At 47.6% G+C, this 143101-nt stretch overlaps 4 protein-coding genes across 4 annotated transcripts; 1 reads left to right on the top strand and 3 right to left on the bottom strand.

Moving 5' to 3' along the window:
- Nucleotides 1-4760: 4760 nt before the first annotated feature.
- Nucleotides 4761-10883, bottom strand: LOC100497293 (oocyte zinc finger protein XlCOF6-like). The gene is made up of 2 exons (XM_031904417.1): nucleotides 10417-10883; nucleotides 4761-7013 (listed from the first exon to the last, which is right to left on the bottom strand). Exons 1-2 carry the CDS (start codon nucleotides 10430-10432, stop codon nucleotides 5173-5175), a joined length of 1857 nt encoding a protein of 618 aa, XP_031760277.1. The 5' UTR covers nucleotides 10433-10883; the 3' UTR covers nucleotides 4761-5172.
- A 1894-nt stretch (nucleotides 10884-12777) lies between these two features.
- On the bottom strand, nucleotides 12778-13397 carry LOC116411526 (probable splicing factor, arginine/serine-rich 6; the record flags this gene model as incomplete). The annotated part of the gene is made up of 3 exons (XM_031903944.1): nucleotides 12778-12825; nucleotides 13044-13130; nucleotides 13347-13397. Coding segments are annotated over 3 exons (186 nt in total), but the record flags the coding sequence as incomplete, so codon positions are not given.
- A 1457-nt stretch (nucleotides 13398-14854) lies between these two features.
- On the bottom strand, nucleotides 14855-28895 carry LOC116411724. Its single transcript, XM_031904553.1, has 6 exons — nucleotides 28769-28895; nucleotides 26509-26622; nucleotides 25407-25528; nucleotides 24694-24761; nucleotides 16244-16298; nucleotides 14855-16092 (listed from the first exon to the last, which is right to left on the bottom strand). Exons 2-6 carry the CDS (start codon nucleotides 26528-26530, stop codon nucleotides 15280-15282), a joined length of 1080 nt encoding a protein of 359 aa, XP_031760413.1. The 5' UTR covers nucleotides 26531-26622; nucleotides 28769-28895; the 3' UTR covers nucleotides 14855-15279.
- Nucleotides 28896-37312: 8417 nt separating this feature from the next.
- On the top strand, nucleotides 37313-134197 carry sspo (SCO-spondin). The gene is made up of 115 exons (XM_031903910.1): nucleotides 37313-37392; nucleotides 48756-48838; nucleotides 52295-52504; nucleotides 53017-53099; nucleotides 53236-53406; nucleotides 53805-54049; nucleotides 55200-55302; nucleotides 56990-57148; nucleotides 57633-57718; nucleotides 58497-58625; nucleotides 59188-59350; nucleotides 59967-60207; nucleotides 60823-60961; nucleotides 61218-61344; nucleotides 61487-61659; nucleotides 61758-61979; nucleotides 62143-62308; nucleotides 62544-62793; nucleotides 63773-63953; nucleotides 64083-64177; nucleotides 64338-64594; nucleotides 64678-64812; nucleotides 65062-65264; nucleotides 65883-66010; nucleotides 66269-66378; nucleotides 66749-66898; nucleotides 67118-67211; nucleotides 67894-68288; nucleotides 68626-68856; nucleotides 69115-69303; nucleotides 69563-69799; nucleotides 70240-70362; nucleotides 70444-70547; nucleotides 70670-70907; nucleotides 71512-71664; nucleotides 71949-72089; nucleotides 72345-72527; nucleotides 73218-73368; nucleotides 73803-73962; nucleotides 74094-74148; nucleotides 75479-75577; nucleotides 75664-75882; nucleotides 76348-76475; nucleotides 78668-78809; nucleotides 79979-80140; nucleotides 80489-80666; nucleotides 81523-81625; nucleotides 81762-81813; nucleotides 81950-82070; nucleotides 82768-82975; nucleotides 83320-83461; nucleotides 83763-83957; nucleotides 84422-84514; nucleotides 84606-85640; nucleotides 86736-86894; nucleotides 86983-87159; nucleotides 87372-87536; nucleotides 88241-88420; nucleotides 88737-88859; nucleotides 90124-90253; nucleotides 90499-90624; nucleotides 90761-90852; nucleotides 91001-91192; nucleotides 92231-92401; nucleotides 92764-93016; nucleotides 93148-93194; nucleotides 93314-93484; nucleotides 93722-93853; nucleotides 94123-94265; nucleotides 94468-94562; nucleotides 99835-99884; nucleotides 100226-100396; nucleotides 101016-101195; nucleotides 101571-101650; nucleotides 101917-102086; nucleotides 102183-102229; nucleotides 103354-103554; nucleotides 108300-108470; nucleotides 109162-109359; nucleotides 109795-109891; nucleotides 110006-110226; nucleotides 110795-110944; nucleotides 111139-111305; nucleotides 111956-112116; nucleotides 112723-112943; nucleotides 113047-113088; nucleotides 114157-114330; nucleotides 114493-114702; nucleotides 115024-115191; nucleotides 115318-115449; nucleotides 116077-116317; nucleotides 116695-116847; nucleotides 117226-117272; nucleotides 118101-118271; nucleotides 118445-118615; nucleotides 119563-119721; nucleotides 119883-120013; nucleotides 120460-120599; nucleotides 121039-121085; nucleotides 122007-122237; nucleotides 123312-123473; nucleotides 123561-123677; nucleotides 123784-123922; nucleotides 124196-124398; nucleotides 124729-124899; nucleotides 125178-125305; nucleotides 125729-125880; nucleotides 126052-126098; nucleotides 126406-126570; nucleotides 126690-126895; nucleotides 127321-127416; nucleotides 129450-129510; nucleotides 129760-129890; nucleotides 131773-131923; nucleotides 134016-134197. Exons 2-115 carry the CDS (start codon nucleotides 48783-48785, stop codon nucleotides 134036-134038), a joined length of 18123 nt encoding a protein of 6040 aa, XP_031759770.1. The 5' UTR covers nucleotides 37313-37392; nucleotides 48756-48782; the 3' UTR covers nucleotides 134039-134197.
- Nucleotides 134198-143101: the final 8904 nt, after the last annotated feature.

Raw genomic sequence — 143101 nt, 5'->3', positions numbered from 1 at the left:
TCACATACAGACCCCACACTGACCTATCCACTCACATACAGACCCATACTGACCTATCTATCCACTCACATACAGACCCACACTGACCTATCCACTCACATACAGACCCACACTGACCTATTCACTCACATACAGACCCACACTGACCCATCTATCCACTCACATACAGACCCATACTGACCTATCCACTCACATACAGACCCACACTGACCTATCCACTCACATACAGACCCACACTGACCTATCCACTCACATACAGACCCACACTGACCTATCCACTCACATACAGACCCATACTGACCTATCCACTCACATACAGACCCACACTGACCTATCTATCCACTCACATACAGACCCCACACTGACCTATCCACTCACATACAGACCCACACTGACCTATCCACTCACATACAGACCCACACTGACCTATCCACTCACATACAGACCCATACTGACCTATCTATCCACTCACATACAGACCCATACTGACCTATCCACTCACATACAGACCCACACTGACCTATCCACTCACATACAGACCCACACTGACCTATCCACTCAAATACGACCCACACTGACCTATCTATCACTCACATAACAGACCCACACTGACCTATCCACTCACATACAGACCCACACTGACCTATCTATCCACTCACATACAGACCCACACTGACCTATCTATCCACTCACATACAGACCCCACACTGACCTATCTATCCACTCACATACAGACCCACACTGACCTATCTATCCACTCACATACAGACCCACACTGACCTATCCACTCACATACAGACCCACACTGACCTATCTATCCACTCACATACAGACCCACACTGACCTATCTATCCACTCACATACAGACCCACACTGACCTATCTATCCACTCACATACAGACCCACACTGACCTATCTATCCACTCACATACAGACCCATACTGACCTATCCACTCACATACAGACCCACACTGACCTATCCACTCACATACAGACCCACACTGACCCATCTATCCACTCACATACAGACCACACTGACCTATCACTCACATACAGACCCACACTGACCTATCCACTCACATACAGACCCACACTGACCTATCTATCCACTCACATACAGACCCACACTGACCTATCCACTCACATACAGACCCACACTGACCTATCTATCCACTCACATACAGACCCACACTGACCTATCTATCCACTCACATACAGACCCACACTGACCTATCTATCCACTCACATACAGACCCACACTGACCTATCTATCCACTCACATACAGACCCACACTGACCTATCCACTCACATACAGACCCACACTGACCTATCTATCCACTCACATACAGACCCACACTGACCTATCTATCCACTCACATACAGACCCACACTGACCTATCTATCCACTCACATACAGACCCACACTGACCTATCTATCCACTCACATACAGACCCACACTGACCTATCTATCCACTCACATACAGACCCACACTGACCTATCCACTCACATACAGAGCCACACTGACCTATCCACTCACATACAGAGCCACACTGACCTATCCACTCACATACAGAGCCACACTGACCTATCCACTCACATACAGAGCAACACTGACCTATCCACTCACATACAGAGCCACACTGACCTATCCACTCACATACAGACCCACACTGACCTATCCACTCACATACAGAGCAACACTGACCTATCCACTCACATACAGACCCACACTGACCTATCCACTCACATACAGACCCACACTGACCTATCCACTCACATACAGACCCACACTGACCTATCCACTCACATACAGAGCCACACTGACCTATCCACTCACATACAGACCCACACTGACCTATCCACTCACATACAGAGCAACACTGACCTATCCACTCACATACAGAGCCACACTGACCTATCCACTCACATACAGACCCACACTGACCTATCCACTCACATACAGACCCACACTGACCTATCCACTCACATACAGACCCACACTGACCTATCCACTCACATACAGACCCACAGTGACCTATCTATCCACTCACATACAGACCCACACTGACCTATCCACTCACATACAGACCCATACTTGAAGGGTTAACATATGTATGCACAATTCTAAGAAGGTCTGTGTATGTGCTACTTCAGTTGTTATGATACCTTGACAATCCTGTCTCTGTACAAGTTGGGTTCTGGCCTTGATGATCTCAGCAAATATTCAAGGCTAATAAACCAAAATAAGCTTCAGCAGCGACTTTAATGAATTCCTGTTTTCTGCTAATAACTGCAAGGCATATGTGCCCCCCATGTTACGTAAGCATAATGGCATGTCTTTATCTATCTACTATATAAAAAATAACACAAAAATAATAAAGTTGAACTTGTTTGAAATACACACACTAGCTGTATCGTTTGTACAAGTTCCCTGATCAACCCTTAACCCTTCAATACTGACCTACCTATCCACTCACATACAGACCCACACTGACCTATCCACTCACATACAGACCCATACTGACCTATCCACTCACATACAGACCCATACTGACCTATCTATCCACTCACATACAGACCCACACTGACCTATCCACTCACATACAGACCCACACTGACCTATCCACTCACATACAGACCCACACTGACCTATCCACTCACATACAGACCCACACTGACCTATCCACTCACATACAGACCCACACTGACCTATCCACTCACATACAGACCCACACTGACCTATCCACTCACATACAGACCCACACTGACCTATCCACTCACATACAGACCCACACTGACCTATCTATCCACTCACATACAGACCCATACTGACCTATCCACTCACATACAGACCCACACTGACCTATCCACTCACATACAGACCCACACTGACCTATCTATCCACTCACATACAGACCCACACTGACCTATCCACTCACATACAGACCCACACTGACCTATCCACTCACATACAGACCCACACTGACCTATCTATCCACTCACATACAGACCCACACTGACCTATCTATCCACTCACATACAGACCCACACTGACCTATCCACTCACATACAGACCCACACTGACCTATCCACTCACATACAGACCCATACTGACCTATCTATCCACTCACATACAGACCCATACTGACCTATCTATCCACTCACATACAGACCCATACTGATCTATCTATCCACTCACATACAGACCCACACTGACCTATCCACTCACATACAGACCCACACTGACCTATCCACTCACATACAGACCCACACTGACCTATCCACTCACATACAGACCCACACTGACCTATCCACTCACATACAGACCCATACTGACCTATCTATCCACTCACATACAGACCCATACTGACCTATCTATCCACTCACATACAGACCCATACTGACCTATCTATCCACTCACATACAGACCCATACTGATCTATCTATCCACTCACATACAGACCCACACTGACCTATCCACTCACATACAGACCCACACTGACCTATCCACTCACATACAGACCCACACTGACCTATCCAACTCACATACAGACCCATACTGACCTATCTATCCCTCACATACAGACCCATACTGATCTATCCACTCACATACAGACCCACACTGACCTATCCACTCCACATACAGACCCACACTGACCTATCCACTCACATACAGACCCACACTGACCTATCCACTCACATACAGACCCATACTGACCTATCTATCCACTCACATACAGACCCACACTGACCTATCCACTCCCATACAGACCCACACTGACCTATCTATCCACTCACATACAGACCCATACTGACCTATCTATCCACTCACATACAGACCCACACTGACCTATCTATCCACTCACAATACAGACCCATACTGACCCTATCCACTCACATACAGACCCATACTGACCTATCTATCCACTCACATACAGACCCATACTGACCTATCTATCCACTCACATACAAGACCCACACTGACCTATCCACTCCCATACAGACCCACACTGACCTATCTATCCACTCACATACAGACTCATACTGACCTATCTATCCACTCACATACAGACCCACACTGACCTATCTATACACCCACCTTTTTAATCTCTCTGTCCCTCCTAAAAAGTGTATAACCATTTAAATTCACGCCCAGTCGCATGTTTCATCCCATCAGATCTCAGTGAAACAATTAAATCATAATTTTTAGTACATGCAATAGCCTAATAGCCTAAGCTCCCCTAATTTACCCGACAAGCTCCGTGCATTACCCAGCTTGCAGCAGGGGGCGTTATGTTTCCCTCTGATATTTACAGTAGGTAACGGAGAGGTAGAGCTGTTGCACCTAAATATTCAGATTGTGCCAAAAAAATCAAACTAAATGACTGATAAAGAAGGGATAGATTGATGGTACACTGGAGTTTTTATACTTTGGGCTCAAGCCCACACTGCACTACCACCCCCTCCTCCTGTGGTTCCATTAATACTCATTTGAAACTGTAGCTTGTCCTTTATTTAGTCTTGTACCCCTACCTCCTGCTCTATGTCCCCCAGTTTGGCAACGACAAGCACTAGAGCCATGAGTAAAAATGGAGCTTAGTAATGTCACATGGAAGTCACATGATTCAGTGAAACTGCTTATTCTAAGGAATAACGTGTTGTGTAATGTGAATTTAGCCTCACCAGAGCGCTATAGTTGGTCAGGTCCATTGATACACTGGGCTGGCACCTAATGTACATTGGCTCATTCACCTAAAGACTTTGCTCAACACTTTATTTCATGAGTTAATGACCATTAAAGAACAAGCCAAGGGAATATAATCGCTAAACTTGGATCAGGGGCCAACATTTCTCTTGAGAACACAAGGGTCCAGGGTACTATTTGCTGATCTCCCATCATCTTCTGCCTGTCCCCTCGGGGACCTGAGTCCATCCTTATATACAGTAAAGTAGAAGTTCTAATGGAGCACATGGGCCCTAGGCCAAGGTTCGAGACTACACGCATGGGGAGTGGCCTAACAAACAGTGGCCCCCCCAGTGAATAACACTTGCCTTGTCCTAATGGGACCCTGTACTCGTCCCCACATGTAACACGGACCAATGGCTTCTCTCCTGTGGCCATGTGAAGGTCAGACCCGAGTCCACTTATAATGGTACCAAGGCAACATTTTAGCGCACGTGCGTCAGACGATGGGCGCTGAGGTGCCTTTCTGAGTTGTAACTTTTCCCGCACTCGTTACAGACAAATTTGATGTCTCTGATGTGAGTGTGAAGATGATTAGTGAGGCTACTCTTTTGCCTGTACCTCTTCCCACACTCTACACAAACAAAAGGTCTCTCGTCAGTGTGACTGCCAAGATGAGAGTCAAGGCTGTTTTTATCCCTGAATCTTCTCCCACACACTTTACAGACAAATGGTTTCTCCCCTGTGTGGTGCCGCCAGTGCACTTTGAGGTCACTCATGGACCTGAATCTTTTCTCGCACTCAGTACAGTGAAACGGCTTTTCCCCAGTGTGACACAACTGGTGTTGCTGCAGTGCAGTTTTCCATGTGAACTGTAGGCCACACTCGGAGCACGAGAAAGATTTCACCCCGGAATGAATACGGCAGTGCAGCTCCAGCTTTCTCTTTTCCCGGAAGCATTTCCCGCACTCTGTGCACTCAAATGGTTTCTCCCCGGTGTGGATCATTTGGTGTCGCTTGAGGCTCTTCTTTGAAGATAATACCTGCTGGCACTCTGTGCAAGGAAACAAGTTCCCTGTGTGATTCCTCAGGTGGATATTAAGTTCTCTCCTGTTACTGTAGCACTTCTCACACTCCGTACAGGCGAATTTGTTCATTCCTATGTGTCTACGAAAATGTTCATCGAGTGATTCCTTTCTGTTAAAGCTTTTTCCACACTCAGTGCACACATAAGGCTTCACGCCGGTGTGAATACGGTGGTGCGCCCTGAGTGCAAACATATCTCGGAAGCCTTTCCCACACTCATCACATACACAGCGCTGCTCTCCCTTGTGAGTCCGAAGGTGAATGTTCAGTTTGCCTTTTTCCTTGTAGCTTCTCCCACACTCAGTGCACACATAAGGCTTCACGTCAGTGTGAATACGGTGGTGTGCCCTGAGCGCAAACATATCTTGGAAAACTTTCCCACACTCGTCACATACACAGTGCTGCTCTCCCTTGTGAGTCCGAAGGTGAATGGTCAGTTTGCCTTTTTCCTTGTAGCTTCTCCCACTCTCCGCGCAGACAAAGGGCGTTTCTCCTGCGTGTGTCAAACAGTGAATGTCAAAATCACTCTTCTTCTCAAAGCTTTTCGCACATGTAGGACACACAATTGGCTTCTCTTCTTGGTGAATCCAAAGACGAGATTCAAATTCCTTAATTTCTCTGTGTCTTTTTTCAGACTGGGAACAGATCAAGATATTCCCATTTCTTTGATTCTGAAGGCGACTATCATGGAGATGTTTCTGAAGGTCCCTGTTCCACAAGAAGCCCTTATTACATTCAGTGCAGGTGAATGGTTTCCTCCCAGTATGAACCCATTTATGAGCAATGAGGATCTTCCTGTGTGAGAAACATTTCCCACATTTAGAACAGGGGAATCTCCTCCCTGTGTGGATTCTCTGGTGGGTGAGAAGGTTCCAAATGCGACGGAATCTCCTCCCACATTTTGTGCAGATAAAAGGCTTCACGGTGCCATAGAACTTAGGCAACCAAGTTGTCTTGAGGTTTTTTTTAGGAACATTTGAGAAACATCTCTTCTTCCTTTCCATACCAAGACATGAAGACCCCTCTGCTGTGCAATAGTCCTGCTCTTTCCATGGCTCTTTGTTGTTATTGGTTGCCATGCCGGATTCATTGCGTGGAGATACTCCCTTGGCTGGAAGACTCTGGATCTGACTGAGGCTCTCCTGACTTTTACTTACTTTCTCTCTTCTGACCTTATTCATTTCTGGGACTGGAGATCCATATGGAACTAACCAATACCCTGCAGTGCCAGACCAGATCCCTAATAAAATATAAGCACAGAAGTAAACACGCTTATGCTCTAGAGGGGTTTAAATAGCATTTCTGGGTATTTAATGTATCTTATATACAGACAACATTATCCATACATTTCTATGTATTTAAAGGTGGCCAAACACGTTCCAACTACGATCTTTCCTGCGACCATTGGACGTTCGTTCCCCCCATTGATGTTCAGGGCTGAATCGAGGTAGAAACAATAGGGATTGTACCTCCACCTGACGATTTAGCCCTACATGCAGATTTTGCTCAGGCACCTTCAATGGCGCCCGGTCAAAATCTTTTGTCCAGCCCGATTAACGAGACGGCCGATATCTGAAGCTTTTGCGATATTGGTCACTTTGTCGATCAGCCATACACAACCAGAATATTGTATGATACTATTGATGCGAGTATGGGCAGCTTTAGGCTGATAGTCCGCCCCATGTGGCATCAGCCTAATCCCCCTAACAAGCTTAGTCACAGTCTGTGCCACCTTATAAATGTGTTGGGCTTACTATAAATATGTAGTAAGTGTATAGTAAGGGGCACAAATTTCCTTAATTAGGGACCAGTTTGCCTGGCATCACCATTATACCCCTCTATAAACCATTTCATAAGAGGCAACAGCAAAATAATATGGCATGGGGGGTAATTAGAAAAGAGCTTCGGGGGTCCAAGAAATATACATTCACCGCTTAATTAAATAGTAACACCAAAAAATAAAAGTAATGTTGCCCTGCACTAATACAGCTGGGGTGTTTGCTACAGAAACCCTATTATATAAATACCCTGCTGTGTAGCCCCGGGGGCAGCCATTCCTGCACTGGTACAGCTGGGGTGTTTGCTACAGAAACCCTACTATAGTTTATATAAATACCCCGCTGTGTAGCCCCGGGGGCAGCCATTCCTGCACCGGTACAGCTGGGGTGTTTGCTACAGAAACCCTACTATAGTTTATATAAATACCCCGCTGTGTAGCCCCGGGGGCAGCCGTTCCTGCACCGGTACAGCTGGGGTGTTTGCTACAGAAACCCTACTATAGTTTATATAAATACCCTGCTGTGTAGCCCCGGGGGCAGCCATTCCTGCACTGGTTCAGCTGGGGTGTTTGCTACAGAAACCCTACTATAGTTTATATAAATACCCCGCTGTGTAGCCCCGGGGGCAGCCATTCCTGCACTGGTACAGCTGGGGTGTTTGCTACAGAAACCCTACTATAGTTTATATAAATACCCCGCTGTGTAGCCCCGGGGGCAGCCATTCCTGCACCGGTACAGCTGGGGTGTTTGCTACAGAAACCCTACTATAGTTTATATAAATACCCCGCTGTGTAGCCCCGGGGGCAGCCATTCCTGCACTGGTACAGCTGGGGTGTTTGCTACAGAAACCCTACTATAGTTTATATAAATACCCCGCTGTGTAGCCCCGGGGGCAGCCATTCCTGCACTGGTACAGCTGGGGTGTTTGCTACAGAAACCCTACTATAGTTTATATAAATACCCCGCTGTGTAGCCCCGGGGGCAGCCGTTCCTGCACTGGTACAGCTGGGGTGTTTGCTACAGAAACCCTACTATAGTTTATATAAATACCCCGCTGTGTAGCCCCGGGGGCAGCCATTCCTGCACTGGTACAGCTGGGGTGTTTGCTACAGAAACCCTACTATAGTTTATATAAATACCCCGCTGTGTAGCCCCGGGGCAGCCATTCCTGCACCGGTACAGCTGGGGTGTTTGCTACAGAAACCCTACTATAGTTTATATAAATACCCCGCTGTGTAGCCCCGGGGCAGCCATTCCTGCACTGGTACAGCTGGGGTGTTTGCTACAGAAACCCTACTATAGTTTATATAAATACCCCGCTGTGTAGCCCCGGGGCAGCCATTCCTGCACTGGTACAGCTGGGGTGGTTTGCTACAGAAACCCTACTATAGTTTATATAAATACCCCGCTGTGTAGCCCCGGGGGCAGCCGTTCCTGCACCGGTACAGCTGGGGTGTTTGCTACAGAAACCCTACTATAGTTTATATAAATACCCTGCTGTGTAGCCCCGGGGGCAGCCATTCCTGCACCGGTACAGCTGGGGTGTTTGCTACAGAAACCCTACTATAGTTTATATAAATACCCCGCTGTGTAGCCCCGGGGGCAGCCATTCCTGCACTGGTACAGCTGGGGTGTTTGCTACAGAAACCCTACTATAGTTTATATAAATACCCCGCTGTGTAGCCCCGGGGCAGCCATTCCTGCACTGGTACAGCTGGGGTGTTTGCTACAGAAACCCTACTATAGTTTATATAAATACCCCGCTGTGTAGCCCCGGGGGCAGCCGTTCCTGCACTGGTACAGCTGGGGTGTTTGCTACAGAAACCCTACTATAGTTTATATAAATACCCCGCTGTGTAGCCCCGGGGGCAGCCATTCCTGCACTGGTACAGCTGGGGTGTTTGCTACAGAAACCCTACTATAGTTTATATAAATACCCCGCTGTGTAGCCCCGGGGCAGCCATTCCTGCACTGGTACAGCTGGGGTGTTTGCTACAGAAACCCTACTATAGTTTATATAAATACCCCGCTGTGTAGCCCCGGGGGCAGCCGTTCCTGCACCGGTACAGCTGGGGTGTTTGCTACAGAAACCCTACTATAGTTTATATAAATACCCTGCTGTGTAGCCCCGGGGGCAGCCATTCCTGCACCGGTACAGCTGGGGTGTTTGCTACAGAAACCCTACTATAGTTTATATAAATACCCCGCTGTGTAGCCCCGGGGGCAGCCATTCCTGCACTGGTACAGCTGGGGTGTTTGCTACAGAAACCCTACTATAGTTTATATAAATACCCCGCTGTGTAGCCCCGGGGGCAGCCATTCCTGCACTGGTACAGCTGGGGTGTTTGCTACAGAAACCCTACTATAGTTTATATAAATACCCCGCTGTGTAGCCCCGGGGGCAGCCATTCCTGCACTGGTACAGCTGGGGTGTTTGCTACAGAAACCCTACTATAGTTTATATAAATACCCCGCTGTGTAACCCCGGGGGCAGCCATTCCTGCACTGGTACAGCTGGGGTGTTTGCTACAGAAACCCTACTATAGTTTATATAAATACCCCGCTGTGTAGCCCATCTCTATAAGGTTACATAGTCTATCAGCTCTGTAGAATATAATGTTGTTGTACAGAGCCTGTGCATTTGCCCCATTGCAGTCAATGCTACAGGATTTTTAATTGCCTTTAAAACATGTTGGAGTTACTTTTCCCTTAAAAACCCAACTATAACAATAACATTACACTGAGTCCCTATTTCCCCTCCCCCTTGATAACAAGCAGAGGGCACTGACTCTCCCTACTCCATGTGCCCCACCCACCTACACTAAGCCCCGCCCCTCGGGTAAGTAGCAGTCGGTGTATAATTACCTTGTCCGTGGGACATGGGGCTCCTGGTTCCGTTGCTGTACCCCGGATTGCGGCAGCTCAGGGGGCAGAAGCCAATTCCCGGGCAGGAAGTTCGCACAACTGCGCTTCTCGGGAGAAGGGGCGGAGACAGCGATCATAGGGGGCGGGGCCAGGAACTGCCGCTGCTGCTGAGGGAAGCCGAGTTCCCGCCCCTGTTACGTAGGGGGTGGGCGGGGCTGGATAACTGGCTGTACCGCCCACTCTGTTACAGCTACGGTCACTGAAGCTTTCGCCCCAATAAACACTCATGGGCCCCTCGCCTTATTATCAGCCCCACGGCCCGACCTGCCGCCCCACTCACCGCTGTAGGTCTGGGAGGCACCGGGCCGGGAGTCTGCTACCTGGGAGTATTATAGAGATACGGGGCAGTGTGGCTCCTCCCACAGACAGTGGGGTCATGTGACTGATGGTTCAATTGGGCCTCAGTACTGTGTGAGACCGCCCCCCTCCCCGGGACACTCCCCCTGCCTGTCTGAGGCAATACATTTCCCTGCCCCTATCAGTCTGCTCAACCAAACGAGCTGGACTACAAATCCCAGAATAATGTAACATATAATGAAGGGTGAGGCATGCTGGGAGCTGTAGTCCAGCAACACCAGGGCTGTATTCTTAAAGCAATATTGCCCAATAAAACTTTCCCAGCTGATGTGAGTAAATCCGGCTCCCTGTTCTCTGTTCCTGCAATTGGAGTTGGGAGCAATAAGCACAGTTTCCCAGCACTGAACAAGTCTGTCCCTTTATCCCCATGTCTGATTCCTGTGCCATATAATGAGGGGAAAATGCCATCATTATCTCTATATGTAAGGTACCAGCAAGGGGCCTGACACAGGGAATCAGCATTCTCATTGGTCACTGCTCTTGCACTTACAGTCACATGTTGCTCAGTAGAATTCTCATTGGGGAATTTTCTTGCCTCTATAATTACATTTTCTAGCAACTCCTATAACAACACTAGGGGGCGCCGTGGGGCAGTGTTATGCTTGGGTTTATATCCCCTTTAACTCTTTCCTGTCTCTCACACATGATTTTCTTTATGATTTGGCTCCACAAGGCGCTTGTACCAAAAATTCATTTCCTATGGGAATTTGGGTCAACTTTTAGTATGAGTTATATTCTGAGACAATTCCTACCCCTGCCCCTGCTCCTACCCCTGCCCCTGCTCCTACCCCTGCCCCTGCTCCTACCCCTGCCCCTGCTCCAGCTCCTGCCCCTGCCCCTGCTCCAACCCCTGCCCCTGCTCTTACCCTGCCCCTGCTCTTACCCCTGCCCCTGCTCCAACCCCTGCCCCTGCCCCTGCTCCAGCTCCTACCCCTGCCCCTGCTCCAGCTCCTGCCCCTGCCCCTGCTCCAACCCCTGCCCCTGCTCTTACCCCTGCCCCTGCTCTTGCCCCTGCCCCTGCTCCTACTCCTGCCCCTGCTCTTACCCCTGCCCCTGCTCCAGCTCCTGCCCCTGCCCCTGCTCCAACCCCTGCCCCTGCTCTTACCCCTGCCCCTGCTCTTGCCCCTGCCCCTGCTCCAACCCCTGCCCCTGCTCTTACCCCTGCCCCTGCTCTTGCCCCTGCCCCTGCTCCAACCCCTGCCCCTGCTCTTACCCCTGCCCCTGCTCTTGCCCCTGCCCCTGCTCCAACCCCTGCCCCTGCTCTTACCCCTGCCCCTGCTCTTGCCCCTGCCCCTGCTCCAACCCCTGCCCCTGCTCTTACCCCTTGCCCCTGCTCTTACCCCTGCCCCTGCTCCAACCCCTGCCCCTGCTCTTGCCCCTGCTCCAACCCCTGCCCCTGCTCTTACCCCTGCCCCTGCTCTTACCCCTGCCCCTACTCCTACTCCTGTCCCTGCTCTTACCCCTGCCCCTGCTCCTACCCCTGCCCCTGCTCCTGCTCCTACTCCTGTCCCTGCTCTTACCCCTGCCCCTGCTCCTACCCCTGCTCTTACCCCTGCCCCTACTCCTACTCCTGTCCCTGCTCTTACCCCTGCTCCTACTCCTGCCCTTGCCCCTGCCCCTGCTCCTACTCCTGTCCCTGCTCTTACCCCTGCCCCTGCTCCTACCCCTGCCCCTGCTCTTACCCCTGCCCCTGCTCCTACCCCTGCCCCTGCTCCTACTCCTGTCCCTGCTCCTACTCCTGTCCCTGCTCTTACCCCTGCCCCTGCTCCTACCCCTGCCCCTGCTCTTACCCCTGCCCCTGCTCCTACCCCTGCCCCTGCTCTTACCCCTGCCCCTGCTCCTACTCCTGTCCCTGCTCCTACTCCTGCCCTTGCCCCTGCTCCTACCCCTGCCCCTGCTCCTACTCCTGTCCCTGCTCCTACTCCTGCCCTTGCCCCTGCTCCTACTCCTGTCCCTGCTCCTACTCCTGCCCTTGCCCCTGCTCCTACTCCTGTCCCTGCTCCTACTCCTGCCCTTGCCCCTGCTCCTACTCCTGTCCCTGCTCCTACCCCTGCCCCTGCCCCTGCCCCTGCTCCAACCCCTGCCCCTGCTCTTACCCCTGTCCCTGCTCCTACCCCTGCCCCTGCTCCTACTCCTGTCCCTGCTCCTACCCCTGCCCTACCCCTGCCCCTGCTCCTACCCCTGCCCCTGCTCTTACCCCTGCCCCTGCTCCTACTCCTGTCCCTGCTCTTACCCCTGCCCCTGCTCCTACCCCTGCCCCTGCTCTTACCCCTGCCCCTGCTCCTACTCCTGTCCCTGCTCTTACCCCTGCCCCTGCTCCTACCCCTGCCCCTGCTCTTACCCCTGCCCCTGCTCCTACCCCTGCCCCTGCTCTTACCCCTGCCCCTGCTCCTACTCCTGTCCCTGCTCCAGCTCCTGCCCCTGCCCCTGCTCCAACCCCTGCCCCTGCTCTTACCCCTGCCCCTGCTCCTACTCCTGTCCCTGCTCCTACTCCTGCCCTTGCCCCTGCTCCTACCCCTGCCCCTGCTCCTACTCCTGCCCTTGCCCCTGCTCCTACTCCTGTCCCTGCTCCTACCCCTGCCCCTGCTCCTACTCCTGTCCCTGCTCCTACCCCTGCCCCTGCCCCTGCCCCTGCTCCAACCCCTGCCCCTGCTCTTACCCCTGTCCCTGCTCCTACCCCTGCCCCTGCTCCTACTCCTGTCCCTGCTCCTACCCCTGCCCCTACCCCTGCCCCTGCTCCTACCCCTGCCCCTGCTCTTACCCCTGCCCCTGCTCCTACTCCTGTCCCTGCTCTTACCCCTGCCCCTGCTCCTACTCCTGTCCCTGCTCCTACCCCTGCCCTTGCCCCTGCTCCTACTCCTGTCCCTGCTCCTACCCCTGCCCTTGCCCCTGCTCCTACTCCTGCCCTTGCCCCTGCTCCTACCCCTGCTCCAACCCCTGCCCCTACTCCTACTCCTGTCCCTGCTCCTACTCCTGTCCCTGCTCCTATTCCTACTCCTGCCCTTGCCCCTGCTCCTACCCCTGCCCTTGCTCCTACCCCTGCCCCTTCTCCTTCCCCTGCCCCTGCTCCAGCTCCTGCCCCTGCTCCTACCCCTGCCCCTGCTCCTACCCCTGCCCCTGCTCCTACCCCTGCACCTGCTCCTACCCCTGCCCTTGCTCCTACCCCTGCCCCGGCTCCTACCCCTGCCCCGGCTCCTACCCCTGCCCCTGCTCCTGCTCTTACCCCTACCCCTGCTCTTACCCCTACCCCTGCTCTTACCCCTGCCCCGGCTCCTACCCCTGCCCCGGCTCCTACCCCTGCCCCGGCTCCTACCCCTGCCCCTGCTCCTGCTCTTACCCCTACCCCTGCTCTTACCCCTACCCCTGCTCCTACACCTGCTTCCACTGCTGCCCCTACCCCTGCTCCTACACCTGCTTCCACTGCTGCCCCTACTCCTCCCCTGCCCCCTCGCCCTTTGCTCAGGCACCCACTCTAGGCCCCGCCACCCATTCGGTGCTCTAGAACTCCAACAGCAGAATTCCGGTTCCCCTTTCTCTAGAGAAGACTTTGAGCCGCATGTGTCTATGGAACTTTCTGGAATCCCAGCAGGCACTGCTCATGGATCAGGGCCCGGCAGGATTCTCCCCAGTGTCCCGTTTGGTGAGTTCAACCCTGACTGTACTGCGCTATGGATCCTGGTAGCGCTACATAAATACACAAGCCTGTATAGGGGTAAGTGTCACAGCACAAAACTAGGATTTTCCAAATAAAAAGGGCGGAGCTAGGCTTTAGCGACCAATGACCTTCAATTGTCCCTCTACTTGGGGAACAGGGTGCAGTTCAGACATCTGCCAATAGGTGGCAGCAGAACTCATCTACTGATCAGTGGAATTGGTGATCCAGTCAGTAGAACTTTGAAATTGTGGGAGATAAGAGAAGTGACGTGGGGTACCAGGTACCACCCAGCGCCCCCGGGGGCTGCTAATCCTCTCGGGTTACTGAGGCAAAACATGAGAACATTTTTGTTTAAAAAAATTTCCATTTTCTAAAATCAGCTAAAAACAAACCATTTTATTATAGGTCTCTGATTGGCTGAGCTGCTGCATAGAATGGGGAGTGGCTACGAGTCACAGCTGAGCCAATACCGGCCCCCGGTGCATGGAAGAACTTGTATCATGGCACAAAGGGGCTCATCCATCAACACTCGGCAAATCTGCACCTACCAACAGCCCATAGCAACCAATCAGTGATCAGCTGCCGCTTCTAGAACAATGAAAGCAAAATCTGATTGGTTGCCTTGGGTTACTGCCCACATACAGATTTGCCCAGTGTTTAAAGGACCACAATGCTCTAATATTGGAAATAGTGGCAACGCCCCCTTCACCCACAGGCTGGTACAGCTGGTACCGACATGCCCAAGGGGTAGAACTGTGCCGCTGGTTATACCCAACTGTCGGGCAATCACGTCATGCATAGTCCCCGTCCCTCCGACTGCGAACATAAAACATGTTCCTGATGCCCTGGTTAATGGCTGTACGGCCTCTGGCTAAAGCCTCGTCCGCCATGTCTTTGGGGAAGTAGTCATGGAAGGCATGCTGGATGGCATGGACTCGCCTGGGGCTGAGGGGCATTTTCTGATCTGTGCCATTGAAGTTGTGCCCATAGAGTTCCTCCTCTGTGAAAAGCAGCTTGGCAAGTTGCCATCCAAAGGGCCCGGGGTTGTTGACGTCTACTTGTCTCCGGATAGACATGGCCAAGTCTTCGCCCACCCTCAACTCCACGGCATTGGCTGGCACGTTGGGTGAGCTGATGATGGTGACGGGACCCTGCCAATCACAGTGGAAACGTTGCTTCCTCCGTCTCTTAACAACGGGGAAACATGGAGAACCGGAGCTGGAGACGTAATGCACTGGGGGGTTGTGAGAGACAATTGGTTGGTCTTCATCGTCCTCCTCGATGCCCAACTTTAATGTTGGAGAGTGATCGTTATCAGAGAGAACTTCATGCCCCCCTTTCCCAGGCTCATCGGGGGGGCCCTCAGGCAATGGGGGGCTCCTTCCCTCCTCGTTCTTGTTACAACAGCTCATAAATTCAACAATTTCATCCAAGGAGCTGAAACAATAGACAGGGGGGGTCTGCGTGGCCACCTCATTCCCTTGAAACCTTGGATATAGCCCCTCTTTTACCCCCGGCTCCAGCTTTACAGGGGAAGGGGCAAGAGGTGGGCTGTCTGGGAAGGGGTCCTCTCTGCAGCCCAGAATCTGAATCTCCTGGATTTCCTGCAAGCAGAGAAAGGAGAATAGACTCTTCCCAGCAAACCAAACCCAACATCTAAACCCAACGAGGAGGCCATGAGGTGCTCAACCCTGCAGCGCAATTGGGCTACAAACGGACCAACGTGCAGTGAGGCCGGGGTAGAGTTCTGCCCACCTGGTTCTGCACCAACATCTTCCGTCTGATCAGCGCCAGCGGCTCCTTCTGTTTGCTGGAAAACAGGGGTTTGTTATTCCATAGGGAAAAAACGCTAAAATTACTGTTCCTTGTACCTATCTAATGTATCTGCCAGTACCACTGATTCAGGGGGGGGGGGGGTCCCACAACTTCCCAGCCCCCCCTGTAACTCCCCTTCCTTGTACCTATCTAATGTATCTGCCAGTACCACTGATTCAGGGGGGGGATCCCACAACTTCCCAGCCCCCCCTGTAACTCCCCTTCCTTGTACCTATCTAATGTATCTGCCAGTACCACTGATTCAGGGGGGGGGGGATCCCACAACTTCCCAGCCCCCCTGTAACTCCCCTTCCTTGTACCTATCTAATGTATCTGCCAGTACCACTGATTCAGGGGGGGTCCCACAACTTCCCAGCCCCCCCCTGTAACTCCCCTTCCTTGTACCTATCTAATGTATCTGCCAGTACCACTGATTCAGGGGGGGGGGATCCCACAACTTCCCAGCCCCCCTGTAACTCCCCTTCCTTGTACCTATCTAATGTATCTGCCAGTACCACTGATTCAGGGGGGGTCCCACAACTTCCCAGCCCCCCCTGTAACTCCCCTTCCTTGTACCTATCTAATGTATCTGCCAGTACCACTGATTCAGGGGGGGGGGATCCCACAACTTCCCAGCCCCCCTGTAACTCCCCTTCCTTGTACCTATCTAATGTATCTGCCAGTACCACTGATTCAGGGGGGGGGGATCCCACAACTTCCCAGCCCCCCTGTAACTCCCCTTCCTTGTACCTATCTAATGTATCTGCCAGTACCACTGATTCAGGGGGGGGGGGATCCCACAACTTCCCAGCCCCCCTGTAACTCCCCTTCCTTGTACCTATCTAATGTATCTGCCAGTACCACTGATTCAGGGGGGGGGGATCCCACAACTTCCCAGCCCCCCCTGTAACTCCCCTTCCTTGTACCTATCTAATGTATCTGCCAGTACCACTGATTCAGGGGGGGGGGATCCCACAACTTCCCAGCCCCCCTGTAACTCCCCTTCCTTGTACCTATCTAATGTATCTGCCAGTACCACTGATTCAGGGGGGGTCCCACAACTTCCCAGCCCCCCCTGTAACTCCCCTTCCTTGTACCTATCTAATGTATCTGCCAGTACCACTGATTCAGGGGGGGGGGGATCCCACAACTTCCCAGCCCCCCTGTAACTCCCCTTCCTTGTACCTATCTAATGTATCTGCCAGTACCACTGATTCAGGGGGGGGATCCCACAACTTCCCAGCCCCCCCTGTAACCCCCCTTCCTTGTACCTATCTAATGTATCTGCCAGTACCACTGATACAGGGGGGGGGGTCCCACAACTTCCCAGCCCCCCTGTAACTCCCCTTCCTTGTACCTATCTAATGTATCTGCCAGTACCACTGATACAGGGGGGGGGGGTCCCACAACTTCCCAGCCCCCCCTGTAACTCCCCTTCCTTGTACCTATCTAATGTATCTGCCAGTACCACTGATTCAGGGGGGGGTCCCACAACTTCCCAGCCCCCCTGTAACTCCCCTTCCTTGTACCTATCTAATGTATCTGCCAGTACCACTGATTCAGGGGGGGGGTCCCACAACTTCCCAGCCCCCCTGTAACTCCCCTTCCTTGTACCTATCTAATGTATCTGCCAGTACCACTGATTCAGGGGGGGGATCCCACAACTTCCCAGCCCCCCCTGTAACTCCCCTTCCTTGTACCTATCTAATGTATCTGCCAGTACCACTGATTCAGGGGGGGGGGATCCCACAACTTCCCAGCCCCCCCGTAACTCCCCTTCCTTGTACCTATCTAATGTATCTGCCAGTACCACTGATTCAGGGGGGGGGATCCCACAACTTCCCAGCCCCCCTGTAACCCCCCTTCCTTGTACCTATCTAATGTATCTGCCAGTACCACTGATTCAGGGGGGGGGGATCCCACAACTTCCCAGCCCCCCCTGTAACCCCCCTTCCTTGTACCTATCTAATGTATCTGCCAGTACCACTGATTCAGGGGGGGGGGGGATCCCACAACTTCCCAGCCCCCCCTGTAACCCCCCTTCCTTGTACCTATCTAATGTATCTGCCAGTACCACTGATTCAGGGGGGGGGTCCCACAACTTCCCAGCCCCCCCTGTAACTCCCCTTCCTTGTACCTATCTAATGTATCTGCCAGTACCACTGATTCAGGGGGGGGGGATCCCACAACTTCCCAGCCCCCCCTGTAACTCCCCTTCCTTGTACCTATCTAATGTATCTGCCAGTACCACTGATTCAGGGGGGGGGATCCCACAACTTCCCAGCCCCCCCTGTAACTCCCCTTCCTTGTACCTATCTAATGTATCTGCCAGTACCACTGATTCAGGGGGGGGGTCCCACAACTTCCCAGCCCCCCCTGTAACTCCCCTTCCTTGTACCTATCTAATGTATCTGCCAGTACCACTGATTCAGGGGGGGGGGATCCCACAACTTCCCAGCCCCCCCTGTAACTCCCCTTCCTTGTACCTATCTAATGTATCTGCCAGTACCACTGATTCAGGGGGGGGGGATCCCACAACTTCCCAGCCCCCCCTGTAACTCCCCTTCCTTGTACCTATCTAATGTATCTGCCAGTACCACTGATTCAGGGGGGGGGGTCCCACAACTTCCCAGCCCCCCCCTGTAACTCCCCTTCCTTGTACCTATCTAATGTATCTGCCAGTACCACTGATTCAGGGGGGGGGTCCCACAACTTCCCAGCCCCCCCTGTAACTCCCCTTCCTTGTACCTATCTAATGTATCTGCCAGTACCACTGATTCAGGGGGGGGGGATCCCACAACTTCCCAGCCCCCCCTGTAACTCCCCTTCCTTGTACCTATCTAATGTATCTGCCAGTACCACTGATTCAGGGGGGGGGGATCCCACAACTTCCCAGCCCCCCCTGTAACTCCCCTTCCTTGTACCTATCTAATGTATCTGCCAGTACCACTGATTCAGGGGGGGATCCCACAACTTCCCAGCCCCCCTGTAACTCCCCTTCCTTGTACCTATCTAATGTATCTGCCAGTACCACTGATTCAGGGGGGGGATCCCACAACTTCCCAGCCCCCCTGTAACTCCCCTTCCTTGTACCTATCTAATGTATCTGTCAGTACCACTGATTCAGGGGGGGGGGGATCCCACAACTTCCCAGCCCCCCCTGTAACTCCCCTTCCTTGTACCTATCTAATGTATCTGCCAGTACCACTGATTCAGGGGGGGGGGGATCCCACAACTTCCCAGCCCCCCCTGTAACTCCCCTTCCTTGTACCTATCTAATGTATCTGCCAGTACCACTGATTCAGGGGGGGGGGTCCCACAACTTCCCAGCCCCCCTGTAACTCCCCTTCCTTGTACCTATCTAATGTATCTGCCAGTACCACTGATTCAGGGGGGGGGGTCCCACAACTTCCCAGCCCCCCCTGTAACTCCCCTTCCTTGTACCTATCTAATGTATCTGCCAGTACCACTGATTCAGGGGGGGGGGGATCCCACAACTTCCCAGCCCCCCTGTAACGCCCCTTCCTTGTACCTATCTAATGTATCTGCCAGTACCACTGATTCAGGGGGGGTCCCACAACTTCCCAGCCCCCCCGTAACTCCCCTTCCTTGTACCTATCTAATGTATCTGCCAGTACCACTGATTCAGGGGGGGGGATCCCACAACTTCCCAGCCCCCCTGTAACTCCCCTTCCTTGTACCTATCTAATGTATCTGCCAGTACCACTGATTCAGGGGGGGGTCCCACAACTTCCCAGCCCCCCCGTAACTCCCCTTCCTTGTACCTATCTAATGTATCTGCCAGTACCACTGATTCAGGGGGGGGGATCCCACAACTTCCCAGCCCCCCTGTAACTCCCCTTCCTTGTACCTATCTAATGTATCTGCCAGTACCACTGATTCAGGGGGGGGAACCCACAACTTCCCAGCCCCCCCTGTAACTCCCCTTCCTTGTACCTATCTAATGTATCTGCCAGTACCACTGATTCAGGGGGGGGTCCCACAACTTCCCAGCACCCCCCTGTAACCCCCCTTCCTTGTACCTATCTAATGTATCTGCCAGTACCACTGATTCAGGGGGGGGGGATCCACAACTTCCCAGCCCCCCTGTAACCCCCCTTCCTTGTACCTATCTAATGTATCTGCCAGTACCACTGATTCAGGGGGGGGGATCCCACAACTTCCCAGCCCCCCCTGTAACTCCCCTTCCTTGTACCTATCTAATGTATCTGCCAGTACCACTGATTCAGGGGGGGGTCCCACAACTTCCCAGCCCCCCCTGTAACTCCCCTTCCTTGTACCTATCTAATGTATCTGCCAGTACCACTGATTCAGGGGGGGGGATCCCACAACTTCCCAGCCCCCCTGTAACCCCCCTTCCTTGTACCTATCTAATGTATCTGCCAGTACCACTGATTCAGGGGGGGGGGGTCCCACAACTTCCCAGCCCCCCCTGTAACCCCCCTTCCTTGTACCTATCTAATGTATCTGCCAGTACCACTGATTCAGGGGGGGATCCCACAACTTCCCAGCCCCCCCTGTAACTCCCCTTCCTTGTACCTATCTAATGTATCTGCCAGTACCACTGATTCAGGGGGGGGGGGGTCCCACAACTTCCCGGCCCCCCTGTAACTCCCCTTCCTTGTACCTATCTAATGTATCTGCCAGTACCACTGATTCAGGGGGGGGGTCCCACAACTTCCCAGCCCCCCCTGTAACTCCCCTTCCTTGTACCTATCTAATGTATCTGCCAGTACCACTGATTCAGGGGGGGATCCCACAACTTCCCAGCCCCCCCGTAACTCCCCTTCCTTGTACCTATCTAATGTATCTGCCAGTACCACTGATTCAGGGGGGGGTCCCACAACTTCCCAGCCCCCCCTGTAACTCCCCTTCCTTGTACCTATCTAATGTATCTGCCAGTACCACTGATTCAGGGGGGGGATCCCACAACTTCCCAGCCCCCCCTGTAACTCCCCTTCCTTGTACCTATCTAATGTATCTGCCAGTACCACTGATTCAGGGGGGGAGATCCCACAACTTCCCAGCCCCCCCTGTAACTCCCCTTCCTTGTACCTATCTAATGTATCTGCCAGTACCACTGATTCAGGGGGGGATCCCACAACTTCCCAGCCCCCCTGTAACTCCCCTTCCTTGTACCTATCTAATGTATCTGCCAGTACCACTGATTCAGGGGGGGGATCCCACAACTTCCCAGCCCCCCTGTAACTCCCCTTCCTTGTACCTATCTAATGTATCTGCCAGTACCACTGATTCAGGGGGGGATCCCACAACTTCCCAGCCCCCCTGTAACTCCCCTTCCTTGTACCTATCTAATGTATCTGCCAGTACCACTGATTCAGGGGGGGGATCCCACAACTTCCCAGCCCCCCTGTAACTCCCCTTCCTTGTACCTATCTAATGTATCTGCCAGTACCACTGATTCAGGGGGGGGTCCCACAACTTCCCAGCCCCCCCTGTAACTCCCCTTCCTTGTACCTATCTAATGTATCTGCCAGTACCACTGATTCAGGGGGGGGATCCCACAACTTCCCAGCCCCCCCGTAACTCCCCTTCCTTGTACCTATCTAATGTATCTGCCAGTACCACTGATTCAGGGGGGGGTCCCACAACTTCCCAGCCCCCCCTGTAACTCCCCTTCCTTGTACCTATCTAATGTATCTGCCAGTACCACTGATTCAGGGGGGGGATCCCACAACTTCCCAGCCCCCCCCCTGTAACTCCCCTTCCTTGTACCTATCTAATGTATCTGCCAGTACCACTGATTCAGGGGGGGGATCCCACAACTTCCCAGCCCCCCCCCTGTAACTCCCCTTCCTTGTACCTATCTAATGTATCTGCCAGTACCACTGATTCAGGGGGGGGATCCCACAACTTCCCAGCCCCCCCTGTAACTCCCCTTCCTTGTACCTATCTAATGTATCTGCCAGTACCACTGATTCAGGGGGGGGGATCCCACAACTTCCCAGCCCCCCCTGTAACTCCCCTTCCTTGTACCTATCTAATGTATCTGCCAGTACCACTGATTCAGGGGGGGGGTCCCACAACTTCCCAGCCCCCCCTGTAACTCCCCTTCCTTGTACCTATCTAATGTATCTGCCAGTACCACTGATTCAGGGGGGGGGGTCCCACAACTTCCCAGCCCCCCTGTAACTCCCCTTCCTTGTACCTATCTAATGTATCTGCCAGTACCACTGATTCAGGGGGGGGGGGTCCCACAACTTCCCAGCCCCCCCTGTAACTCCCCTTCCTTGTACCTATCTAATGTATCTGCCAGTACCACTGATTCAGGGGGGGTCCCACAACTTCCCAGCCCCCCCTGTAACTCCCCTTCCTTGTACCTATCTAATGTATCTGCCAGTACCACTGATTCAGGGGGGGGTCCCACAACTTCCCAGCCCCCCTGTAACTCCCCTTCCTTGTACCTATCTAATGTATCTGCCAGTACCACTGATTCAGGGGGGGGGGGTCCCACAACTTCCCAGCCCCCCCTGTAACTCCCCTTCCTTGTACCTATCTAATGTATCTGCCAGTACCACTGATTCAGGGGGGGGTCCCACAACTTCCCAGCCCCCCTGTAACTCCCCTTCCTTGTACCTATCTAATGTATCTGCCAGTACCACTGATTCAGGGGGGGTCCCACAACTTCCCAGCCCCCCCTGTAACTCCCCTTCCTTGTACCTATCTAATGTATCTGCCAGTACCACTGATTCAGGGGGGGGGGATCCCACAACTTCCCAGCCCCCCTGTAACTCCCCTTCCTTGTACCTATCTAATGTATAAGCCCCCCCCAGCCCAATAAATAGTGACTGTCTGTGGCACCTTACAGCCCCCCTGGCATTCCCAGTACCCAGAGGCACAAACAGCCCCCCAGCCCAATAAATAGTGACTGTCTGTGGCACCTTACAGCCCCCCTGGCATTCCCAGTACCCAGATGCACAAACAGCCCCCCCAGCCCAATAAATAGTGACTGTCTGTGGCACCTTACAGCCCCCCCTGGCATTCCCAGTACCCAGATGCACAAACAGCCCCCCCAGCCCAATAAATAGTGACTGTCTGTGGCACCTTACAGCCCCCCTGGCATTCCCAGTACCCAGATGCACAAACAGCCCCCCCAGCCCAATAAATAGTGACTGTCTGTGGCACCTTACAGCCCCCCCGGCATTCCCAGTACCCAGATGCACAAACAGCCCCCCCAGCCCAATAAATAGTGACTGTCTGTGGCACCTTACAGCCCCCCCTGGCATTCCCAGTACCCAGAGGCACAAACAGCCCCCCCCCAGCCCAATAAATAGTGACTGTCTGTGGCACCTTACAGCCCCCCCTGGCATTCCCAGTACCCAGAGGCACAAACAGCCCCCCCAGCCCAATAAATAGTGACTGTCTGTGGCACCTTACAGCCCCCCTGGCATTCCAGTACCCAGAGGCACAAACAGCCCCCCCAGCCCAATAAATAGTGACTGTCTGTGGCACCTTACAGCCCCCCTGGCATTCCCAGTACCCAGAGGCACAAACAGCCCCCCCCCCCAGCCCAATAAATAGTGACTGTCTGTGGCACCTTACAGCCCCCCTGGCATTCCCAGTACCCAGAGGCACAAACAGCCCCCCCAGCCCAATAAATAGTGACTGTCTGTGGCACCTTACAGCCCCCCCGGCATTCCCAGTACCCAGAGGCACAAACAGCCCCCCCAGCCCAATAAATAGTGACTGTCTGTGGCACCTTACAGCCCCCCTGGCATTCCCAGTACCCAGAGGCACAAACAGCCCCCCCAGCCCAATAAATAGTGACTGTCTGTGGCACCTTACAGCCCCCCTGGCATTCCCAGTACCCAGAGGCACAAACAGCCCCCCCAGCCCAATAAATAGTGACTGTCTGTGGCACCTTACAGCCCCCTGGCATTCCCAGTACCCAGAGGCACAAACAGCCCCCCCCCCCCAGCCCAATAAATAGTGACTGTCTGTGGCACCTTACAGCCCCCCCCGGCATTCCCAGTACCCAGAGGCACAAACAGCCCCCCCAGCCCAATAAATAGTGACTGTCTGTGGCACCTTACAGCCCCCCCGGCATTCCCAGTACCCAGAGGCACAAACAGCCCCCCCAGCCCAATAAATAGTGACTGTCTGTGGCACCTTACAGCCCCCCCGGCATTCCCAGTACCCAGAGGCACAAACAGCCCCCCCCCCAGCCCAATAAATAGTGACTGTCTGTGGCACCTTACAGTTGCCCAGGGATGGGGAGTGCCCAAGTGCCACTATAGCCAGTCGTAGCCCAGAGTGGGAGGCTGTACCAAGGCTGAGCCAGTTGGAGGCTGTACCAAGGCTGAGCCAGGAGGGGGCGCTGGAGGACACAGAGTAAGTTTCAGACTCACCTTTTCTTTGTAAGAGGCACTTTGGGAATAGTAACTTGTACTGCGGGGGGCGGGGCTTCCTCTGGGCTCTGGAAAGTACAGAAAGGGGTTACAGGTAGATCAGTATTAGCTGGTACCGGTCTAGTCCGACCCCCCCCCCGGATACAACTGGTAAATAATAAGGTTGTGCCCCTTAAATGTTATATAATGGGTGTATGAGCTCTCATGGTGTCACAGACAGACCCCTCTGGGGTATTCTAATCTCCAGGCACTGGGGGGCTCATCCTGCTGCTATAGTATCTGGTAGGGGGGGCTCATCCTGCTGCTATGGTATCTGGTAGGGGGGGCTCATCCTGCTGCTATAGTATCTGGTAGGGGGGGCTCATCCTGCTGCTATAGTATCTGGTAGGGGGGGCTCATCCTGCTGCTATAGTATCTGGTAGGGGGGGCTCATCCTGCTGCTATAGTATCTGGTAGGGGGGGCTCATCCTGCTGCTATAGTATCTGGTAGGGGGGCTCATCCTGCTGCTATAGTATCTGGTAGGGGGGCTCATCCTGCTGCTATAGTATCTAGTAGGGGGGCTCATCCTGCTGCTATAGTATCTGGTAGGGGGGGGCTCATACCACAGCAGCCCAAGGATTTTAGGGGAGACACCTCTTTACACACAGAGCTGGAGATTCCAATTGGTGGGAAGGGGCACAGGTACCGGCACTGACCCCCGACCCCCCCTCACCTGTACAACCATCCTGACGCTGCTGTTTTTCCGAGGGGTTCGACCCACAGAGGACATTTCTGAGAAGTGGGTTTGGTTTTCATGGAAAGGGGGCAGCACTGTGAGCAGGGGGGTCCGAGGGACTGGGGAGAGAAAGACACTGAGTTACTGGCACTGAATCCCCCCCCCCAGTCTACAATTATCAAATGGTTTCTCCCCCTGCTCCCCGAACCCCCTTCCCCTCTCTCCTTCTGTCTCTCGTCCCCTCTCCTTTCCTTTTCTATTCCCCCCCCAACTGTTTGGCCTTACTCCCCCCCATCCTCCCTCTTCTCCCCCCTTCTATATTTCCCCTCTCCCCCCATTTGTCTCTCTACTCCCCGAACCCCCTTTCCCTTCCCCTCTCTCCTTCTGTCTCTCATCCCCTCTCCTTTCCTTTTCTATTCCCCCCCCCAACTGTTTGGCCTTACTCCCCCCCATCCTCCCTCTTCTCTCCCCTTCTATATTTCCCCTCTCCCCCCATTTGTCTCTCCCCGAACCCCCTTTCCCTTCCCCTCTCTCCTTCTGTCTCTCATCCCCTCTCCTTTCCTTTTCTATTCCCCCCCCAACTGTTTGGCCTTACTCCCCCCCATCCTCCCTCTTCTCCCCCCTTCTATATTTCCCCTCTCCCCCCATTTGTCTCTCTACTCCCCGAACCCCCTTTCCCTTCCCCTCTCTCCTTCTGTCTCTCATCCCCTCTCCTTTCCTTTTCTATTCCCCCCCCCAACTGTTTGGCCTTACTCCCCCCATCCTCCCTCTTCTCCCCCCTTCTATATTTCCCCTCTCCCCCCATTTGTCTCTCCCCGAACCCCCTTTCCCTTCCCCTCTCTCCTTCTGTCTCTCATCCCCTCTCCTTTCCTTTTCTATTCCCCCCCCAACTGTTTGGCCTTACTCCCCCCCATCCTCCCTCTTCTCCCCCCTTCTATATTTCCCCTCTCCCCCCATTTGTCTCTCCCCGAACCCCCTTTCCCTTCCCCTCTCTCCTTCTGTCTCTCATCCCCTCTCCTTTCCTTTCCTATTCTATTCCGCTGGGCCCAATTACAATAATATAATTGATTAATTATAATAAGGGGGGGCCGTTACATACATGTTTTTCTCACACAGCACATGAAACTCGTGTAGGGAGGCCCGTGTTATATACATGGGGGGGTTCCTGGGGGGGATGTTTATTTGAGGCGCAGACCCCGTCTGTCTCTTGTACCTGGGAAAAGAGAGTAAAATGCAAGTGAAATAAACAGAAAAACAGAATCAGATTTATTCATTTTAATCTACTAAATTCACGAAAATCCTGAATGTAAAGATCCTGAATGTTTAGAGTAAAAGTTTCTAAGTTTGGGATCGGACTATTCTGTGAGCGGAACGGCCGCCCCGGGGCCGATGGGTATCCCAACTGTGTTATTGTTTTGGGTTTTTTTTAAATATTTTTCAAAATAAAATAACATTTTTGTTGCGATCAATTTTTTTACATTCAGATTTTTTATAAATATTCTAGGGATCAATAAATTACCTACGTCAAGTTTATTTGTGATTTTTATTTGCTTTCAGATAGAAACACCCTTTGTTTCATCCAGATACCCCTGCACACGGGGCAGTAAGGGCAAATAATATATATATACAGGGCAGTGTGATTATATGATATACAGTGAGGTGTGGGCTGTGTATTGTATCATGGGTATTGTTATATAGAGAATAATGTAAGGGAATGTTATACAATGATGTGCTAAACGAAATATTAATAATAAGTATATAATAATGTAATAAGATAATATATATGATAGATATACAGGTATCGGACCCCTTATCCAGAAACCCGTTATCCAGAAAGCTCCGAATTACGGAATGCCCATCTCCCATAGACTCCATTTTAATCAAATAATTCAGAATTTTAAAACTGATTTCCTTTTTCTATGTAGAAATAAAACAGTACCTGTACTTGATCCCAACTAAGATATAATTACCCCTTATTGGGGCAGAACAGCCCTATTGGGTTTATTTAATGGTTAAATGATTCCCTTTTCTCTGTAATAATAAAACAGTACCTGTACTTGATCCCAACTAAGATATAATTACCCCTTATTGGGGCAGAACAGCCCTATTGGGTTTATTTAATGGTTAAATGATTCCCTTTTCTCTGTAATAATAAAACAGTACCTGTACTTGATCCCAACTAAGATATAATTACCCCTTATTGGGGCAGAACAGCCCTATTGGGTTTATTTCATGGTTAAATGATTCCCTTTTCTCTGTAATAATAAAACAGTACCTGTACTTGATCCCAACTAAGATATAATTACCCCTTATTGGGGCAGAACAGCCCTATTGGGTTTAATTAATGTTTTATTGATTTTTTAATAGACTCAACGTATGGAGATCCAAATTACGGAAAGACCCCTTATCCGGAATACCCTTGGTCCCGAGCATTCTGGATAATGGGTCCTATACCTGTAATAATAAGATAATACAATAACATTAATACTATATAACAAACAGAAATATATTTGGTGTAGGAAGAAGTAATAAAACAATAGGATTCAGTAGGTACAAGGTAAAGTTATAGGATCATATTGAGCGCCAACATATACCGCAGCGCCGTACAATAAATACACCTGACATACACAGCAGCCAATGACGGGTACACCAGGTAAGGCAGGCCCTGCCCAAGAGCTTACAGTCTAAAGGATAATATGATGCAGGACAGTGACATAGGGCAATAGGATCCAACAGTACAGATAATATTACTGACCCCCGTAATTAAATAGAGCAGTGGGGGGGGGGGGGGGGGGGGGGGGCGGGACCTGTTCCCAAACACATAGTGGGAATGAATTGCAGGCTGCAGTTTAACCCTGCACTGTCCTGTCTCCCTGCCATTATGTTTAATCACCTGACCTGATACCTGCCCGGCGGAGCATCATGGGAGTAATCTGTCATAGTGAGTGACAGTTATTATACAGGGTGATATATATGTGCATATACAGTATGTGTGTGTATATCTGTGTGTATGTGTGTATATGTGTGTATATACTGTATGTATGTGTATATATATGTGTGTGTGTGATTTTCCCAGAGACTGGAGGTCAGGCGAGGACATAGCACAGAACATAATAATAATAATAATAATAATAAGAGCGTCATGTCTCACTGGCTCCACCCCCTGTTACCCCCCCCCCGATACCCTCCATTTCCTGCTGGGGGTCTGACAGTGAGCTCTGTGCAGCCAGCTGTGCACTTCCTGTGTGCATCCCATAACCCTTCCCTACCCCATATATCCCCCTGGGCAGCTGGACCCCAGCAAGGAGGCTGCCATACTGTCCCCCCCCCCCCATGGAATATGATTGGTGCATAGTTACCCTTGTGCTGCAGTCACTCTGCCTGTGCCTTGCTCTGTGTCTATGGAGAGGGGCAACGGGGTCCGGCAGCAGCCCCAGCTGGGGGGAGAGGGGAGCAGGCAGCAGCCTGGGGGGAGAGGGGTGAGGGGAGCTGAGAGGAACTGAGAGGAGCTGAGTGGGGGTGAGTGGAGTGGGAAGCTGAGTGGGGGTGAGGGGAGCTGAGTGGGAATGGGGGGAGCTGAGTGGGGGTGAGGGGAGCTGAGTGGGAGTGGGGGAAGCTGAGTGGAGTGGGGGTAGCTGAGTGGGGGTGAGTGGGAGTGGGGGAAGCTGAGTGGAGTGGGGGTAGCTGAGTGGGGGTGAGGGGAGTGGGGAGCTGAGTGGGGGTAGCTGAGTGGGGGTGAGAGCGGAGACTCGGGCTGCAGTGAGGGCAGGATTGGGGGGAGGGCGAGTATTAAGACTGCCGTCAGCATGAATGGCTAATCACACTGCGTTGTTAACTCATTGGGGAGGGGGCAGCGCTCACAGGCCGGCAGCAGCCCGGGCAACCCAGGGAAGGAGCTGCCACCTGGCTACTAACTGGTTAATCCTGATGTGCCAGTCTGCCCCCCCCCAATAGGCGGCTATGGAACCGGTTGGCAATGCGTTGCTATGGGGCACCGTGCCAGGCTGCCTGCTCTTCTGCACAATATGCCATCGATGCCCTGACAGTGCCAGAGACACGGGGGCCAGAGACAGACCTGCCAGATGCCCCCATACAGGGTGAGGTTTGACCCCCCAACACATCATTTAAATAACAGTATAAGTAATTGTTCATTCAACTGCATTTTCTGGTAAATTGTTATGGTTTGTCCCCCCCCCCCCCGACATGGTACATCCGCCCGGCACTGCCCTTTAACTCAGAGCAGGAGTAGTTAATACCCGGACTGACTAACCGGCACCAGCAGGGCAAGAATTGGGCACTGGGTCCCACCCCGGGATTGGCTGAAGCTGCAGACCCTTAGTGCCAGGGGGCCGGTCCTGCCCGGGTACTTCATACTCACATACACTGGGACACTGCGCTGAGACTAATAATATATAGATAGATAGATAGATAAATGATAGATAGATGATAGATAGATAGATAGATAGATAGATAGATGATAGACAGATAGATAGATAGATGATAGATAGATAGATAAATGATAGATAGATGATAGATAGATAGATAGATAGATAGATAGATAGATAGATGATAGACAGATAGATAGATGATAGATAGATAGATAGATAGATAGATAGATAGATGATAGACAGATAGATAGATAGATAGATAGATAGATGATAGACAGATAGATAGATAGATAGATAGATGATAGATAGATAGATAGATAGATAGATAGATAGATGATAGATAGATAGATAGATAGATAGATAGATAGATAGATGATAGACAGATAGATAGATAGATAGATAGATAGATAGATGATAGATAGATAGATAGATGATAGATAGATAGATAGATGATAGATAGGTAGACAGACAGATAGATAGATAGATAGATAGATAGACAGACAGACAGACAGACAGACAGACAGACAGATAGACAGATAGATAGATAGATAGATAGATAGATAGATAGATAGACAGACAGACAGACAGACAGACAGACAGATAGATAGATAGATAGATAGATAGATAGACCTTGCTCGGCAGACCTTGTTGAACTACAACTCCCAGCGGGTTGGTACAGAGCCAGAGTGATTGATGGAAGCTCAGTACAAGTGATGGGGGGGTATTTGTGCCCCACATATTACACTGTTAATCCATTGTTTGCCCCCGGCCCACAGATATTCTGCCCCTTGTCAGGCACTGACAGCTCAGCAAACACCCTTTATTCCCCTGTTCCTGTGTTTATTTGCCCCCCTCAGGGGGTCAGACATAACCACTAACCTCTGCCCTTGTCAGCAGGGGGGGCACAAACAAACAAACAACCCCTGACAGCCCCACAATAGGGGCATCACCATCTCTAAAGGCCTGTGGCACCGAGCGTTTGGTGGATTTATTAATATTGGCCAATCTGAGGTACCCCGGGCCCCTCAGTACTGAGTATGGGGGGGGGGGGGGGGCTGAGGGGCCACAACTTGTACTGCTCTCATATAAATCATTATAATAAAATACCAAAAGCCAGATCAGCCAATCAGAAATCAGCATACAAACAGCAGACTTACACATGCTCCCTGCTGATTGGTTTCTGTGGGTTACTGTAAATATTCCCCCTCCCCCTGGTATCACTTGCACCCCCATAGCTCTTATTATACATATAGAATCACTGGGGTAACAGTCACCCCGCTATAGTTCCAGGGGTACCCAGGGCACAAATAAGCACTCACCCCAAATCCCCCCCTAACTGGCCTTCAGGCTGGGCCCCCTTAGCCCATAACAAGGTTACAGATATATAGAAACATTGGGGTAACAGTCACCCCGCTATAGTTCCAGGGGTACCCAGGGCACAAATAAGCACTCACCCCAAATCCCCCCTAACTGGCCTTCAGGCTGGGCCCCCTTAGCCCATAACAAGGTTACAGATATATAGAAACATTGGGGTAACAGTCACCCCGCTATAGTTCCAGGGGTACCCAGGGCACAAATAAGCACTCACCCCAAATCCCCCCCTAACTGGCCTTCAGGCTGGGCCCCCTTAGCCCATAACAAGGTTACAGATATATAGAAACATTGGGGTAACAGTCACCCCGCTATAGTTCCAGGGGTACCCAGGGCACAAATAAGCACTCACCCCAAATCCCCCCCTAACTGGCCTTCAGGCTGGGCCCCCTTAGCCCATAACAAGGTTACAGATATATAGAAACATTGGGGTATCAGTCACCCCGCTATAGTTCCAGGGGTACCCAGGGCACAAATAAGCACTCACCCCAAATCCCCCCCTAACTGGCCTTCAGGCTGGGCCCCCTTAGCCCATAACAAGGTTACAGATATATAGAAACATTGGGGTAACAGTCACCCCGCTATAGTTCCAGGGGTACCCAGGGCACAAATAAGCACTCACCCCAAATCCCCCCTAACTGGCCTTCAGGCTGGGCCCCCTTAGCCCATAACAAGGTTACAGATATATAGAAACACTGGGGTAACAGTCACCCCGCTATAGTTCCAGGGGTACCCAGGGCACAAATAAGCACTCACCCCAAATGCCCCCCTAACTGGCCTTCAGGCTGGGCCCCCTTAGCCCATAACAAGGTTACAGATATATAGAAACATTGGGGTAACAGTCACCCTGCTATAGTTCCAGGGGTACCCAGGGCACAAATAAGCACTCACCCCAAATCCCCCCCCTAACTGGCCTTCAGGCTGGGCCCCCTTAGCCCATAACAAGGTTACAGATATATAGAAACATTGGGGTAACAGTCACCCCGCTATAGTTCCAGGGGTACCCAGGGTACAAGCACTCACCCCAAATCCCCCCCTAACTGGCCTTCAGGCTGGGCCCCCTTAGCCCATAACAAGGTTACAGATATATAGAAACATTGGGGTAACAGTCACCCCGCTATAGTTCCAGGGGTACCCAGGGCACAAATAAGCACTCACCCCAAATCCCCCCCTAACTGGCCTTCAGGCTGGGCCCCCTTAGCCCATAACAAGGTTACAGATATATAGAAACATTGGGGTAACAGTCACCCCGCTATAGTTCCAGGGGTACCCAGGGCACAAATACTCACCCCAAATCCCCCCCTAACTGGCCTTCAGGCTGGGCCCCCTTAGCCCATAACAGAATTAAATGGTATATTGCCATTACAGGGAAACACTGTGGCATTATGGGTAATTGAGGGGGATTGTGGGTAATTATGGGTGGCTGGTGCCAGTCGGTGCCATGGTGCAGGGAGTGACCCAGTAGACGAATGGGTCGGTGCCGCTGGGAGTGGAATGGAGGTTGTTACTAGGTGCCCCCAGCAGGGCAGTTATTTGCACACTCGGGGGGGGGGGGCAGATGAGTGGGGGGGCAGCTGGGATGATCCCACAAGCAGGACATTGGGATGAGAGCAGATCCGTGTTTCCCTGCACCTCGGGGGGAGAATTCCCAGCAGGGGCCCCCAGGGGCCGGATTCCTCAGCCCAAACAGTTTAGTAAATCCTCAGATCCTGGTTACACAGAGCGGGGGGCACAGTAACCCCCACGCAAAGCTGAATTGGCTCCGGTCAGGTCTCATCTCATCTCCAGCGACTCGGGGCCCAAACAGCTAATTCCATCAGCTCTGGTGCCCAGTCTGTGCCCAACAGAATATGGGGGGGGGGTACAGACTGTGTCCTGTAGGTACTAATGCCGGGGGTTATAGGAGGCCACTATTGCATTCCCATCAGTCCCTGCCCCAGTGAGCTTACAATCTAAGGTCCCTATCCCATTCCCATCAGCCCCTGCCCCAGTGAGCTTACACTCTAATATCCCTATCCCATTCCCATCAGCCCCTGCCCCAGTGAGCTTACAGTCTAAGGTCCCTATCCCATTCCCATCAGCCCCTGCCCCAGTGAGCTTACAATCTAAGGTCCCTATCCCATTCCCATCAGCCCCTGCCCCAGTGAGCTTATACTCTAAGGTCCCTATCCCATTCCCATCAGTCCCTGCCCCAGTGAGCTTACAATCTAAGGTCCCTATCCCATTCCCATCAGCCCCTGCCCCAGTGAGCTTACAATCTAAGGTCCCTATCCCATTCCCATCAGCCCCTGCCCCAGTGAGCTTACAATCTAAGGTCCCTATCCCATTCCCATCAGTCCCTGTCCCAGTGAACTTACAATCTAAGGTCCCTATCCCATTCCCATCAGTCCCTGCCCCAGTGAGCTTACAATCTAAGGTCCCTATCCCATTCCCATCAGCCCCTGCCCCAGTGAGCTTACAATCTAAGGTCCCTATCCCATTCCCATCAGTCCCTGTCCCAGTGAACTTACAATCTAAGGTCCCTATCCCATTCCCATCAGCCCCTGCCCCAGTGAGCTTACAATCTAAGGTCCCTATCCCATTCCCATCAGTCCCTGTCCCAGTGAACTTACAATCTAAGGTCCCTATCCCATTCCCATCAGTCCCTGCCCCAGTGAGCTTACAATCTAAGGTCCCTATCCCATTCCCATCAGCCCCTGCCCCAGTGAGCTTACAATCTAAGGTCCCTATCCCATTCCCATCAGCCCCTGTCCCAGGGAGCTTACAATCTAAGGTCCCTATCCCATTCCCATCAGCCCCTGTCCCAGGGAGCTTACAATCTAAGGTCCCTATCCCATTCCCATCAGCCCCTGCCCCAGTGAGCTTACAATCTAAGGTCCCTATCCCATTCCCATCAGCCCCTGCCCCAGTGAGCTTACAATCTAAGGTCCCTATCACATTCCCATCAGTGCCTGCCCCAGTGAGCTTACAATCTAAGGTCCCTATCCCATTCCCATCAGCCCCTGCCCCAGTGAGCTTACAATCTAAGGTCCCTATCACATTCCCATCAGTGCCTGCCCCAGTGAGCTTACAATCTAAGGTCCCTATCCCATTCCCATTAGCCCCTGTCCCAGGGAGCTTACAATCTAAGGTCCCTATCCCATTCCCATCAGCCCCTGTCCCAGGGAGCTTACAATCTATTGCACACATCACTACTGTTACTGCATCACAAATCAATAACCAACCAAACAAGATGTGTCTGTTCCATGAGTTCTTGATATCTAATAAATCCCCCCAATTCCAATGGTATAATCCTATATCCGCACAATCAATAGACAGAAAGTACCAAGACTACTGAAACACGTGTCTGTCTGTTAATATTCTCTGCATTGCTGGTTCTCACTCATGAAACAATGTAGCAGAAGTTGCTGATTTGCAAGGGATTGTGGCAGGAGGGGTCTGCGCTGAATTCTGCTTTATAATTTCACTTTCTTGGGGCAGTTATTACAGTTTGTATCTAATCATGAAAAATAAAATCAATACATTCCTGTTTATCAGTGTTTATTCCTGTGGGGGGCGCTATAGTTCCTATGCCAGTGTGACTGGGGGCGCTATAGTTCCTGTGCCAGTGTGACTGGGGGCGCTATAGTTCCTGTGCCAGTGTGACTGGGGGCTCTATAGTTCCTGTGCCAGTGTGACTGGGGGCGCTATAGTTCCTGTGCCAGTGTGACTGGGGGCGCTATAGTTCCTGTGCCAGTGTGACTGGGGGCGCTATAATTCCTGTGCCAGTGTGACTGGGGGCGCTATAGTTCCTGTGCCAGTGTGACTGGGGGCGCTATAGTTCCTGTGCCAGTGTGACTGGGGGCACTATAGTTCCTGTGCCAGTGTGACTGGGGGCGCTATAGTTCCTGTGCCAGTGTGACTGGGGGCGCTATAATTCCTGTGCCAGTGTGACTGGGGGCGCTATAATTCCTGTGCCAGTGTGACTGGGGGCGCTATAATTCCTGTGCCAGTGTGACTGGGGGCACTATAGTTCCTGTGCCAGTGTGACTGGGGGCACTATAGTTCCTGTGCCAGTGTGACTGGGGGCGCTATAGTTCCTGTGCCAGTGTGACTGGGGGCGCTATAATTCCTGTGCCAGTGTGACTGGGGGCGCTATAGTTCCTGTGCCAGTGTGACTGGGGGCACTATAGTTCCTGTGCCAGTGTGACTGGGGGCGCTATAGTTCCTGTGCCAGTGTGACTGGGGGCGCTATAGTTCCTGTGCCAGTGTGACTGGGGGCGCTATAATTCCTGTGCCAGTGTGACTGGGGGCGCTATAGTTCCTGTGCCAGTGTGACTGGGGGCGCTATAGTTCCTGTGCCAGTGTGACTGGGGGCGCTATAGTTCCTGTGCCAGTGTGACTGGGGGCGCTATATTTCCTGTGCCAGTGTGACTGGGGGCGCTATAGTTCCTGTGCCAGTGTGACTGGGGGCGCTATAGTTCCTGTGCCAGTGTGACTGGGGGCGCTATAGTTCCTGTGCCAGTGTGACTGGGGGCGCTATAGTTCCTGTGCCAGTGTGACTGGGGGCGCTATAGTTCCTGTGCCAGTGTGACTGGGGGCACTATAGTTCCTGTGCCAGTGTGACTGGGGGCACTATAGTTCCTGTGCCAGTGTGACTGGGGGCACTATAGTTCCTGTGCCAGTGTGACTGGGGGCACTATAATTCCTGTGCCAGTGTGACTGGGGGCACTATAGTTGCTGTGCCAGTGTGACTGGGGGCACTATAGTTCCTGTGCCAGTGTGACTGGGGGCACTATAGTTCCTGTGCCAGTGTGACTGGGGGCACTATAATTCCTGTGCCAGTGTGACTGGGGGCGCTATAGTTCCTGTGCCAGTGTGACTGGGGGCGCTATAATTCCTGTGCCAGTGTGACTGGGGGCGCTATAGTTCCTGTGCCAGTGTGACTGGGGGCGCTATAGTTCCTGTGCCAGTGTGACTGGGGGCGCTATAATTCCTGTGCCAGTGTGACTGGGGGCGCTATAGTTCCTGTGCCAGTGTGACTGGGGGCGCTATAGTTCCTGTGCCAGTGTGACTGGGGGCGCTATAGTTCCTGTGCCAGTGTGACTGGGGGCGCTATAGTTCCTGTGCCAGTGTGACTGGGGGCGCTATAGTTCCTGTGCCAGTGTGACTGGGGGCGCTATAGTTCCTGTGCCAGTGTGACTGGGGGCGCTATATTTCCTGTGCCAGTGTGACTGGGGGCGCTATAGTTCCTGTGCCAGTGTGACTGGGGGCGCTATAGTTCCTGTGCCAGTGTGACTGGGGGCGCTATAGTTCCTGTGCCAGTGTGACTGGGGGCGCTATATTTCCTGTGCCAGTGTGACTGGGGGCGCTATAGTTCCTGTGCCAGTGTGACTGGGGGCGCTATAGTTCCTGTGCCAGTGTGACTGGGGGCGCTATAGTTCCTGTGCCAGTGTGACTGGGGGCTCTATAGTTCCTGTGCCAGTGTGACTGGGGGCGCTATAGTTCCTGTGCCAGTGTGACTGGGGGCGCTATAGTTCCTGTGCCAGTGTGACTGGGGGCGCTATAGTTCCTGTGCCAGTGTGACTGGGGGCGCTATAGTTCCTGTGCCAGTGTGACTGGGGGCGCTATAGTTCCTGTGCCAGTGTGACTGGGGGCGCTATAGTTCCTGTGCCAGTGTGACTGGGGGCGCTATAGTTCCTGTGCCAGTGTGACTGGGGGGCGCTATAATTCCTGTGCCAGTGTGACTGGGGGCGCTATAGTTCCTGTGCCAGTGTGACTGGGGGCACTATAGTTCCTGTGCCAGTGTGACTGGGGGCACTATAGTTCCTGTGCCAGTGTGACTGGGGGCACTATAGTTCCTGTGCCAGTGTGACTGGGGGCACTATAGTTCCTGTGCCAGTGTGACTGGGGGCGCTATAGTTCCTGTGCCAGTGTGACTGGGGGCGCTATAGTTCCTGTGCCAGTGTGACTGGGGGCGCTATAGTTCCTGTGCCCCAGTCTGTAGGTCCGGCCCAGTGGGACAGGGCAGATACAGGGGGGACGGGGCGTTTCCATGGTTACACAGAGCAGCAGCTGTGTTTATGTGGGGGGGTCTCCAATCCCGGCACAGGCAGATGTTACACACACACTAATCCCCCCGGTATAAAACCCCCGGGTACAGCTATGGCTCTGTATTTACTGCACCGAGGGCAGGAGACTGGGGCAGAACCAGCACCGGACTGGACTGTACATGAACTGGGAAGGTAAGTGAGAAACCTCTATATATGGATTCTGTTATACAGACCAGTTATACACAGACCAGTTATATACAGACCAGTTACACACAGACCAGTTACATACAGACCAGTTATATACAGACCAGTTACACACAGACCAGTTATACACAGACCAGTTATACACAGACCAGTTACATACAGACCAGTTATATACAGACCAGTTACACACAGACCAGTTATATACAGACCAGTTATACACAGACCAGTTACATACAGACCAGTTATATACAGACCAGTTACACACAGACCAGTTATACACAGACCAGTTATATACAGACCAGTTACATACAGACCAGTTATATACAGACCAGTTATACACAGACCAGTTATACACAGACCAGTTATACACAGACCAGTTACATACAGACCAGTTATATACAGACCAGTTACACACAGACCAGTTATACACAGACCAGTTATATACAGACCAGTTACACACAGACCAGTTATATACAGACCAGTTACATACAGACCAGTTATATACAGACCAGTTACACACAGACCAGTTACATACAGACCAGTTATACACAGACCAGTTACATACAGACCAGTTATATACAGACCAGTTATATACAGACCAGTTATATACAGACCAGTTACACACAGACCAGTTACATACAGACCAGTTATACACAGACCAGTTACATACAGACCAGTTATATACAGACCAGTTACATACAGACCAGTTATATACAGACCAGTTACATACAGACCAGTTATATACAGACCAGTTACACACAGACCAGTTACATACAGACCAGTTATACACAAACCAGTTATACACAGACCAGTTATACACAGACCAGTTATACACAGACCAGTTACATACAGACCAGTTATATACAGACCAGTTACACACAGACCAGTTATACACAGACCAGTTATATACAGACCAGTTACACACAGACCAGTTATATACAGACCAGTTATATACAGACCAGTTACACACAGACCAGTTATACACAGACCAGTTACACACAGACCAGTTATACACAGACCAGTTATATACAGACCAGTTACACACAGACCAGTTATATACAGACCAGTTATATACAGACCAGTTACACACAGACCAGTTATACACAGACCAGTTATATACAGACCAGTTACATACAGACCAGTTACACACAGACCAGTTATATACAGACCAGTTATATACAGACCAGTTACACACAGACCAGTTACACACAGACCAGTTATATACAGACCAGTTACACACAGACCAGTTATACACAGACCAGTTACACACAGACCAGTTATACACAGACCAGTTATATACAGACCAGTTACACACAGACCAGTTATATACAGACCAGTTATATACAGACCAGTAACACACAGACCAGTTATACACAGACCAGTTATATACAGACCAGTTATACACAGACCAGTTACACACAGACCAGTTATACACAGACCAGTTATACACAGACCAGTTATACACAGACCAGTTATATACAGACCAGTTATACACAGACCAGTTATACACAGACCAGTTATATACAGACCAGTTATACACAGACCAGTTATACACAGACCAGTTATACACAGACCAGTTAAACACAGACCATTTATACACAGATCAGTTATACACAGACCAGTTATACACAGACCAGTTATACACAGACCAGTTATACACAGACCAGTTATACACAGACCAGTTATACACAGACCAGTTATACACAGACCAGTTATACACAGACCAGTTATACACAGACCAGTTACACACAGACCAGTTATATACAGACCAGTTACACACAGACCAGTTATATACAGACCAGTTATATACAGACCAGTTATATACAGACCAGTTATACACAGACCAGTTATACACAGACCAGTTATATACAGACCAGTTACACACAGACCAGTTATATACAGACCAGTTATACACAGACCAGTTATACACAGACCAGTTATACACAGACCAGTTATACACAGACCAGTTACACACAGACCAGTTATATACAGACCAGTTACACACAGACCAGTTATATACAGACCAGTTATATACAGACCAGTTATATACAGACCAGTTATACACAGACCAGTTACATACAGACCAGTTATATACAGACCAGTTATATACAGACCAGTTACACACAGACCAGTTATATACAGACCAGTTACACACAGACCAGTTACACACAGATCAGTTACACACAGACCAGTTATACACAGACCAGTTATATACAGACCAGTTACATACAGACCAGTTACACACAGACCAGTTATACACAGACCAGTTACATACAGACCAGTTATACACAGACCAGTTATACACAGACCAGTTACATACAGACCAGTTATATACAGACCAGTTACACACAGACCAGTTATACACAGACCAGTTACATACAGACCAGTTATACACAGACCAGTTATACACAGACCAGTTATACACAGACCAGTTATATACAGACCAGTTACACACAGACCAGTTATACACAGACCAGTTATATACAGACCAGTTATACACAGACCAGTTACACACAGACCAGTTATACACAGACCAGTTATATACAGACCAGTTACATACAGACCAGTTATACACAGACCAGTTATACACAGACCAGTTATACACAGACCAGTTATATACAGACCAGTTATATACAGACCAGTTACACACAGACCAGTTATACACAGACCAGTTATATACAGACCAGTTATACACAGACCAGTTATACACAGACCAGTTATACACAGACCAGTTATACACAGACCAGTTATACACAGACCAGTTATACACAGACCAGTTATATACAGACCAGTTATACACAGACCAGTTATACACAGACCAGTTATATACAGACCAGTTATACACAGACCAGTTATACACAGACCAGTTATACACAGACCAGTTATACACAGACCATTTATACACAGATCAGTTATACACAGACCAGTTATACACAGACCAGTTATACACAGACCAGTTATACACAGACCAGTTATACACAGACCAGTTATACACAGACCAGTTATACACAGACCAGTTATACACAGACCAGTTACACACAGACCAGTTATATACAGACCAGTTACACACAGACCAGTTATATACAGACCAGTTATATACAGACCAGTTATATACAGACCAGTTATACACAGACCAGTTATACACAGACCAGTTATATACAGACCAGTTACACACAGACCAGTTATATACAGACCAGTTATACACAGACCAGTTATACACAGACCAGTTATACACAGACCAGTTATACACAGACCAGTTACACACAGACCAGTTATATACAGACCAGTTACACACAGACCAGTTATATACAGACCAGTTATATACAGACCAGTTATATACAGACCAGTTATACACAGACCAGTTACATACAGACCAGTTATATACAGACCAGTTATATACAGACCAGTTACACACAGACCAGTTATATACAGACCAGTTACACACAGACCAGTTACACACAGATCAGTTACACACAGACCAGTTATACACAGACCAGTTATATACAGACCAGTTACATACAGACCAGTTACACACAGACCAGTTATACACAGACCAGTTACATACAGACCAGTTATACACAGACCAGTTATACACAGACCAGTTACATACAGACCAGTTATATACAGACCAGTTACACACAGACCAGTTATACACAGACCAGTTACATACAGACCAGTTATACACAGACCAGTTATACACAGACCAGTTATACACAGACCAGTTATATACAGACCAGTTACACACAGACCAGTTATACACAGACCAGTTATATACAGACCAGTTATACACAGACCAGTTACACACAGACCAGTTATACACAGACCAGTTATATACAGACCAGTTACATACAGACCAGTTATACACAGACCAGTTATACACAGACCAGTTATACACAGACCAGTTATATACAGACCAGTTATATACAGACCAGTTACACACAGACCAGTTATACACAGACCAGTTATATACAGACCAGTTATACACAGACCAGTTATACACAGACCAGTTATACACAGACCAGTTATACACAGACCAGTTACACACAGACCAGTTATACACAGACCAGTTACACACAGACCAGTTATACACAGACCAGTTACATACAGACCAGTTATACACAGACCAGTTATACACAGACCAGTTATATACAGACCAGTTACACACAGACCAGTTATATACAGACCAGTTATATACAGACCAGTTACACACAGACCAGTTATACACAGACCAGTTATACACAGACCAGTTATACACAGACCAGTTATATACAGACCAGTTATACACAGACCAGTTATATACAGACCAGTTATATACAGACCAGTTATATACAGACCAGTTATACACAGACCAGTTATATACAGACCAGTTATACACAGACCAGTTATACACAGACCAGTTATACACAGACCAGTTATACACAGACCAGTTATACACAGACCAGTTATACACAGACCAGTTACACACAGACCAGTTATATACAAACCAGTTACACACAGACCAGTTATATACAGACCAGTTACACACAGACCAGTTATATACAGATCAGTTACACACAGACCAGTTATACACAGACCAGTTATATACAGACCAGTTACACACAGACCAGTTATATACAGACCAGTTACACACAGACCAGTTATACACAGACCAGTTACATACAGACCAGTTATACACAGACCAGTTATACACAGACCAGTTATACACAGACCAGTTACATACAGACCAGTTATACACAGACCAGTTATACACAGACCAGTTATACACAGACCAGTTACATACAGACCAGTTATACACAGACCAGTTACATACAGACCAGTTATACACAGACCAGTTATACACAGACCAGTTATATACAGACCATTTATACACAGACCAGTTATACACAGACCAGTTACATACAGACCAGTTAAACACAGACCAGTTATACACAGACCAGTTATACACAGACCAGTTATACACAGACCAGTTACACACAGACCAGTTATACACAGACCAGTTATACACAGACCAGTTATACACAGACCAGTTATACACAGACCAGTTATACACAGACCAGTTATATACAGACCAGTTATATACAGACCAGTTACACACAGACCAGTTACATACAGACCAGTTATATACAGACCAGTTATATACAGACCAGTTACACACAGACCAGTTACATACAGACCAGTTACACACAGACCAGTTATATACAGACCAGTTATACACAGACCAGTTATACACAGACCAGTTATACACAGACCAGTTATATACAGACCAGTTATACACAGACCAGTTATACACAGACCAGTTATACACAGACCAGTTATATACAGACCAGTTACACACAGACCAGTTATATACAGACCAGTTACATACAGACCAGTTACACACAGACCAGTTATACACAGACCAGTTACACACAGACCAGTTATACACAGACCAGTTATATACAGACCAGTTACACACAGACCAGTTATATACAGACCAGTTATATACAGACCAGTTACACACAGACCAGTTATACACAGACCAGTTATATACAGACCAGTTATACACAGACCAGTTGCACACAGACCAGTTATACACAGACCAGTTATATACAGACCAGTTATACACAGACCAGTTATACACAGACCAGTTATACACAGACCAGTTACACACAGACCAGTTATATACAGACCAGTTACACACAGACCAGTTATATACAGACCAGTTACACACAGACCAGTTATATACAGACCAGTTACACACAGACCAGTTATACACAGACCAGTTATATACAGACCAGTTACACACAGACCAGTTATATACAGACCAGTTACACACAGACCAGTTATACACAGACCAGTTACATACAGACCAGTTATACACAGACCAGTTATACACAGACCAGTTATACACAGACCAGTTATACACAGACCAGTTACATACAGACCAGTTATACACAGACCAGTTATACACAGACCAGTTACATACAGACCAGTTATACACAGACCAGTTATACACAGACCAGTTATATACAGACCATTTATACACAGACCAGTTATACACAGACCAGTTACATACAGACCAGTTAAACACAGACCAGTTATACACAGACCAGTTATACACAGACCAGTTATACACAGACCAGTTACATACAGACCAGTTATACACAGACCAGTTATACACAGACCAGTTATACACAGACCAGTTATACACAGACCAGTTATACACAGACCAGTTATATACAGACCAGTTATATACAGACCATTTATACACAGACCAGTTACATACAGACCAGTTACACACAGACCAGTTATATACAGACCAGTTATACACAGACCAGTTATACACAGACCAGTTATACACAGACCAGTTATACACAGACCAGTTACATACAGACCAGTTACACACAGACCAGTTATACACAGACCAGTTATACACAGACCAGTTATACACAGACCAGTTATACACAGACCAGTTATACACAGACCAGTTATACACAGACCAGTTATACACAGACCAGTTATACACAGACCAGTTATACACAGACCAGTTATACACAGACCAGTTACATACAGACCAGTTATACACAGACCAGTTATACACAGACCAGTTATACACAGACCAGTTATACACAGACCAGTTACATACAGACCAGTTATACACAGACCAGTTACATACAGACCAGTTATACACAGACCAGTTATACACAGACCAGTTATACACAGACCAGTTATACACAGACCAGTTATACACAGACCAGTTACATACAGACCAGTTATACACAGACCAGTTATACACAGACCAGTTATACACAGACCAGTTACATACAGACCAGTTATACACAGACCAGTTACATACAGACCAGTTACATACAGACCAGTTATACACAGACCAGTTACATACAGACCAGTTATACACAGACCAGTTATACACAGACCAGTTATATACAGACCATTTATACACAGACCAGTTATACACAGACCAGTTACATACAGACCAGTTAAACACAGACCAGTTATACACAGACCAGTTATACACAGACCAGTTATACACAGACCAGTTACACACAGACCAGTTATACACAGACCAGTTATACACAGACCAGTTATACACAGACCAGTTATACACAGACCAGTTATACACAGACCAGTTATATACAGACCAGTTATATACAGACCAGTTACACACAGACCAGTTACATACAGACCAGTTATATACAGACCAGTTATATACAGACCAGTTACACACAGACCAGTTACATACAGACCAGTTACACACAGACCAGTTATATACAGACCAGTTATACACAGACCAGTTATACACAGACCAGTTATACACAGACCAGTTATATACAGACCAGTTATACACAGACCAGTTATACACAGACCAGTTATACACAGACCAGTTATATACAGACCAGTTACACACAGACCAGTTATATACAGACCAGTTATATACAGACCAGTTACACACAGACCAGTTATACACAGACCAGTTACACACAGACCAGTTATACACAGACCAGTTATATACAGACCAGTTACACACAGACCAGTTATATACAGACCAGTTATATACAGACCAGTTACACACAGACCAGTTATACACAGACCAGTTATATACAGACCAGTTATACACAGACCAGTTGCACACAGACCAGTTATACACAGACCAGTTATATACAGACCAGTTATACACAGACCAGTTATACACAGACCAGTTATACACAGACCAGTTACACACAGACCAGTTATATACAGACCAGTTACACACAGACCAGTTATATACAGACCAGTTACACACAGACCAGTTATATACAGACCAGTTACACACAGACCAGTTATACACAGACCAGTTATATACAGACCAGTTACACACAGACCAGTTATATACAGACCAGTTACACACAGACCAGTTATACACAGACCAGTTACATACAGACCAGTTATACACAGACCAGTTATACACAGACCAGTTATACACAGACCAGTTATACACAGACCAGTTACATACAGACCAGTTATACACAGACCAGTTATACACAGACCAGTTACATACAGACCAGTTATACACAGACCAGTTATACACAGACCAGTTATATACAGACCATTTATACACAGACCAGTTATACACAGACCAGTTACATACAGACCAGTTAAACACAGACCAGTTATACACAGACCAGTTATACACAGACCAGTTATACACAGACCAGTTACATACAGACCAGTTATACACAGACCAGTTATACACAGACCAGTTATACACAGACCAGTTATACACAGACCAGTTATACACAGACCAGTTATATACAGACCAGTTATATACAGACCATTTATACACAGACCAGTTACATACAGACCAGTTACACACAGACCAGTTATATACAGACCAGTTATACACAGACCAGTTATACACAGACCAGTTATACACAGACCAGTTATACACAGACCAGTTACATACAGACCAGTTACACACAGACCAGTTATACACAGACCAGTTATACACAGACCAGTTATACACAGACCAGTTATACACAGACCAGTTATACACAGACCAGTTATACACAGACCAGTTATACACAGACCAGTTATACACAGACCAGTTATACACAGACCAGTTATACACAGACCAGTTACATACAGACCAGTTATACACAGACCAGTTATACACAGACCAGTTATACACAGACCAGTTATACACAGACCAGTTACATACAGACCAGTTATACACAGACCAGTTACATACAGACCAGTTATACACAGACCAGTTATACACAGACCAGTTATACACAGACCAGTTATACACAGACCAGTTATACACAGACCAGTTACATACAGACCAGTTATACACAGACCAGTTATACACAGACCAGTTATACACAGACCAGTTACATACAGACCAGTTATACACAGACCAGTTACATACAGACCAGTTACATACAGACCAGTTATACACAGACCAGTTATACACAGACCAGTTATACACAGACCAGTTACATACAGACCAGTTATACACAGACCAGTTATACACAGACCAGTTATACACAGACCAGTTATACACAGACCAGTTACATACAGACCAGTTATACACAGACCAGTTACATACAGACCAGTTACATACAGACCAGTTATACACAGACCAGTTATACACAGACCAGTTATACACAGACCAGTTACATACAGACCAGTTATACACAGACCAGTTATACACAGACCAGTTATATACAGACCAGTTATATACAGACCAGTTATACACAGACCAGTTATACACAGACCAGTTACATACAGACCAGTTAAACACAGACCAGTTATACACAGACCAGTTATACACAGACCAGTTATACACAGACCAGTTATACACAGACCAGTTATACACAGACCAGTTATATACAGACCAGTTATACACAGACCAGTTATATACAGACCAGTTATATACAGACCATTTATACACAGACCAGTTACATACAGACCAGTTACACACAGACCAGTTACATACAGACCAGTTATACACAGACCAGTTATACACAGACCAGTTATACACAGACCAGTTATACACAGACCAGTTACATACAGACCAGTTATACACAGACCAGTTATACACAGACCAGTTATACACAGACCAGTTATATACAGACCAGTTATACACAGACCAGTTATACACAGACCAGTTATACACAGACCAGTTACATACAGACCAGTTATACACAGACCAGTTATACACAGACCAGTTATACACAGACCAGTTATATACAGACCAGTTATACACAGACCAGTTATACACAGACCAGTTATACACAGACCAGTTATACACAGACCAGTTATACACAGACCAGTTACACACAGACCAGTTACACACAGACCAGTTACACACAGACCAGTTACATACAGACCAGTTATACACAGACCAGTTATACACAGACCAGTTACATACAGACCAGTTACACACAGACCAGTTATACACAGACAAGTTATATACAGACCAGTTATACACAGACCAGTTATATACAGACCAGTTACATACAGACCAGTTATACACAGACCAGTTATACACAGACCAGTTATACACAGACCAGTTATATACAGACCAGTTATATACAGACCAGTTACATACAGACCAGTTACACACAGACCAGTTATACACAGACCAGTTATACACAGACCAGTTATATACAGACCAGTTATATACAGACCAGTTATACACAGACCAGTTATACACAGACCAGTTACATACAGACCAGTTACATACAGACCAGTTACACACAGACCAGTTATACACAGACCAGTTACATACAGACCAGTTACACACAGACCAGTTATACACAGACCAGTTATACACAGACCAGTTATACACAGACCAGTTATACACAGACCAGTTACATACAGACCAGTTATACACAGACCAGTTATACACAGACCAGTTACATACAGACCAGTTACACACAGACCAGTTATACACAGACCAGTTACATACAGACCAGTTACACACATACCAGATATACACAGACCAGTTATACACAGACCAGTTATATACAGACCAGTTATATACAGACCAGTTATACACAGACCAGTTATATACAGACTAGTTATATAAAGATCAGTTATACACAGACCAGTTATTCACAGACCAGTTATATACAGACCAGTTATATACAGACCAGTTATATACAGACCAGTTATACACAGACCAGTTATATACAGACCAGTTATATACTGACTAGTTATATAAAGACCAGTTATACACAGACCAGTTATATACTGACTAGTTATATAAAGACCAGTTATACACAGACCAGTTATACACAGACCAGTTACATACAGACCAGTTACACACAGACCAGTTATACACAGACCAGTTATACACAGACCAGTTATACACAGACCAGTTATACACAGACCAGTTATACACAGACCAGTTACACACAGACCAGTTATACACAGACCAGTTATACACAGACCAGTTATACACAGACCAGTTATATACAGACTAGTTATATAAAGACCAGTTATACACAGACCAGTTACATACAGACCAGTTATACACAGACCAGTTATACACAGATCAGTTATACACAGACCAGTTACACACAGACCAGTTATACACAGACCAGTTACACACAGACCAGTTATACACAGACCAGTTATATACAGACTAGTTATATAAAGACCAGTTATACACAGACCAGTTACATACAGACCAGTTATACACAGACCAGTTATACACAGATCAGTTATACACAGACCAGTTATACACAGACCAGTTATATACAGACCAGTTATATACAGACCAGTTATATACAGACCAGTTATGAGACCAATATAATGAGAGTAAGTTATACATACAACATGTACACGGCTGTTTGTGTTTATTTCAGGCGCCGGTACCACTGTGAGACCCAAACATGATACGGGCGGCCCTGCTGCTTCCACTGTGGTTGAGACTCACTATCTCCAGTGGGTAAGTTATTCATTGGTTACTCACCCATTAGTGTGACCCAGACCACTATTCCCAACTGCCCTCACTCAACCCCCATCACAACCCCATCACTGAGCCCCATCACTTAACCCCATCACTGAGCCCCATCACTGAGCGTCCAAATTCAACCTTAACACGCACACCCTTAGCTCTCCAAAGTAATAATCGCTCGGTGCACAATGCCTAGGGGGATCGGCACCCCCTCCACAAATTCTACACAAACAAATAGCAGTGGCACTCAAGAGCTTCAAACGGGACTAGCCCTTAAAAATATTTATTGCGGAAAAAACATGCAACGTTTCGAGGCAAACTGCCCCTTTATCAAGCATTTGCCTCGAAACGTTGCATGTTTTTTCCGCAATAAATATTTTTAAGGGCTAGTCCCGTTTGAAGCTCTTGAGTGCCACTCCCCATCACTGAGCCCCATCACTGAGCCCCATCACTGTGCCCCATCATAACTTCATCACTGAGCCCCATCACTCAACCTCATCACTGAGCCCCATCACTGAGCCCCATCACAGAGCCCCATCACTGAGCCCCATCACTGAGCCCCATCACTGAGCCCCATCACTGAGCCCCATCACTGTGCCCCATCATAACTTCATCACTGAGCCCCATCACTCAACCTCATCACTGAGCCCCATCACTGAGCCCCATCACTGAGCCCCATCACTCAACCCCATCACTGAGCCCCATCACTCAACCCCATCACTGTGCCCCATCATAACTTCATCACTGAGCCCCATCACTCAACCTCATCACTGAGCCCCATCACTGAACCCCATCACTGAGCCCCATCACTCAACCCCATCACTGAGCCCCATCACTGAACCCCATCACTGAGCCCCATCACTGAGCCCCATCACTCAACCCCATCACTGAGCCCCATCACTCAACCCCATCACTGAGCCCCATCACTCAACCCCATCACTGAGCCCCATCATAACTTCATCACTGAGCACCATCACTAAACCCCATCACTGAGCCTCATCACTGAACCCCATCACTGAGCCCCATCACTCAACCCATCACTGAGCCCCATCACTCAACCCCATCACTGAACCCCATCACTCAACCCCATCATTGAGCCCCATCATAACTTCATCACTGAGCCTCATCACTAAACCCCATCACTGAGCCTCATCACTGAACCCCATCACTGAGCCTCATCACTCAACCCCATCACTGAGCCCCATCACTCAACCCCATCACTCAACCCCATCACTGAGCCCCATCATAACTTCATCACTGAGCCCCATCACTCAACCCCATCACTGAGCCCCATCACTCAACCCCATCACTGAGCCCCATCACTGAGCCCCATCACTCAACCCCATCACTGAGCCCCATCACTGAACCCCATCACTGAGCCCCATCACTGAGCCCCATCACTCAACCCCATCACTGAGCCCCATCACTCAACCCCATCACTGAGCCCCATCACTGAGCCCCATCACTCAACCCCATCACTCAACCCCATCACTGAGCCCCATCACTGAGCCCCATCACTCAACCCCATCACTGAGCCCCATCACTCAACCCCATCACTGAGCCCCATCACTCAACCCCATCACTGAGCCCCATCACTGAGCCCCATCACTGAGCCCCATCACTCAACCCCATCACTGAGCCCCATCACTGAGCCCCATCACTCAACCCCATCACTGAGCCCCATCACTGAGCCCCATCACTGAGCCCCATCACAACCCCATCACTGAGCCCCATCACAACCCCATCACTGAGCCCCATCACTGAGCCCCATCACTGAGCCCCATCACAACCCCATCACTGAGCCCCATCACTGAGCCCCATCACTGAGCCCCATCACTGAGCCCCATCACTCAACCCCATCACTGAGCCCCATCACTGAGCCCCATCACAACCCCATCACTGAGCCCCATCACTGAGCACCATCACAACCCCATCACTGAGCCCCATCACAGAGCCCCATCACAAACCCATCACTGAGCCCCATCACAGAGCCCCATCACAGAGCCCCATCACAACCCCATCACAGAGCCCCATCACTGAGCCCCATCACAGAGCCCCATCACAGAGCCCCATCACAACCCCATCACAGAGCCCCATCACTGAGCCCCATCAGAGCCCCATCACTGAGCCCCATCACTGAGCCCCATCAGAGCCCCATTACTGAGCCCCATCACAGAGCCCCATCACAGAGCCCCATCACAGAGCCCCATCACTCAACCCCATCACTGAGCCCCATCACAGAGCCCCATCACTGAGCCCCATCAGAGCCCCATCACTGAGCCCTATCAGAGCCCCATTACTGAGCCCCATAACCCTATCAATGAACCCTGTTACAACCCATCAAACTCTACAATAATTTAACCAATTTCCCCCAAATCATGCATGTCTATAACTCAAGGTGAGTGAGGGAAGAAGTCTCTAGAGCTCTCCTAACCCACAATCCAAACAAAGACAAGTCTACCAAAGCTCATTTATGTCTATCGAGCTCTTCCCCCACTCGACTTTAGTTATAGAGCTCTCCTAGCACTCAGTCTAAGCAACAAGACAACTCTCCTGAAGCTCATTCCTACAGACCTCTTCCCTTACTCAACTTGAGTTATAGAACTATCTCAGCAGTCAACCCTAATAACAAGACCACTCTCCCAAAGCGTGTCTAGGTCAATAGACATCTTGAGTTGTGTGATTCCCCCACCGTTCCTCCTGAATTTTATAACAGTTATCTTAATCAAAATGGACTCCAACCTACTTCCCTCACTCACATGGAGCTACCGCCCCCCCCCCCCCAGCACCTACAACTATAGAACATCCCCAGTGGTCAAATCAAATACCAGACCTCTTGCAAAGCTCACCCTGTGCTACAGATGTCTCCCCTCACTTCCCTTGAGTTACAGAACCCTCCCCCAATGGAAGAATGGACCTAATTCAGTAGAACTGAGCTGCAGGTTACTCCCTTCATTCTCCTGACTCATTAATAGAAGCCCCCAAAATCTAATTCTGAACTGGAAGCGCCTTCCCTCAATTTTATGGAATTTTCCCCAATATTAATCTGAATTATGTAATTGTTACCTTTCCTGGGTTATACAACTCTCCCCTCTTACTCATCTTGAAATATAGAAGTCCCCCATCCTACCTACCCTCACTAAACTTGTAGGGTTCTTTCTTTACTCAATACTTGACTCACTCTGTATGACTTCACTCACTCTGTATGACATCACTCACTCTGTATGACTTCACTCACTCTGTATGACTTCACTCACTCTGTATGACATCATTCACTCTGTATGACTTCACTCACTCTGTATGACATCACTCACTCTGTATGACTTCACTCACTCTGTATGACATCACTCACTCTGTATGACTTCACTCACTCTGTATGACATCACTCACTCTGTATGACTTCACTCACTCTGTATGACTGTCAGTGTCTCTGTTCTGCTCTTCCAGGCGCTGGTGTGAGCAGATGGTCCAAGTGACAGAAGAACAGGTGGTTTCCCCCCGGCGGGAGCAGGTGGTGCCCTGTTCCAATGTGTTTCAGTACAACCTAGAGGGTTGGCAGTTGGACCAGGAGCAGATGCGCCGGGAGTATGGTGGGGACGCAGGGATTGCCAGATATTACCTGGAGAGAGGAGCTGCCTCCATGTGCTTCATTTATAAGTAAGTCTTTTAGTAAGATGAGTGGCCTACACCTTGCATATGGGATTGGTCAGGGGTTTGGGGAGTGAACATATCATCAGCCACTGAGAGTAGGGGAGCGTGTGTTTCTATTCCCAGTTGTAATAAACAGTATATCTGGCACCAGTTAGGGAAGGGATCCCCAACCTTTTATACCTGCGGGCTACATTTACATGGAAAAAAGTGTTGGGGAGCAACAGAAGCATGGAAAAGGTTCCTGGGGTGCCAATAAGAAACTTGCCTCCTTATCAGAAATTCAACGATCCAAGGTGTTAGGGGGCAACATGTTCCCCCCCCCCGAGCCACTGGTTGGGGAACACTGAGTTAGGGGTATCAGGTGTACGGCTTGGCTCCAGGTAAATCCCCAACTGTCTTTGGAGGTATAAACTGGCCGTGATGGACATGGAGAAGGCAGGAATGCCCAGGTTCCATGACTTGATGCTTCCCAACTTGTAGACTTGATATAAACCTTCATTGTGTGTTCTCTTCCCCAGACCCCAGGACACGAGGGCAGTTGTGTCCAACAGGACCATAAGGGCATGCTGTGAGGGCTGGAGTGGAGCCCACTGCACAGAGGGTACGTTGGTTACAGCTTTATTGATACTGTTGGATGGAAATGACTCCACTACACTGACTCCCCGGGGGGTCGGAGAGGTCCCCCTTATACTCCCAGGCTGGGTTTGCTGACAATAGAACTGTCTTTATTCCCACAGGACAAGGCTTCCTGGGTCGTTGCTTCCCCAGCTGGAACTGCCAAGACTCTTTGCACCCACAAAATGTCTCTCTCATGAGCATGGAGGAGTGTTGCAGCCACCCCTGGGGCCACAGCTGGAAGAACATCACTTCTGATTTCTGTTTCAGCTGTTCCTATGTGTCCCCCACTGGTGAGCTTGCCCACTTACTGAGTTTCATCCATCCCAAGAAATATAGCCAGGACCAACCAAATGGATGACTTCTATGAGCCATATTTTCTGAGAAGCCTCTGTATAAACAAACTCACCCCTCCCCTCACCAGACTTTCATTTAAGAAGCAGATCACAATGAGCTTCTCCAGTTGGCTGCTGATTTGTATTGTACCTATTATAGAAAATAAGGCCCACTATGTACATTACAGTTTTACCTTTTCTTTATTGAGTGTCAAGGAAAGAAGATAAAAGTTCTGATAAAGTTCTGTGTATCGGTCCCATGTGATGAGACCTCAAAGATTAGTTATCATAAAACCAATGATATGATGCACCCATGATAAGTCTCTGAACCTTGTTGTGTCTTCTCCCCTGAGCAGTCGACCCGGCCTCCCCCTACCTGATGAGGCCGTACTTCTCCACCGCCTTGGTTGGGGTCTCCCCTCAGCAAAGAAGATTGTTCAGCACCTGCGTGACCTGGGGGGGTTTCCACTTCCGCACTTTTGATGGAAAACACTTTCACTTCCATGGAACCTGCACTTATACCCTGGCCTCCTCCTTGGACTCCACCTGGGCAGTTTATATCTCTGAGGAGCTCTGCCCACAGCCTGCCCAGTGCCCCAAGGTAACTGCCCAAACTGCCCTGTGTCCAAAGGTACCCCAATGTGTAACCTTGTTATGGGCTAAGGGGGCCCAGCCTGAAGGCCAGTTAGGGGGGGATTTGGGGTGAGTGCTTATTTGTGCCCTGGGTACCCCTGGAACTATAGCGGGGTGATTGTTACCCCAATGTTTCTATATATCTGTAACCTTGTTATGGGCTAAGGGGGCCCAGCCTGAAGGCCAGTTAGGGGGGGATTTGGGGTGAGTGCTTATTTGTGCCCTGGGTACCCCTGGAACTATAGCAGGGTGACTGTTACCCCAATGTTTCTATATATCTGTAACCTTGTTATGGGCTAAGGGGGCCCAGCCTGAAGGCCAGTTAGGGGGGGATTTGGGGTGAGTGCTTATTTGTGCCCTGGGTACCCCTGGAACTATAGTGGGGTGACTGTTACCCCAATGTTTCTATATATCTGTAACCTTGTTATGGGCTAAGGGGGCCCAGCCTGAAGGCCAGTTAGGGGGGGATTTGGGGTGAGTGCTTATTTGTGCCCTGGGTACCCCTGGAACTATAGCAGGGTGACTGTTACCCCAATGTTTCTATATATCTGTAACCTTGTTATGGGCTAAGGGGGCCCAGCCTGAAGGCCAGTTAGGGGGGGATTTGGGGTGAGTGCTTATTTGTGCCCTGGGTACCCCTGGAACTATAGCAGGGTGACTGTTACCCCAATGTTTCTATATATCTGTAACCTTGTTATGGGCTAAGGGGGCCCAGCCTGAAGGCCAGTTAGGGGGGGATTTGGGGTGAGTGCTTATTTGTGCCCTGGGTACCCCTGGAACTATAGCGGGGTGACTGTTACCCCAATGTTTCTATATATCTGTAACCTTGTTATGGGCTAAGGGGGCCCAGCCTGAAGGCCAGTTAGGGGGGGATTTAGGGTGAGTGCTTTGTACATGTTTTCAATATAGTTAGTGAGCCAAAACGTAATGTATAAAGGCCGGATGTCTAACAAAACAACCAGAACCCCAAGTTCCATCTTTGCATCTCTCTAACCTGCATTTATAGATAACATTTTTGGCTCAGTAATTATACTGATAACATGTTTTATTTTTAAGAGAGACTGTAAGTGCTGGAGGCTAGACAGTCACAGAGAGAGTGTTTGCTGCTTTATTCCCAGACTCTGGAGGTGACACTTGGCCTGGAGAGAGTCACAGTGAGGAGACGAGAGGTCTCAGTGAATGGAGTGACGGTACCAGAAGGAGTTCCACATCTGCAGAATGGTGAGCGCCACCTACTGGCACACCCATGTATCTGTCTTTAAAGGGACACTGCCACGAAAATGTCTGCCAGTCATGTGACCGGAACTGGTTTATATGGTGGAATTATATCTTAATAATGTCTTATCTACCTAATGATGATGTGTTGGATCCTCCATGTATGAGGAGCTGCTTTTTTGTCTACGCACAGATTGGGCAAAGTGCATTTTATTATTGAATTCATGGCCAATCACACAAGAGAACATAAATGTTAATATTATTAGGAAATAAAAGGATATAGAGAGACAACATTCTAAAAAAAAAAAAAGCTTCTCTCCTCCCCATGGTCTGGCAGAGGGTGGGGCTTGGGCACAACTGGTTATATATTAATATTAATCTCTATATGGCAAGAGAAAGACCACATTGTCTATGAAGATTCTCATTCATCCAGGCCATGATATACAGTATCTAGTAGAATTAAGTCTAAAACAACTGGACTTTTCTGAGTTTTTCTTGAAAACGTTTCACCACTCATCCGAGTGGCTTCTTCAGTTCAAATGACTGGTAGGGAATTCCCCGGTATTTAAACCCTTGATGGTAGTAGAGTCACAGACATCCAATCACAATGGTTCCATTGAACTTGTTCAGTTAGGTGTTAGCTGAAACTGACAGGTGTAGGAAGGTATGATCCAATCACAATGGTACCAAGATTCTCATTGATGAAGGTGTTAATCCTTCAAAGTACATGACTGGAAGTGTGAACTGTTGTGAAACTGCCGGGGTAAGGATGTCAACGCGCCATTGTATGTTGGTGACAAGCGGTGTCTCAGGCCCCCTCCTCTGTTCAGGGATGGTTTTTCCAGGCTCTTTCACACCTCTTTCAAACCATCTGTCCTCTCGGTCCAAAATATGCACGTTACTGTCCTCAAAAGAGTGACCTTTTTCTTTGAGATGTAGATAGACCGCTGAGTCTTGTCCTGAGGAGTTTGCCCGCCTATGTTGGGCCATTCTCTTACAGAGAGGTTGTTTTGTCTCCCCAATGTATAAGTCTGAGCACTCTTCACTACACTGGACAGCATAGACCACATTACTTTTCATGTGCTTGGGTGTTGGGTCTTTCGGGTGCACCAGCTTCTGTCTCAGGGTGTTGCTGGGTTTGAAAAACACAGGAATGCGATGTTTGTTGAAAATTCTCCTAAGTTTTTCTGATGTTCAAGCAACATATGGAATGACTATGTTGTTTCGCCTGCTGTGTTCCTCCCTTCTGTTTGTAGGTCTGGTCTTTCTGTTGGTCTTTGATTTGGACCACATTAAAAAGTTTGATGGAGCAAGAGCTCCCTCTAGTGACCTAACGTGTGTCAGCCCAGATAAATCCCTGCCCTACTTCCTGTCCATGGGGAAGAGAGCAGCCAAAGGGTGTGAATTAAGAGTTGCTGGATCTCTGCACCTATTCTGCTACTAGGAATGGAGAAAGATTGAATTTACTCAATGGGAGATTGATATGATTGACCTCCATGGACATGGTCATACAGATAACAGCTCCCATATTTCAGCTGCCAGATCTGCCCATACGTGGTTACCATATGTTAGTCATGTCTTCTGCTGGTAGGTGGCCCTATCTGTCAGTACAATACCTCAGCCCATTCCTTGCCATGCCCTACCATATATATGTCCTCTCTCAATGCCATTCCCCACCCACCTTCTTCCTCAGGGATCAACATCCTCTGGCTCGGGGACTTTCTCTTCATAGAGAGCGGCCTGGGGGTGCGAGTGAAGTTCGATGGAAGAAACAACGTCTATGTGACTGTGACATTAGACCAAAGAGGCCGAACAAGGGGACTTTGCGGTGTCTACAATGAAGATCCTCAAGGTATTTGCTTCTGATTCAATTGATCCTCAAGGTATTTGGTTTTGATTCAATTGATCCTCAAGGTAATTGGTTCTGATTCAATTGATCCTCAAGGTATTTGGTTCTGATTCAATTGATCCTCAAGGTAATTGGTTCTGATTCAATTGATCCTCAAGGTATTTGGTTCTGATTCAATTGACCCTCAAGGTATTTGCTTCTGATTCAATTGATCCTCAAGATATTTGCTTCTGATCCAACTGGTACAGATCACATTTTGTGAACCCGATTTGTATTATTTTTGGTCAAGGAGAAGGCAGACAACAATTTAGCCACCAAGGGGTAAATGAATTCCTGAACTCCAGTCAATGGATTCTTCTTTGATTCAAGTCAACCATCTGACTCCAACACCACCAAGTCCCAAATCTCTCAGTCCCCACCAACCAATGAGAGAGCCTTTACCAAAGACTAAATCTCCATGACTGATCCACTTCCCTTCTGATTCCAGATGACTTTACCGAAGTCGGTGGAAACGTCTCTCCCCACGCCGCTGGGTTTGCAAATTCTTGGAGAATTCAAGATTCCAACACTCAGGTGAGAACCAATTCCTTCTGCCAATTTCAGTTTCACTATCCCAAATATCATATTGCATTCTATTGTTTTTAAAGGAAACATAAACCCTCAAATTGTAGAAAAAATGCTCTTCTAAACACTTTTGCCATTTACATTCATTTTTTTCTGTCTGCCAATATCTTAACTCTAAAACAACAGCGCCACCTATTGCTCATTTCACTAACTGCCTACAGTTGGAAGAGAACTGGAAAAGTCTTGTGGATGTTGTTCTCCTTAGAAGTGACCATAGAAACACTGGGTGACTCTTCTCTTGCCAATGACCAGCAGGGGGCAATCTTCTCTCAAATTCATTATATCAGTGCTGAAACGAGCAAGAAATTGGAGAGTTGTTTTGAGCAATTTTACATCAGTTTGTTTCAAGGGTTTATATTTCATGAAAAATTAGGCAGAAAATGGTGCCCTTTGATAACAATGAAGCCGTAGTGATGGGGTTCGTTGAACTGTACAATTGCTGCTACAGATTATAGTAAATCGAAAGCAGCTCAGTTATTTCAGTGACACATTCATACCTTGCACTTGTACCATGAGTTCGGTAAAGAAGAATAATCATAAAAAGTTCCATGACTTAAGTTCTGCAGTACATTGTGTTGGTACCTGCACCACAGAGCTTACATTCTAATTACTGGTAATGCAAATTCAGTGAGGTCAAGTGGCCCAATACCACCCCCGGTGCACAGTTAGACTTAGGCTGATCTTTGAGAGCCTCTTAGTGATACACATGGTGCTTGTCCTTGCGTAGGGAACTTGTGAGGATGCAGCGGAGACCGGACACAGCTGTGATGTTCCTGGACGTGAAGCCATCAGAGGAGAAGCTGAAACCATCTGTAGGAAGCTCCTCAGTTCCCCCTTCACCCAGTGCCATCCCAAGGTAATGCCCTTCCATGCTTCTTCACTCGTAGCCACCCCATGCTAATTTGCCCTTCCATGCCATCTTCACACAGTGTTACACCAAGGTAATGCCCTTCCATGCTTCTTCACTCGTAGCCACCCCATGCTAATTTGCCCTTCCATGCCATCTTCACACAGTGTTACACCAAGGTAATGCCCTTCCATGCTTCTTCACTCGTAGCCACCCCATGCTAATTTGCCCTTCCATGCCATCTTCACCCAGTGTTACACCAAGGTAATGCCCTTCCATACTTCTTCACTCATAGTTTCTCCATGCTAATTTACCATTTCATGCCATCTTCACCCAGTGTTACACCAAGGTAATGCCCTTCCATACTTCTTCACTCATAGTTTCTCCATGCTAATTTACCATTTCATGCCATCTTCACCCAGTGTTACACCAAGGTAATGCCCTTCCATGCTTCTTCACTCATAGTTTCTCCATGCTAATTTACCATTTCATGCCATCTTCACGCTGTGCCACCCCAAGGGCTCACCTGGCTAAACCCACTATCTGCTTTCTCTGCCTTTTCTCTTCCCAGGTGGACCCCAGTGGATACTATGAGACCTGTATGTACACCTACTGCCAGCACTCTGGGGGTGCCAGTGACAGGGCTGGCGCTGTGTGTGAGACGTTCACCAGCTATGCCAGGGAATGTGCCCAGCAGAAGATCATCATAGACTGGCGCAGAGCTGGATTTTGTGGTAAATGACCATTTAGAACTAACAGTCACAAATCACTTGTTACACCCCTAGTGCTCTTGCACTTGTGCCAGGGGTATTAGCAAAGTAAAGGGTAAGCCCATAAAACGGGATCCATATCAAATACCCACATTTGGATCCCACACCAAAATTAATCCAATCTCCCCCAGTACTTAAGTAGGTACAGAACCTCAGGGTTGTACTGATCTCCCAGAGGACCCCAACCAAGGAGAAACTTCCATTAACCCTGTCTCCCCCCTATATAACAGCTTCAACATTTAGCATTATCTGCATCTAAATGTAAAAGTTGGACCTGGAGGACCCTGGAAACCCATTTAACAATTTGATTCTGAGTTCTGAGTCTTTGTATTTCCTTCTCCTGGGCTCTCTCTCTTTCCCTGGTTCTGACAGGAACCCCCTTTGATTAACTGAATCCCCCTTCCAGTATTTAACCAGGTACAGAACTCTGTACTTCCTGCTCTTGGGCTGTTCTCTTCCCCATGGTGAGGGAGTACCCAGCTCTGATTCTTAGTTCTTTCTATTGCTTGAAAGACAAACTGTCCCAGTATCATATATAGTCACTATTATCACTGCTAATCATGGCCCTTGGTCCTTATAGAGAAGAAATGCCCAAATGGAAAAGAGTACTCGGACTGCATGTCATCCTGTCCGGCCAGTTGTGCAGCTGTTGGGAGCTATGAAGATGGACAGTGTCGGGACGAGTGTGTGAGTGGCTGTGAGTGCCCAGCGGGGCTGTACCTTGAGCAAGGGGTATGTGTGAAAGAGGAAGAGTGTCCATGTTTTCATCGCCGGCAGAGATACTCTCCAGGAGACACCATCAAGCAGAGGTGTAACCAATGGTAAGAAGGTTCTCTGCTCAACAGGTCTGTCTTAAGTGGTTGTAAGGCCTGGGACAAAATACACTTGGGGAAGGGGGGATCATAATTTATATAAAGTTGGACTGTCCATCATGTGAACCTTCAGCTCTTGATGGAAAAACAACTCAAAGACTTTGATGTTCTCTCTGAAGATGGCACGGTAGTGGTATTTCAGATTAAACAGTGACGTACTAAGAGTATTGTTAATGGAAACACTTGTCCCATGACAATATGGTCTTAGTCCTGTGCTCTGTTGCACTCACTATTTTCTCATTATTGGACAATACAGCCACACTCCCAAGACCTTGGGTGACCAATGTAACATTATAAATGTTATTGTTAGTCCGGTGAAGTCCCTACCATCCTGTATCACCATTACAATCATGGTCTCAGCCATTATGTGCCATTTTGTTGCCTAGTTCCAGTCTAAGGCAGGACCCAACATGGCCCAGTCTTGACTTGGGAATCAAACTAGGCGTTGATGGCCCCAATACACTTCTACATATCTAAGAACATCTCTAGAACCCATGAAGAAGAGGAACCATAAAGTGAAGCCCCAGAGCAACAACAGTCGTGTTATTTTACCTTTCATTTCAGTGTGTGCCGGGGTGGCCGCTGGCATTGCACCCAGGATAAATGTGCGGCTCAGTGCTCGGTGGTGGGAGACCCTCACTATGTGACCTTTGACCGCAAGAGATATTCTTTCCATGGAACGTGTGACTACATCTTGGTGCAGGTATATCCTGATGTTTTACCCTTATAATTCTAACTCCCTGTATACTTGATTCAATGTGTTTCACTTATGGGGAACCCCATTTAATAATATGTTGACCTGTTTGAAAATCCTGCCCACTAAACGTAACAGAAATAAAGGATATACTCGTTTTACAAACAAGAATTTTTAAAAAAGTTCCTTTCTACTCACCCTACTCACCCTTTTGCCTGTACAATATACCTGTGCCTCCTGATTGCCCTTTCTGTGCCCTCACTAGGACTATGTGGATGGGAAGCTCCTCATCACTGCTGAGAATGTGGCTTGTGGCAGCAAAGGGTCAGTCAGCTGCCTGCGAGCCATTACTGTGACTGCCCACAAGACCTCCATAAGACTCAGCACCAAAGGTACTTTGTGTTACATCATGGTGGCACCTTACAACTGCCAGGCTCAACTGCTCATAGGATTATATGGAACCTGGTGACTGAGAACATTGCAGATAAGCAAAAGTTATAATCTAAACAATGCATGACCTCCTTTGTTTTACAGGTGATTACACAGTAAATGGGCGAGAAGTGACCCTTCCCTTCCTCAGCCCCGACCTGTCTGTAAGGTGGGTCTCCTCCTCCTTCCTTCTCCTTCAGACGTTTGGAGCTTACGTTTTGTGGAGCTTGGAGTTTCCTGCAGCCCACATCACCCTGCAGCCAGTATTCTCCAACAAGGTAATCTGCAAAATTAATTGTATTTATTTAATGAGGAAGGCGTCTGATGCTAGTGCCAACAGGACTGGTTGATCCACACTTCCTAATGTCTCTTCCAGGTGAGAGGATTATGTGGAACGTTCAACTGGAACCAAAACGATGACTTCACCACCCCTGAGGGGGATATTGAGACCAGCAGCTTCTCCTTTGCCAACAAGTTCAAAGTGTCTGCTGAGTGCCCAGATGTGGGACCTTTTACATTTGACCCGTGTGGGACATACGCACAGAGAAGGGAGTTTGCTGAGGAGGCCTGTGCAGTCATTCTCAGTCCTGTGTTCCAGGTATCACTAGAAGATGTGCAAGTTGAACGTTCCATTCCTACTTTAAACATTCATACGTTGTCAATTCAGAAATGTCTATAGGTCCAAAGAAGAACATAGATTTACATATCATATCTAGAAAGTTTGACCTTGGTCTTTTTGTCTTCCTGTGCCTTTCCACTAGGCTTGCCATGATTTGGTTGAATGGGAGCCATTCCACCAACTCTGTCTGTACGATGTGTGTGGCTGTGCCCCCAATAAGAACTGCCTGTGCAGCGCTGTATCTGCCTATGCTAGGCAATGCGCCCAGGAAGGAGCCATCATGTCCTGGAGGAACCAGACGTTCTGTCGTAAGTCAGATATCGACTTATCATCTCACTCTGGCTCATTCAACTAGAATGTTCTCCACCATGGGTGAAGTGGAAATAGCTACAAATTTTGCTATGAGGTTTCTGATAAAAAGTTGCTCCACCGTTCTTATCCCTTCCTCAAGTTGAATGAATCCAACCCAAAGAACATGAGTACTCTATCTATATTACTTGGAATGAAATACCCTTTTCAATGCCAATGTCTCCTCTTCTGTAGCGGTTCAGTGCACGGGGGGGCAGATGTACATGGAGTGCACTCCCCCCTGCAGGAAGACATGCGCCGACCTCCGAATGGCAGGGACTGGGTCATGCCAGGAGCTGGAAGGTTGTGTGGCTGGATGCAATTGCCCGGAAGGGTTGGTTCTAGATGAAAGCGGACAGTGTGTGCCACCCAACATGTGCCAGTGCCATCACGGTGCTGAGACCCATCAGCCTGGCAGCAAAATCCAGCAGAACTGCAAGAGTTGGTAGGTTCTCATCAATATATTGTGCATAACTGAAAAATGGTGCATCTGTCTGCAGGTCCTTTGAATATAGCCAAGCCCTTACAACTCCTTTCTTCATGAGTAGATGACACTGTAGGTGCATCAACTTAGATCAGACTGATTTGGTTTTGATCTCTGATCCTGGTGGATCTGGTACTAGACTGATCAAACATTGTTCCTAAACTACTGGCTCACAGACTCCTCCATCATCTCTGGACTTTGTGGTAGGAGATGTCTGATGAAATCACCCTATGACCTGTTTCTCCTACACCACAGGATAGGTTGATTTCATTGAATATTTCTACCACAGAACTTCTCCAGAGCCAGATGAACATTGGTATGTATGCGGAGTGGACTATTTCAGGTATCCAAATCTTCCCAAAACTATAGCAATGTAAGGGTGGATATCTTTCAATATACTCATTTCAAAGCAACACAACAGCCCAGTCCATTGTAGGCTTTCATAGCCGAGCTCAGACTCAGCATCTCTATATATCAATACCTTCAACATTTGGCCATGTAGTTTTTGCAGAAGAACAACCAAAACTGGAGTTGGCGGACTGCTAATTGGGCAACTCTAAGACAGTCAGTTGTGATGTCTAATGTTCAAATTTCCAACTTCCATGAAAACCAATGACATGAGCAGACGAGAAAATGTTCCTGTTATGATGGTTGATAAACAGGGGTCATAATATCTTTCTAGTACTCTCCATCTGCTGAGTATAAAAGTATTAATGTATAGTAGACATTATGGAAAGATCATGAATGCCTCTACCACCCCCTAAATATCCTGTGTTTACCCCACAGAAGGTTGCATTGTATCAGACATGAGAGTAGTGATAGCATGGCTAACTGGACAAAAAATGTTCATCGGATCTGGCCGGGGGCAATTGAATAATATAACTACTATAAAATGGCCACAAGTTCCACTTCATCACCTCCTTCTTGTGTATCTTTCCAGTGTTTGTGAGAATGGTGTGTGGAACTGCACTGGCTCAAGTTGCCCTGAAGCAGCCTACTGCCCTGGGAACATGGTCTATTCTCCTGGGTCCTGTCTGCTCACCTGTGATAGCCTGGAGAGGAATGGGACATGTTCAGACACCCTGGATGGATGTGTGTGCCCAGAGGGAACTGCACTTTTGGTAAGTATGGGTTCCCCATCTATTAACATTTGCCCTCGGGCAGGTGTGTGGGACATATCAAAAAGAACCTTCTTTGCTTTTTTGTTGAGTTTAAAAAAAGTTGAGAATTTCTTCTTTATTCCTCTCCAGAAGGATAGTTGTGTTCTTCCAGAAGACTGCCCCTGCCATCACCATGGAAAGCTCTACCACCCCAATGACACCATTGTGAAAGACTGCAATACCTGGTATGGTCACCATAAGACCTATTGACATGCAACCTGCTAATAAAACCTTATGTAACTTATCTATACACCTTATGTGACCTGATGATATAATCCAAGTGATCTACAGAAGTAACTACCAACATACCTCCAACTGACATTATTAATGCTCCTCTGTCCATAGTGTGTGCAAGAACAGGCACTGGTCATGCACTGACCTCCAATGTAGTGGAGTCTGCACAGCTACCGGGGACCCTCACTATGTCACCTTTGATGGACGTTCATTCACCTTCCTGGGGGACTGCCAGTATGTGTTGGCACGGGAGAATGGTGGCCTCTTCACTGTCACAGCCGAGAACGTCCCCTGCGGTACCAGTGGAATCACCTGCACCAAGTCTGTGGTGGTGATGATTGGTAACATGATCGTCCATATGCTGAGAGGCAAGTGGGACTTCAGAATAGATATGGCCTAATATTGATGGGTCAAGCAATTAAATCTGATCTCTAATTATCTCTCTCTCCAGGCAAAGAAGTGACAATAAATGGAATCTCTGTGAGACCTCCCAAAATCTACAGTGGGAATGGGATTACTCTGGAACGGGCCGGTCTGTTCACCATGTTCATCTCCCAGATGGGACTGACTGTACTGTGGGATGGAGGTAGGAATCCTTTCTTGAACTTTGCCCAATTAGATGAAGAGATGCACTGCCCAAGTCACCAATCCCTTATTTTTATTGAGATTTAAGAGATTGTAGAGTAAACATAAATGCATAAGCCATCCCCAGTGCACCCATTGGCACTCACTAGGCTTTCCTCACCTATGGACCCAAATATTGTTTCTTACAACAGGCCTAGGAATGCAAGGCTTTGCCCCCTCCTATCCTCTGTTTATCTTCTTTTTTCCCCAGGAACCCGTGTGTATGTGAAGCTGGACCCAGCTTTCCGGGGTCGTGTTAGTGGGTTGTGTGGGAACTTTGATGGGGACACAGAGAATGACTTCACCAGTCGTCAGGGGATTGTAGAACCCACAGCAGATCTGTTTGGGAACAGCTGGAGAATGAGCCTCATGTGCCCAGAGGTTAATGCTGATGACTTTGAGCATCCATGCACGGTAAATGCACAGAGACCTCTAAATCCCAAATAAAATGCATTAAACTGAGTTTGCCTCTTACTTTCAGCTCCTTGGTTGGTTCAGGAATAGTCATGGTTTTAAAAAAGTTACTTCTTATTAAGACTAAATATGGAAAACTTGTGCCAAAAGAAAAAGTCAAAAACCTCGAATTTGTGAAGTTACAAACTTGAAAAAGCTCAAAAATCAGATTGAAATAAGTAATTGAAAATACGGCTTGATTTTGCCTAGTACAACTCCAGTTGACTTCTCCATAAACTCACAAGCTTTGAGATGCCATTTACATTCAAGTTTTGCGGGTTTTTGCCCTTCATAAATGTCAGACATTTAAGTTCTTGAACCATAATTGGGTTTAGCTCAAAAACAATTCAAACATTGATAAACTGCCCCCTAAGAGTGAAGGTAGATATCAAACCATAGAGGTGATTCTTGGCTTTGATGTAACGGTCCTTGTTAGTCAACCCAAGACACAGTTAAACAGAAGGCTGCAGGTATCTGAGGTGCTTCAGGCCAGTCCCTCTTGGTCAATTCAAGCTCAGTGCCAGGTGAATAATCACTTCATGACCAATATTGATAATACCAAAAGCCATTCCATTGCAGGAGAACAGCCACCGTGTGACCTGGGCCAGAAAGAAGTGTGGGGTGCTCCTTCAGTCTCTATTTGCAGCCTGTCACCAAGAGGTCCCTTGCCAGCAGTACTATGACTGGTGCGTCTATGACACCTGTGGGTAAGTACATCGGCCTATTCCTTCCCTATCAGCAATCCCAGCACCAAACCATCTCTTCCAATGATCTGTATCTCTCAATCAATAGAACAGTTACACAAAAGCTTCCTCTCTAGTTCTTATACTCACTTGCAACCCCCTATCCCAGTTCTACATATCACTGAGCCCCTTCAACATCAGCACCAAGGCAGTTTAGCAACAAATACAAATAATGTTCACAAAAATCTTCTGAGCTGACAACCAGATACTTTCTCCCTGTAGATGTGACTCAGGAGGTGACTGCGAGTGTCTCTGTACCGCCATCGCCACCTACGCGGAGCAGTGCAACCAGCGCGGTGTGTACATCCGATGGAGGACGCAAGACTTGTGCCGTAAGTGTTGGCCCCATCTGCCTTTTAAGTTTTGGCCCCATCTGCCCTAGGCCAAGGGATGAAGCAGAGAGTAAGAATTTACCCAGCTTGTATGGGTAGTAGATGTCTTCAGATGCCCCTATAGTTGTATATGAATATGATACCCTGGAGACAGGTAAGTTAATACGTTCATAGCTAAATATATGAGATTTGAAACGTAGACCTACTGTTTGTCTATATCTCTCGAAGATTCCCTTCATTCCCTGTGCCCAGGTCTGTAGAATGTCCAGAAATGGTGCCAAGTAGGAAGAATAACAGTCCATAGTTGATATTCCTTGAGTGTCGGAGGTATAGTCCTGTATTTAGCAAGGTTCTCTGCCCCTCTCCCCAGCCATGCAATGCGATAACGGAATGGTGTATGAAGCCTGCGGACCTGCCTGCCCTCAGACCTGCAAGAACTTGGGACTGGCCCCTGATCCCCACTGCAACTCCTTGTCCTGCGTGGAGGGGTGTTTCTGCCCGGCTGGGAAGGTCCTACATGGTAAGATGCAATGTGGTGGCTCCAGGTCTTTCCTACAGTACAATACGGTGCCTTGTGAGCAATATTGTATCATTTCCCCCATGTTTGTGCCCCTCACCAGCCAATGGATCATTGTGTTTCATGACCAAGTCTTTGTGCTTATATTGGTGTGACCTCAGTAATGTGATTGTAAATAGTTGTCTGTCTACAAATGACTGTGTGATTCTTCCCTACCCCTAGAGGGGCGCTGTCTGGATCCGTCTGATTGCCCGTGCTACTGGGGTGGCATGCCGTTCCCAACTGGAGCTGCAATCAAGCATGGCTGCAAGAACTGGTATGTGGCAAATGCACTCATGGCAGGAACTGCCCCAGACATACTTATGAATTGCCCTGTGGCCACAGAGAAAAGGGAACTCAAATTATGTCTCAAATCAATGGGTTTCTCCCAGATTTTCCTTCGTTTTAATGTACAAATATTCCTTACTTGTGCTGGTTAAAATTAGTTGATAACTGATAAGTGTATCTGGTTCCTGACAAGGCCAAAGCCTTCAGCTAAACCATCCCATCTGTGGAGGGTCTCAACCTGGGTCTTTCTGCCATAGTAACTTCATATTCTCTGCGGACTAGACTGAAAGCCTAAACATGGCTGCCCCACCGTGACATTTTGCATAGTAAAATACCCAAGTCCCAAGAGTCTGTTGCTCCATGTAGCTTGTTGGGTTGACCTCCTTGAGACTAACACATAAGATGCGACACACTGACTATCAGCTGCAATTGGTGCAGGAGCCCAAGACCCTGGCCCTTGACTATTGCCCCTTCCCTATTCAGTTACATGTCAGAAGGATAATCTTCTGCAGTTTCTGAAGGAGAAACATATGGGTATGGACAAGAGTGACCTGTTAAACACACATTGAAGGGGCTCAGTGATAACATTAAAATCATGAGAATACTTTATTGCCTTGCATAGGAACACAAAGAATGTCTCATCCCCTTCACTAACTCTTCTCTTCCCAAAGCACCTGTGAAGCGGGCAAATGGCAGTGCCCAACAGAACCCTGCTCCTCCCCCTCTCACTGTGCCGACAATGAGTTTGCCTGCCACCTGAGTGAGCGCTGTGTGCCCAACGCCTGGGTCTGTGACAATGAGGATGACTGTGGAGATGGATCAGATGAGATCTGCCTACTGACCTGTGCCCCCCATGAACACCGCTGTGCCAATGGTCAGTGTGTGCCCCTTGCCCATCGATGTGATGGCAAAGCAGATTGTGTGGACCACTCAGATGAGTGGAGTTGTCCGGCACCATCCTGTGGTAGCAATGAGTTCCGCTGCTCCAATGGGCGCTGCATTCCCATAGCTCATGTTTGTGACGGGGAACTGGACTGTGGCTTTGGAGATGACTCTGATGAATCAAGTGAGTTGATTAATGGATCAGTCTCAATGGAATCTAAGGAAGGTGAATGTGAGATGAGTGAGATGAGTGAAGCAAATGTTGGAGATTCCATACTAAGACAACTGAGTGCAGCAAAGGTCTTACTACGACAACTCAGTGTAGGGTAGGGGTGATACACTTGGGCAAAAGAGTAGGGTAGGTCAACCCAAGACATGTGGGAATAGGAGGTATCATAAAAGGTTGATAGCAAAGGCCACATGTGAGGGGTTGGAGGCCATAATAAGGGTGAATGGTCATAATGTGAGTGAGGCTACCCAGTGGCCACCTTTGTTGCCTACACTGTTCTTTTCTTACCCAGACTGTTCCTCCGAGTGCAGTTCTACCCACTTTCGCTGCTCCAGGGGTAGGTGTGTGCCCTACATACACCACTGCGATGGGCATGACGACTGTGGGGATTTCAGTGATGAGAGAGGATGCTACTGCGATGTTGGCGAGTTCCAGTGTCCCGATGGGCTCTGCATACCCAGGGAGAAACTGTGTGATGGGGAAAAGGACTGCCCCCGAGGAACCGACGAGCTGCTCTGCACAGGTAACATCGGAATCAGGGCCTACTGGGTCTTTGGCTATACAGTTAAAAGGCTCTGCCACGGGGGCTGACTGTGAGGCTACAGTTGGACTTCTCTCCTATCCATCCTTCTTCATGCCATTTAAGAAGCAGCTGGTGCCTAAGGCCAGTGAGCTTATCCCGTACTAAGCACATTGGACTTGAACTTTAAAGACCAAGGAAGCAATAAAAATAATCTTATAGAAGACACGCAAAGATCAGCAGATGATTATTTATTCCTAGGGGCAGGAACCTGTTCTGAAGGCCGCTGGGCATGTGGAGATGGCTTGTGTATTGGGAGAGACAAGCTGTGTGATGGGGAACCTGACTGCGGTGATGGTTCAGATGAGCTTCAAGCTCAGTGTGCGACGGCTGTGCCTCAACCTGGTGGTTCAGTTGGTAGTGACTCCACAGAGGCCACAGGCCCCACTGGTAAGGACTGAACCAAAGATATGGTTCCAACTCAGGAAACCTTTGCTTAGATGGCCAAATGCTTTACGTGAAGTTTCAACTACTGTTTCTCCAGACTTCTCCTCCTCAGTTCCATCTGAATCCAACTAACCTGCCTGTATTTGAACTGTGTGAGGAAACTGAAGTACCTGGAGAGAACCCATAGAGACAAACATACTCTACAAAGATAGTTGTACATGCTCATGTGTAGGACCCACTCAGTCTTCTCTTTGTCCCTCAGGTCACCCCTGTGGACGTTACGAGTTCCAGTGTGGGAGCGGTGAGTGTCGCCCCAGGGGGTGGTTGTGCGATAATGAGGTGGATTGCAGAGATGGAAGTGATGAGCAGAACTGTAACCGTACCTGTGGATTGGATCAGTTCAAGTGCACCCTGAGTGGGGAGTGTGTAGGATATGGACAATTGTGTGACGGGATCCCCCACTGCCGGGACCAGTCAGATGAGAGTACAGACAACTGTGGTAAGTGAGACTACACTGTTATATAGAGAACCCTAAAGTAGATCTTCTACTATTTGAAGTCTGGTGATCCTAATTCTAGTTAGAGATGCCCCCAGCTTCACTTGAGAACGTTACAGAAGAACACTCTCTAGTACAATGATAAAAATGTTAAACTTATGGGTCATATTCTTCTATAAGGCCATGTGAGAATTGTCCTGGAACTTCTATGCTACTGCTAGATACATTGTACTTCTTAGATCCATTGATTCCACTCCAGATCTATGAGCCATTATTATACATACCCAAATGTAGCCCCTGGGCAGGCTTAGGTGTGTCTTGGAAGACCACATCCTAGTCAAGGTGTCCAGCTTGCCATTCTTATCCAGGGATATTTGTATGACATAAAGCCTCTTGGATACACTTCATGGAGATCTATCTAACTGTTATTATGGTTTCTGCAGGTTCCACCCAAATTCCCCCATGTCCTGGGCACTTTATTTGTATAAACAGAATGTGTGTGAACATCTCGCTCTTGTGTGATGGGGCCCCAGACTGTCCTCAGGGAGAGGATGAGGTGTCTTGTGGTAAGTTGGGGCATAAAGCCTACGGTAACGTACATACACTGCTGAGTTAAGGCACATCATTAAATATTATTTCCCTTGTAGAAAGAAGCCCAGTAACAATTTCTCCAACTGGACCTAAGAACCAGACAGTACCAGCCTGCTCAGAGTACTCCTGTTCAGATGGCCGATGCTTGTTATTTAAGCAGGTAGAGGGGAAGGATTCTAGAAGTTCTACTACAACATTTTTATTTCCTATATTACCTGGGTCACCTGATTGATCATCTTGTCTATTTGTTCTACTCCTCAATTGTTTCCCCACTCTACTAAGGTGTGCAACGGCATCACTGACTGTGACGATGGGGATGAAGCCTCAGGTTGGGTAGCTTCTGATGAGAAGGACTGTGGCTTCTGGAGTCCATGGGGGTCGTGGAGTGAATGCAGCCACTCATGTGGGACAGGGATGCAGAGCAGGAGGCGCACTTGCACCAACCCATCGACTGACGTACTAAGGCAATGCAGAGGGGAGGAACATGAAACCCAGCAGTGCTTCACGGTGTCCTGCCCGGGTAAAGAGATAACATCTAGAGTTCATTGAAAGAAAAGCAAGAGTTGGCCAAAATATTTCATAGGAGTCATCTTTGAGGAGCAAAACAATGTCAATTGAAGGAGAAACACAAGCTGACCAGTGATCGCGTGTGAATTATCCTTACTCTTTAGAGCAAATAGGAAAATAAGCAGCTTCTCTTCCAACATCGCTCAACAGGGAGTAGATAAACTTATTATATGGTTATGTATATTAGGTATGTCTTAACTAGAAGGTGAGGGGTTCGAAGCTAATTTCATGTAATTTTCATTCAGTAATTCAGACTGTATCGTCCATATGAGCTAAGACCAAAGGTAGGTAGGCACCACCATCACAAGAGGTTCGAAAAAGAAAAAGAACTGAGGTCTAATCACAGGGTTCAATAAGAAAATGTCAGAATAACCACTATACATACATGGAACTGTACAGGGCTCTCTTCTTCATTTGGGAACCCCCCAATTTTTTTTATTGACTTCTGTTTTCCTTCTGGCAGTTTAGTAGGATCCATGACTGACTCTACCCAGCAATTTTGTATATTTTCTTCCCATCATCATATCAATGAGCAAAGTCCTTTTGTCTCCATGTAGTCGACGGCTCTTGGACACCATGGGCAACTTGGTCCAACTGTACTCAGGATTGCACCGGGATAGTGATCCGCAGGCGCGAGTGTAATCTGCCTCAGAATGGGGGGCGCCACTGCTCAGAGCTCCCCGATTCTTCTGCTTCTTCTTTGGAAATTGGTAATTACATGGGGCCATGTTTAACTCAACGACAAGCAACTTTTCTCCCAATTCAGTTATACAGTCCCTCAACGGATGGTCCATGAGATAAACCTAAACATAAAGACAATAGCTGAGTTTATATATATATATATATATATATATATATATATATATATATATATATATATATATATATATAATTTATTGCTGAAGAAATGCCTTGAAGCCAAGGGTCCCATTTGCATGGATTGTTAGCTAAGACTTTGTAGATTTGGGTTCTACATCTTACCCTTTATATGTAGATGTGTGCCGTCAGGACGGATGCCCCCAGACCCCAAGCTGTTCTGCCGATCTGGAATTCCGAGAGTGCGCGCCTTGTCCTCTCACCTGCTCTGATCTGTCCAACAAACGGACCTGTCCTCAGAACCCGACCTGTGCCTCCGGTATGGAATTTATGTCTTAGGGCAAATTATTACTAATCTACTCCTGTCTACCAAAATTGCAGTAAATGCATCATTACCTATTGAACTCACCTACCTTATTGCTAATTCTACAAAAAATAGTAAAACATATTCTGTAACAAATGTACTATTGGATTTTACCACCCCCGCTGGTCCTGTAACATAATAATGCCCACCAATAGCCACCCACCAAACAGAGACCCTGCTGAGCTTCCCATTCTTTCCCATTCCCCCCAGGCTGCTTCTGCCCAGAAGGACTACTGTTGGACAGCCTTAACCACTGTGTGCGCCCGGAGCAGTGTCCCTGTGAGGTAGAAGGCGCCACCTACTGGCCCGGACAACTGGTTAAAGTCAACTGCCAAATCTGCACCTGTCAGGATGGTCAAATGAAACAGTGTCGTCAAAATCCAGAATGCAACGGTCAGTCTAAATGATTTCATACAGTATTTCCCCAACGTTTGTCTCCACCAGTATCTAGTAGACACAAATCTATAGCTTGAGATTTCTTGAAAACGTTTCACCCTCACCCGAGCGGTTTTTTTTTGCAGTTCAACTGAGTAGTAGGCAATGCCCTGGTATTTTTAAAACCTTAAGGGTAATATATTCACCAGCATCCACTGAAATTTGGTTGGTGCACCAAAGACCCAACCCCTAAGCAATGGGGTCCAATGTAGTGAAGGAAGCTCAGATCTATACATTGGGGAGACTAGACAACCACTCTGAGAGCGAATGACCCAACATAGAGGGGTAACCCCTCAGGACAAGACTCTCTACATCTCAAGGAAAAGGGAAATTATAGGCTTAAGTGCCCAGATGGAGCACAAAACACATAGGGCTTAGTTGTACTCTGAATAAGATGTGATAAGTTTTGATTAAATAGCGATTTCAACTCCAGTCCAGTTTTGGGCCAGCCTGTTTCTCTCTAAGAAGATACCATGGTACCATTGTGACTGGATCCCACTTTCATACCCATTGCTTTAGGTATAACGTCATACAGTATATCATGACCTGAATGCATGAAAGCCTTCATAGACATATCTACAAATTGTAGTTGAAGAAACTAAATGCAACGTTCCCATGTATAATGTATATTATTGCCACCTTTTCCAGTGCATTGTGGGTGGTCTGCCTGGTCCCCCTGGGGGGAGTGTCTAGGTCCATGTGGAGTCCAGAGTATCCAGTGGTCTTTCCGAAGCCCCAACAACCCCAGCAAACATGGTAATGGGAAGCAGTGCAGAGGCATCTACCGAAAGGCCCGCAGGTAATGTTACACCTCTGTCTCTACAATACAGAATAACTGCCCCCCCAGGCCCAATGGTATGTGGAGCCTCAGGTCCCACTTCCTGCCTCCTTGGCAATAGTAGAGGTTTGTTAGATAATGTACCCAGGCTTTGCAGATTGGACATTGGAAAAAGTGTATATTATTATAAAGATGGGCATGAACAGAATAGCATCTGGCTGTATGAGAAAATCTGGCCCATTATGCCATTTGGAGGGGGGGGCACTGTGACGAGGGTACTGGGTCTATGGGAAGCTGCTGATTGGGCTTCAGGGGAACATTGGAGTTTCAAAGACAATTAGTAAAGTATCTAACGGGCTGCAAGGAGACACATTAGGGTTGCCCAGTGTAACTCAGTCTCCCCCTCTTTATATCTGGTTTTGGTGATCAAATACCGTATCCTGCCCCACTTACAGGTGCCAAACAGAACCGTGTGAAGCTTGTTCCTACCAAGGCAAGTCGCAGAGTATTGGAGAACGCTGGCGCTCAGGGGAATGCCATGTATGCCAGTGCCTACCCAATCTGACAGTGCAGTGCTCCCACTTCTGCCAATACACCAACCATGGATGCCCAGAGGTGAGTGACGGTTACAGATACTGCCGGGGGCAACACTGGCCTTTGCCCTATGGTTGGTACCAAGATGGTTCTGTCTTTTCACATTCTGTCCTCTGCTTCTGGAACGTAACTAAAAGACTTATATCTTGCAGGGCCAATATCTGGTGGAGGGACATGGAGACACTTGCTGTTATTGCTCAGAGACAGGTCCGTCTCCTCCTCGTTTTTACTGTGTTTTTGTTGAGAGATGATGTACTGAAGCTCAGTCAGCGGCACCCCTGTAATGGGTAGTAACTATGGCGTCCAGAGGGGCATTTAAGTGGAGGTGGATTCCAATATATATAACTGGTAACCAAAACAGAGAGATTTGATAGTAACTATTGATTAGTGGAACTGGAGCCAATTTAGCACCATTATTACATTACCCACTTTGTGGTCATTCAATGAAGGGGTAATAAAGTGTTATTCCCAGTACTACATAGTCTGCTATGCCCTAACAATACAAATGGCACAAAGAGATATACAGATGGAACACTGGCTATTGCAAGTATGCCCTTGTGTCCAACTTGTCTCCAACTTGTGTATGCTCTTGTGTCCAACTTGTGCCCAACTTGTGTATGCCCTTGTGTCCAACTTGTGTATGCCCTTGTGTCCAACTTGTGAACAACTTGTGTATGCCCTTGTGTCCAACTTGTGTACAACTTGTGTATGCCCTTGTGTCCAACTTGTCTCCAACTTGTGTATGCTCTTGTGTCCAACTTGTGTCCAACTTATGTATGCCCTTGTGTCCAACTTGTGTATGCCCTTGTGTCCAACTTGTGAACAACTTGTGTATGCCCTTGTGTCCAACTTGTGTCCAACTTGTGTATGCCCTTGTGTCCAACTTGTGTCCAACTTGTGTATGCCCTTGTGTCCAACTTTTGTCCAACTTGTGTATGCCCTTGTGTCCAACTTGTGTACAACTTCTGTATGCCCTTGTGTCCAACTTGTGTATGCCCTTGTGTCCAACTTGTGTATGCCCTTGTGTTATTGTATATTGTGGTACAACTCATGGGAGAAAAAGGGAAGGCCATTCCAACTGGAAATACAATAATCAAATATTGGAAAGTCCTGCTCTGGGTTATTTGCATTGTTTGTATACCATCTGTATATAGGACTTATGGGTATATGGGGCAAACAACCACACACTTGGTTCTCAACTGCCGCAACCCTTTAATACAGTTACTCATGTTGTGGTGACCCCCAACCATAAAATTATTCCTAAAACCATCGGAAATATGTGTTTTCCAATGGTCTCAGGCGACCCCTGTAAAAGGGTCATTCAACCCCCAAAGGGGTCGCAACCCACAGGTTAAGAACCGCTGCTCTAGCGGGACATGCCTGAGTGTAAGACATGGCTGCCAATGAATGAGTTTACCAAGTTCAATAAAGACTGAGCCTTTTAAGAACAATATCTATTTACAAACCAACATTTCCTTAGAGATTGGAATTGGAGCCATTTGTGAATTAATCCATTATAATATTCTACCTTGTACAGCTCCAAATGGAACAGAGGTCTCCTGGCCTCCCCCAACCAGCCTCCCAGCCACTACCCCAGTCCCTGCCCTAATCACATACCCGCTGCCGGCAGTAGGAGGTGAGTATGGGCTGGGCATTAAGATTAAGGACAATTTATAAGGATATTGGGGTTCTAACAAATTTATTTTCTTCTGTCTCTTTCAGATGAATGTTACAAGCCCCTAAAAACTTCCCTTCTACCAGATTCAAGTTTCATTTCCTCCTCCCAACAATCTGAGAACCCCGCCCATGCTGGACGCCTCAATAATGTCTCCCCAAGATCTTTATTTCAGGGATGGAGCCCCCAGGAACATGAGTATGATGGTCTTCCTTCCTCTTCCTCATTCCTCCAAATAGATCTACAGCAGCCGTGGAACCTGACAGGTACGCGGATAAGTCTTATTTCTGCCGACTGTCACAATCTGAACTTTCTTGTTAGATAAGTGGGCTCTGAACAGTGGGGGTTTCCCCACATGGGGGGCTTGGGATAGTGGTAGGGTGGGCTCATTCAGAAGGCCAGTACATGATTAGAATTGGGGAGGAGGGCCATTTGCCCTAGAGTCATCTAAATGTACAACTTGAAGGTTAGTTGGGGTGAAATTTGGGGTTGTGTGTCCTGTTATTGGAACCATGGCTGATATTTTCATATAACTGTACCAATGTCATCAGCTAAATGGGGCCCTGGCCATGGGTTGGACTGAAATGGAGCAATGTTTGGATCTCAATATAAGAAGGAACAAATGACATTCTTACTTCTGTGAGTGGAAGAAGCTGGAGTATGTAAGGAGAGCATTGTATGTGTATCGTAGTGTCTAAAACTATACTGATATTGTGCCGTTACCCCTGTAGGGATCGTGGTGCAGGGGGCGGGGGCTCAGGATGCCTATGTCACCAGTTTCTCTGTGCAGTTCAGTATGGATGGGAACAATTGGCACGAATACAAAGAAATGACCAATGGGCAGGAGCAAACACCCAAGGTATGTGAGTACTAAGTATCTCAGAATGGAGAAACCTATGGAAGGGACCTGGCCATGCAGAATAAGTTAATTACATTGATTCTCTTAATGGCATTAGGGGTACACAGCTTTGCATCATGTGATTTATTTTTGATTGGCGGCTGCTGGGGGGATGGTGGGAGATGTATTTCTCCAACGCGTGGACCATGAATTGCGCCTGTCCCTATAATAAATATTCATTTAGTCATTAATTCATTAAATGTTGTCTTGTCCGAAAAAATATGTTAATATGAACCAAAAATCCAATTATTCTTTTATGATCAGTGATTTTGTGCAATATTTTATGGTTTATCACATGACAACTTACAGGTGAGATTCAGTTTGAGGAGAAGAAACTTTTCAGGTTGAGTTTTTTCTTTAGACTTTAGAGTCTTTAGAGTTTTCACATGATAAACAGTGAAGTTTGTCTCATTAAACTGCATCTGGCTCTGTGGGAAAATCTGGAATTGTATAAGGAGATAAGCTTTTCAAAATTGAATCTGGCCCAGCGTCCCTTGCTATAGCCACATTTATTTACCATGTTAAAGCACATGTTTATCTGTTATAGTTTATTTATTATAATGACATATTAGGGCAGTGATTCTCAACCTTCCTAATGCCCTTTAATACAGTTCCTCATGTTGTGGTGACCCCCAACCATAAAATTATTCCTAAGACCATTGGAAATATGTGTTTTCCAATGGTCTTAGGCGACCCCTGTGAAAGGTTCGACCCCCAAAGGTGTCCCGACCCACAGGTTGAGAACCGCTGTATTAGGGGGATGGTTCAATGGTGTGAGATCAGAGGAAGAAGAAGAGCTTTGGATCTCAAAGACATGAGAGGTGTCGGAGTTAAATGATGGATGGACTAAGCTGAGTGTTAGAGTCACGGGCAAGGAAATATGGAATGTTGGTATTTTATGGGCAATGAATGGAAGAGGATTAGGAAAGAGAATGTGGGGAATTGCTGGTATAAGGTTGTGTTTTGGGTGAGAAAAGAAGAAAAAAAGAGTCAAGTAAGACTAGTGTTGCAGTGTGATGGAGTGAGAGTGAATGGGTTTCATTGAAAGGGAAGATGGAGTAGATCGAGTCTGATTGGGCGAAAGGAAAGAAAATCCAACGTCAAAACTTAAATTCTGTAGGAAAGACAATTGTAACTGGGAATGAAAACAAGTTTATTGGAGTTTAAGGAACTGGGGAAAGAAAACTATTATGTTGGTGGGAAGTGTGTGAGAGAAAGTTAAATTATGTGAGAGAGTTAAATAATGGATGGACTAAGAGTGTTGGAATCAAGGCAAGAGTGTAACAGATGAGGTGAAAGAAAGGAAGGAAATATGGAATGTTGGTCTTTTATGGACAATGAATGGAAGAGGATTAGGAAAGAGAATGTGGGGAATTGCTGGTATAAGGTTGTGTTGTGAGTGAGAAAAGAAGAAAAAAAGAGTCAAGTAAGACTAGTGTTGCAGTACGATGGAGTGAGAGTGAATGGGTTTCATTGAAAGGGAAGATGGAGTAGATCGAGTCTGATTGGGCGACAGGAAAGAAAATCCAACATAAGAGCTTAAATTCTGTAGGAAAGACAATTGTAATTGGGAATGAAAACAAGTTTATTGGAGTTTGAGGAACTGGGGAAAGAAAACTATTATGTTGGTGGGAAGTGTGTGAGAGACGGGATCAGAGTATTGGGGGTTTGAGGTTTGGAGTTTGATTGTCTGGGGCCAAATTCTTCTATTAGAATGTAACATTGTTGAGTGAATGTGAGAGAAGAACAAGAATCAGATCATTACATTTCATTGTAGTGGGGAAGGAATAGTCAGAACCCCAGGATATGAGGGAAGGGAAAGCACCAGAGTTTGCTGACATGGGAAAGGAAGGTTTGACGCTCCCATTTTCTTAAGTAAAAGTAACTTTTTGAAAGAAGGGTTATTTCAGCCAAAATGTACTGTTTAATTTAGTGTCAGCCACCCCCTATGTCCCATGCCCCCCCAGTTCTCTATATAGGGTGACCAAAAAACTTAATTAAAGTGGCTGGAGAATTCACCAATAGGAATTCTGGGCACCATGGCAGCCATTTTGCCGTTAACTCCCATATAGTATGTTCCATATGGAGATTATTGTATAGTGTTTGCAGTGTGACCCTGCCCCATACGAGACTCAATTGCGCCTCAATCTTAGATTTTCCAGGGAAACTTTGATGGTTCCACCCCCGTCGCCCGAAGCTTTGAGAGAATAATAAAAGCGAGATACGTGCGTATCCTTCCCCAGCACTTTCACGGCGGCGTTTATCTGCGCACGGAGCTACTGGGCTGCGGAGAAGGTACTGGGCCCAAAACTTCACCCCCAGGTTTCCTGGGAAGGGCAATGAGTATAATGAGGGCTGTACAGAAAAATATTCTTCCACATTAATATGTGATCATAGGTAGTGATGAGCGAATATTTTCAACAGGCATGGATTCGCAGCGAATTTCCGCATTTCGACATTGGCAAAACTTGCGTGAAAATCCGCTGCGGAAAATTTTGCACGCGTCAAAAAAAATTGTCGCGCATCTTATTGGGCGGGGTCGTGTCAAAAAGGGTGCGGTCGCATCAAAAAAAGGGCACGGTCTCGTCAGAATTGGACAAAAAAGCCACAGGTGACCAAAAAAAAGCCGCGGGCGACAAAAAACATTGCGCTCCAAATGCATTTCGTGAATTTTTTGCCGTTTCGTGAATTTTCTTGCCGTTTCACGAATTTTATGGCAAAGCGAAACGGGACAGATTCAATCATCACTAATCATAGTCAGTGTGTGATAAATATTTATGAGAACTAGTGATGAGCGAATCTGTCCAGTTTCGGAAAATTCGTGAAACGGCAGGAAAATTTCCGAAATGGAGAAATATCCGCGAAACGCGTTTGTTTGGAAAACTTTTTTTGTCAAGTGATGCAACTTTTTTTGCCCATTTTGGCACAACGCACCAATTGGGACGCAACTTTTTTTGATGCGCGACTTTTTCTGCAGTAAATTTTTGCAAAACAATTCGCCAACGGCAAAATGCAGAAATTCACTGCGAATACATTTCTTGTCGAAAAATTTGCTCATCACTAATGAGAAGCTCAAACACAACTACATGTGGGATGGAGGCAGATGGAGCGGAACATATTAAATACATGTAGGAACATTTTCACCTTTTCTTCCCTTCTTGTGGGATCAGCAATTTCACCTTGCACCGCCCCCTGTGTATCTTCAATGAAAGTCCCCTGTATTTACTGTAATAGGTGGGATATTCCCAGCATTCATTATGGCCTCATCTTGTATATGGGAAGCAACAGGGTTTAGACCACAAGGAATAGCTGTTTCTGGACTGGACAGTGGTCATAATGTACAAGAAGATGATGGGGCTGAAAACCATTGGGATGGCTTGAAATCATCATCATTAGTGGAGCCAACATTGTGATTTCTTTCAAATAGCAATTTGCAATACTTTCTATTGTTCTGTTCTGCACAGTACCCAAACCCCAGCCTGGTACCCAAGTCCGACCGGGGGAGGAGTCATGCAAACCTGGGCAGTTTCAGTGCCATAATGGACGCTGCGTTCCTGCTGGGCCACATGGGGTTGTTTGCAATGGAGTCAATGACTGTGGAGACCGATCCGATGAGATCTACTGTGGTAGGTTCTTATATGGACTTTACTTACTCCAGTGTATTATTCTGCTAAAAGAAGCCTCTTGTTTGTGAATAAGAAAAGAAACGTTAATTTATTTATATTATTATTATATTATTTATATTATATTATTGTAACTTTAATGGAACGGACCAGTTGGTTGATTTACAAGTTTGTGGAGTGTTATAGTTTTTTACAGTTTTGTGCTTTGCTGTCCCAAGTAATCCTGCAGAAGGAACCCAACACCAACAGTAGTATAAACGATGGACAAATCAGTCCACAAAGGAGCCATCTCTAGATAGAATATAACATATGGAATATACAGTAATGGATTTTCTCTTTGTTGTTTTACAGGCACGGCCCCCTCTCCCCTGCCCCCTGCAAAGTGGGGCTGTCAGAAGTCGCAATACTACTGCAAATCATCTGGCAATTGCATTGAGGCCTCTCAGAGATGTGATGGGCGCCAGGACTGTTCTGATGGAGCGGATGAGTTTGGTTGTGTCTCCTGGTCCCACAGTACCACAAGCAGCAGGTGAGGCCAACATCCTGAGGCTCAAACCAATACCCCATGTTTTACTATAAAGCCCCAGAACGTGTGTAGAAGAACGTCACAGTTTCCTATCCAAACAAACCCAACTAAATTGTTGGATTTCTTGGAAGAGTCATGTCGATATACATGACGGCCCCTCATTCTAGATCTTTTGCCCTTGCCCTTGCTTCTAATCTTTGCCCTTACATTCCAATCCTCAATGGGACTTTTGAATTTCCGGTGGAACCTGTGGAGGAGTGGGGATTCTCTATAGTGACAATGACATGTTCTGCTTTAAAGACATTGGTTCTTCTCACTCCATTCTGCTAGCTAGCAAGAAAATGTTAGTAAGGCCTTAAGTCTGATGGTGAACTACTTGGGTTCTTTGATTCCCACCCCTGGCAATACTGCTGCACTGACTATGCTATTGGCTCGGGTGGGTACCAGGTGTCCCTTTCTATCTACTTTGAGGGCACAAGCACATCTCACACAGTTCTCCACACTGATCCTGGATCCAATTCCAGGTAATAAAGACAACAAGTTATCAGTCAGGCTGACAAACACTGTACTGGAGCATATCAGCTCCATCAATCTTTTATTTCGACTCGAAGTTTCCCCCCCAAAATGTGAAAAGATCTAGTGTTGAATTTAGAACAATCGGCAATGGTCCAACCCTCTTCTTAAACATTTGTTTTATAGTCAGTGAATTTGTCATTTACGTTTGGTTGCTTATAATATTGACTGACTGTTAATGTGTTACCCTTTCCTTTTCATTCTTTATTCCCCCATTTACTTGCCCCCCTTTTTTTAATTGTCCCAACTTTTTTCAAAAAATGTAATTATTTTTTTTATTCCAAAGTGTTGGAATCAGTTCTGAGATAAAACCATCAGAAACACTTAACCCTTTATGGCCACTTGCCCCGACGCCCCCACCTGGATCAACCTCAGCCTACACCAAACAGGTGAGCAGTCATTATCTTCAGGCTAAGCCTGTTTCTTTTTGGCTAAGAGAAATATCCAATGGGACTGTAATTCTGCTAATGTAGCTCTCCTGGTACCACATATGGAGTTGATTGAACCTTTTTGTGTATTTGGCAGCCTCCCTCAGGCATCGATGGATCAAAATTCCCAGGGGACATTTCTCCAACAGGTACTGAGCTACACTGAGCTTCCCATGGTTTCTGTTTTGCTAGACAGACGGTATTTATATACAGTATTAGGGAAATATAATGTCATTTAGTCATAAAACAGAATCACTAATGTTCAGTTCATTGTTTTCCCCAAAGGTCCATGTGAAAGTCCCCTAGGTCTAGAAGATGGTCGGATCCTCTACCAGCAGTTGACAGCCTCATCCTTTAGCGAGAACAATCCAGCCGACGCTGGGCGCCTTGACATTGTGCCAAATATGTTAGTACTACCTTTTCTTACATTTAATATATCTTGTGCCCTTGAATAAAATGTACAAATCATGTAGGAAGAAGGTGTAGGACTGGGACTCCAAGCAGAACCAAGTAGCCTTTTACTTTGCAGTTTGATAGGATTAGATGTTCCAGGACCAGGATAAGGAAAGAAGATTTAGATTGGACAATAAGTTTACCAACTGAGCCTAAGGTGGAATATATAATAACATTTCTTGGACCTGAGCTGTAGATGAAGAAGAGCAGGAAGCCAAAGCCTCAGTCTTGAGGGATCCCAGCAGATGTTCTGGGTTAGATAAAAGGTTTGAGATGAATTCAAGGAAAAATAAATTATGGCCAAGTCACTTGACGTTCTTGTTATTTTTATATTTTTTGTTGTAAACAGAAAGCATAAGGTGGTGGCATACACAGAATTAGTACAAACAAAACAATATGGGATTATGGGATATCGGACTCTAGTTTATAATGACAATTATGAAGTGTTAAGAATAATGATGGAAGAATGTAACATAATGTGAGAGTGCAGAGATCTATTATAACTGATAACATCTATAAAGATCAATGAAGATATCATGGGATTGGAATGAAACCCTATATTTATAACCGTAGATGTATCGCAGTTTTATCTAAATACCACAAAGCCAACGAATGAGTTTGTTTTACTTCCTCTCACTCTTCTTCCCAAGAATGAACATTGAACCTGGATGGAGCCCATTAAACTCTGACACTCAGCCTTATCTCCAAGTGGACTTTCTCCAGCCGACGTTCATCACTGCAGTCATTACACAAGGAGGTCGCCAGTCTGGAGGCTTCGTCACTCGGTACCGGCTGATGTACAGCAACGATGGTCTGGTGTATCACAACTACACTGGGGGGACCAGCTTCCCTGCCCTGGTACCATTTGTTTGTCCATCTGGCTTATCTTTTTATTTTCTTTACCAATGTCCAGTGAAAGAAATGTTTATTAAAGGTTTAGATGTAGGACAATGCATTGAGTAGATCCTTTTTGGGAGACAGATGTGGGGTGTGATCTTCAGTTCAGCTACACAGATGATTTAGTCTTTTATGCCACTTACATACGAGTCTATAAATGTATCAATACACATAATCTTTAATTGAGAGCACCCAAATGGGTCCCCCATGATGTATAGGTTGGGTCTGAAGCTTCCTGCAAACACTGACATAGGGAATAGACAGAGGGTGGAGGATCTGGAGCTTACAATTCTTTTGTGGTTTAGGTGTTTGAAGCAAACAGAGACAGTAACACCCCTGTGAGAAGGAACCTGCCTCAGGCTTTGCTGACCCGCTTCCTGCGCATCCTCCCAGTGGAGCACCATAGCGCCATCTTCCTGCGCTGCGAGATCCTCGGCTGCCCTTATGGTGAGATGTTACTAGAGGCTGAGCCTTTGCAGTGATTCATGAAGGCAAATGGGACAGGCAGTAATATTTCTCTCATCTTTGTTCATTCAATCACATCTTCTCCACTAGGCTTAGGGTTCTCTGCCAGTTCAGGGACCTATGAATCTACTGTTGTAGGGAGCATGTTTAATGGACACTTTGGGTTAAATATTTTAGGGGAATATGACACCATATAAAAAGTGTAGAGAAGCATTATGGACCTCATTTCCAGATATCATCTGAGAATCTACAATTTCCTGACTTGTGCATTTCCTTCCTTCAGTTGAGCCCCCCCATCCCACCAGAGGTCCTGGTTCTGGGACACCAATTCCTGTTGTTACCGTGCCTGGGGAGGTAAAGCCGTCCCACTGCCAGCAAGGGGAATTTGAATGCAGCAGCGGAGAGTGCCTTAATGCCTCCATATCTCTATGTGACGGACATGTTGACTGCCAGGATTTCTCAGATGAACAGGGATGTGGTGAGTCTTCTGATTCTTCTGCTGGGTGGCCATGGAATGAACTGGATCTTTCATAGGAAGGTGTGTGTGTGATGGCGAGTCCAGATGGGCATATATAGGTGGCAAAGCTCTGTGGGTAAGTGAAGTTATTTGGAAATGGTTCAGGGTCTGCAGAATTCCATTCTTGCTCCCCATCTCTGAAAAACCAAATGAAGAACTGCTACACTATATAATAGCTTGTAGCAGTAGCATTTCTCAGGGCCACATAGCGGCACAATGGTTGTGCATCTTTGTATGTTTGAATGGGTTTGTTCCCAGACCCCAGAAACATACAAGCAGGTTAATTGGCTTCTTATAAAACTCACCTTGTGTGATGGAAACCCAAGAGTGCAAGCTCCACTGGGGCAAAGACTGACTGAATCATATGTGGAATTATATCACTATATCAATAAAAGAATAATATTGTGCCATTTTTTCCTTACAAGGATCCTTGCCATTGACTGAGAACACTTCAGATGTTACAATAAGTACTATCTATCCACCAGGCTGGACAGGTCACTGGGCTTCTGTTACCCCAGGTATGTCTTCTCTAGGGAATGTTGTATTTATGGGTGCGGCTGGGGGTCAGCATGTTGAATCAATTTAACCATAATGCTTTTTTCAATACAGGAGAAGGAATTTCAGGTATATCTCCTGGAAGTCCTCATATGGCGGCCACCCCACTTCCAGGTGGAGCTACAAAGAATCCTATAGACACTGGGGAACCAGGACTTTCTTATCAACCTCAACCAACTGGAGACCCAGGAATTTTAAGTGTGAAACCAGGAACTAAAGAAACTTCTGTAGCTACTGGGTATCCGGGTATTCAGAGAGAACAGAGTGTTGATGGAATTCCTGGAATCAAAATCCCAGACACCCCCGAACAGAATTTAAAACCAGGAAGTCAGAAGCCTGGAGTGTTTCCCACTGGTTCTCCCGGGCTTCCAGGAATAACAGAAAATACAGGTGGAAATACACCAATGATGGCTGCTGTAACATCCGGCCATATCGAAACCTCTGGGGGAGCAGTTGTGGGAGCTCCTGGAGTGCCCACCAGTGGCTACCAGACTGGCATACCTGGCTTGTTTACACCTTTTACCGGTAAGGATGAGTGGATTCTGGCTACAAAACCTCATGTAGATGGCCATCAACCATTGACAGGTTTGCCAACCATAAGCGTAGGAGCAAGGGATTCAGTTATAGGGACGGGAACAGCTGGGACGAGTGCAGATAGCTATGCTTCCTATCACACTACATCACCAGATCATGCCTATGAAAACATGACACCTTACCCAGCAGGGGACAAGACAGAACCCCCGTCTCTCACACCAAGAACCGTTTCACCAAAGGAGGGACACCAGCCATCTTATCAGACAGGTGAAACAGTCACCACAGATTTGTATAAAGAAATGGGAACAGAAGGTACACTTTTCCCTACACTAAGGACAGCTTCTCTGGGCCCTGGAGAACCAGGTATGAGACCAGTCAAGCCAGAGCTTATTTCTGTACCTGAAGGACATCATGCCAGCCTGAAGCCTGGTGAGGGTGGTACAGTTATTGTTTGGAAGGAGCCTATTGAGGTTCCACCAGAGAAGGGCGCACATGAAATTGGACCCCCTAGGCCAGGGACTCATGAAGAGCATCAGGCCACACTTGTAACAAAAGGTTTGTTGGTTGTCTATTCTTTGTTCTGATATGTCTTGGTGCAAAGTCCTTAGGATTGAGGAGTTAATATCTACTGAGTATTGGCAAGGCCTACTAGGCCTGGTGCAGACTTTGCACCTTCAATTTCTTTGCCCACATAAAACAGGGCCCCCACAATAGCTACACTGACTCGTGATATAGATTATTCCTCATGATATATCCAACAGCTTCAAAGAACGCACTTCCACCCACAGCTGTCCCTGGTGGACAATGCCTTTCCTTCAGGCTTCCATGCCAACATCCCTTTAGACAGTATTTCTCATTTTACATAACACTGGGCAAATGTGCCCCTGGACACTAACCTGTGTCCACCAATCAGTGGGCCCACCAGGATACCAGGAAAACTCGCGGTGGTCCCAGGTGTCAGTGGGCCCTCCTGCTCTTGGCCATTTGGCCTGTTTCATGGTCATTCCCTATTTCTGAATGGGAAGAAAGAGGAGAAATAGAGGGAGGAATAGATGCTAGCATGTAAATAAAAGAGACTGGGAGAATAAAGAGTTTGGGTGAGGAAAGGAGGAAAAATAATTTGGAAAGTGGGTCTATGGTCTAAGGTTTTCTGGTGGGCCCCTGGGGTCCCAGTCCGACACTGGCTGAAACAATAAAATTAAAAACTGATGGTTTCTATGGTTTACTACCGAGCAACACATTTGCCCAGTGTTAGTAAAATATCCCAGTAATATCTTCTACTCAACCTGCCTTAACAATCCCTTACTCTGACAGTCAATGGAAACCAATGTATTGGCCAACGGGGATTGCCCAGCATTCCTGTACATGACATTATTCATGGTGGATGTTAATGATGTTTTTAATATACTTTGTTGTCATTTTTTACTAAATAGTTTCCTTACATTTGCCCTTCCAAATGACTAGAGATGGAGGACCTACATTTGGACAATTTGCCTCTACCCCTTTCCTTTTGAAATAAATGAAATAATTGGAGCTCCAACCAGTGGATAAACTTGTAGCCCAACGCTACATATTCCATTTCAGTTTCCTTTCACTACATAGGACACCAGTTTATATGCCTAACACAACATGGTGCTACTTGTTTTACAGAGCCAAGCGGTGGGCCAGGGGCAAGCATGTCTACACTATTTCCCAGAATCCCCTGCAGTGTGGGCCAGTTTGCCTGTTCTACTTTTGGCTGTGTGGACAGTTCCTTTGTGTGTGATGGGCAGGAGGATTGTATTGATGGGTCTGACGAGTATCACTGTGGTAGGTTTATTACCTTTCTTCCAGAAAGTGAGATCTCTCTCATGTATCTCCTCCTCCTTTATAACGTGTCTTCTTCTGGATGCTTCAGGTAATATGACCATAATCGTACCAACCACTCACCCAACACTGTGGCCAACATTGAGTCCAGGTGCCAGTCTGTGCTCTGCCCGGCAGTTTGCCTGTGCTAGTGGGGAGTGCCTGGCCATGGAGAGGAGATGTGACCTGCACAGGGATTGTGCCGATGGTTCCGATGAAGACAAGTGTGGTAAGTTGAGTCTTGTAGGTCCCAGTGGCCCATTCTACTACTTGTAGATGCTACAGGTGTAGGTTTCATCTTTATATCAACAATTGCTTCTCTTTTACCTCAATTTTCACAATTCAACTATCAACAACTATCACCGTCAACATTTGTATAGAGGATTTTATATTGACAGCTTATAAACAGGGCCTTTTCCTGAATGAACTCTTTTGGTTTAGCCGATTGCATCCTTTCACCTTGGACGTTCTGGAGTGATTGCAGTCGCACATGTGGACTAGGGGTGACCTTCAGGCGACGTGATGTGATCAGAGAGCGCCAGCCTGGGGGGCACTGTGATGAGGCTCAGTTTGACAGCAAGAGCTGCTTCGTACAAGCCTGCCCAGGTAAATATAGGAGAGAAGGGGTAGGGTGAGACTGGGGTAAGAACAAACCGAGATACAAACAGAAAGAAAGATGGGTCAGTTGTAGTGATGAGCGAATCTGTTCCGTTTCGCTTCGCCGAAAAACTTGCGAATCTTCCAAAAGATCCGCGAAACGGCGAAAAATTCGCGAAACAGCGAAAATGTCGTGCGACAAAAGAAATTTGTCGCCCGCGGCTATTATTTTGTCTCGCGGCTATTGTTTCATCGCCCGCGGCTATTATTTTGTTACGTGGCTATTGTTTCGTCGCCCGCTGCTATTATTTCGTCGCCCGCGGCTATTGTTTCGTCGCCCGCGGCTATTATTTTGTCGCGCCGGCTATTGTTTCGTCGCCCGCGGCTATTATTTTGTCGTGCGGCTATTGTTTCGGCGCCCGTGGCTATTATTTTGTCGCCCGCGACTATTCTTTTTTGACGCCGGCGACAATTTTTGGACGTGCGGCGAATTTTTCCGCAGCGAAATTTTTCATCCGCGAATCCATGCCTGGCGAAACTTTTCGCCCATCACTAGTCAGTTGTTGTCAACAGTCATTTGCCAATAAAAACAAAGTTGTTACTACTGGTCGGAATTATATAGTAACCACCATATTGCCTGGGGGTACTGGGACTCACCAAACCATCGATAGAGTTCATGTTACTACTCTACCCTGGTGTTTGTGCTCCCTTAGTGAATGGCGCCTGGTCTCCTTGGGGCGACTGGTCTCCGTGTGATGCTGAATGCCAAGGAGGGGTTCGCTCGAGGAAGAGGAGCTGTGAAGATCCCCCACCGAAAAATGGTGGCCTACCATGTAGAGGGGAAGCCGTACAGACCGAGTCCTGCAACCTGCAGCCATGCGGAGATACACTGGGTAACTGAGCTGTTTTAGGCCTTGTCTTTGTAATGGGTCATCTGTAGAGATAAACAACATACTTATAAATGGTGCTTAGTGATGTCATCAGCTAAAATTGGTCATTGGTGATGTAATCTGTGTCACATGACCATGTTAAAAGTCACCTTGGACCCATATAAAACCCCTTGGTGACTCAAAATATACTTACATTTAACTACAGGGGGGATAATATTCTCAATATATAAGCCAATGGGACATGGGCTCATAGTGGACGCTGGGAGATAGTGCTGAGTGCCAGCCTTAGAACCCAAGAGATATACCTCTCTCATTACAGACTGTGGCCCAGAGATGATCTACGTGAACGCTAGTGACTGTGAGCCTCTGCGGTTGGATGCGTGTCCCCAGACGTGCCGCGGCCTCAATGCGGAGACCCTGTGCAACAGCAGCTGTATGGCCGGTAAGCGGCACAATGAATGAATGTGGCTCTTCTGCTCTAAATACCATCGCATTGCAGGGTCTAGAACTCTTACCCCATTGGGCGCCATTACCTGCCTTACTCTTTATAACTCTCCCAGTTACTAATGTTCCCAGTCCCATCCAATTGTGCAGTATTGGTGCCGTAATCATCTTGGCTATCGAGTGATATCATTCTAATGGGTTTATATATTGAGAAGGGCCTTCACCTTAAGGACATTCCTATTTTCTGGGTATTCTCGAAGGAACATTTGTCATTTCAACATTCATTTCATTCAGTTGCTAATGGGACATTGGGGTAGGAAAACCCTGTCTCTCATTGGTTATTCCTTCATGAACTCACCATGGGGCAGGCTTTAGGTGCCCCTGGTTCTTTAACAACCAACTCCAAGAGCCAAGAGTCTGTACCTTCAGGCATCACACACTGCTACACACTCAATCTAAGCTCAGCTTGAAGGCATCAAAGAGAAAGAACATGGCTGCCCCTCTCCATGTTATACCCACTATGAGAAACCACCTAATACTTTTGCACCAATGGGATTCTAAGCCACGCCCAGGGCATGACATCACTTGGTGGAGCTTCTCTAATCACTCCCAATCACAAGTGTCTCTTCTCCCTTTTCTTTCCATGGGGCTCAATGCTATTGGCTAGTGAATAACTCAGATCAGTTATCTACCCTTCTGCTCATCATGTTGAAGGTTTCTTCTAAACAGACCCTGAGGGGTTATTATTATTATTCATAATAACTATTTTTAAAGCCCCAACATATCTGGGAGTGCTATCCAATAGAAGGCTGAATACTATATCAGACTCAACAGGAAACAAACTTCCAAAGGTTTCCCCACCACATAAATACACTATATATAGAACTGGCAGGAACATTCTGTTACTACGGCCTGGATCGTACGCTCCTATATATAACATGATAAATGGGATGCAGCCAGCAAGTTTTCATATTTTGTCTCACCATGTCCAGGCACCATGTTTTGAAAGATAAATCCTGCCTCTAGATGGTGCTAGAGTGCAAAGACTTGCCAGCAAACAGAATAGAAAATACCATAGACCATGTGCCACCTGGTGGTGAATTTTGGTATTTTTTTCCCTGTGTTTCCCTAGTTTTGTGTGCATCCTCTGACTCACAGGAGCCTTTATCCATTTGCTGTATATCACACACCAGTAGAGTAGGTAACATTGTACCTTCCTATATAGCACCTATGCCCTGACAGTGGCCTTTCCAATTCCACAGGCTGCCGCTGCCCTCAGGGTCTGTTCCTACAGAATGGGACTTGTGAGAATATCAGCCGCTGTCTCTGCCATACGGACCATGGATCTCAGGCCACCGGGGAGACCTTCAGCGGGGACAACTGCACCGTGTGGTAGGCTCAGCAAGTGCAGCTCATGGGGGAAGATTTGGGATGAATGGAAAATGTTATATGAGATAAAGGTGGGCACTATGGGGCTCAGCCAGTAGGCCATGTTTTTCCTGTGACCAGATCACGTATATTGGTCAAGTCCTGTTGGGAAGTTCATAGCCCTTGGGAGCTCAGTGGTGGACGTATGTTCATGGGACACTTACTGGTGGGAATACTCAGCCTTATACATTTCTCTCCTCTATAACAAGTCATTGCAAGGATGGGAAAATAAACTGTGACGAGTCGGACTGTCCCGTGAACTGTGGTTGGTCCGCGTGGTCTCATTGGACTCCATGTGATCGGACCTGTGGCTCCGGAGTTCAGGAGAGGTTCAGGTAAGGCGTCATCCTATTCCCAACGTATCCTCAGAGTAGAACCGTAACCCAGTCTATCCATGGAGGGGGCAAGTACTGTATGTAATTCACTAGACCCTTTCAATGTATACATTTTGTATATTTACTCTGCCTTCAGGTCTCCGACCAACCCACCCAGTGCCAACGGTGGTGCCCCATGTGATGGAGATACCAGGGAAGTGCGGGAATGTTTCTCCAGCTGTGATAATGGTAAGAGGATCCAGCCAACTGGGGAGATTGTTGGGGCCTCACTGTAGCACTTCATATCCACCATAGTCCTACAGGAGGTCCATAAACATGATCCATTGGCTGCCACCAGTGTAACTAACTCAGTGTAACTGCACGTTTCCTCTCACAGTCACAGAGACAGATAGAATGTGGGGTGAGTGGACTCCCTGGTCTGCCTGCTCCAAGACATGCGTCTATGATGTGGAACATTTAGGGGTGAGGAGACGATTCCGACATTGCAACAACTCCCTGGCGTCTTCTACGTCACCTTGTGTAGGAGAATCTGTACAGGAGGAGGCCTGCGATACGCCATTGTGCCCAGGTGAGAGGCTGGAAAGGTACAAACCAGCATCCCTTATAATACATGAGTGATACTCAGAGTTCCCTGTATAACTCAGCCTGCAGCCTTGTGCCTTTATATGGGGGGCACAGAACCCCTCAGTGACTGCTAATATCCTTATCATTTACAGTAGGGGGTACATTATCCCTTATAATACATGAGTGATACTCAGAGTTCCCTGTATAACTCAGCCTGCAGCCTTGTGCCTTTATATGGGGGGCACAGAACCCCTCAGTGACTGCTAATATCCTTATCATTTACAGTAGGGGGTACATTATCCCTTATAATACATGAGTGATACTCAGAGTTCCCTGTATAACTCAGCCTGCAGCCTTGTGCCTTTATATGGGGGGCACAGAACCCCTCAGTGACTGCTAATATCCTTATCATTTACAGTAGGGGGTACATTATCCCTTATAATACATGAGTGATACTCAGAGTTCCCTGTATAACTCAGCCTGCAGCCTTGTGCCTTTATATGGGGGGCACAGAACCCCTCAGTGACTGCTAATATCCTTATCATTTACAGTAGGGGGTACATTATCCCTTATAATACATGAGTGATACTCAGAGTTCCCTGTATAACTCAGCCTGCAGCCTTGTGCCTTTATATGGGGGGCACAGAACCCCTCAGTGACTGCTAATATCCTTATCATTTACAGTAGGGGGTACATTATGCCTTATAATACATGAGTGATACTCAGAGTTCCCTGTATAACTCAGCCTGCAGCCTTGTGCCTTTATATGGGGGGCACAGAACCCCTCAGTGACTGCTAATATCCTTATCATTTACAGTAGGGGGTACATTATCCCTTATAAGACATGAGTGATACTCAGAGTTCCCTGTATAACTCAGCCTGCAGCCTTGTGCCTTTATATGGGGGGCAAAGAACCCCTCAGTGACTGCTAATATCCTTATCATTTACAGTAGGGGGTACATTATCCCATATAATACACGAGTGATACTTAGAGCCAATACCTTTACCCTAAATGTAATGTGTTTTCTCTGTTTGTACCCAGTGACTGGGGGTTGGTCCCAGTGGAGCCCATGGTCGGAATGCACCGCAACCTGTGACTCTGGGATTCAGACGCGGAACCGAACCTGCTCCAAACCGCACCCTTCTTATGGAGGCTCTGACTGTCGAGGTCCCCAGATCCAAACCCGAGAGTGTAACACCCACCCCTGCCAGGGTGAGAGATGTGATGAGGCCCCCAGCATATTGAATACAAACTCTGTGTGGCCTTAGGGGTGCCAAACACTACTATAAAGGGTACCCCATAAGGCAGAGCTTTCCATCTCCTACTGTTCAGCTGAGGAATGAGGTTCATCCCCCCAGTTCAGCTCTTCAGTCCCAGTCCCAGAGACTGGGAAGGCCTGGACCTATGGCGGCAAAGCTTTAGGGGTGTCATGCCTCCCATTGGTCGCATTGATAGGGAGCTCTCCTGGCTTTCCAACCTCCGGCCCCCTGTGGGGCTCCTGTTTCTCCTATAGAACCATATCCGGGTTGGGGGAATGGCAGTTATAACATTTTAATCCCATTTCCCCCCCACAGAGCTGTGCCCTGAGAACATGATATACCAAACGGCGGAGCAATGCCGGAGTGGTGGTGGGGCCTGTCCCCGGCTCTGCCTCGACCAAGCTGCCCTTGTGGAGTGCACTTCTGCCTGCTATGAGGGCTGCTATTGCCCAGAAGGCCTATTCCTGCAAAATAACAGCTGCTTGCCCCAGAGTGAATGCCCTTGTTACCACCAGGGGGCGATCTACCAGCCTGGGGAGAATGCAACATTGGATGGCTGCAATAACTGGTAAATATCAGACTGAGATGATATTTGGGGCTGTTCTACTCTATTGAGTCTCCATATAGGGTTGACCCCTTAGTTTTATTGCTACAGAATGAGTTGGCCATGTAATGCCATGTTGTATGTTCCATTCACAGTACCTGTGCGGCGGGGGAGATGCTCTGTGGCCAAGAACCGTGTCCAGGTAAATGGTCATTGAGCCCCACTTTGGTGCTTAAAATGTATAATTAGTATTGAGCCACAAGTCTACTAGGTTCTCACAGCCAATACTTTACCATCTTCCTCTGACCATTTACCCTTCAGTGGACTGTGGCTGGAGCACCTGGACCACATGGAGCTCCTGCAGTAGAACCTGCAATGTGGGAACCAGGCGACGGTACCGCTCCGGAACCAACCCACCCCCAGCAAATGGCGGACGAGGGTGTGAGGGATCCAATGTCGACATTGAGTTCTGTAGCCTTCAGTCATGCAGGGGTAGGTATGAGTGGGTAAATGGTGGGGGGCACTAGTCCGGCATCTAAATACTACAGGGCCATCAACTACACTACAACTATCAGTCTCTTATAAATGTTTGTGATTGGTCCTTATTATTTCTACCATAGTCTAATAATACCAGTACTAATGAGCAATTAGTGCATCTAAAGGTTGTAATGAACAGTCTAAGGCCCTGAATGGGAGATCACCATTAATACCTATGTTTCTCCATCTTAGGCTCCGCTGGGGAGTGGAGTCCCTGGTCCGAGTGTTCGGTTCCCTGCGGGGGAGGATACAGGAATCGCAGCCGATCCGGTGTTGTCCTCAGAAGGATTGAGTTCTCCACTTGTAACCTCAGGCCCTGCTCCGGTGAGTCTGCTTTGTAGATACCGGACTCTGACTGTATTGAATATAATCTCTCCAGATGTGCCACACACGGACCCATCCTTCTCTATAATCCTGGTAAAGTAGATTAACAAGGAAAAGATATGGGGCCAGAAGAAGGCAATTTAGGGCCCTTCTCCAAGCTTCTGGCTGTAGGTTTTATGTGCCAAGTAACATCTCCCATTCCAGTCCTGCTGTATCCAGGGCAGCTTGGGCCATTGCTATCAGTTTAATGGTTAATATTCCACCTTCAGGTGAGGCTCCAGGTGTGTGCCCAGATGGGAAGGTTTGGAAGGAATGTGGCGATGGACCTTCCTCCTGCGCTGATCTCTCCAGTGAAACGACCAATGGCAGCTGTCAGCCTGGGTGTTACTGCCACCACGGGGAAGTTCTGCTGGTGAGTACTATCAGCTCGTCGTTATGATGGGACCGGTGGGGTGGAGTAGAAGAAGACATCACTGCCTCCATCATTAAGTAGCCTAGCATATTCTGTTGTATCTGATTGGCCAAGTCATCCTTGGGGACCTTATTCTGTAAATGCATGACAATCAGGCTGAATGTTTGGACTACAATTTCTTTTCCCTCTTCTTGAACTGCAGAACAACCTCTGTGTCCCCACCGCCGCCTGTCCATGCACTGAGGATGGAGCTTTGTATGAAGCAGGAGAAACTGTGCCCAGAGGCTGCAACAACTGGTGAGCATCTCTGCTGTCTTCTGTCTTCCATGAACCCCACCAGTAACCCACAATTTTAGTTTCATAATGGGAATATTTATTATTTAGAGAGGTATTAACCAATTCACAATCTGAGGGAAAGAACTACTTGTTCTTCTCTTATGACCAGACCAGGAAAGAGATAACTAATACGTAGTTTGACTTCCTTCCTGCTCATTCCTTTTATTTTTCACCTTGGGGCATGTCAAACTTTTTCAATTCACCCCCCCACCTTGAAGGTCCAACCTTTGGCCAATGAACCCCTAGAAGGTCACATCTTTAATCAGTGAATACTTTGCTGTACTTGTACTGAAGGCCGAGGGCTTTTATAGAGGTCATGGAACTCCGAGGTGGCTTCTGATATCCTCATATTTTAAAACAGGGGGTAATTTATTGAAAATATTGATCATTCAGCCACAGCAAGTACATATTCATGCAAATCTCACCGTAATTTACCTTAAAGTAAGACGACTATATACCAGCAAATTCCCATTCTTCATGTTTCTCACCCTCGCTGGTCTTTAGGCTGAACCCAAACCACCACCACTACAGCTTCATGCCCCCCCTGGTGGGGATACCCCACAGGGGAACCATTGCCTTAAGGTGGCCATACACACACCGATATTATTGTATGAAACGATAATTGTATGTACGATAATTGGTTCGATTATGGTGGGAGACAAGGCCACTGATATCGGTTAAAGCCCATGATAACAGTCGCCGGTAGGACAAAAAATTCCAGTATCTGATGATTCAGCTCTTAACGTTAGTGGAGTGGACTAATGATCTTTCCTACGACCATTGGCCACCATTAGACCTACGAATCTGCCAACTGGTATTTCTAGTTGATAAGAATGGGACATTGGATCTGACCCAGAGTGTAAGTGAATAAATACCAAATTGGAGTTATAAACTCAGGGAGTTAGTGGGGGCTCTGTAAGTGGAGTTATAAACTCAGGGAGTTAGTGGGGACTCTGTAAGTGGAGTTATAAACTCAGGGAGTTAAACACTAAGGGAGTTAAAAACAAGGTAAAACAAGGTATTTATTACAAGTCCTTACACCTATTTTTGTTTAACTGTTCTTGTAACTGGGAGAATGAGTGGTAGCAACATTGAAGGTCTGACACAGTGCACAGCCTGCCACATGTATGCAGTTGTGGAGCAACAGTTCCAAAGTGCATACCTCTGTTGTGGATGTGAGCGAATTGCCACTTTAGAGGCTCGCGTTAGAGTCCTAGAGGAACATGTCGCAACACTGCGTTCAATCAACAATCTTGAGAGGGGTCTCTTGTTAACTGAACAAGAACTAGTGGGGTCAGATAGTAGGGGGGGAGGGGAGCAGCAAAAGGATGATAGGGCAGTAAGCTGGGTGACAGTTAGAAAATCTAGTGTGGGGAAAAGGAAAAGGGAGGCTGCTCCAGGGTTTGCGCATCCCAACAGATTTGCCAGATTGTGTGAAGAAGATGGGAGTGTGAACTCTGGATTGGCGGTTCTAGGTGAGGCTGATCTCTCTAACAGCCGGGAGACCAGTTTCACTAGTAGTGGTGGGGAGGAGAGCAGAGCTAGGCCTAAACAGATGGTGGTTATAGGGGATTCGATCATTAGGAAAGTGGACAGGGTAATCGCTTCAACCGGACAGTTTGCTGTCTTCCTGGTGCCAGGGTTCGGCATGTGGTTGATCGGGTTGACACATTATTGGGAGGGGCTGGGCATGACCCGGCTGTCTTGGTACATATCGGTACTAACGACAAAATGAACGGTAGGTGGGGGACTTTAAAGAGTGAGTTCAGGGATCTAGGCTCTAAGATTAGGCAAAGGTCCTCCAATGTCATTTTTTCGGAAATTTTGCCGGTGCCGCGTGCAAGTTTAGGGAGACAGCGGGAGCTTAGGGAGCTAAATGCGTGGCTAAAGTCTTGGTGTAGGAAGGAAGGGTTTGGGTTCCTAGAGCACTGGGCTGACTTTTCCTTGGGGTACAATCTATACAGCCCTGACGGATTGCACCTCAATGGAAGGGGGTCTGCTGTGCTAGGGGAGAGAATGGTTAAGAGGTTGGAGGAGTGTTTAAACTAGACAAGGGGGGGGTGGGTGAGCTAGAATTCCATGGGAAAATTAGTGTAGACGGGGTAGGGGGACTAGCAAAGGGTTGTGGGGGAGGAGTGAGGGGGGCATATAGTTTATCAGATAAGGAGCTTCCGTTACAAGGAAAGCAGTCTCATAATTGCCTTAGCTCTAATTCTCCCTTAGCTAATGTAAACATCAGAGGGAGAAGTAATAATCTCCGCTGCATGCTGGCTAATGCGCGTAGCTTGTCGGGTAAATTAGGGGAGCTGCAAGCTATTGCATGTATTGAAAATTATGATTTAATAGGTATCACTGAGACCTGGTGGGATGATAAATGTGACTGGGCTGTGAATTTAAATGGGTATACGCTTTTTAGGAGGGACAGAGAGATTAAAAAGGGTGGAGGGGTTTGTCTTTACGTAAAGTCAGACTTAAAGCCATGTAATAAAGACATTACCAATGAAAACGTCGAATCTCTTTGGGTAGAAATTTCAGTAGGGCTGAAGGTCACAAAGAAAATGATCATTGGTGTATGCTATAAACCCCCCGTATAGATGAGGGGGATGAGGCCCAGCTATTGTTGCAAATGGAGGAGGCTTCAAAACTGGGTCAAGTTGTTGTTATGGGGGACTTTAATTATCCGGACATTGACTGGAGTAATGGGGGGGCTAAGTCAGAAACAGCTAGTAGGTTTGTAAATATGCTAAATGACAACTTTTTATTTCAGGCAGTTCAAGAACCCACTAGGAATGACGCTATTTTGGACCTGGTGATTTCTAATAATAATGAACTTATCTCTAACATTTGTGTGGGTGAGCATTTGGGGAACAGTGATCCCAACATGGTCTCCTTTGGGATAATGCTGCAGAGACAGCTCTATAAGGGAGTAACTAAAACACTCAATTTTAGACGTGCAGACTTTGCCAGTATAAGGGCATCTCTGCAATGTGTCAACTGGGAAAGGCTTTTCATGGGGTTAGACACAGAAGGAAAATGGAACATCTTTAAAACATTGCTTTGTAGGTATACACAACAGTATATCCCCCTAGTAAGCAAGGAGAGGCATCGCAAAGCAAAACCTTTATGGCTGAATAAAAGTGTTATTGTCGAGGTTGGTAAGAAAAAACGTGCTTTTAGGGCATTCAAGTTAGCTGGGACAGCGGAAACTTTCATCAGGTACAAGGAAGCAAATAAAGCATGCAAAAAAGCTATCAGGCAGCTAAAATAGAGATGGAAAGGGATATTGCAGCTAGGAGTAAAAAGAATCCAAAATTATTTTTTAATTATGTGAATAGTAAAAAAATGAAGCAAGAAGGGGTGGGAACTTTATTATCACGGGGGGGTACGTTGGTTGATGAAAACGGGGAAAAAGCTGAAATTTTGAACTCTTATTTTTCATCTGTCTATACATCTGAGGAGCCAGATAATGAAGGCTTCCCTTGTAATATACCCAGTGCTAGTAATTTAGCTACTGACGCATGGGTCACTCGGGAGGAAATTCAAAAGAGACTTGAACATGTAAAGGTAAACAAAGGTCCAGGGCCGGATGGGATTCATCCCAGGGTATTAAATGAGCTGAGCGCTGTGATTGCCAAACCTCTTCACTTAATTTTTCAGGATTCATTGAGGTCTGGCATGGTGCCGAGAGACTGGCGGATTGCTAATGTGGTGCCGTTATTTAAACAGGGATCCCGTTCTCAGCCTGAAAACTATAGGCCTGTTAGTCTGACATCAGTAGTAGGAAAACTTTTGGAAGGGGTAATAAGGGATAGGGTACTTGAATACATTGCAGCTCACAATACTATTAGTTTGTGCCAGCATGGTTTTATGCGTAACAGATCTTGCCAGACTAATTTAGTTGCCTTTTATGAGGAGGTGAGCAGGAACCTTGATGCTGGAATGGCAGTTGATGTCATCTACTTGGACTTTGCTAAAGCGTTTGATACAGTACCTCACAGAAGGTTAATGATCAAATTAAGGAATATTGGCCTAGAACATAATATTTGTAATTGGATAGAGAACTGGCTGAAGGATAGAGTACAAAGAGTGGTGGTAAATGGAACATTTTCTAATTGGACCAGTGTGGTTAGTGGAGTACCGCAGGGGTCAGTCCTTGGTCCTTTGCTGTTTAACTTGTTTATTAATGACCTGGAGGTGGGCATAGACAGTACTGTTTCTATTTTTGCTGATGACACTAAATTGTGCAAAACTATAAGTTCCATGCAGGATGTGCCGCTTTGCAGAGCGATTTGACAAAATTAGATAACTGGGCAGCAAACTGGGAAATGAGGTTCAATGTTGATAAGTGCAAAGTTATGCACTTTGGTAGGAATAATATAAACGCAAACTATCTACTGAATGGTAGTGTGTTGGGGGTATCCTTAATGGAGAAGGATCTAGGGGTTTTTGTTGATAACAAGTTGTCTAATTCCAGGCAGTGTCATTCTGTGGCTACTACAGCAAATAAAGTGCTGTCTTGTATAAAAAAGGGCATTGACTCAAGGGATGAGAACATAATTTTGCCCCTTTATAGGTCCCTGGTAAGGCCTCACCTTGAGTATGCAGTGCAGTTTTGGGCTCCAGTCCTTAAGAGGGATATTAATGAGCTGGAGAGAGTGCAGAGACGTGCAACTAAACTGGTTAAGGGGATGGAAGATTTAAACTATGAGGTGAGACTGTCGAGGTTGGGGTTGTTTTCTCTGGAAAAGAGGCGCTTGCGAGGGGACATGATTACTCTGTACAAGTACATTAGAGGGGATTATAGGCAGTTGGGGGATGTTCTTTTTTCCCATAAAAACAATCAGCGCACCAGAGGTCACCCCTATAGATTAGAGGAAAGGAGTTTCCATTTGAAGCAGCGTAGGTGGTTTTTCACGGTGAGGGCAGTGAGGTTATGGAATGCCCTTCCTAGTGATGTGGTAATGGCAGATTCTGTTAATGCCTATAAGAGGGGCCTGGATGAGTTCTTGATCAATCAGAATATCCAAGGCTATTGTGATACTAATATCTACAGTTAGTACTAGTGGTTGTATTTATAGTTTATGTATGTGAGTGTATAGATTTGTAGGTGTGGGTTAGGTGTGCTGGGTTTACTTGGATGGGTTGAACTTGATGGACACAGGTCTTTTTTCAACCCTATGTAACTATGTAACTATGTAACTATAAATAGAATTATTGCCTTATTTCCCCACAGCACCTGTTTGTCCGGCCAGATCAGTAACTGCACCCAGCTGGGCTGTGAAGGTAACGCTTGTTCTATATACACAGAAATGCTCTGCGCCATTCTCTGAAGATGTCAGGGCATGGAGAGGGTATGGGGGTAAAACTCATTACTATATTGGTACCTGCATGGGAAGCCAAAACCCTTTCCTACAATGCAATTAAGACGACCCATTCCCTAAACCTTGCCAGTGAGTGGGACCTAGTAATCCCAACATGCTCAATACCCACCTACTTGCACTACAAACATGACTCTCACATATGAACCTACCTACAGTATATAAGCAGTGAAGCTAAGCTAAGGCCTGGGTGGAAATGGCTCTATAAATATATTATATGGGATTCTCTCTTTGTGATACTCTCAGTTGATGGTAACTGGTCAGACTGGACTCCATGGAGTGAATGTTCTTCCACGTGTGGCGGTGGGTTCCAGACTCGCTACAGATTCTGTGATGATCCTCCCCCATCAGGCACAGGACTTCCCTGCCAGGGGCCCGATCGCGAGGAGCAGCCTTGTAGTGTGGAGCCCTGCTCAGGTGACCATGAATTCCTCTATCTCTATAGTTTGGTGATGTGGGGAATTGGGACCCTTAAATTCCCAATACTATAGTGAAGCCTATGGGTCACATGACTGGTACTGGGAATGGTCATTTGTCCGTCCCTTTATTACTGGTTCACTGGGTCCCTGGATAATAAAGAATGAGATGTTTTCCAAGGGAAGGTATAGTGCTCTGGCACTGGAGGAGCGTTGTGGTGGCCAAACACCAGGGGACCCCATGTGCTATCCATCAAGCAAACGGATATGAGGGGGCCATGCTCAATAGGGCCCCTTTTCCATTATTGTGATCTCCCTGGGAGACATCGGCTCCATAGTCACCATAATGTATTCATACAGTGGCGATGGTAATTCAACTACGGCACATAATCCTACAATTAATTTTGGTGTGAAGTTGACTCCCAATGAGAGCAAAGAGGTGGAGAAACCCAGCTACAATACATATTATATATATCCATATCTCACTACTGGCCCCAGGGAAGTCATTTTCATGTATAAAGTCTACGGGGGTTGAGATGATCAGGGTATGGTGTTCTAGAAAATTATTTGCCCCTCGAGGTGTCAGATTCTGCCTCATCCATTTCCCATGTCCCTGACAGAGGGTGGAAACTGGAGCCAATGGAGCAGTTGGACTGATTGCACCAAGACCTGCGGAGAGGGGGTGAAGATGCGGAGCCGGACATGTGACAGCCCTTTGCCACTCGGGGAAGGAAATTACTGCGAGGGTCCCAGTTCAGAGATAATGCCCTGCCACCTGGCTGAGTGCCCCGGTGAAGAAGGTAAGGGAATAGGGGCACATGAACCTGCCATTTCCTGCTCTTAGTGGCCCTTGGCTTTGTGAGGCTGCTTCTACTGTTATATTTCCATGGGTGGCTTTCTAATACTCAGGGTGAGTTCAAGCTCCATCATGTCTCACTTTCATCCAACTGTGGTCTCTATAATACCATAGGGAACCAACCCAGGCTGACTATATGGTTCCTGCAGGAAGGTTCTTATTGAAGGGTCAGAGAACACGCTGCTGGTTTTGGGGGGGGGGTTTAGCCATTCCAGCACTCTAATTGGCTCCCCAGGACACATATCTGCATGTTATTTTAGCCATGGGTCACTGGGCATTGTGTATGGGAGTCATTCCATTGGTTTTTCCCTTCTTCTAGAAGCCAACTGTTCTGCCATCCTGGGCTCTGTGTTCAGTAGTTGTGGCCCCCCTTGCCCCCGGACTTGTGATGATATCACCGTAAGTATCTTCTCTTTTCTCAGTATTGGGGTATAGCCATGATTTACTAATAGGTGAAGCTCACAAGTTAGAGAATAACTGACACCCTGACTTATCACACCTTTCTTTAATTACAAACCCAAAACTGTACGGGGGAAGCCCTTTAGCTTTGGCAGTTGGGTAGCTGGGCATCTGGCATTGAATTGCACAAGACGTATATGGTCATTGGTATAATGGTCATTAGATGTAAGTTCTGCATTCAGAGAACATTTCTTCCCCATTGCCAGCACTGCATGTGGCGTTGCCAGCCCGGCTGCTATTGTCCCAATGGACAGGTGCTGAGTGAGAATGGCACGGCCTGCGTAGATGTGGAGGAGTGTACTTGCCTGGACATTATCAGTGGTCGGAGATACCTCCCGGGGGAGATGGTTCCCCACAGGGACGGCTGTAATAACTGGTGAGATTCTCCTTTCCCCCTGATGGGCCACTTACCCCAAGTTATTACCCCGTGAGCCCTGTTCTACTCTCCTCACTTGCGTTCTGTCTCCTACAGCACCTGCCTCAATGGGACCTTGTCCTGCACTAAAGAACCCTGTGTAGGTGAGTGACCACTCGCTGTTACTCCTCTCTAGGGAACTTGACCCAAAGGCTAAGGGGCCCATTTATGAAACCACAAATTTTGAGTGGTTAAAAGTAGTGATGAGCGATTTTTTTCACCAGGCATGGATCCACAGCGAATTTCTGCATTTCACCATTGTCGAATTGTTTTGCAAAATTTCTGTGAAAATTCGCACCACGGAAAAATTTGTTACACGGAAATTTTTGTTTTCGTCCATCAAATTGGGCGCGGTCGCATCAGAAAAAGGCACAGTCACATCAAAATTGGGCGCAGTCTCGTCAAAAATCTCTCAAAAAATTCTGATGTTTGAAAATGTCATGAAAATTCTTTTCTTGGTCGTACGAAAATATCGTGGTTGCGATCCGAAAGTCCCGAAATTTTTAGATCTAAACGATCGTAAACCTTTCTGGTTGGAAGCCTCCCATAGGACTCAATAGGAGTGATGAGCGAATCTGTCCCGTTTTGCTTCACCATAAAATTTGCGAAACGGCGAAAAATTCACGAGATGCATTTGTCGTGCGATTTTTGTGCCGCCTGTGTCTATTTTGTTGCCACCCATGCTTTTCTGACGCGACCGCTCCATTTTTTGACATGACCGCGCCCAATTTGATGCAACCGCGCCCTTTTTTTGATGCGACCACGTCCGATTTGATGCGACTACGCCTAATTTGACACAAATTTTTCGCACTGCAAATTTTTCCGCGGAGAATTTTCACAGAAGAACAATTCGCCAATGACGAAATGGGGACATTTGCTGCGAATCCATGCCTGGCGAAAGATTTCACTCATCACTACTCAATAGCACTCTACAGACCCAACCTGGCGAAAAGACGATACCAAAGCTTGAATGAATAACAAAATTTTCATAGTCGTTGTGAAAAGTACAAATTTTTCATGGAAGAACGAATGGATCACAAAAAAGTAGTGGAATTTTAACGAAATTATCGTGGTTATTACAAAATGTTCTATAAGTTAGAAAAAATACGAATTTTTCTCAATCGAGGTCAATCGTGGTTTCATGAATGGACCCCTATGTCTGTGATGTTGTGATATTATAATGTGTTTATGCCGAACCCTCTCAGATCTTACTTTCCTTGTACCCTAGTGGCCGGTGGGTGGTGTGATTGGTCCTCGTGGACTCCCTGCTCCAAAACCTGCGGCACAGAGATGGTAACAAGGTACCGCAGCTGCGCCTGCCCCAAGCCCAAGCAGGGAGGAGATCAGTGCCAGGGGGTGCAGCAATATTATGGCGATACTGGGGTGCAGTTGGAAAGGAAAGAGTGCCCCTCGTCTACTTTCTGCCCAGGTAAGTTCAGATACTTCCTATAGCAACTGCCTATCATGCACATCAGATAAATATGTAACACCTATTTCAGCTCAATAGCTGCTTTCCCGGACTAGTACCAGTAGAACATGGGTTACACTGTACTCTCTTACCCAGAATGGGCCTTCGCTAAGTGGAAGAGGAAGGTGAGGGTGTTGTGCAACTACACCTCTCTTGCTGCTATGCAGAAAAATGAAAACAGAGGGCGCCAGAGGTTCTTGCAAATAACAAAGTAATAAGTGTTTATTGAACATCCACAGGGTTACTCACAATACAGCTTCAGAGGCCATTGGTACATGCAACACATACCGAGTGTATATTCAGACTCACACTCTCCTGCGGGCAGACTGGCAGGAATCTCCCTTCACCTCTGCGACACACCCTGTAGTGGATCCCTCAGGGAATTCTCTATCCTGATTCCCTATTCACTTGGATCCCTACACTACAGGCAATGTGGCCTGGGAGAGCTATCTCCAGAAAAACTGCAAATCCTATGCAGGAGCTCATGCTGCTCATTCTAGCTCAACCCTAACTGCCTTACACTCCTAGAGTGGTACTGGTACGGGGGCCCAGCCCTAACTGCCTTACACTCCTAGAGCGGTACTGGTACGGGGGCCCAACCCTAACTGCCTTACACCCCTAGAGTGGTACTGGTACGGGGGCCCAGCCCTAACTGCCTTACACTCCTAGAGTGGTACTGGTACGGGGGCCCAACCCTAACTGCCTTACACCCCTAGAGTGGTACTGGTACGGGGGCCCAGCCCTAACTGCCTTACACCCCTAGAGTGGTACTGGTACGGGGGCCCAACCCTAACTGCCTTACACTCCTAGAGTGGTACTGGTACGGGGACCCAACCCTACCTGCCTTACACCCCTAGAGTGGTACTGGTATGGGGGCCAACCCTACCTGCCTTACACCCCTAGAGTGGTACTGGTACGGGGGCCCAGCCCTAACTGCCTTACACCCCTAGAGTGGTACTGGTACGGGGACCCAACCCTACCTGCCTTACACCCCTAGAGTGGTACTGGTACGGGGGCCCAACCCTAACTGCCTTACACCCCTAGAGTGGTACTGGTACGGGGGCCCAACCCTAACTGCCTTACACCCCTAGAGTGGTACTGGTACGGGGGCCCAACCCTAACTGCCTTACACCCCTAGAGTGGTACTGGTACGGGGGCCCAACCCTAACTGCCTTACACCCCTAGAGTGGTACTGGTACGGGGACCCAACCCTACCTGCCTTACACCCCTAGAGTGGTACTGGTACGGGGGCCCAGCCCTAACTGCCTTACACCCCTAGAGTGGTACTATAAAGGGAGCTACACCTGCCACTATCTAATGCCTCATTCACGGGGCCCTGTTCCCCGACTTCAACTGGGCCTGGGCCCATGCCCTGGGCTCTCAGCACACACACACCTTGTCCCTAAGGTGGAAGCAAACAACAGGAAGGTGCCACTCCTCTCCCAACACTATACCAAAGTCAGGCAGGATGTGGTCACTATACCTTCTAACCCAGTGCTGTCCAACTGGCGGCCCGCGACCCCCCTCTGTGTGGCCCCCCACCTGTCTGGCTGCTTTGATGGCTTACCTTTGAGTAAGCATTAAATGGTATCAGTACTGAGATTAACTGCCCCCCTACATGGTTCTCACCTCAGATTCAGGCTGTAATCCTCCTGTATTGTTTAATCATGTAATCCCCTGTGTTTTTCACACCTTTTATCTCTGCATTGTTCACCCCCTGCAGTGTTCACACCTCAGGCTCAGACTGTAATCACTCCCATTGTTCACTTCTTCACACCTCAGACATAGGTACTGTAGGCAGAGTATGGCACATACAGCCAGCATAGGGCAGGTAGAGTATGGCACACACAGGCAGCATAGGTCAGGGAGGGTATGGCACACACAGGAAGGGTAGGGCAGGCAGAGTATGGCACACAGTCAGGGTAGGGCAGGCAGAGTATGGCACACACAGGCAGGGTAGGGCAGGCAGAGTATGGCACACAGAGGCAGCATAGGGAAGGCAGAGTATGGCACACCCAGGCAGGGTAGGACAGGCAGAGTATGGCACACACAGACAGCATAGGACAGGCAGAGTGCTGCCTGTGTGTGCCATACTCTGCTTGCCCTATGCTGCTTGTGGGAGGTGAACCTGGCAGGGGGTTGTTGTGGGAGTTTGTTAGCAGTTGGAAATAGCCATTAAATGGTCCCTAAGGTGTGTAATTATGTACTGGGGGTTGCTCTGCTATCCACAGACGAGGAGGAGGCATATGGAATTTAAGGGTATATCTTAATATGACATAATTCTTTCACATATGAATGATGGTTGATATCCACACAGTAAGGACCAAGCATTTGGGATTTTGCTGTGCTACCACCATTGTGATAAAATAGGTGTGGTTTGAAGTGGGTGTGGTTTCAAAAGGGGGAGTGGTCAAAACTGGCTTCCATTAGCGGCCCTCCACCATGTATGCTAGAGAAATTCCGGCCCTCGGCACCGTAGAAGTTGGACAGCACTGTTCTAACCAATAGCACACATGTTAATGAACTCACTTAGATACATTCCCTTCTGCCCAGCAACTAAGGGAACTGAACCTGTAGGGATTTAAAGCCATAGGGACCATTTAACCCTATGGGTCCCTACATTCACCCCTGGGAAAAAAACCATTTCGTCCCGACAATGGGGTACAATATCAAACACATCACATTACCCACAGAATACCATAGCACCATATGACATCCTCTTCTGGTAGTCTCTCCAGAGCACTACCGGGTAACAATGGTCACTGAAAAACAAGCAAAGCATTTCAAACATTGCAACATATCAACAGTGCAATCAATAACATTGGAGCAGAATGGGGTACCAGGCCTCCCCCCTATTCCAGTTCCTTTATCACCACTGACAGTCCTTCCAGAGCAGAAATCAGGGCAGACCTCAGTTCAGAGTCTTTGCTTTTCCCAATGGCTTGGAAGGGTCCCACCCAGCAGGGCATTTGGCATTGAGGGCATTTAGCAGCAAAATCACGCAGCTCCCTGGTGACCTCCGCATTGCACTTCCCACAGCAAGGAACCATGACCCTCCTGCCTTCACTGTCAGACTTCTGTATAAATGTGCCTCGCCAGACATACCGCTTGCCACTATCAGGCTTTGTTCCAAACGTGCCGCGCCAGATGTATCTCTGGCCCATTTCAGTCACTGGCACTTCCCCTGTGGCACCACCAGAAACTCCAGCTGGAGTGTACTTTTCCTCCCAGCCATCCCAGCGGGCATCCGCCATTCTGCGCAGGTATGGGCTTACGGCCTTCCGATGCACACAGAGTCACTGGAAAGATACTCTCACAGTCCCACAGCAATATGCGGGTACAGAAACAGTATGCAGCAGTCTCCCCTCAGCATGGATTAGAGATAATGCCCACACCCAGGTACAGAGCAATACCAGACATCCGTCTTCCTCTATTGCTTTTCTCAAAATGGCGGCGATGACCTCACATCAGGGATCCTCCCTGGTCAACTCGCGCCAAAACTATTCACTCGCGCCAAAACATATGCACGCAAGACTTAAATGACAGGCAGTAACTGCAGCCAATGGGAGTAACGGAAAAGAACCTCAGAACCCGAACCCACGGCCAATTACTTTGCGCCTTTCACGAAGTGACCAAGCAGCTTTCTCTCCTGCATCCAGCAGTGCCTGCGCTTGTCACAAAAAAATTAGAAACATGCACCAGCAGCTTAACCTTCGAGCCCCACGCCTTTTGGGCGCCAAATGTAACACCTATTTCAGCTCAATAGCTGCCTTCCTAGACTAGTACCAGTAGAACATGGGTTACACTGTACTCTCTTACCCAGAATGGGCCTTCGCTAAGTGGAAGAGGAAGGTGAGGGTATTGTGCAACTACACCTCTCTTGCTGCTTGGCAGAAAAATGAAAACAGAGGGCGCCAGAGGTTCTTGCAAATAACAAAGTAATAAGTGTTTATTGAACATCCACAGGGTTACTCACAATACAGCTTCAGAGGCCATTGGTACATGCAACACATACCGAGTGTATATTCAGACTCACACTCTCCTGCGGGCAGACTGGCAGGAATCTCCCTTCACCTCTGCGACACACTCTGTAGTGGATCCCTCAGGGAATTCTCTATCCTGATTCCCTATTCACTTGGATCCCTACACTACAGGCAATGTGGCCTGGGAGAGCTATCTCCAGAAAAACTGCAATCCTATGCAGGAGCTCATGCTGCTCATTCTAGCTCAACCCTAACTGCCTTACACCCCTAGAGTGGTACTATAAAGGGAGCTACACCTGCCACTATCTAATGCCTCATTCACGGGGCCCTGTTCCCCGACTTCAACTGGGCCTGGGCCCATGCCCTGGGCTCTCAGCACACATACACCTTGTCCCTAAGGTGGAAGCAAACAACAGGAAGGTGCCACTCCTCTCCCCACACTATACCAAAGTCAGGCAGGATGTGGTCACTATACCTTCTAACCAATAGCACACATGTTAATGAACTCACTTAGATACATTCCCTTCTGCCCAGCAACTAAGGGAACTGAACCTGTAGGGATTTAAAGCCATAGGGACCATTTAACCCTATGGGTCCCTACAAATATTATTAGTGGGACACAGAATGACACCCCTATACACGTTATCTGTAGTCCAAAGCGCTAGACTTGGTGCCACTCAATGTGTTTAGATCTGTATTTTTTGTTTTTAAACTTTGTCTTAGTGAACGGCAATTGGGGTTCCTGGAGCCCATGGTCCTACTGTGATGGCTGCACAGGAGAATCCATCAGAACTCGGCAGTGTAACAATCCTCCGGCGCGGTTTGGTGGGGCTCCATGCCAAGGGGAGGCCAGGCAGAGCCAAGGGTGCCAGGATAACAGCACCACATGCTCAGGTACTAAGGGCCCGTATGCAGTATATAATTCACTTGTCTTTTCATTGAGGTTTGTTATGAAGTTCAATAGTCAAGAAGTTACATAGTTATCAATAAATATTGCTACAAGAGTACAACCCTGATGTTGTGGGATAAGGGCTCCCATCTTCTGGAGTTTTATGTATACTTTTTAGACAAGATGCTACCAAGGACAAAGGGTCAAGTCATTGGCTGTATGTCTAATGTGTTAAGGTGGCCAAGAGATTTAAGATGGCAGCTTATCTGTCCATGTATGGGGGCCTCTGATTAGACTGCCCGACTGATATCTGGCTCAGAAACAGATATAAATGAAGAAGGTTTGAAACCCCCATCTGATAAGGAGAGCATTGGCGTGTTGATGTAGTCCTTGTTTGACAGGTCTCCATAGTCCTCACTTTCAAGAAACAATGATTGTATTAGCCCAATTAGCCCAGCATGTAGGTGGCCAAATTGGTGCTCAGATCTGCTCTTTGGCAAAGTTGTCAAATCAGTGGATTTCTCTGTAAATGGGAAGTCTAAGGTGGAAAAGCACAGATGAGGCAGAAGAGCTCTGGAATTACTTCAGTGAAGAAAGTAGAATCACTGTTAAAGTCCAGGGGACCAGACATATCTATGCCCTAAACTGTCTGCCCCTGTGGCTGGAATATTTCACTCTGAACCCTGTTTCTCACAGATTGCGGTGGAGGACAAGTCAGTTTCCCATGTGGGAGGCGCTGCCCACGTTCCTGTGAGGATCTCCAGGAGGATACAATGTGTATGGATAGCCCTGGATGCCAGGCGACCTGTGGGTGCCCAGATGGGCAGCTGATGCAGAATGGGACATGTGTGGAACCCAGTGAGTGCCGGTGCAAGTACCAGAACCGTTCGCTAGGTAAGTAAGGGAACCAGGAGCCCAGTTTCTGATTCCTATACAGAACAAGAGGTCCATTAGATAACTTCAGAGAACATGTTTGTTGAAATCACATTTTTTGACTTATGAGGCACAGTTTTATTTATTGGAATGTGCTTATGGGTTAGACATCCATCTGCCGGTCTTGGGATAACCATTGGGGGGAAATACTGAGAAAAAACTTTGCTTGACCCAACTACTGATTAGTATTGATTAGGATATTTCCCAGCTTATGCAGCCATACAACCCAGCTCATAGGGATGTCTAACCAAATAAAACCCACTGATCATCAAAGGGTGATGGGTGGGAGTTGAAACGATCTGGGGGCTGCAGATTGCATATTCCTGTCCTTGAATATCACAGATTGCCTGGAAGACAATGTTTAATTTCCTCCTACTTTCTCTTTTTTGTAATTAGAAGCTTCAGAGCCCGGGAACAGCTCCTCATGGTCTGGCCCAATCCCATGGGAATATGCCCTGCCTGGGGAAACTGTGTCTGGTCCCTGCCAGAACTGGTGAGTAGATGTTGTTAATACAGTGTCCCAGTTTGGGTGTCTGTTGCCTGTTACTGCCCTTGTCTGTTTGGAACTGATTAGCTCAAACTTGGGCCCTTTCTCATTTGCCCTCAGCACTTGCACTGCCGGCCGTCTGCTCTGCACCCCAGATCCCTCCTGTCGGCTGGATGGCAAGTGGGGTCCCTGGAGCTCCTGGTCTCCCTGCTCCCAGAGATGTGGGAAAGGAACCCAGACTCGAGTCAGACAGTGCGACAGCCCAGCTCCCCAGAATGGAGGGCGAGAGTGCTTGGGAGATGGGCAACAACACAGAGACTGCCAGAGCCTGGAATGTCAAGGTAATTTCATTAGGGCTTCAAGGTAGAACATCCTTCCAACACACTTAATTTCCCTCTCTAAATGGGATGATTCCCCCTCATGGCCCTTGATAATCTGGACCAGGAATGGAAGAGGTCTAATGCCAGGTCAACTCCATATAACATTATTGAAGCCTATAGACCTTAACTGGGTTATTGCAGTCTCTTCCTCTTCCTGTATCCCCTCCAATGGATCTCTGTTGTGTTCCACCGCAGGGAAATGCAGGAAAAAAACGCAGCTCCATCTTGATATCTTCAAGGAATGAAGGTGGAACACAACTCCATGCATTTCACTTGTGTTTGGCACTTGTATGTGTAAATGCCCTTACATTATGGTCATTTGCACATTCAAGAGGCCAGGAAAGGACTGGCCAATCTACTCTCATAACATCTCAAGTGGGGATTGCATAGAGGTTTTATAAGAAATAGTCTGGGACATAGAACTGATGGTCTAACTTATTGGCCTTCCAGTGTGATGAAGCCATTAATTAATATAAAGCAGAAGAAGTGTCTGAAACTAATTTGTATCATCTGATTTATTTGTTTGCAGAGCAAGAGTCATGGGGTCCCTGGTCCTCGTGGTCACCTTGCAGTGTGTCCTGTGGGGGTGGGGAGCAGATCCGGGTGAGGGAATGCCAACAAGACGAGTGTGAGGGGAAGGCGATTCAAAGCAAGTCTTGTAATGGTCAAGTTTGTCTTGGTGAGTATCTGTCACAAAGTGGGTCAAAAGACCAAAGGCTCCAATACCCCTAGTACTGCCACGTTTGTTAAAAAATAAAATAAAGCAGCGGGGTTGGTGGGCACCATATTGTAGTTCAGTAATATGTACCTTAACGTGGAATGGATACGATTATTGTCCACTATTTAATACCAGTTGTGCTCTGTATCTGCCAGATGTCGGATGCCCACCCGGCCGCCTGTACCGTGAATGTGAAAATGGAGATGGGTGCCCGTACAGCTGTGCCCACCTCACCCAGCAGGTGGAATGTTTCTCAGACGGGTGTGAGGAGGGATGCCACTGCCCAGTGGGGACGTATATCCATAATAGCTCCTGCGTCACGGTCAGATTCCTTCCCATTTACTTTGCATTTAACCAACCCAATCCCTCCAACCTCTTCCTCTCTTCCTCCTGCTATAAGTGATTTAGTGCCCCCTAGGGTGGGTTGCAGGTAGAGCAAAGGAAGGTTTAACCTTGGCCACCAAGTCTCAGTGCTGGGTCATTGTGCAGAAGACATTCTTGATTGAAGTTGTTATTACATTACTATATGCCTGACTAACCTGCTTTACCTACAGTGTTTCACCTACGAGCCCTGGTCTGAGTTACTAATACATAGGGCTATAGTAGCCAAGTTTCAGTAGGTTCCATTCCTCCATAAATATCCAAATGCCTTTCTAGGAAGTCAATCATATATTCCCTGTAGATAAATCTTGAACTAAGAATAATTAATTCTAATAATGTGACTTTGTGTTTCATCTCAAGAACATGTAATATTGTTGTATTTATTACCGAGACATCGGTTCCATGATGTCTAGTGTTTGTCCTCTATATCGTCAGCCTCAATAAATAACACAAAGCTGTAATTATCTCAAAAGGAAGATTTTTTTTGGAGTTTTCTTCATGTATTTAAACATAGGAACGTAGTTTAGATACAAACTACAGAGATTAGAGCTGCCAAAGCATTCGGCCTAATCTGTTCCTTCTGTCATGCAGGAATGTCCTTGTGTAATGACAGAAGAGATAGTACAACGGTTTAGGAATCATTCATCCAATCCAAATGTTACACCCATTCCACTAACCGACAGAGGGATTCAGATTCTGGTGGGAGAGGAGGTCATGCCGGGAGAGAAGGTCCAACATGAATGCAGTTTTTGGTAAGTTCCATAAACATTACCCATGGTCAGGCTGGGCCCCCTTAGCTCTTAACAAGGTTAGTTATACATGCAGAGCAGTTATTTATACAAGTCATTCAGCCACTGTTGCAAGAATATCTAAGACAGTAAATGTGTTTAGCCCCACATCTATACATAACTGACCTCCAACCTGGGCTTTCTGGCATATCTAAGATATCAAATGGACATACTCTCCAGGTTCTTTCAGGATAAGCCATCCTACCACTGCTCTTTCCTAACCAACCCCACAGTTTGGGTACTACTGCCCCAAAGGCTGGCTTTTCTACAAGATGAAGTGGGGGAGATTCAGATCATAGGGTATACAAACGAGGAGAGAGTCTCATTAGGCCCGATGTGCAGCTCGCTGAACCACCCCACTGGCTCTTTTCTGGTCATTTCAGTATGTTAGCCTCTGTGATGTACCCTTGGCCAAGCAGAATAGGTTGAAAACAAAGAAGAAATTGAATGATGACTGTCAGAGTAATAGTTTATTGCAGATCCACCCAAACCTCAAATTGTTTCATATAAAACAAGAGATATATTGGATGAGTTTCTATTGAAGCATTGTTCTTCTTCTCTCCTTTGCAGCACCTGTGAGAATGGCTGGATGAATTGCACCTTCTCTGCTTGCCCTGTGCACGGAGCATTCACCCCCTGGAGCCCTTGGAGTCCTTGCTCTGTGAGCTGTGGTGGCCTTGGGAATATGACCAGGACACGGCACTGTACCAATCCAGCCCCAGCCAATGGGGGAAGGAACTGTGAGGGCCCCAGCATGGACATTAAATACTGCCAGACACCAGAGTGTGAAGGTACAGAGACACATCTCATTGTCATAGACTTTCTGCTTCTCACGGATACACAATCCATAAATACAAGATGAGAAATATGTAACCACATCTCCTTGTATTGCAGATATAACAAGCCCCACCGTGGAACCTTTCCCAGATATCACAGGTAAAGTCAAAGATGGGAATTCTCAGTCAGGAGACCTTGGCATCCATACTTTGAGTTTTATCCCCAGTGGCTATTGCCCTAGCTGTCTCATCTTACATCCCATTTATGCTTCTTCTTTATTTCTGCTCTTCTCTCCATTTGTCTCATTATTCCTTAACTACCTTGCTTTCTTCTTCTCCTTTTGTCTTTCTCATTCCTTTTCCTTCCCCCTTACCTTTATTTTAAATTCCCCTTCCCCTTCTGCTACTTTTATCCCCAAGTTTCTTCCTTCCTTTATAGATTCCCTCTCATGAGTTCATACTACGGGGCCCTAGTGGGTTCTAGACCAAGCTGAGGAGAACGCCTTTCTGTGATTTAGAAGTCATATATTTAATGTGTGATGTGATGATGGGACTAGAATGAAAGGCTTCTGTGGGAAAATACATTGGATGTAAATTTAACAATAGTAACAAGATCTTGAAGAGAAATGGAAGAGGGGGGAAATATTTGTGCATTTGATCATTGATCATTAATAGACCTTCTTTGTCTTTTAAATGTGCTGTAGTAAAGAAAAAACACAGTACTCCAGGTCAATAGGTCTAGACTCCTACAAAAACTCAACAAACCCTCCTTCTTCAATACTGAATTTGTTTTGTGGTTTTAAAGAAATCATTAAAAATGCCATCCCTGCCATTCTCTTACAAAAAGTTGATGTATGCCATAAGCATCTATTAATACAGATGTTATAGGGGTCCAGTCTTCACTGGCCAACATTAATGAAAGAGAGCCAACGTGCTTATATGGAATTGGGGTCTACAGGTTGGGTAGAGTTAAGGGAGGGATATGTTGTTGGCTCAGCCTGACCTGTTTCTTGGCAGTAGAGGAATAGAACTTTAGTTCATGTATATGTTAAAACATGGTTTAGGCCAAAATGCTTTAGTATAAAGACTGTTCCATCCATCCTACATATTAACTAAAAATGATAACCTGAGAGCAGGAAGGAGAGTTAAGTCCACCAATCATGAGTATAAAGCCATTAAGAACATAGTGAAAACCCTCCTCAGTCCCAGATGGCCTTTTGCATTTCAGGGTCACCAGAGGAAGGGGGTTATGGTCCATGGTCCTCATGGACACCATGTTCAAAGAGCTGCAGTGACAATGAGTACCCAGCAATGAAGACTCGCTCTCGCTTCTGTCTTGGAGGAAGGAATTGTACAGGGGAGTCATACCAGGAGCGAGCCTGTAACCTCCCGCAGTGTACAGGTCAGTAAGATACAGAAAAATTTCAGCACCTCACACCCGGGTCCTTTTTAACTCTTTTTGCTATCACTGCATTTTACCCTCAGAAAGTTCACTTTAAGATGATAATTTTTGAGTTTCAACTTTATTACCATCTGCTCTCTCTCTCTCTCTCTTCCACTTCAGACTCCCCATTATGTGAAGGAGAAGACTGTCGCCAGAGAAACTGTTCCTGGAACCCCTGGTCGGAGTGGAGTGAGTGCTCATGGACCTGTGGGGTTGGCCAGCAAACCCGTCTCCGCACTTACAACCCACCAGGAGCGAATGGTTCTTGGTGTGAGAATATTATGACTGGGAACATGGAGAGGAGATTCTGTAACCTGCAGGCCTGTAAAGGTAGTTTTATATGAAATATATCCAAAGAAACTGCTTGAATTGGGTGATGTCCCCGTGTCAACAATAAGCTACATTAGTGATCTATCTACTTGGGTCATCATAATGTTTCCAATCTGCCCACCATTACTCTGGACACCATATAATTAATATGTTTGGAGAAACTTGGTTGTCCAAGTATCTCTGGATATAGAGGGACAAGAACCTGTTTTTCCTCCGAGACGTTCCACTTTTGTGATGATATTCTTTGTTCATTGACACCCATTTCTGCTAACTTGCACCACTCATAGCAGCCCAAGTACATAATCTATTATTGTGTTGCAGTGGATGGAAGCTGGTCTAAGTGGAGCCCATGGTCATGGTGTGATCGCACCTGTGGCGGAGGGAGGTCAATAAGAAGCCGAACCTGCACAAGCCCTCCACCAAAAAATGGAGGCAAGGAGTGCCCTGGAGAGAAGTACCACGTGCGAATCTGTAACCCCAAGCCCTGTGGTAAGGTCCCGGATGGGTGAATGCCATGCTCTGAGGGTGCTACTAAGTTATCAGAGGGTTAGTCTTGTAAATTCATGATTCACTGGAAGTAGAGGGATAATATTTCATTTTTTTGTTTTGATGAAGATGAGGGTTGTCTACCAGGCATGGAGCATGTTGAATGTGCCAATAAGTGCCCACGTCACTGTTCCGATTACCAACAGGGCATTGTATGCCAAAATGGAGAATTGTGTGAAGCAGGATGCCGCTGCCCAGAAGGTGAGAACCCATTACACTGACTTGCCTATCCAAGAACTATTATGTGTTTGGTTTGAACATGAAGGAGACCATATCTGGTGTAGACAGTATCCATGATTAAATAGATCACAACAGCTATATTGTAGCATAACTCTCTTTGGAAGGCTATGGTGGAGTGTTCTCTTTTCCCCTCTTACTTTCCATACTTTCTAAAGGTTTAAAATGCTCTATTGCCTGGAATGCTGGAGGCTCAGAATTATCTCAGCTACATTTGCCATAAAATGCACATTCTCTCTCTTACCTAGACTTGCTATAAGCTATTTATACTCTTTTACGTAGACTTCCTTAAGGCTGATTATGTGCAGTCACATTGACGTGCTTGAGTCTATGCTCTGTCACCTAGAGCCTAGCATCTGATGAAACTATCACTTTCTGGAGGCTAGGAATGATAATTATCTAATTTTGTTCTCTGTAGACGGAATATATTTTATTTTAGACTTCTTTTAGTCAGAGAAGCTTTAATCACCTCTTCATTTTATAAACTGATTAAGCGGGATCACTGTCTTCTTCTGCAGAGGGACTCTGCTTTGTCACCGAGGCTTAATATCAGTTAGACTGTCTGTATTGTGTGTATGCTCTATTACACAGGGCTTCTGGAGCAAGACGGAGTTTGTGTCCCCGTTTCTCACTGTGAGTGCACAGACACACAGGGTCAAAGCTGGACCCCTGGCAGCTCACTGCAAGAAGACTGCAACAACTGCACCTGCTTGAATGGGCATCTTGTCTGCACCAACAACACCTGCCCACGCCTTGACTGTCAGTGGAGCCAGTGGTCCAAGTGGTCTCAGTGCAGTGTGACCTGTGGAAGCGGCACCCAAAGCCGATTCAGGTGGGATGCTCCTCTTTGACTTTACCTTTTGGCAGGCCTAAGGGAACAGAGGGAGATTCAAGTAGCACCTATATCAGCGAGGCCAACATGAAACCAACAGTTATTGCAAAGCTTGGTAATATAGTGATTCTCTGACACCAGTCATGTACCAGAATATGGCAGAGCAGCAGGACTGAATTTGAAAGACATTTATCATTGGAAGAATTATGGAGATAGATAGGAACCCATTGTTTCTTCCAATGGCATCAAATTGAGTTCTAGTGCTTTGTCTTGGTTAATAAATGGGGCACAATGTCCAACACTGGACAACACTCTTATGCACTTTGAGAAGACAATGTAGATTTCTCTCAATTAGTTGATAATTGTCTTTCTTACAGATCGTCCACCTCGGGGTCTCCTAAAAGGGAGTGTCAGGTACCTGAGAAGCAATCCCGCCCATGTTACCCTGGGATGTGCCCTGAACTTTGTCCACACAATGGCACCAACAGGCGCATTGGAGATGCCTGGCTGGCAGGAGAATGCCAACAATGGTCAGTATGTGGCTGCTAATGTTCAGTGTCTCCATCTTGTGGCAATATCCTGTTTAGCAATAGATGCCTACTCAGAGGCATGGCCCTATACCCTTATACTGTGCTTAGCCCTATGGCTGTTTGTTGGCCCTTTACCTTTGTGGTTGACCAACTACCCATGTACTTGACTGACTGCTCTTTGCCATTCTTTGTACCAGTGCATTAGGTCAATTTGCTCTTTTTCTCTATGTGAATAGAAGAAATTTTGCAGCTTGCGAGGACCCCAGGGTCACAGAAAGACCTATGGCCTGCTGGTTAGATTATCCGGCAGCTCAGTTTGTATTTCTTGCTAATTTCACTCTCATGGTTTCTTACTATTCTGTGTTTGTTCTCCACCAGTATCTGCACCCCGGAGGGAAATTACTGCCAGGACGTCGAGTGCAGAGGTAGGAGACTGAGTCGCTACTCATTAGGGGTATAAGGGTTAACCTGCCAATGATAATGGTTGGCAAACGTCACTCAAAGATTTAGCTAAATACAAAGTGGGATATTGTTGCTATTTCCCAGAATAGATCAAATTCTCTGATCGATTTGTAGCACAGTTGGGTCCTGTGGCCAAACCTGTTACACTGTACCCCCTATTTGCCCCTTGACTCAATCTTCTGAGCATTGCTAGGTATGGGACAGTGACACGGCCCCTAAGATCATATCACAGAGTGTTCTGCTCCATATTATTGTATATCAGTCAAAATTCTTACCACTCTACAATAGGAGTAGATCCGTTCCACCATTATAGTCAAATACAGACTGAAACCAACTTATTGGAGATGGAATTGAACTAGAGAAATGAAAGGTTTGTTTGGGGTTCAATGAAGGTGCGTGGGATTAGAAGGGGATGTTTAGTTGGAGTAATTTTAATAGCTGAGAGGTAGAAAGGAGGTGCTTTATAGTGAAGGCCTGATGGGCACCTTGGCACATTTTATTGTAAATGGTATCAATAGTCTGTGTGGGCAAGGGCAGAGTTGGGTGTAAAACGGCATTGGGTGTGAGCATTGGGCTTATTTGGAAGGAATGGTTTGTGCCAATAATACCAGAAACCCTATAGAGTAGGTTTAATAAAGTATAAATAACATATTTCCATCTAGTTTCCATGTTCTCCAGTTGGGAAAGCATTCCATGGACTGGAGATAAAATAATTGGTCCATTGCAAGTCCAAACATTTACGATACCTCTCTTAATGACACATCAACCCTCCTTTGTTTCACTTCTTTCAGTGGATGGAAACTGGACCCCATGGTCCCCATGGTCAGACTGTCAGGTCACATGTGGTCCAGGCATTCAGATCCGCACGCGGGCCTGCATCAATCCTCCCCCCAGGAACAATGGTTCAGACTGTGTGGGCCCAGACACAGAGACACAGGGATGTTCCAATAGGCCTTGTGAGGGTGAGAAGCAGCTCTGCACCAATTATTCACTCTTTTCATTTGAACACATCTTTATCACTAGGATTCACCCTGCTGTTGGGCAAAACTGCACGTTGAGGCAGAAGCTATGGAGAAACAAAGCAAGGGGAAATTATCAGCTGACTTCTTAATATTTGTATCCACTTCCCTTTCAGGAAGCGGCCTGTGTGATTGGTCTGACTGGAGCCCCTGTTCTAAACCATGTGGCACTGGATTAAGGAGTCGGACATGGAGATGTGACTGTCCTGTTCCTGAATCCCCAGATGTGCCCTGCAACACCACTGAGATTGTAGAGACAGCGGCCTGCTACATTCAGCCATGCCAAGGTGGGTGTTGGCCAGAAAATGCCTTCTTCAGGAAGGAAGTAGGAAGGGCAGAGGCAAAAGAGGTTGAACTATATTGTAGGATATCTGGGACACTGATTGGAGAGGAATAAGATACAAAGTTTTATTTTGATTTCTGCTCATCTGCTGCTAGACTTCATCTATCCTCAACTTTCAATATAACTCTGATCCATTGGAGCTGCCCATTTCCTAACTGCCTGAGATCTTTCATATTCCATCTTACTTCCTGCTCAGGGGAGCCCTGTGTCCATCCAAAATTGTCTTCCTCTTTGGGTTCTATATTTCTATGGTTACTGGTCCATCTGGGCTGCCCATTCCCTAACTGCCTGAGATCTTTCATATTCCATCTTACTTCCTGCTCAGGGGAGCCCTGTGTCCATCCAAGATTGTCCTCCTCTTTGGGTTCTATATTTCTATGGTTACTGGCCCATCTGGGCTTCCCATTCTCTAACTGCTTGAGATCTTTCATATTCCATCTTACTTCCTGCTCAGGGGAGCCCTGTGTCCATCCAAGATTTCCTTCCTCTTTGGGTTCTATATTTCTATGGCTACTGGCCCATCTGGGCTGCCCACTCCCTACCTGCCTGAGATCTTTCATATTCCAACTTACTTCCTGCTCAGGGGAGCCCTGTGTCCATCCAAGATTGTCCTCCTCTTTGGGTTCTATATTTCTATGGCTACTGGCCCATCTGGGCTGCCCATTCCCTACCTGCCTGAGATCTTTCATATTCCATCTTACTTCCTGCTCAGGGGAGCCCTGTGTCCATCCAAGATTTTGTTCCTCTTTGGGTTCTATATTTCTATATCTGGGCTCCCCATTCCCTAACTGCCGGAGATCAAACTATCTCCATGTGTCTATTCCATGCTTCCTAATATTGTATCTTTGTCAGGTCAAATAACTAGACTGTTCCAATCCCCTTTCATTTCAGGAAGTTGCCTTTGGGGCCCCTGGAGTGAATGGACCAACTGTTCCTGCCATTCTCTGCTGCAACATCGTTTCAGGGACCAGAAGGGCCTCACATTCAGAGGAGATGGCTGCGAGGAGCTTGGGACTGAATCGAGACTATGTAACCTGTCTGACTGCTCTGGTGAGCCCTTAACCACTGGCAGTGGGACATACTCATACAATTCTTTCCAGTACCTGTATTTTTTCCATTATTAAATACATTGAGTATTTACTATAAATAAGTGACACTTGACTCTGTGTTTCCATCTTAATGAATGATGGACCCAATGAATTGTTCTGTAGAGTCCAGCTGCCTTCCTCCATTTGAGTTCAACCCCTGCGGCTCCCCCTGTGAGGGGCTTTGCTCTTCCAGACACCAACCAGAGATTTGCCGTGATGCTCCCAGGTGCCAGGCTGGCTGTTACTGCCCACGGGTAAGTCACAATCAAGGGTGGACATAGACAGGGCAAGCATGGCATTCACTTAGTCCTATTGTCCTACAGCTGAGCGCTCTCTGTAGTTTTTAACTTATTGGTTTCTTGGTTTAACTAATATTCCCAGGCTGAACTATAAGAAGAGTTGTTACTGGGCAAGTCAGTTGCCATAGAGTAATTTGCTGGCACTATATAAATAATGATGATGATGTCGGCACCAGTAAAGGAAGTGGAGTTAGATGGGTACCAGGAAGTAAGCATTGCCATGAAAGCACAAAGACTGGAAAATGGAATTTTCTAGAACGGCTCTTGGGGATGGGGGCTTGGGGGCGACACAAATGGGAGGGGTATAAGTGGATTTGAGTGTAACCAGGGAAATGGTGGGATGGTCATGGTGGTTTCAAATCTTAAATCATTCCGAATGGATTTTCTGTTCCAAAACTCAGGGAATGCTGGAGCAGAATGGCCATTGTGTCCCTCGGTCTGAGTGCGGCTGTGTGTACGTCCCACCAACAGACAGTGCAACATCCCCCGAGACCCTGTTTCTCCCTCCTGGGCAGACCGTGCGCTTAGGATGCAGAGAGTGGTGAGTCCCAACTGGCAAGGTCCAACTTTGCTTTAAGGATGTCTCTGAGACCTCATCAGGAACTAGGGAACAAACCTGGGTCTTTAGACACCCTTTCCAGAAATAGTAATAGCATAATGTGTATAATGTCAGGGTGCTCAGGACTGAACACCTTGGGGCTCTTGGGCACATCTACCTGTATATCACTGGGCTATAAAGTCTGCCAATCATGGCCTCTGTGGTTAAAGAAGGCTTTTTATTACAGTTATAATAGAGCTTATTTATACCCTGGGCCCATGTAGCACTGATTCAATGGAAAGAGACTGCTGATCTTCTACTAATGACACAAAGCAGCAGATATTATTGATTCCTTCATAGACTTCTTCATTTTAGCAGTAGCACAAGTCAGTCATTGGCTGAGTGAATCCTTTATCCTGATATTGTGTTATTATCTTCACAGTATGTGCCAGCAGGGGGAGCTACAGTGCGACAGGACAAACTGCCACGGTAAGTCATGTGAACAGGGTGATGGGACGTGAGCTTTGGCAAGAGGTTGAGGGCAGGAGGTGCCCAGCCAAGCTCCATAACAGGAATGCAATATATAGACTGTAACCGATGATAAATATTTCTAGACTTTCTCTTTGCCAACCATTGGATGTAACAAAAGAAAGCCCCGCCCCCTGCTAAGGAGAGCAGCCACTTCCGAGCACCACAATAGAGTCATGAAGTCTCAGATCTGCTGCCTCCGGCAGTTAAATCCGAAGGACCAAACCAGCAATATCTCTCTTCTGATCTGGGCAACTGGAACCCACTCCAGCCATGAGTGCTGGGGGGTCTTAACCCCTCTCTCTCCTGTTGGGGCTATTGCTGCCCACTCTCTCGAGCCTGCCTGTCACTCCTAGAGTGACCTAATACAGTATCTCCTGTACTGGAACACTAGCCTGTTGTTCACCTCTTTACAAGAGGCAGTCCCAGGCAGAAAGACCTTCACAAAATGGGTGTCATCCCTTTTTATATTGCAGCACACTGCCACCTAGTGGTTGCTGCTGAACAACAGGGAAACTCCCTTTTCACACATAAACACTCAGGACCACCTTTAGGTGTCCAAATCCATAAGGCCGCCCTCATGGTGCCTGTCTAAAGGGGAACTCATCCTGAAGGGGCCCAATTCTTTGGGGTCCCTACATATGTATAGTACATTCACATTAACATTACATATTATTATTCCCAGGGAAGGGAATCCCTTAGCTCAAGTGCCCTCACATTAAAGAAACCCTTTCTATGCTGACGATCATTCTCCTTTACTTCAGCCTTTGCCAATGTCCTATTGTCACCTATAAAAAAAGACCAACTGTTATACTGACCTATGTATAAATGTACGTATGGATCATGTCGCCTCTAAGATGCCTGTCTCTGATTGTGTTATAGAAGAGGCATTACTGAGCGAGTGGTCTGAGTGGTCTCCATGCAGCCCCTGCCTGCCTTCTGCCCCCTTCTCTCTACAAAATGCCTCCGTCACCCCTGCAATGTTCTCAGTACAGCAACGCCACAGGCTCTGCCTCAGCTCCCACACCGGCTTCCCATGGAGCGGCCCCTCAGCTGCTTGTATTGGGGAACTCACGCAGGAGAGAGACTGCCCAGATAAGGGGGTCTGTGAAGGTACAGAATCGCTTCATTTTACTCAGTTTGCCTCGGGCCTTTTATTTGGTTCCAGCAGTCTTGGGTTAGTGAAGGTATGTGAGAGTATGTGAGAGTATGTGAGAGTATGTGAGCGTATGTGAGAGTATGTGAGAGTATGTGAGAGTATGTGAGAGTATGTGAGAGTATGTGAGAGTATGTGAGAGTATGTGAGAGTATGTGAGAGTATATGGGCATTGGATCAGTTTGCCAAGGTATGTGAGGCACTGTGGGGGTCTTAATCGGCTGATTGAGATGGTAGGTTAGAGAGTATGGGAGTTTTAATTGGCTGGGGTTAGTTGAGAATATTGGTTACCTGAGCACTGGGATAAATAATAGGGTATGTGTACATTTGAGTAAGTACATAATTATTTACTGGCTGAATAAAGGGGCTAATATAAATAAGGCAATATCAATACCAACTGATTGGCAAGTTAGAGAATTATCACTTGGTTTAGGCTCATTCGGAGTGTATGTGAGTATAAATGAGATTTGTACCATTCGGAGTTTATGTGAGTATAGATGAGGTAAGTACCATTGGGAGGTATGTGAGTATTAGTGAGTATTACCATTGGGAGTATATGTGAGTATTAGGTAGATAAGTACCATTGGGAGTGTATGTAAGTATAGATGAGGTAAGTACCATTGGGAGGTATGTGAGTATTAGTGAGTATTACCATTGGGAGTGTATGTGAGTATAAGGGAGGTAAGTACCATTGGGAGTGTATGTGAGTATAGATGAGGTAAGTACCATTGGGATGTATGTGAGTATTAGTGAGTATTACCATTGGGAGTATATGTGAGTATTAGGTAGGTAAGTACCATTGGGAGTGTATGTAAGTATAGATGAGGTAAGTACCATTGGGAGTGTATGTGAGTATAAGGGAGGTAAGTACCATTGGGAGTGTATGTGAGTATAAGGTAGGTAAGTGCCATTGGGAGTGTATGTGAGTATAAGGTAGGTAAGTACCATTGGGAGTACTAATTATTACAGTATTTCAGTGGCAGGTTTCGGTTGGCAGAGGTAAATAACTGGGGTTTTTGTTTGTGTCCCAGATCTCTGTGTTTGGAGCCCGTGGGGGGAGTGGAGCCCATGCCGGGAGCCTTGCAGTGGGGGGTTCCGTGTCCGATGGCGCCATGTCTATCACCCAGTTGGGGGCAAACTCTGTCAGGGTCCAAGGTTCCAATCCCAGAGCTGTAATACTGCAGCCTGTCCAGGTAGGTACCTTGGGAATTACTAACTTACTGGGTGCTCATTCCAAGGTTCCTCCTGCATCTCTGAGCTAATTACCCCCTTCCTCCCAGGTGAGGAGTGCGAGGATCGTGGGAAAGCCTTCAAGATGTCTTGTGCCAACCAGTGCCCGCGTGCTTGCACTGACTTATGGGAACATGTGGAGTGTCTGCAGGGCCAGTGCAGAACTGGTGAGTTCCTGATCCAGATAGAGACTCAGCCCCTAATGTCACAATCAGGCACCTACCTGTATCTGCCCCTTGCCCTAATCTCTTCCCATGTCGTGGGTGTATTTAGGCTGCCGGTGCCCAGATGGGTGGCTTCTGCAGGACAAGAGGTGTGTGCCCATCTCAGACTGCAGGTGTGGAATGCCCACGGCTGATGCCACCATAGAGTATGAGCCGGGTGATGAGGTTCGAGTGGACTGCAACAACTGGTAGGTTCTTATTCTCATTTCTCCTCCATTTTGTCCTCCCCATTTCCAGACTCCCATATTATCTCTTACACATCTCCATTGTCCATGCATGGCACCAGAGAAGACTCATAAAACGTTATTATCACACTTTCTCGTTCTCTGAGCCCAATTATTTGACCCAAGCATGGTGACCTCCTCGCTCCATAGTTCAGGCTGAGCCCAGTTATTGCCCCTGTGTGAGTAAATATGGAGCATGTGAAGCCTAAATCATAGACTTGTGTTCCATGTCTCCAGCACATGTCTGAATGGGACCTTCACTTGCACCAACTTGAGCTGTCCGTCCTACGGAACTTGGACAGAATGGAGTACCTGCTCTGTGAGCTGTGGTGGAGGCCACAGGCATAGGAGCCGCATGTGTTCCCAGGAAGAACCTGATGGGGTTCCTTGTGGCAGTGAAACCAAAGAGGTGGAGGAGTGTAACACCCTTCCTTGCCCAGGTACAGTATGTGGCAGTATGAGGGGCATTGCTTGTACATTAAATTAATCAGTCCTCCCATTGAGCTCTACATAGTTTCATAGTTAAGTTGGGTTGAAAAAGAACAAGGTCCAACAAGTTCAACCCTTCCAAGTGACCCCCAGCACCCACACATAGACCCATACTGACCTATCTTTACCCCACAATACTAATTGTAATCACAATAGCCTTGGATATTCTGCTTGTTCCAAAAATCATTCAAGGTGGGATATCATCCAGTACATGGTGGGAATTGGACTTTCCAGCTCTAGTCGCTGACTCTAGTAACTTCTAGACACTGCTTTGGTTCCAGCTGACTGTGAGCTGAGCGAGTGGTCGGAATGGAGTGAGTGCAGCGCCAGCTGTGGGGGAGGAATATCTGAGAGGAAGAGAATGGTCCTGGTACTAGGTGATCTCAGTGGAAATCCCTGTCCTGCCCCGCTTCTCCTGCACAGATCCTGCAACTCCCACAACTGCACCCCAGGTATGGAGCCAAGATAACCTCAGTCTGCAGCGCTGCTCAGGGGGTGGGAATTCCATCTGGCCTTGTTTTTTTTTTTTTATTATTTTGGTTTTGTTGGTGTGTAGGAACTCGGTATCACCCAAACAAGCTCATTTGAGCCCCAGGAGCCAAGACCAGTAGATAATATTTATTGCATGTTTCCCTTGGCATCAAGAACATAAAGCTAATTAATGATCCAGAGAGTTGCCCTCATAGGAATCTGTTATTCTGCTCACCCCAAGTTCTTCTTCCTTCTCTAGAGTGTCCTGGAGACCAAGTGTACAGTGATTGTGCTAATGTGTGCCCTCAAACATGCGCCGACCTCCGACCTGGCACAGAATGTGTGAATGAAACCTGTGAGCCGGGATGTTCCTGCCCAGTGGGACAGGTAAGTCACTCTGGTACTTACCCTAGAACAGACTGGCCCCAGGGGGAATGTGCCCTAACACCTGAGTAATAGGCAAATAGACAGTCTGAAAGTGCCAGTCCTCACTGGGCAAATAAGATGGTCAAGATTCTTGGAAGGGTTGAGCCTGGGGATGCAGAGCTTTAGGGGGCAGTAGGCTCACCTATTTCTATTATCTCAAAGGGAAGGGGAGGGAGAGGAACAACAGTAAGTTCAACCATGCTCAGAAGCTGGGACTTAGGGTTAGGAGTCACTAGTCCTAGAAGAGGTGCTGGGTCAGCTGAGCCCAAGCTGGTTTGTATGGTCCATGTTGGCACTCTCAGATGTGCTGCATAGAATGCCAGTACTGCCACCCTTGCCCGTGCATCAGTAGCCGACTCACTGTTCCTCCTTTTATATCCCTAGGTACTGCTCAATGGCACGTGTATAAGCCCAGAGAACTGCACCTGCTCCCTGCAACCAACTGCCAGCATGCCCTGGGCGGCCAACCTCACTCTGGAGGAGACAATGAAAGAATACAAAGCTGGCACTGCCATCTACCACCAATGCAACAGCTGGTAAGGAGCTGGGGGGGTCATCTACTCCCAGTACCATGTGTAGATCATAAGGGAGAGAGAGGGTAAAAGAACGGGCATGGGCACAGTCTACCAGTGCAGAGTATAGCTTGTTAGTCATATATATAAATGTATATAGAGAATGTCTGTTATGATTTGTCTTCTGTCTTCCAGTGTCTGCCACATGGGGGCATTTAGCTGTACCCAGGACAACTGCAATGGTGAGTATCCATCACTAGGGCCAGCTTCTGGGTCATACCATTTCTTCCTCCACTTAATTATCCTTTATCCCATCATGTTCCTCTTGAAAAACCCAACATTCATTTGTGGACAGGGTGGTGTCCATCTATATTGTAGTGTATATGGTAGTTAATTACTGGTGGCCAGTTGCTGATCTATTCTGTAGGGCAAGAATTAAACCCTTGATTGGGAGATGCTTGTGGTGCTTTAGAGGACCATCTCTTGCCTTGGGACCTCACCCAGTAACTTTTATTATTTGCCTATAACGGAGCCCTTATTTCCCTGCAGTTGACTGCCAGTGGTCTGATTGGTCAGAGTGGTCTCCTTGCACAGTGACGTGTGGCACCGGGGTACAGATCTCACTGAGGCATCAAGTCCAGCAACGGCTGTATGAGGGTCTGGAATGTTCTGGGCCTTCAACCCGCCAAAGGCCATGTGTTCAGGCAGATTGTGGTGAGTACTGAGCTACACTATTTGCCCACACTCACCACCCGTAAGGGCATCACACTGTACCCTTTGATGTGTGTTGATGCATATATCCTATTACTATCTTTTTCCTTATAAATGAACAGATTGCCCTGAGGGCGAGAGCTGGAGAAGACCTTCCCTTGGTACCGAGCTATGTGAGCGGACATGCCAGGAGATGTATGGGGACCCACAGAGGAACTGCAGTGGCAGCGGGGGCTGTGTGTGTGAGCCTGGGCGCTACCGGAGTATCAGTGGGCCCTGTGTCACCGCTGCTCACTGTGAGTGTGAACACCAAGGGCAGATCTACCTGGTGAGTAACCACGCCCACTACACCTTCTCCACCGATATTTCCCTACTACAGCCAGTCCCAGGTTGGGTTTTAGTTGACATTGGGTTCATAATTTAACAACATTTTCCAAGTCCATGGCATTATGGGGGGCCATAAAAAAACCTTTGGAGGGCCAAATCCAGCCTTCAGATCTTCAGTTGAACAACCTTGATCTAGATGGAATAGGGGGTCTATATTCAAATGTACATCCACTTCCTTGTTGAAAATGTCTCCAGTCTGTTTGGCTGGGAAACTACCCAAACATGGAAATACTATGTTGTGCCTACATTAGAATGTAGAACCTGTAGTTTGTATACTCCCAGGACCATAGAAATGGTATTGTTGAGTGGAGAAGGGCCTCGTGACTTTGCTCTAACTGCCCCCTCACTGTATGTTTTTTTTTGCAGCCGGGTACTGAATGGCAAGATGGGTGCGAGACATGCCGCTGTGTAAATGGGCTGAGAGAGTGCACGGCTGGGTGCCCCCCTTTGCACTGCCTGGAGGTAATTAGTCCCCCCCCTGTTACCCCTCACACTGTCTGTATGATACACTGAGTTCTCCTCCAGTCAGAAATCTACTGCTTTGAGGCTAATCTCTCCCCATAGAGCTGGTGATACACCTACACACAGGCATTGGCAGAAGGTTCCATATGGTCCTCAGGGCACCTCAAAGGAAATGTGGAGTCAGATATCTGCGTAGAAAGATATCTGTTATATCTATTAGTGAAAATTCACTTGGTTTGCCTTAAGCAATAACATCAGAGAATATCTGTTGGTGTAGAGTCAGTCTGATTATAAGGATAGAGCAATAGGGGCAAAGGAGGACATTGATGACTTGCTCCCAAGTGGTATCTTTATATTCCCAGGCCCTCATTCCTACATACAATCATATTTACCAGCTATCAGACTTCATGTTAATCAATCATTGGTTAAATGACAATATCTTGGCATTTATGGACAACTTTAAAGTCTAGAGGAACCTTTGACTACTAAAGGATGCAGAGCATCAGTGAGGGATTCTAGAAGAGGTTATAGAGCATCAGTGAGGGATTCTAGAAGATGTTATAGAGCATCAATGAGGGATTCTAGAGAAGGTTATAAAGCTTCAATGAGGGATTCTAGAGAAGGTTATAAAGCATCAATGAGGGATTCTAGAAGAGGTTATAGAGCATCAATGAGGGATTCTACAGAAGGTTATGGAGCATCAGTGAGGGATTCTAGAAGAGGTTATGGAGCATGAATGAGGGATTCTAGAGAAGGTTATAAAGCTTCAATGAGGGATTCTAGAGAAGGTTATGGAGCATCAGTGAGGGATTCTAGAAGAGGTTATGGAGCATGAATGAGGGATTCTATAGAAGGTTATAAAGCTTCAATGAGGGATTCTAGAGAAGGTTATAAAGCTTCAATGAGGGATTCTAGAGAAGGTTATGGAGCATCAGTGAGTGATTCTATAGAAGGTTATAAAGCTTCAATGAGGGATTCTAGAGAAGGTTATAAAGCATCAATGAGGGATTCTAGAAGAGGTTATAGAGCATCAATGAGGGATTCTACAGAAGGTTATGGAGCATCAGTGAGGGATTCTACAGAAGGTTATAGAGCATCAGTGAGGGATTCTAGAGAAGGTTATGGGGCATCAGTGAGGGATTCTAGAGGAGGTTATAAAGCATCAATGAGGGATTCTAGAGATGGTTATGGAGCATCAGTGAGGGATTCTAGAGAAGGTTATAGAGCATCAATGAGGGATTCTAGAGAAGGTTATAGGGCATCAGTGAGGGATTCTGTAGGAGGTTGTAGGGTATTAGTGAGGGATTCTGTAGGATGTTATGGGGCATTAGTGAGGGATTCTGTAGGAGGTTATGGGGCATTAGTGAGGGATTCTGTAGGAGGTAGGAACTAGTAGTTAGGCAGGTTATATATAGGCATTATGGTTGAACTTGATGGACTTTTTTCAACCCACCTTACTATGTTACTATGTTACTATGTTACTATGAGGTTATGGGGCATTAGGGAGGGATTCTGTAGGAGGTTATGGTGCATCAGTGAGGGATTCTGTAGGAGGTTATGGGGCATCAGTGAGGGATTCTGTAGGAGGTTATAGGGCATTAGTGAGGGATTCTGTAGGAGGTTATGGGGCATTAGTGAGGGATTCTGTAGGAGGTTATGGGGCATTAGTGAGGGATTCTGTAGAAGGTTATGGGGCATTAGTGAGGGATTCTGTAGGAGGTTATGGGGCATTAGTGAGGGATTCTGTAGAAGGTTATGGGGCATTAGTGAGGGATTCTGTAGGAGGTTATGGGGCATTAGGGAGGGATTCTGTAGGAAGAGAAGATAATATGTGCTGACGTGTGAGAGTTGTGAAGATCCTATGGGGTATTTGCGTAACAGTAAGACATTATGAAGGATTAGATGATATAGTGATGGGTAAAACCACTCTCGGATACACACACACAACTCACATAATCCACTATATCTCTATAGCTGCCATTGTGTGATACATACAGTTCTGTATATTTGCTCATTATACATCTCTTATACAGGGGGAGGTGAAAGTGCAGGAGCCGGGGGAATGCTGCCCCGTGTGTAGGAGAGAGATACAAGGTAAGGGCCACACTGGCCTCTCTATGTGCCTGTTTGTGTTTGGGTGTAGGGTGGGACTTACCTCTTACTCCACCCATATTTGCTATGATGTCTCCAGTCTCCTGCTGATTGGGTCCATTATTGTTAAACTGTACTTATGCACAACTGCCCCATTACTCCCAGCCCAGCTCCTACATTATTAGCCTAGGCTGGCAGTGATATTATATTGGGGCTAAAGATAATGTTTGGGGTGTGTTTCCCTTTAACCAGACGAGCCGACGGCCATTTGCCAACTTCACAAGGAGATGCGCAACATCACCAAGGGCCCCTGCCACCTGGACCAAGTGGAAGTGAGCTTCTGTAGGGGGCAATGTCTGTCCTGGACCAACGTCCTTCCTGAGGTGGGTCTCCTACTAACTCTGCCCATCGCCTGTTCCCTTACTTTGTACTGGGGCCCATGCTGCCCCATTGGCCCCACTACTGTCCTGAGCACCCAGGGAGAAAGGGCAAGTGCCGTCTGGCTGACAGTTCCATTAAAGGCCAACTAAAGGGAACATAATAATAATAGGCAATGATGTATTATAGTCCTGTCTCTAAAGCACTATGGGATATGTACATGCTTTATATAAATAATAATAACAATAACAATAATATAGTGAATAAATACCCCCTATTGTAACATATAAGGATATTATAAGCCCGCGAGGGGTTCCTTATAATATATAGTGAATAAAGTACCCCCTATTGTAACATATAGGGATATTATAAGCCCCCGAGGGGTTCCTTATAATATATAGTGAATAAAGTGCCCCCTATTGTAACATATAGGGATATTATAAGCCCCCGAGGGGTTCCTTATAATATATAGTGAATAAAGTACCCCCTATTGTAACATATAGGGATATTATAAGCCCGCGAGGAGTTCCTTATAATATATAGTGAATAAAGTGCCCCCTATTGTAACATATAGGGATATTATAACTACTCCATCACCCGAGGAGTTCCTTATAATATATAGTGAATAAAGTGCCCCCTATTGTAACATATAGGGATATTATAAGCCCCCGAGGAGTTCCTTATAATATATAAGTGAATAAAGTGCCCCCTATTGTAACATATAGGGATATTATAAGCCCCCGAGGAGTTCCTTATAATTAGTGAATAAAGTGCCCCCTATTGTACATATAGGGATATTATAAGCCCCGAGGAGTTTCCTTATAATATATAGTGAATAAAGTGCCCCCTATTGTAACATATAGGGATATTATAAGCCCCCGAGGAGTTCCTTATAATATAATAGTGAATAAAGTGCCCCCTATTGTAACATATAGGGATATTATAAGCCCCCGAGGAGTTTCCTTATAATATATAGTGAATAAAGTGCCCCCTATTGTAACATATGGGATATTATAAGCCCCCGAGGAGTTCCTTATAATATATAGTGAATAAAGTGCCCCCTATTGTAACATATAGGGATATTATAAGCCCCCGAGGGAGTTCCTTATAATATATAGTGAATAAAGTGCCCCCTATTGTAACATATGGGGATATTATAAGCCCGCGAGGAGTTCCTTATAATATATAGTGAATAAAGTGCCCCCTATTGTAACATATGGGGATATTATAAGCCCGCGAGGAGTTCCTTAAAATATATAGTGAATAAAGTGCCCCCTATTGTAACATATAGGGATATTATAAGTCAGGGGGTACTTTATTTATTATAATATACAAGTTTTAGTGAGTCATGTGACAGAAATGACATCACTAAGCTCCAATTATAACTGATGACATCACTACTCCCCATTTATAAGGATATAATTTACACTTTGGTCCCATAGGGAAATGACCCAACTGTAAGTTAATTTTTAGTATGTTATAGAACGACCAATTCTAAGCAACTTTTCAATTGGTCTTCATTATTAATTTTTTATAGTTTATAAATGATTTGCCTTTTTCTTCTGAATGAAATGGGGGTCACTGACCCCAACAGCCGCGAGGCTACAAATTTCCCGTTATTGTTACTTTGTGCTATTCACTCCCTCTCCTATTTATATATCAGCCTCTCATTCAAACCACTCCCTGGTTGCTATGGTAGTTTGCACCTTAGCAACCAGATAACTGCTGAAATGCCAAACTGGAGAGCTGCTGATTAAAAAGTGAAATAATTAAAAGAAAAACACAAATAATAAAAATGAAGACCAACTGAAAATTGTCTCAGAATCTCCCTCTCTACATCATGTGGATTCCCGTGCCTGATGGTGGCGCTGTTTCCCTGTCCCACAGGAGCCCTACCTACAGACCGTGTGTGACTGCTGCAGTTACCGCTTGGACCCAGTGAGCCCTGTGAGGATCCTGAACCTTCAGTGTGAGGATGGGGAGACGGAACCAGTGGTTCTGCCCGTGATCCACAGCTGTGAGTGCAGCAGCTGCCAAGGTGAGTGCCCACTCTGCCCAGTATCCCATACCCTCTGCCCAGTATCCCATGCCCTCTGCCCAGTTATCCCATACCCTCTGCCCAGTATACCATACCCTCTGCCCAATATCCCTTGCCCTCTGCCCAGTATCCCATGCCCTCTGCCCAGTATACCATACCCTCTGCCCAGTATCCCATGCCCTCTGCCCAGTATCCCATGCCCTCTGCCCAGTATCCCATGCCCTCTGCCCAGTATCCCTTACCCTCTGCCCAGTATCCCTTGCCCTCTGCCCAGTATCCCATGCCCTCTGCCCAGTATCCCATACCCTCTGCCCAGTATCCCTTGCCCTCTGCCCAGTATCCCATGCCCTCTGCCCAGTATCCCTTGCCCTCTGCCCAGTATCCCATACCCTCTGCCCAGTATCCCATACCCTCTGCCCATATCCCTTGCCCTCTGCCAGTATCCCTTGCCCTCTGCCCCAGTATTCCATGCCCTCTGCCCAGTATCCCATACCCTCTGCCCAGTATCCATACCCTCTGCCCAATATCCCTTGCCCTCTGCCCCAGTATCCCATGCCCCTCTGCCCAGTATACCATACCCTCTGCCCAGTATCCCATGCCCTCTGCCCAGTATCCCATGCCCTCTGCCCAGTATCCCATGCCCTCTGCCCAGTATCCCATGCCCTCTGCCCAGTATCCCTTACCCTCTGCCCAGTATCCCATACCCTCTGCCCAGTATCCCTTGCCCTCTGCCCAGTATCCCATGCCCTCTGCCCAGTATCCCATGCCCTCTGCCCAGTATCCCATTCCCTCTGCCCAGTATCCCATACCCTCTGCCCAGTATCCCATACCCTCTGCCAGTATCCCATGGCCCTCTGCCCAGTATCCCATACCCTCTGCCCAGTATCCCATGCCCTCTGCCCAGTATCCCTTACCCTCTGCCCAGTATCCCATACCCTCTGCCCAGTATCCCATGCCTCTGCCCCAGTATCCCATGCCCTCTGCCCAGTATCCATTCCCTCTGCCCAGTATCCCATACCCTCACTGCCCAGTATCCCATGCCCTCTGCCCAGTATCCCTTGCCCTCTGCCCAGTATCCCATGCCCTCTGCCCAGTATCTTCAATATGCCCTCTGCCACCAGTATCCCATGCCCTCTGCCCAGTATCCCATACCCTCTGCCCAGTATCCCATGCCCTCTGCCCAGTATCCCCCATACCCTCTGCCCAGTATCCCTTGCCTTCGACCAGTATCCCTTACCCTGACTGCCCAGTATCCCTTGCCCTCTGCCCAGTATCCCTTACCCTCTGCCCAGTAAGTCCCATACCCTCTGCCCAGTATCCCTACCCTCTGCCCAGTATCCTTGCCCTCTGCCCAGTATCCCTTACCCTCTGACAGTATCCCATGCCCTCTGCCCAGTATCCCTAACCTCTGCCCAGTATCCATGCCCTCTGCCCAGTATCCCTTACCCTCTGCCCAGTATCCCTTACCTCTGCCCAGTATCCCATACCCTCTGCCCAGTATCCGACTTCTTACCCTCTGCCCAGTATCCCTTGCCCTCTGCCCAGTATCCCTTACCCTCTGCCCAGTATCCCATGCCCTCTGCCCAGTATCCCTTACCCTCTGGCCCAGTATCCCATACCCTCTGCCCAGTATCCCTTACCCTCTGCCCAGTATCCCTTGCCCTCTGCCCAGTATCCTTGCCCTCTGCCCAGTATCCCTTACCCTCTGCCCAGTACCTTAACCCTCTGCCCAGTATCCCTTGCCCTCTGCCCAGTATCCCATACCCTCTGCCCAGTATCCCTTACCCTCTGCCCAGTATCCCTTACCCTCTGCCCAGTATCCCTTGCCCTCTGCCCAGTATCCCATACCCTCTGCCCAGTATCCCTTACCCTCTGCCCAGTATCCCTTGCCCTCTGCCCAGTATCCCTTGCCCTCTGCCCAGTATCCCTTACCCTCTGCCCAGTATCCCTTGCCCTCTGCCCAGTATCCCTTACCCTCTGCACCCATATGCGGTGGGCGGTTCCCACAGTCCCGGGTATGTGCATATCCCAAACTTCACTAACTGTGCCCCCCCTGCCCCCCAATAATGATTATTCCTTCATTCTCTTCTAGGTGGGGATTTCTCCAAGCGATGAGTGACCCCCCCAGAGTCTGTGAGCCCATCCTGCCCCCCTGAAAATACCCCCCTCCCGTGTCTCTATGGATTTGCCCTGTTTTGTGCCCCTGAAATACCCACATTGCACTGCTTTTTGTACTGTGTATAAATGTCAGCAATAAATTGTGTTTTGCCAACAGCTCCTCTCTGGTCTCTCTGTAACCCCCAGACTGTCTCTCTCTGTAACCCCCAGACTGTCTCTCTCTAACCCCCAGACTGTCTCTCTCTGTAACCCCCAGACTGTCTCTCTGTAACCCCCAGACTGTCTCTCTCTGTAACCCCCAGACTGTCTCTCTCTGTAACCCCCAGACTGTCTTTCTCTAACCCCCAGACTGTCTCTCTCTGTAACCCCCGACTGTCTCTCTCTAACCCCAGACTGTCTCTCTCTGTAACCCCAGAGTCCGACTGTCTCTCTCTGTAAACCCCAGACTGTCTCTCTCTCTCTGTAACCCGCCGACTGTCTCTCTCTATAACCCCCCGACTGTCTCTCTCTGTAACCCCCCCACTGTCTCTCTCTCTCTGTAACCCCCAGACTGTCTCTCTCTCTCTCTGTAACCCCCACGACTGTGCTAACTCCGTTCTCTCTCTTGTAACCCCCAGACTGTCTCTCTCTCTTACCCCCAGACTGTCTTCTCTCTGTAACCCCCAGACTGTCTCTCCTCTGTAACCCCCAGACTGTCTCTCTCTGTAACCCCCCGACTGTCTCTCTCTGTAACCCCCCGGACTGTCTCTCTCTGTAACCCCAGACTGTCTCTCTCTGTAACCCCCCAGGACTGTCTCTCTCTCTGTAACCCCCCGACTGTCTCTCTCTCTGTAACCCCCAGACTGTCTCTCATCTGTAACCCCAGACTGTCCTCTCTCTGTAACCCCCAGACTGTTCTCTCTCTGTAACCGCCCAGACTGTCTCTCTCTCTGTAACCCCCAGACTGTCTCTCTCTGTAACCCCAGACTGTCTCTCCTCTGTAACCCCCAGACTGTCTCTCTCTCTGTAACCCCAACTTGTCTCTCTCTGTAACCCCCAGACTGTCTCTCTCTGTAACCCCCAGACTGTCTCTCTCTGTAACCCCCCGACTGTCCTCTCTCTGTAACCCCCAGACTGTCTCTCTCTGTAACCCCCAGACTGTCTCCTCTGTAACCCCCAGACTGTCCTCTCTCTGTAACCCCCAGACTGTCTCTCTCTGTAACCCCCCGACTGTCTCTCTCTGTAACCCCCAGACTGTCTCTCTCTGTAACCCCCAGACTGTCTCTCTCTGTAACCCTCCAGACTGTCTCTCTCTGTAACCCCCAGACTGTAACCCCAGACTGTCTCTCTCTGTAACCCCCAGACTGTCTCTCTCTGTAACCCCCAGACTGTCTCTCTCTGTAACCCCAGACTGTCTCTCTCTGTAACCCACCAGCACCTGTCTCTCTCTGTCAACCCCTCCGACTGGTCTCTCTCTGTAACCCGCCGACTGTCCTCTCGTCCTGTAAACCCCCCAGACTGTTCTCTCTCTTGTAACCCTCAGAACTTTCTCTTCTCTGTACACCCCCAGACTGGTCGTCTCTCTGTAACCCCGCCGACTGTCTCTCTCTGTTAACCCCCCGGACTGGTCTTCTCTCTGTAACCCCCAGACCTCGTCTCTCTCTGTAACCTCGCCCAGACTTGTCTTCTCTCTTGTAACCCTCCCGACTGTCTCTCTCTGTAACCCAGACTGTCTCTCTGTTACCCCGACTGTCTCTCTCTGTACCCCAGACCTTGTCCTCTCTCTGTAACCCCCCCAACTGTCTCTCTCTCTGGTAACCCCAGACTGTCTCTCTCTGTAACCCCCAGACTGTCTCTCTTAACCCCAGGACTTCTCTCTGTAACCCCCAGACCTGTCTCTTCTCTGTAACCCCCCCGACTGTCTCTCTCTGTAACCCCCAGACTGTCTCTCTCTGTAACCCCCAGACTGTCTCTCTCTGTAACCCCCAGACTGTCTCTCTCTGTAACCCCCCGACTGTCTCTCTCTGTAACCCCCAGACTGTCTCTCTCTGTAACTCCCGGACCGTCTCTCTCTGTAACCCCCGCACCGTCTCTGTAACTCCCGGACTGTCTCTCTCTGTAACCCCCGAACCGTCTCTCTCTGTAACCCCCGGACCGTCTCTCTCTGTAACCCCCGGAGCGTCTCTCTCTGTAACCCCTGGACCGTCTCTCTCTGTAACCCCCGGACCGTCTCTCTCTGTAACCCCCGGACCGTCTCTCTCTGTAACCCCCGGACCGTCTCTCTCTCTCTGTAACCCCCAAACCGTCTCTCTCTCTCTCTGTAACCCCCGGACCGTCTCTCTCTGTAACCCCCAGACCGTCTCTCTCTCTCTCTGTAACCCCCGGACCGTCTCTCTCTGTAACCCCCAAACCGTCTCTCTCTCTCTCTGTAACCCCCGGACCGTCTCTCTCTGTAACCCCGGACCCGGCTCTCTCTCTCTGTAACCCCCGGACCGTCTCTCTCTCTCTCTCTGTAACCCCCAGACTGTCTCTCTCTGTAACCCCCGGAGCGTCTCTCTCTGTAACCCCCGGACCGTCTCTCTCTCTCTGTAATCCCCGGGCCATCTCTCTCTGTAACCCCCGGACCGTCTCTCTCTCTCTGTAACCCCCGGACCGTCTCTCTCTGTAACCCCCAAACTGTCTCTCTCTCTGTAACCCCAGACCGTCTCTCTCTCTCTCTGTAACCCCGGACCATCTCTCTCTGTAACCCCCAGTCTGTAACCCCCGGACCGTCTCCTCTCTCTCTGTAACCCCCGGACCGTCTCTCTCTGTAACCCCCGGACCGTCTCTCTCTCTCTGTAACCCCCAGACTGTCTCTCTCTCTCTGTAACCTCCAGACTGTCTCTCTCTCTCTCTGTAACCCCCAGACTTTCTCTCTCTCTCTCTGTAACCCCCAGACTGTCTCTCTCTGTAGCCCCCCGACTGTCTCTCTCTGTAACCCCCGGACCGTCTCTCTCTCTCTCTCTGTAACCCCCAGACTGTCTCTCTCTCTCTGTAACCCCCAGACTGTCTCTCTCTTTCTGTAACCCCCAGACTGTCTCTCTCTCTCTCTGTAACCCCCGGATTGTCTCTCTCTGTAGCCCCCCGGACTGTCTCTCTCTTTAGCCCCCCGACTGTCTCTCTCTGTAACCCCTGGACAGTCTCTCTCTGTAACCCCGGACTGTCTCTCTCTGTAGCCCCCCGACTGTCTCTCTCTGTAACCCCCGGACTGTCTCTCTCTGTAACCCCTGGACAGTCTCTCTCTGTAACCCCCGGACTGTCTCTCTCTGTAACCCCCGGACTGTCTCTCTCTGTAACCCCCGGACTGTCTCTCTCTGTAACCCCCGGACAGTCTCTCTCTGTAACCCCCGGACTGTCTCTCTCTGTAGCCCCCCGACTGTCTCTCTCTGTAACCCCCGGACTGTCTCTCTCTGTAACCCCTGGACAGTCTCTCTCTGTAACCCCTGGACTGTCTCTCTCTGTAACCCCCGGACTGTCTCTCTCTGTAACCCCCGGACTGTCTCTCTCTGTGTGTCTCTCTCTGTCTGGTTTCCTGCGGTTGCTCCCACTGGGACCAGTCCCTAATTGTATAATTGTTACAGGGAAACCATTTCCTACAACCTGTTACATGTCCCCCCAAGGCTTTAGGGCAGTGACAACTCCCTGGAACTCCCGGCACGTGTAACATGTGACTCCTCCCTCAGGGGGGCCCTCGCGGTACTGTTTGGGGACTGGTTAAAGGGGTTGTTCACCTTTGTTAACGGTTAGTAGAGTGTAGAGAGTAATAACCGGAGGCAATTAGCAATTGGTCAGTTTTTATTATTTGTAGTTTAATCATTTCAGTTTCAGTTCAGTAGCTCTCCAGCATGGCATTTCAGCAGCTATTTGGTTGCTAGGATCCAAATTACCTTAGCAACCAGGAAGTAGTTTGGATTAGAGACAAGAATATGAATAGGGGAGGGGCTGAATAGAAAGATAAGGAATAAAAAGTAACAATAACAATAAAACTGGAGCCTCACAGAGCAATAGGGTTTGGCTGCCGGGGTCAGTGACCCCCATTTGAAAGCTGCAAAGAGTTAGAAGAAGGGAAATAATTAAAAAAAACTATGAAAAACAAATAATGAAGACCAGTTGAAAAGTTGCTTAGAATTGGCCGTTCTATAACATACTAATAGTTAACTTTGATACAAAAGCATTGCACTTCAGGCAATACAGTTACAATGTCTTTTTCCATCATGTTTTTCCTGGCCTGCCCACCCCTAATGGTGTCACATCTGACGTGTTTCACTCATTGGCTTCCTCAAAGGAGCGGATCCATTACATTATGTTGCTTCTTTACATATACATTTACCCACGTGCAATGCATCAAATTATCATGGCATATCTATTGCATTTATTTTGAGCATGCACATGGCTTCACATTTTCTGCGCATTTGCAAAAGGTCTGAGAATATTTGTGGATAACAAGCAGTGCAACTCCAGGCAGTGTCACTCGGTGGCTACAAAAGCAAATAAAGTGCTGTCTTGTATAAATAGGGATGAAACATCATTTTGCCTCTTTATAGGTCACTGGTAAGGCCTCACCCTGAGTATGGGGGGCGGTGACAGTGAGTATGGGGGGCAGTAACAGTGAGTATGGGGGCAGTAACAGTGAGTATGGGGGGCAGTTTTGGGCTCCAGTCCTTAAGAGGGATATTAATGAGCTGGAGAGACTGCAACTAAACTGGGTAGGGGGTTCCTCACAGTGAGGGGGTTGGGGAATGCCCTGCCGGGGATGTTGGGTAGGGGGTTCCTCACGGTGAGGGCAGTGAGGGGGTTGGGGAATGCCCTGCCGGGGGATGTTGGGTAGGGGGTTCCTCACGGTGAGGGCAGTGAGGGGGTTGGGGAATGCCCTGCCGGGGGATGTTGGGTAGGGGTTTCCTCACGGTGAGGGCAGTGAGGGGGTTGGGGAATGCCCTGCCGGGGGATGTTGGGTAGGGGGTTCCCTCACGGTGAGGGCAGTGAGGGGGTTGGGGAATGCCCTGCCGGGGGATGTTGGGTAGGGGGTTCCTCACGGTGAGGGCAGTGAGGGGGTTGGGGAATGCCCTGCCGGGGGATGTTGGGTAGGGGGTTCCTCACGGTGAGGGCAGTGAGGGGGTTGGGGAATGCCCTGCCGGGGATGTTGGGTAGGGGTTTCCTCATGGTGGTGGCAGTGAGGGGTTGGGGAATGCCCTGCCGGGGGATGTTGGGGTAGGGGGTTCTCACGGTGAGGGCAGTGAGGGGGTTGGGGAATGCCCTGCCGGGGGATGTTGGGTAGGGGGTTCCTCACGGTGAGGGCAGTGAGGGGGTTGGGGAATGCCCTGCCGGGGGATGTTGGGTGGGGGATTCCTCACGGTGAGGGCAGTGAGGGGGTTGGGGAATGCCCTGCCGGGGGATGTTGGGTAGGGGGTTCCTCACGGTGAGGGCAGTGAGGGGGTTGGGGAATGCCCTGCCGGGGGATGTTGGGTAGGGGGTTCCTCACGGTGAGGGCAGTGAGGGGGTTGGGGAATGCCCTGCCGGGGGATGTTGGGTAGTGGGTTCCTCACGGTGAGGGCAGTGAGGGGGTTTGGGGAATGCCCTGCCGGGGGATGTTGGGTAGGCGGGTTCCTCACGGTGAGGGCAGTGAGGGGGTTGGGGAATGCCCTGCCGGGGGATGTTGGGTAGGGGGTTCCTCACGGTGAGGGCAGTGAGGGGGTTGGGGAATGCCCTGCCGGGGGATGTTGGGTAGGGGGTTCCTCACGGTGAGGGCAGTGAGGGGGTTGGGGAATGCCCCTGCCGGGGGATGTTGGTAGGGGTTCCTCACGGTGGGGCAGTGAGGGGGTTGGGGAATGCCCTGCCGGGGGGTGTTGGGTAGGGGGTTCCTCACGGTGAGGGCAGTGAGGGGGTTGGGGAATGCCCTGCCGGGGGATGTTGGGTGGGGGATTCCTCACGGTGAGGGCAGTGAGGGGGTTGGGGAAACACAGTTGCAGACTGGGCACCTCTCACATTACTGTGGATAATACGGTGCCTCTCCCCTACACAGTGTATAAAGGTTACAAAAAACACTATAAAAATTTATGTGCCAGTGAATCAGGGAGCGGCCTCTGTACTTTCTTTTTCCAAGGTGCCAGTTTCACTAGTACTGCCCAGCCTGCAGCCTCCAGCACTGAGAGACTGCCATGCACGCCATTGTGGCACTGAGAGACGGCCATACATGCCCTCCCAGTACCAGTGCCCATCAGGAGGGTGAGTGGGGCACCCCTTGCACATAATACAATAGTAAGTAACTGGTGAATGCGCTGATTGCAGTGAGTGGGGCTACAACATCTCTTTCAGAGCAGGGAAAAAGCCGGTGACAACATGGAACAACATGGGAGGGAAAGCTGGGGTACTGGGCAGCGGGGGGCACAATCAGATCTGTCCAAAAAAGAAAGAATGCCAAGTCAGCTAATAAAGCCGGCAGCCACCCAATTAGAAGACTCTACTGTAGACTCTTGAAGTTCAACAATTCCTAATGGTGATGTTTCCAGTGCAAATGTGTGTGGGCGTGTAGTATGTCATAGGATGATCTATTCCTACAACTTTGCAATTGGTCTTTATTATTTATATTTTATAGATAGTATTTGCCTTCCTCTTCCAGCTTAAAGATGACTCTAAATCACTAAAAAAAAACATGGCTGGGTTTGGGGGGCTCAGGCGCAAGGTGTCTGGCAGGGGGCAGGTACAAGTATTTAGGGTTCAGGAGGGAATGATTTAACTATTGCAGCAAATGCCGCGGGGGGGGGGGGGGGGGGGCGGTGTAATTACAGCCAATGGAAGTGACCGGTTGTTGCTAATGTTGTTTGTATCATAACAAAAGTGTGAGTGTGAGTGTCCTATGGGTGGGGTATGTGTGGGGCAGGGTGATCAACCTGCAGAGGGAAATTACCCCCGACATGGGAAGATTTACCCTCCAGTTGCAGTGGGAGAGACCCTTGCCTGAAAGGAGCCATTGATAAGATCTGTGACATGGGTTTCTCAGCCAATGATATTTATTGCTTTGTCCATAACAAGGTATGTAAGGATTATACCATCAGCTTCATGGGGCCCCAGGAGTTGGATGAGTTTTGGGACAAGTTTAGGGATGTTACAGGGATGTGGGAGGGGTTTGGGGCAGTGCCCGTGTCTAGGCCTGGGGTCTGTAAGGTCACCATCCTCATAGAGAATGAGTCCATCCCCCCCACAGACCTAAAGATCTGGCTCAGAAGGTATGGGGATGTGATAGGGGGGCTGGAGAGGGATGGGGGGCTGGCAGGCTAAGGTTCTCCTGCTATAGGCAATGGCACCCAGCACATCCCTGGCTCCGCATACATTGGCCGGGATTTAGTCTGCTGCCCGGGCAGCCCAGGGGATGTTGGAAGTGCGGCTCCAGCAGGCATCCAGCTGCACTCACCGTAGGCGATATTCTATGGTGCAAAGTCTCCCAGGCGTATGGCAGCGCCCCAACATTGTATAGAGCAGAAATAGGGACTGCACTCAAGCAAAACATAAGCTGGGGAGCTTACCCCCCATTTATTATCCCAATGTACCACAAAAAAAATCAACGTTTCGGGGGGCACTCCCTCCCTTCGTCAGGATACCCACACAGTGAAAAAACAAAGCAGTAATGAAACCCCACCCCTAATCAGCAGGTGAGTGATTGGCAGGGTAATTAAGCACCACCAATCCTATTCAGGAACATATTGTTTGTGAAAAAGTCCAGCACAAAAACATTTTTTAAAAAAAAGTCAAATACAAAAAAGACCAATATAAATTTCTGCAGAAGTCCATTCTCGCAATATCCAGAGTATGAATGTCAGCTGACCTTGTTATTAAGAGCATATATATTAGTGCAAACAACATATGTGAGACTCAAATATAATAAAAGAGAAAAACTGTGTCATTCATGTAATATATCGCAAAGCAATTATTAAACAAAAACTCCCCGAAACGTTGATTTTTTTTGTGGTACATTGGTATAATAAATGGGGGAAGCTCCCCAGCTGAAATCACTTGGGTGCAGTCTCTATTTCTGTTTTGTTCTCTTGTGGCCAAGACCTGCAGTAGAGCGGTGGTCCTTAGATGCTAAGAAGGTAACAGTCAAACAGGTGACTGAGGTAGAGATGGTCAGATTATGGTCTTGGATGTCCTGATCTTCCCCTTATCAACCTGTATGGCCCTCAGCCCCGGAATGGGAGGAGGAACCTGTTGGGAAGGATCATGCCCTCTCTTTTTGCAGCCCAGCCAAGAAGATGCACCATATTCAGCCCGTCCCTAATCCCACCGCTTTCTCCTTTTTAGAGGGACATGTGGAAGTAGGATATACAGGGTTTTGTTTTTAACCGTACTTCATTATGTCACCCCCCTTAGGTGACAGTCAATGATTTCTCCAATAACTATATAGTGGGGGTGTCCCCCACTATTCTGGGGGAATCCAGAATAGGCACAACTGTCTGTCTGCTCCAAACTACCAAGTTGCAATGCTTTCCTAAAGTTATTGGTTTTTATAATAAAAAAAAAAGCTTCCAGTCTATAGTATCTTATCTCCTACAGGTCATAAAGTAACCAGATAAAACACCCTAAATATGAACGCCAGGGGTCCCCTGAACAGTTTGATGCCCAATATGTATAGGTTTAGCTAAGTATGTGGCAAATCAGCTTCTGCAAAATAAACACATTTACATCATTATATGTGGGATAAAGTTAGTAAAAAGTACACTCACCCCAGAAAGTCATATATTTTTGGAAAGTACACATTCCCCCGAATCTAAAATGGGTACCCGTGTCTTTCTACTCCAAAGTACCAAGCCGTAAAGCTTTCCTAAGTTTGCCAATTTTATGACATTTCCAAAAATCACCTCAAAACTTCCAACATGCAGCATCTTATTTTCTATAGGTGATCAGGTACCAAGATAAAACCCCCTAAATATGAACCCCAGGGGGCTACTGAACAGTTTGATGCCCACTGTACATGGGTTTATCAAAGCACATGGCACTTAGAGGCCCCAAAATATACCTTGTGCCACTAATTTCATGGCTTACCTTTAC

The sequence above is a fragment of the Xenopus tropicalis genome, chromosome 6, assembly GCF_000004195.4.
Source record: "Xenopus tropicalis strain Nigerian chromosome 6, UCB_Xtro_10.0, whole genome shotgun sequence".
Taxonomy (NCBI): Eukaryota; Metazoa; Chordata; class Amphibia; order Anura; family Pipidae; genus Xenopus; species Xenopus tropicalis.
This window is presented reverse-complemented; position numbering and strand designations above follow the sequence as displayed.

What these genes read in the sequence shown, in the direction of transcription:
- LOC116411724 (XM_031904553.1), bottom strand. Translation starts at nt 26,530, where the DNA reads ATGTGCTGTGTGAGAAAAACAT. An exon ending in GTGCTGTGTGAGAAAAACAT is followed by an intron (nt 25,529 to 26,508) that starts GTATGTAACGGC and finishes TTCTCTCCCCAG; the next exon opens with TCCCTCGGACCCCCCTGCTC. An exon ending in GCGTCAGGATGGTTGTACAG is followed by an intron (nt 24,762 to 25,406) that starts GTGAGGGGGGGT and finishes TGTACTTTCCAG; the next exon opens with AGCCCAGAGGAAGCCCCGCC.
- sspo (XM_031903910.1), top strand. Translation starts at nt 48,783, where the DNA reads ATGATACGGGCGGCCCTGCTGCTTCCACTGTGGTTGAGACTCACTATC. An exon ending in CCCGCTGCCGGCAGTAGGAG is followed by an intron (nt 75,578 to 75,663) that starts GTGAGTATGGGC and finishes TGTCTCTTTCAG; the next exon opens with ATGAATGTTACAAGCCCCTA. An exon ending in AGGGACGGCTGTAATAACTG is followed by an intron (nt 102,087 to 102,182) that starts GTGAGATTCTCC and finishes TGTCTCCTACAG; the next exon opens with CACCTGCCTCAATGGGACCT.